The following is a 144,179-nucleotide window of genomic DNA, read 5'->3' on the forward strand; positions in this document are numbered from 1 at the left end:
TCAGCCATTCCCTGGGCTGAGCAGTGTGTCTCTCTACAGGAGATAGCTGTACAAGTAAATTCAGGCTCAGAGAAGTATGGTTAGTTGAACAGATGAGAAACGCATAAACAGGCAGCAGTTTAATTAAAAGGGAACTCCTGATTAATGATTTGCTGGAGAATGCATGGAATAGTCTCAATGACTTCATCTCAGAGAATTCAAGGTAAGAGAAGTGGGTTTTGCAAATTGTACTAAAGTGAGAGTGAAGTTACCTCTAGGGAATACAGACATCAGCTAAGAAGCTTTTAAAGGAAGCAGAAGGGATGAGGAAGTGGTTATTATTTTTATGAGCAAACAAACTTAACCAGGCTGGTCCTGTATCTGAGTCCCAGTGCTACTGCTATTCAGCTGCTTTGGTGCTCCCTTGGATGGCAGTGGTCTATGCCAAATAGACCTTTTGCCAAATAGACCTTTTTCCAAATAATCATCAAGACAAGGATTTGGGAGTTAGCAAGGGTCAGGAAAAATTTCCAAACAGGCTTCTTTTCTATAGTTCCTCTGCCTGACTGGGAGGGTTAAATGTCATGGCTGCTCCCTCCAAGAGGAGATTTTTCTCAGAAACTGGCCCTGGGTACACTGGATTTCCTCCAAACTTGGAAGCACGCAGAAAAGCCAGGCAGACAAGAGCCAACTCAAATGTATCACACAAATTTAAGGACAGAATGGCTGCTTGCATTTTTGCTATGTGCACTTGATGACAGAACACAAACTAGAAGGGTACAGGTAGTACTGTATGTATGGTTCCTAAGGGAAATCTGCTTTTAATTTTTTATGCATCATCTGAAATGATGATACCCTATCCCTGGAATTGTTCAAGGCCAGGCTGGATGGCACTCTGAGGAAACTGGTCTAGTGGAAGGTGTCCCTGCCCATTTCAGGGGGGATGATTGTCTTTAAGGTCCATTCCAGTTCAAACTATTCTGTTATTCCAAGAAATATTTAAATTCTTTGTATTTCTTAACTTTTTAAGTGCATATGGCAGACTTTAAGGGCAAGTTTGGGCATGTTGGTCCTAGACATAAATGCATATTTAATACAATTCAGCAGAGCTATCCAAATTTCTTTTTTTCTCCATTTCATCTGTTTCTCCCTTTTCTTCTTGGCATCGCCTGTAAAGATTTTGTTAAGCTCTTAGAGGTAACTCTAAAAGAAGTACAGAATGAAATACTGTTTTACATCTTCCCTCATGCAGAGGATGGCCTCATCTATGCTGCAGAATTTTCTTTGTGCTGTTCAGATGCCTGAAGTATGAAAAAAAGACATCATAAAAAAATTTACCAAGGCTAGAAGAAACCCCACGAAACTACTCAATTTTTATAAAAGAGAAACTGAAGCATTTTTCTCTCTCAACATTTTGAGTATCATACAGTTTATCTCTCCCTTTCCCTGAAAGCTTTCATAGAGTCCTTTGGAAAAAATGAGTCACTCTCTCACGCACATCACTTTCAGATACTTTTAGAATAATGTGCCTTTTTTTTTTTTTTTTTAAACTGGGAACTACTTCAAAGAAATGTTTTCTCCTTGAAGGATTTTAAATGCTTAATAATTGCAAGATGTTTTTAAATACTGAGCCTTTCTCAAGGTTTATCAAAAATGTCTATTAATGATGTATTGAGGTGAAAAAAATCATCAAAGGTAGTAAGAAGGTCTTCAATTGTAAAGAGGATGTCCACAGGCTTTTTCTCCCCTAATAATTTCCTATAGACAGTCTGGTCATTCTCTGAAGCTGCTATTTATCAAAAAATAGTATATTCCTTGATCCAAGGAGCTGTGTACTAAGGAATAGTGAAATAAGGCTGAATAAAACATGTTGGAACAAAATTGCTGGAAACTGATGTTTAAATATCCTCATGCTGCATCTTGCTTAGTGTAAAGGTGTGACAGAACACCTCAGAGAAGCACTTCTGGATTCCTCCTGGATAGCCATATATTTACCAGTGCCAGTCATTCAATGCTATGGCAGTACCAGTGGCATATGTTTATGGCTAAATATGGAGATGTTTATCCTGTGATTATTTATGTCCTGCTGTTTTCTTCAAAAAATGCTAGTTCTCATTTCATCTTACTTTAGTTCAGCTTTAATTTCTGTTACATGTTCTGCTGATTACTTTCCGGTACTTTCGGCACTGCCTAGGACAGATCTAATAACCACAGACTGAATAGGGTGTCTGTGTCTGTGCAGCATTGCAGCTGAAGCAGTTAGCAAAGGAATATGGAACAATGTATTATGGCTCAAAAGATGCAGGAAGTGATTTAATGTGCTTTGGAGACATCTTCAGAAGCTGCAGGTGTCAATAGGGAAAATCCCTGCAATCTTTTGCTTCCTCCCCTTTCAAGCTAAATAATCCTTCAAGCCATGTGATTTCAACATACTTCTAGTTTGGAATCTAATTAGCATTTCTACACATGCTGAAAGGTTCAAAAGTTGCCTAAAAATGTTAAAACTTCTACTTAATCCAAGGTTAAACTTGCATAATACTCAGAATTCCTCTAACCCTTTCCTCCCCTGTGGAATTTGAAATGTTTTGAGAAAAAGGAAGAGACAGAGGGAGGGAGAAGGGAAGAAGGAAAGGTGAGAAGGAGAGAGGGAGCAAAGGAAGGAAGGAAGGGAGGAAGGAAAAGAAAAAGAAGGAAGGAAAAGCAAAAGAAAGAGGATAAAGTGAAGCAAAGAAGAAAGAGAGAGAAAAATAGCTCTTACACCCTTATTCATACAACCAAAAATTTAACCTCCAAGACATGTTTTGTAGAAGAATAGCTCCTTGATTATTCTCATGTTCTTAACAGGATCAGTCTTTTGTTAATAATGGTCTACCAAAAATCTTTGTTTATCCCAGCTGCATTCTGCTGGATTCAGTCCGTATGTGACAGTGCTGGCAAAAATAAGTATGTCTGAGTCTTGTCTGAATGGCCAATATGTTTTCATATAGTTTCTAGGGAACAAATTCTGCATTTTATAAACCATTTTTACATAGCAAAGATAAATAGTTAACTAAGCTGAAATATGTATAGACTCAACAATTGAGCCTGGAAAACATTCCTAAAATTGCAGGATTATTTTTGTCTTTGAATTATCTGAGTCAGAGATACTCAAGCCTTTGAAAATACAAAATTAAACAAAATATTATAATGTATGAGCTTTCATACTAGACTTCTGCTGCTTTCTCTTTATAGTGGAGCAATATTACAGTTACAGTATTTCTCTTAAGACTCTGAATTGCTTATCCAGTACCTGAAAGAGTTCGGATAAGGAAATGTTTATGTTTTTGTTTATACTGGATTTTGCAGTGCATCTTGAGTAAAATTTGGAAAAGATTTGTGCTACTTTCTAGTTCTTGCAAGTGTTTGAAATTCATCTTGTTTTTTTTATGGGTTAGATCACTTATTTTAATAAATAAAATTACTAAATATATAAGAATAATTTGAAATTAAATGAGATTAATAACCAGTTAGAGAAGTACAGTAGAGAAATGACAAATATACTTCACATCCATAGATAATTAAATAGGTTTAACTTTCAATGCATTGATGAATAGGACCCTTCAGAAAGGACTGTAAAGGTTTGTGGAGGAGAAGTTCGGATTAGCATAGGTGATAAGGAGAAAAAGATGCTGATAAACCTGTATCAGTCAAACCATCACCACAACCCAAGAGGAGAAAAGCTGGAGACAATAGACGTGCCTGTATGTTTGCTTCAATGAATACACAAGTTAGGTTGTTCCTTAGCATGTCTTTCAGATTTAGTAATCAAATAGGCACTAAAGGAAAGAAAAGGCTACAAGGGCAATTGATGAGTCTTTAGGGACTGTAAATTAAGGAAAAATCACAACTTTTGTCTAGGTAATTCTAAGGAAACTATCTGAAGGAATTAAATTGATCAATTTGCCCAGTAGGGAAGTAGATAAAACAGAAATAGCAACAACATCAGTCAGTGGGAAATTTATTGCTTCACAACAGCACCACAGAAGTAATATTCTGTGTTTTTACATACAAGGAAATGAAAGTAGACAATATATATTGATTTAACTGCTAGCATATTTCTACTGCCATCCATAAGAGGTGGTTTAGTCCTAAATAACGGAAGTGTCTTGTTTTCAAATTTTGAACTGAAGGCTCAAAATAGCAATTAATTCCTTCATGTGTGTTGCATGTTAATGAACAGAATTATAATTTTATACTTTTAGAATTATTTTCTCATTAATAGGCTGCCCAATCCTGTTTGTATTTAGCACTCCAATGGCAAGACTATCTCCTATGTGCTTTCATGAATTATGGGTGTATTTCTAAATAGTTTAAAAGCTGGTGATAGAAACTCAAATTTACTGACTCTGTTGAATTGTTCACAGACATTGAATTCTTTGCATGTAATTGATCTACACTTTCAGGTAACAGAACTTGTTGATGAAAGAGTGTGTGTACTTCTGGATATGGGCGTTCCAGACTGCATTTTTGAGGTACCCTCATTTAATGATCAGGGATATATTTAGCAGTCACCTTCACATACAATATCTTGTCAAGACATTTTATGTTGAACTGAGGAAGAGATTTTGTACTGAGTTTTCCTTCTAATGAGCTGGCAAAGCCTCAGCTCCAAATTGCAAACTGCATTCAAGTTAGATTTTAAAATATTTTGGGGGCATAAATTGTCATTGTTTATGTGCTTCAGTTAACATAAATAATTTAAGTTTACTTTAAGCTAAATTATTCAAATCAAATGTTGGTAAACTTTAAAAACCTTTTTATATGGAGATTCAGAAAGAATCATACCTCCTTTGAGACTAACTGACGGTATTCACTGCGGGTCTTCTAGCTTTTTTTTAAAAAAACCCTTTTTGATATTATGCATGCCTTTTTCATTCTGTTATGGGTAAAATCACTTTTGTTGTTGCATGAAAGATGTGAACCATGAGAGAAATCATATTAGATATGTTTGGAACAGATCATGTACATTTAAATTTTATATACAGATGTTTCACAACAAGCAGTGTTTTGCAAAGAAGTGGGGGGAGCAGAGAGAATAAAGTGTTTAAGTTTGTGCATGAACATGTGCACATACATATTTATGTATATATAGAGAGAAATATGTATGTTATGGTGCATTAGTCTTTCCACAAGAGTAGCAACAGGAGATTATAAAACACTGTAGTTGGAAAGTAAAAACGTCTACGTTCATGTTTTGAAGTCTGTTTTATACACACAGCAGAGGAAGAGTACAGGAAGAATGTATTTAATAGAAAACCCTATTGATTTAGAGCTTGAGTCTGACTTTGCCTTCATCAGTATGGATCACACCAGTGTGTCTGAAAGTAAAGTGAAGCTTGAAATATAGCTGGTGATTATTTTTTCCCTCTTCGATGGAGACCTTTCTGATGAAAAAGAACAAAAATAAACATCTAATAAATAGGGAGTATACTAGAAAAAAATTTCCAGAATTTTGGACTGGGTAATATTACCCCACAATCAAGACCTCTTGACTTAATTTTTTCTACAGTTCAAGTCCCTGCAACATGAGATGACCTATTTCTTTTGAAATGAGTGTTTCACAACTATAATTTCATGGTAAAAATCAGTTATAGACCAAAATAAGACACTGAACCCATTTAAATTACTTTTTAAAAACCAAACCAAAACAAAAACAACTTTTCTCTTTTTTCTTCACTTCTTTTGTGTTACTTTTTACTGGGTGGTCCCATAGTGTAAAGGAGAGCACTCTGGACTCTGAATCCAAGGACCTGAGTTCAGGTCTCAGTGGGGACTGTCCTCTGGCAGTTCAATGCCTCCCTGCCATCCCATTACGTCAGATCTCAGATGCTCAGCATGGTCAGCCCTGGTTAGTACCAGGTGCTGTGACAGTCCCGAGGACTTCCCTGTCACTGTCCAAGCTCGCTCGGCCATGGCAGATGGACCTTTAGGACTTAAATGGTGGGGCCAGTTCTGTGCACGCTGTGCCTCACCTAAAAAATCCACTGCTCAGGCTGGAAGGGCACACCCATGTGGGGAGAGCCCTTCCCAAATTTTCTTTCATGAAATCTGGCCATACATACATACTCTTTACCAGAGACAACTCTTCTATTCTTTTCTAAAGCAAGGATAATCTATTCAACACAAACAAAGGCACATGGAAGGGAAGGAGTAACCAGGGATTGGGACCAGATGAGTGTTTGACTTCATTAGCCATGACCATAGCACATTCATGGAACTAAATTGGAGCAGCTCCAGTCTCAAGCTGAACTGGGGGCCTAAACACAAAAGCCCCAAAGAAATATGAAGGACCAGAATGGCAGCATGCAGAATGCACTGCAACTTTTTCAATTTGGACTATGACAGTATTCAAGAATTAGATGCTTTTTAAATAGAATTTATAAGGCAGAAACAGAAAATATGAGTCCTAGCCAATAAGTGTAGTACAACTGTTAATGTAGTAAAATATAAAATTATATAATATGCAAAGAAAATCTATTCTAAATTCTCTGCGGTCCAAGAGTTCAGAACAAAACATTTCAAACTCATAATTTCTACCACTAAAATTTCTTAAATTATCCATAGAATCATGAATGAATCAGCCAGGGATGGTTAGGAAAGATGAAGCCCTGATAGAATTAGATATGGTCAGGGATGTCAAAGCAAACAAGCAAAGTTTCTCTAGGTGTGTTGGTGATAGAAAAAGGTTTGGGGAAATGTGGGCCATCTCCTGAAGGAAGAGACCTGGTGGGAGGATGGGACCTGATGTGATGCATTCTTGCATCCTGAGGGAACTGGCAGAAGTGGCTAAGCCATGGAAGGACTTCATGAGATGTTGTGAAAGTCTGGTGACATTCCCACTGACTGGAAAAGTGGAAACGTAACTCCTATTTCTTAAAAGGGAAAAAAGAAAAGAACAAGCAATTATAGGCCGGTCAGTCTTACCTCTGTATCTGGCAAGATCATGGAGCAGATTCTCCTGGAAACTATGCAAAGCACATGGAAAATAAGAAGGTGATTGATGACAGTCAACATGGCTCCACTAAAGGCAAGTTGTGCCTGACAAATATGGTGGTCTTCTATGACAAGGTTATAGTTTTGGTGGATGAGAGAAGGACATCTACCTGGACTTGTGCAAAGCATTTGGCACAGTCCCTCACAACACACTTGTCTCTAAACTGGAGATACGGATTTGATGGTTGCACCACTCAATGGGTAAGGACTTAGCTGGATGGCCACACTCAAAAGAGTTGTGGTCAACTGTTCAATGTGCAAGTGGAAAACAGTGACAAGTGGTGTTATTCAGGGATTGAGACCAGCACTGTTCAACATCTTTGTCACAGACATGGAAAGTGGGATTGAGGACAGCCTCAGCAAGTTTGCTGATGACACCAAGATCTGTGGTAAGCTCGATACAGTGGAGGGAAGGGATGCCATCCAGAGTGATCTGGACAGGCTTGAGAGGTGGGACTGTGAAAACCCTGTCAAGTTCCACAAGACCAAGTGCAAGATCCTGCACCTGAGTCAGGGTGAGCCCAAGCACAAATACTGGCTGGGTGGAGAGTGGAGGAGAAGGCTTGTGTGTTGATAGATGAGAAGCTCCACATGACCCAGCAATGTGTACTCACAGCCCAGAAAGCCAACCATGTCCTGGCCTGCATCAAAAGAGGTGTGACCAGCAAACTGAGGGAGCTGATTGTCCCATCCACTCTCTTCTGGTGCAACACTACCTGGAGTTCTGTGTTCAGCTTTGGGGCCCCCATTACAAGGAAGACATGGACCTGTTAAAGTAGGTCCAGAGGAGGCCTATGGAAATGGTCAGAGGGCTGGAGTACCTGTCCTAAGAAAACAGGCTGAGTTTGCATTATTCAGTCTGAGGAAGAAAAGGCTCCAGGGAGACCTTCCAATACCTAAAGGGTGCCTACAACACAGCTTTTACCACTGTGAGCATTTTACATGGGCAGATAGTGATAGCAAAAGGGGTGATTTTTTTACTAAAAGAGGAGAAATTTAAGTTTGACATCATGAAGTAATTCTTTACTGTGAACATGGTGAAACATTGGGACATGCGCAGAGAAGCTGTGGATATCCCATCCCTGTCCAGGCTGGACAAGGCTTTGAGCTATGTGATCTAGTGGGTGGCATCCATACCCATGACGAGGGGGTTGGAACCAGATGATCTTCAAGGCCCTTTCCAACCCAAACCATTATATGATTTGATGATGCTTCCATGACAAAAAGCTTGTTTCACTTTTGCTCAGATTTTTAGGGCTTGAAATGTCATCATAACATTGCACAAGGGCTACATGGCTTGAGCCATGGAAAATGGATATTGATCACAAAATATTCCATATGGACCTAATTAATAGATGAATATGTTAAAAGAAACTACTTTTCCTCCTAAATTACACCCTTCTGTAAGATAAAAATTAATAATGCTGTCTGCTACAGGTCTAATGGTTCTCTCAGGATTGCTTCACATATCAACAGATATGTGTTTTTAGTATCAACAGATAAAAAGAATACATAATTAACTTTCCTTTCACTTTTGAATGAAACCAGTAACATCCTCACACACTTAGGGAAGACATAACCAAATGATCTGTTTAGACATGTCTGGGTTCAGCAAGTCATATTTTGAAGCTCAGTTTCTAATTAATATGTCAGTTGCATATCACACTTCAAGGCACTTTCTCAGTGGGTTTCAGTGCTCTGTGGATCATAGATAAGGAAAAAAAAGATTGGTACTCCAGCGGTGAAAAGTGTTATATATTCTCTCATTACAAGTGGCTTATATCTGTTCACACCTCCTGAGGGTTAAATACAATTTAAAACAGAGTTCATTAAATTACCACAAACATAGACTAGGAAGATTATATGACTTTACAATGTAACTAGATAGATATAGAGATGGTTAATTTGTGTCAAAACAAATAGTTATGTCTAATAATAATAGCTATTTTGTTATTATTGTCCATGAAAAAAATACGTGAACAGAGCCCCAGAACATTCTTTCCATTCTGAACATATTGATTTCTTCTGAAACTGAACACAAAATGACAAAGCATGTGTCACATGTAGTATTGCTGGTCGTATCTCAAGTCATAGTGGAGGATTTCTGTATTTTTCAGCATGGTTCTCCAGTTTTCATTTCCTATCTTGAGCAATCTGCTCTATTTGACCCTGCATGGATCAAGGAATTTGGACTAGATGATTTCTCAAGGCTCCAGTCAACCTCAACTATTCCATGATTATGTGATTCTTCTGTTCAATGCTTCTACTAGTTGGTTTTAATTTCCATATTATGATGGCATTAACAGCCAGATGATTCCATATATATGTATTTATCATGGGCAAGGTCAAGGAAATCTAAGCATAAAAACTTATTTTAAAAAGAAAAAAAAGGGAGATTATTTGGATATCTGAAGCCTTGTCTTATTATTCATGTTTTCAGTCATGGTCTGGTTTAACATTGGATAGTTTAGAAGATTACAGCGGATTAGAACTGTCAGACAAATGCTTTTGAACACTCTCAGCACTGTGTACTTCCCAATGAGTACAAGAAATAGGTGGCATTTGTGACTGAGGGATCCGTGGGATCTCAGGTCTCTCCTGCCAGAGTGATGGGGACTGATGCACCCTGCAGGAAGGACAGCAGCAGCCCCAGTGCAGCAGAAATGCCCACTTGCAAGAGAAGAGAAGAGCTGTCCTGCTCATCTTCTTCAAGCCCACCAGTCGAATGGCCAAGTGCACCTTTGCTGCCAGAGGGACCACTGCTTGGGACTAGCCTGCAAGAAACACACTTTGCTTGCCAAGAAGCCCCATGGCAGAAAGTGAGCCCATCAAGCTGCACTGTCCCCCTGTCAATGTGTGAGAGGTGGGGATGGCCAAGGGATTTCCTGCAGTCCTAGGACATGCCCAGCAGGGCAGGATACCAGTGCTAGGGGAGGCAGAACACCGGAACATTCTGCTGAAGCTCAGCATGCTGGCCTGAGACATCTTACCTTGGTCCTGGTCCTGAGCCTCTCCAAGTTCCTGGCAGATAGTGTCAGTGCCTGAGCAAGGGGAAAAAACATCTGGAGGCAGAGTGGAGACACACTGAGAAGAAGAGACTCATGGACTGCAGCTCAGTTTCTTCAGTAGCAGCTTGATGGGGAGAAACTGGTTCACCTGGACTTCCTCTGCTCCTTCTGGTTGCCTGTGCACAGGAAAGGCCAGAGAAAGGTCTCTGTGAGACACAAACTGCCCTTTCTCTCTCTTGACACCCTTGGGAGCACTTCTAAGTGACCCTGAGATCCCTGTGTACTGCCCAACAAGAGAACAGTTACAGCAATCAGGGCAGGTGATGCTGGGTGAAGCATCTCTGCCAGGTTTGCACAAGAGCTGCATGCAGTTATGGGAGCACCTCTCCCAACCTCAAGAGCAGTGTGTCCACATAAAACAGTGCCTGAACCATCCCTCCCAGCATAAGCATGGGTACTTCCAGGCTGAACTGCCAGGCAGGCTTAGTCAAGAAGCATGCTGAGTGAGAACTCCTTCACCACCCATCCCACCAAGACCAGGAGAAGGAGCAGGTTGAACACACTGGCAGGTCCCAAACTAGTGCCTTTCAGTCAGTCCCACCCTTTCTGCAAGTCTTTCGGTTCCATTGCCAATGGGATTTAGAAGGGCAGGTTTCCTCCAGATAAAGTGGTCTAGATAGAAAGGCTCTTCCTTGTTATGGGACAGTCAAAAGGGGGTGAACTTTGACAACTGTGGGGTGATGGCCCTGATAAGGTCTTGATGAGTTGAGGGAAATGCCTCAGCCTCCCTGGAGGGATGTTTTCAGGTAGCATTTTCTCCCTGATTGATGGGGTTACCGAGGAATGGAGTGTTATGGAAATGACATGGCCTTTCTTCATTGCACCCTGTGGCACCCTGCAGAGACCCAAGGAGCCACCCCTCAGGCATCTGTCTATCACTCCTAAGGTATTGACTTTAGTCACACAACCTACATAAAGGGAAAAAAAAAAAGGTATAAAAAGAGATTGGGCATAAGCCAGAACTGGGGAGAAAGGCTGTTGTCTCCACAGGGGTACCTGCAAGCAGCTTGCCCTGCCTCCTCCCACCTCTTCGGACAAAGTAGAGGTGAGAAACCATGTGCTTTCTTTATTTTATATTTTATATCTTATACTTTACTCTCTTACAAAACGTATTACTTTATACAGTCCATCATATCTTATGCTTACAGTTATTTTGATTGTTACTCTGTAAGCACCTTATTTACTAACCACGTTTTGCTACTTTAATACTAATAACAGTAACTTGCCTTACACTTTTCAACTTACTAGGTATATACCTAATTTATATTAGTTGTGTTCCTTTGCAGTGTGCAGTTCCTTTTCAACATATGTGTTGATGAGAAGCGGCTCTGTTCTTTCTTCTTGCTTTGTGTTGCAGAGAAGGTGTTGTGCAAGCTATTTTATTGCCCTGTGTTACTGAGGGGGAGTCTAAATTTGTATTTTCTGTGGTTGTGTTTCTGGTTGGTAGTTTTCTGTTGTCAGTTTCTGTCTGTCATGGGAGTGGGATATACTACTGTATTGAAACTTAAAGTTTGGTATGCTTGTCTCTGCAGAATGTGTTTTGTGCTGGTTTCTTTTGGGGCCTTTTGTTATCAATTAAATACAATTCTACAGCTAAACGTTACCACCGGCAATGCAAACCCCATTATAACTGGCACATACTTGTATTAATAAATGTTATTTTGGGAGCTGTTGTGGAGAAAGTTCTTTTCTTACTATTAAGTGTGGTCCCATAGCAGAGGACAGAGATCCTTCCAACCTGTGTGCTCTCCAGAGTTTGACAGGCAGTGTTGGGTCCAAAGACTCTGATTGTCTGGAGATGCTCATATAGTTATTAAGTTCTCCCTAGATCAAGGGTCTCAAAGCAGAGGTCAGAAACCCTTCCAACCTGTGTGCTGTCAGTTCTATAGGCAGTGGTGGGACCATAAGGCTCTGATTTTCTGGAGATGCTTATTGCTATTAAGTTCTCCCTGGTTTAAGTGTGGTCCTCACAGCTTGCCGGCTTGTGTTCTGTCCAGTGTTTGACAGGCAGTGCTGGGTTCATAAAGATTTGATTGTTCTGAGGATGCTTGATAAGCAAAAACGTTGTAAAAAATAACTGCTAAGAGAAAAATTTGTATCTATTAGCAGAAGGTATTTATTGACAACATTGGAGGCAAGTCAGTTCATACTGGGCAAAAACTTGCCTAACTTGTTTGAGTAAAATAAGCCATTTATAACCTTAATTTCATAGTTAACACTCTCTAATTTTCATAATAATGACTGGGCGAAATCTTGGGCAGAACTTTCTTTTTGGCTTTGAATTTGGGTAGTGGTCTTCTGACTTCATCCCTCAGGGTTCTCTTGAAGCATCTTCATCACTTCTGGGCTGCTGCCTTTTCTTTGTTCAGTGACATTACCTGTCAAACTTGCAACCCCTTGGCTCTAACTCCTAAAGATCTTGGATCTTTACCATTTCATCCTATTGAAATGTCTAGCTTAGTTTAATGTATGACTTCTAACCCATGGTACACTAGTATCTATAATTACTAGACGGTACGTACTAGAACAAACCGATTCAGCACTTCATGCTGTAAAGTGGCTGTGCTGTGCAAACAACATTTTGCAGAGCAGAATTAGAAATTTCACAAAACTAGGGGTTTTTGGTCTCTTCTCTTTCAATGCTTATAGCTATTAACTTTATATTAATACAGGTGGGACTAAAAATCTTTGCATTTCTGCCCCTCCTACCTTTCACATGACAGACAACTGAATCCAGAGACAGGGTTTCCGTAAAACTCCACTTTCCCCGCTGCCGCCACCCCCAGCCCCCGCCCCTCCCCAAGTGAATGCCCATGTTTCAATGATTACTTTGCTCTTCTTTGATAATTTTCAGCCACTTCAGCTTGAAACTGGAACAGCAACTGATTGTCCTGCAGCTCATTAGCTGTGTCATCTCAGGACTAATGTATAGCTTGTCCATTTCTGCTTAACTTTTGTTGAAAAATGACTTGAATTTGTAGTTAATTACTAAAAGTTTTCCTTATAAGAAAGCACAAGCAGATGCTCCTCTAATTTTAGTAACCTGACAGTTTTATATTCAGCCTACATTCTCCATTTTTGCCCCTCTGTAGCTAGAAAGTTAGGCAGCTTCAGAGGGTGTTTATAATTTAAAAAGTAACCATTCTCCTTCTCCATTGACAATGAAATCCTAGTCAACAAGCCTAAGTCTGGGCAGTCAACCTTGGGTTAAAAAGGCAAAGTCTACCCAATCAGGTGGGGATTAAATTCACTTAACTTTGTACACATGTAGTATATACATATGTATATACATGTGTACATATACATTGGCTATACATCCTGGCCTGTCTCTTGTTTCAGTGGAGGAAAAACTAGGAAATGTAGGCAGAAGCTACCTCATCCTGAAACAGACAACCAAGGTAACTCAAATGAGTCATCGCTGTTTCACTCCAGTGGTTCCAATTAAGGTAAGAAACTCACATGCAGATGCCTACATCATAGATTTCTAGAAATAGAAGAGGTGAGTCTAGTTCAAAAGTTTTATCACGTGAATCTCACTCTGATGTTATAGAGCAAGTATTCTTTGTAATTTTAATAGATGAATCTGTGCCTCAACGCTTTTAAGAACTCATCAAGGCTAGGCTTCGTGATTAAGATTTGGAAAGGGCTCTCCCCACATGGGTGTGACCTTCAAGCCTGCGCAGTGGATTTTTTAAGTAAGGCACAGTGTGCACAGAATTGGTCCTGCCCTTTAAATCCTAAGGTTCATCTGCCATGGTTGAGTGAGCTTGGATGGTGATAGTGAAATCCTCAGTGAAACCGACTATGACTCTGCTTAGTTTCTGAGATCTGAAGGGATTGGACATCAGGGTTGCATTTAAATCACTATTCATTTTAAGAACTATTAATTGCTAAACTGCTCTTTTCATTAAAAATAAATAAAAATTACAACAACAACAACAATAATATAATAACCACCTTATATTTTCTCAGTGTTGTCACTGGTTTAGACTTTTCTGTTTGTGTTTGTAGCTCTTTCACATCTGTAGTGGCTACCTTGGTTTGTTTTTGTTGATCTGTCTAAGCAAATATTTATAAACTATCCTATTCCTCCTTCCCACCCTCCACCCCCACCCCCGCCTCTATACTTAGAGGAAAACAGAAATCTCAGCAATGTCTCTGTACTTCAGGAAAACCATGAATAAGACACAGTGGGAGTGATAAGACTAGTATAAACACTCAGCTGTGAGCCATCAGAACTTTTTCTTTTGCTTTGACAGAAGTAAATACAGCCTCTAACCTACAGGATAGACTTCTGTTAGTAAAATACATTGCATATTGTAGGAATAAGCAGTTTTGGTGAACAATACATTTATCATCTATACCATACTTATCTGTGAACTGATCAGATAGTTTTTGAATCATGATACAAATGGCTTTTCTGTACCAGTTGCTCCAGTTCACACCATTAATAATGTGCGTCCATTTTGACTTTCATGTGCATTTACAGATGTTGGACCAAATCTACGTTTGGTGCAATTTTACAAATCCAGGGAAACTTGGATCACAAAACCCAACACAGATTTTGTCTCAGAAACCTCATGAGTGGACAATTGTCAGTTTTAACTTTCTGGGAATTGGAGAGAAATTAAGGAACAACTTAGGATCTCACAAAAGACAAGTGCCATTAGAGGGATTAAAAATCAGAAGTCTGTAACCTTCTGAAAAAATCCATTTCAAATGTGTCTTTTGTTCTGAAACACTAAGCATATTAATAACTGATTAAAAACTGGGGTTTGATATTGCTGGGGAGCCTCAAATTGAAGACTTACTTAAGGCCAGATTTCCAAAAGTATGATTAAGTTTCTGAGCTAAAAAGGATATCAATTATCGGAACTGATGTTTCTTCCTCCTCTATTATTTAAACTTAATTAAAGTGTAAAACTTAGGAAAATTTGCCCCTAGGTTTCCTATGTCATCTTATGATTTCATTTAAAACAGCCTCTGAATAGCTATACATAAAGATTCAGGAGCCCATGTTTCCCTTTTTGAGAACTGCTGGAGTAAAGAACACTGCAACAATTCTTACTCTCCTGGAATTTCTTTTTTGTCTTCTCCCACAACTATTTTTTTTCCCCAAAAGTTTCCCAAGCATACTAGAAATTAAGCTATGTTTAATTCTATGTGGAAAATACTAGGAGTACCTCAAGTTAATGCTCACAGATTTGCAAATACTTGTGACCTGTTAAATATCTGTCTTTATAGACAGATGGTTTCTTGTCCCAGGTAACAAGTGACAGGACAACAGGAAATGGCCTCAAGTTGCACCAGTTTAATTGGATATTGGGAAAAATTTTGGCACTAAAAAGATTGTCAGGCATTGGAACAGGCTTCCCAGGTAAATAACTGAGTCACCACCCCTGGGAGTACTTAAAAAGTGTGTGGATGTGGCTCAAAAGGAACACAAATATTACCATATATAATATAAAACTGGTGAAAGGAGTTCTGGTAGATCAGAAGCCACATCATAGTTATACAACTGTAATCCTCTTAATTCTGCCTGTTGAAAAGCACTATGAAATAAAATCCAACCAACCAAACCAAAATAGTAACAGGAAAGCTAAAGAAATTTACTGTACCAGACCTTAATTTATCTGAATTAAAGATCCCCTCTATTTCATGACACCTCCAGAAGGCCTTTAGCATGTAAGATTATTAACTCAAAATAATAATAAAAAAAAAATAATATTACAGTTTTGATAACACATTTGGTTGATAAATCAATAGGGGTTTTTTTCTGTCAGACAAAATGGGTGCTATTTTTAAAATAACTGCAGCATGTTACCTGTCATATCAGAATATAGCTATCTGGTTTGAAAATAAAAGTCATTCTTTTGTTCAATGAATTAGAGCAGAGCTTCTACCTCCTACTTCTTGCAGAAAGTTCCTTTACATCAGGCCTGCTCCATTGTATTGTTATCTAAATAAAAATGTATTTGAAGAGTTTGGTACAGCTTTAGGATAACAGAACTTAGAGGGTAGGTTTAATAGGCTGCCCAAGGGAGAGATGGAACACTATCCCTGGAAGTGTTTAAAAAACACGTAGATGTGGTGCTTAGGAACATGTTTTAGTGGTGAACCAGGCAGTGTTAAGTTAATGGTTGGGCTTGATTATCCTTGAGGTCCTTTCCAACCTTAATGATTCTATGATTGCATGAGTTTTTGCAGATATTTATATCCAGTTGTATTTATGTGGCCAAAACGGTCTTTATTAATGTTAGAACCTAAGTAGGATCCAATTCTATTCCATAATTCTGTGGGACTACCTGAAATTCACAGTTTTGACAAACATAGCATAAATAGTAGTCAGCATGGAAAAACCCTCAGGGAGCTTACAGAGCAAACCAGAAAATGTTGTTAATTCCTGTTTTGATTGTTAAACTGGTTGATGAGAAATAAAGCATGTCCTTATGCTTAAATATGTAAACAGCATGAAATTTCACCTTAAAGAAGCTAAATGACATAAGAACTGTATGTTAATCTGTGAACTCTCAAATATAAGTCAAAAAGGTGAGGTATTTCAGGAGAAGGCAAAAGTGCTAGATTTCAGATAATTCAGTAGTGATATTTCTTTCAGAAATCATGGTATCAAGGGTACCAGAAGCTAGAAAAAGCTGAACTTTTTTCTAAAGTACATGGCAAAATAATGGCAAAAATTCTCTTCTGATATTTCCATAGAAAGTTACGGACTTATGGGCTGTGTTCCTACAAAATTCAGATCTGCTTATTGCTAGTGATGTTCGCAATACAAGTTCCTATTACTTTCTATAAAGTCTCAAAGTAATAATGACATATGTCCTTCTCAATAATGGCTTAAAATATTGGTTTACAAAATGTGTATTTTGAAGATATTGAAGCATATTTCTAACACAAAGTTATTGCTGAGTTCTTGCATATATTACCATTTCTTAATCTTGAGAAATTGTACAGTGACCTAAACAAACAGTCATGCATAAGGGTCCTGGTAAAATATGCTATGTAGCCATAAATGGCTCTTTGTGAAATAATACACACTATCATCTTTTTATATTAATATATTTCCCTTTAATCTTGAAGAATGAGTAGAGTCACTGGTTGGGTTCATCTGCCTAACAGAACAAATAGGAAGGGGTCCTCCTTTCATGTGTCTTTTTACTGAGTGTTGTCGTACTGCAGAGAACAGAAACCTTTGATATGCAGTCCACTCTTCAGAAACCTGCTGCCTGCTCATGCTTCACTCCTAGGAATGCTGTCAAGCCCCCCAGGCAGGATTGTTCACTCTCATTTCGGTTTTAACTCTGTAAATTATTTTCAATGTGAATAAGCCAGAACAGACTCACAGATTGTGAGGGACAGAGATGAGCCAGAGGAGGGACTTGTCTTGTGATTTTGCCTTTACAGCAAAGATTTTACAAGCTAGATTATAGAAAAATAGGTGAAAAGAAATCTAAAAAAGAAAGACAAGGCTCCCTACCTGTATTCACAGATTTCTGAAGAGCTTTCCTCACAAATAAAAATTGGGCAGTATATGATGATTGCCTTGGTCACTTCTTTTAGCCATAATTTAAATGCATAATAACTAATAATTAGGTGTTTAATGGCAAAGAGAATATATATTAGAAGGGATTGTATTGTTCTTCCTGGCACTCCTCTGCTCTGTGATAGCACCAATATGGGCAATTTACAGATTTGTGAGAAAATGTGAACATTCCATGTTCATGACAGGACAGGTAGCGGTACTTCACATACAATGAAGTGGAAACACTCCACAGTGTTTCACTAATGATGGTTTGGGTGTTCAGTTTCATTTTTGTCTTTGGCCAGGATAGAGGTAATTTTTTTTGCAGTAGCTGTGAGGAGGTGGAGCATGTAGCCATATGAATCTGTTTAGGTTGTTATTCAATACCATCCAAGTCATCACTGGGGGACAGAAGTAAGGGATTCTCACTTCTGAGAAAGAGGGAGGCATGGTTTACAGTTGGGAAGATAAAGGTGGCCCATGGTCCACTGCCATTTTGTTCATTCTCTCAGGGGTCTCATGGCACTGGGTCAGATAGTGAACATTTTTTGCATGTAAATCATCATTTTTATATGCTTTTATATTAATATTCTTGCTGTAAGTGTTCACTTTCTTATCTCATTGTTGTTTCCAGTCAATTGTTCTTACTTCAGCATCTTGGCTTTTGTCTCTCTCACCAGTGGTTGTGAGGGGAAAGGTTTATGATTTCATTTTAGTGGGAGCACTAAATTGGGGAATACCATTCCTAAACCACAACATATTCTCATTAAGCTCTTCTAAAGAAAAACATGACATCACTAGGAACAGAGCAAGGTCTGATTTTTGAGGAATTTGATATTTAGGTGTTGGTTTCATCATAAACCTCAGTTTTCTTTACTTACTTTCTTACTGTGCAAGATTGTAAACATTGTTCTAATAATAGTTCCCATTTTCTCCTGAATCCCCATACATAATCTTTTTTCTTCTTCTTTTTTTTTTTTTTTTAACTATTTAGTATTTAGTATGGAACAGATGTGGTACTTAAAAAGTATGAGATTATGGGTAAGGCAAGAGAGCAAAGAAATATGAAGTTAGAACTGTTTGAGTGATAATTTTCATGCAGCTAGTGAAGAGAAAGATTAGCATTTTTCCATGTGAATGGTGTAGGATCATAATGTCATTCACATCTGAAGGCATCTTAGGAGGTCCCTAGTCAAGTCTCCCACACAAAGATGGGTTATCTAGACCAAGATGCTCAAAGCTTTTTCTGATTGGAACTTGAAAATATCCAAACGTGGAGATCACACAACTTCTTAAGGGAACTGTTCCTGTGATTAACTATGATTATAGTAAAAATTCTTTTTTCATTTTATTATTTTATTTATTTTATTTTATTTTATTTATTTAATTAATTTATTTTATTTATTTTTCAATATATATATCTCACTAGAACATCCCTGTTTCAATTTAGGACTATATTTCTCTCCTCCTGGAACTTAGTGCAGAGGCTGACATTGCCTTTTCAGAAACCTCCTCTTTGGTACTGGAGGGTTGTTGTTAAAGTCACTTAAACTCCATCTTCTCCAGGTTAAACAAGCCCAGTATGTTGGTATTTATGGGTTCAGGAGGATTCCCATTCACAAATTAAGACATTAAAACACAGCTGAGGTAGCAAAGCAAATTTATTACTAAGCAAAGAAAATGTATCTTATTACTCGTGATAGAAAATCATACGTACTGACCACTGGAATTTTAACAAGCTGCTGAGGAGCAGGAGATAGAGTGTGGTACTCGTGGGAGGGATGGGTAGGCAGTGCACCTTCAGGGTATCCCCTGAATTAAAGCAATGCACTTCTGGTCCTCCTCATCCCCTCAGCCCAGGTCCACACTTTATAGCTCCTCCATCTGGAATGGAACTTTGCCAGCTGCAGTATCAGTCTATGCATGGCCAGCGCACCAGCTGAGGCTGCAACAGCTTAAGATACTGACTCTATTCTTTGCTATTCTTTTGGTAAAAGCTAAGTTCTCAGCAGTTCAATGTTACATTAATGTTTCTTTCTCCAAGGCTGAGTTTTTCACAGTGAAGCTATGCAGTATTTTCTCATACCACATCGATGAACACAACCAAGGAGCAAATATTACTCTGGTCCCTAACACAGTTGGGCCCAGTATTAGTGCTAAGGTCTGATGCACCTGGCTAAGGTTTTTCTCTTTACTATGAATTCCGTGTTCAGAAAATTTGTCATCTGAAGCTTTCCATTATTCAGAAGAAGCAATAAGGAAGTAGTCAAGACAAATATAGAACCAAATAATTCAATACTGAGTCTATGTCCACTAATGGGTATTAATAACCATTGCTGGCCCTAATCAGATCCATTGCAAAATGGTCCCATAAGCCCCATATCATCTTTGTCAGTACTTGTCAGAAGTAGTTACTTCTGGCTGTGCCTGTGCCCAGATGCCTCGCAGCCACACCCATACCTGGTCATTGACCCAGTAGGTCTGGACTTCAACCTGTGTACTGATATTATGGCCTGGCATTAGATCTGCCTCTTTAGCATGAACTTGCCTGGGTAGGTGGTTGGAGCTGGTAGCATCTCCTCTACCCTAGTCACCTGCTGGGCGTTGGGATGGATGCTGGCTTGTGTGACCCATGCCCTTCTAGCCTTTAGTGGACCCTGATATGGACAAATGAACTCAACTTGCATTGCACCATTCATCTAGACTGAAGCAAGATGTAGTGTAAAAGGAAGCACAACTGCAAGCAGAATTGGCAAAATAATTACAATTAAGTAAAACTGATTCTCTTGTTTGTTCCATTAGAAAAAATGTATTTCCCTTTGCGTGGTGGCCAGAAGAAATTTACCTATTTTATCTGATTAAAGAATTTCTGGTCTAAGAGTCTGTGACAGGACATATCCATGCTTTAGGATGTCCCATGGGACAGCTTGTGCGACAGGTCTTACACTGATACAGCGTGTGTGGGAGTCAAGCAGGTGAAAACACAAAATTAGTAATCAGTCTTCTTTGTAGCAGTTAAAGGCTTCAATAATGAGATGTTAGGTATGTGACACTTGGCAGGATATTGTCTATAGAAACTATCCTGGACTAACAATGTGAGATTTATGGCCAATGAAATTTGTGCAGAACCTTGATTTTAACCATGGAGCTTTAACAAACTGAATCAAAGCTGTTCAGGGGACTACCTCAACTGCTTAAGGCATGGGTAAATTATGTATATCAGGGACAAAGTGACCAGATAGCAAACAGAATTTCTGTTTTCCTGGCATTAATGGGTCACCACATCAATTACTTTAAAATCTTCATAAAGATTTGGAAATAGAACTAAATTGTGGAGAGAACGGTAGCTGCAAGCAAGAGACATGAGGGAAATACCTGAGTAGAAAAAAATATAGGTGCTCCAGCAGTTAAATTATCTGCTGCTTTGATATAAATACCTGTGGCTATTTTGTGGGAAAGGAATCTATTAGTTATATTTTTTTTCAAGGAGCTCAACTTTCTATGACTTCAGGAGCATTAACAATATATTTGGAGACTAGTAAAAAGCTCACATGGGACTTTCTTTAGATTGGGTGTTATTATTTATACATACAGCAAGCAAGCATAAGTGGCTTTTGAGGCTTTGGTCTGGTAGAAACAGTACCTATTATCCATTATTCTGACTGAGAGCATGAACAGAAGTAGTTTCTAGAAAAGCTACCTTTTACTTTCAAATGCAACCAGCAGGAATAAAAATCAGCTTGCTTTAGAGAACATGGAGACTGCTGATTTTAAGCAGCAGAGGAAAATGTCAAAGTAGCTTAAATCAGGAAAGCAACCTACTTTATTACCAATATTTTCAGTATACTGAGAATAATGGGGGAGGACAGAAATTTTCAGATAAAGCCACCTCCTTCAGTTTTGTTTAAAAGGACAAAATTTTAGCCTCTATCAAAGGAGAAATTCAGTAGCAGAGAATGAAAGTGGAAAAAAACTCCACCTTCATCTAAGTAGTTTATTTTAAAAACATATAATCCTCAGAGATCCTGTTTATGATTCTTTGCTCCACCAAGCTAGTCTAAGGCTTTCAAAGACAAAATTGTCTGACATAGGAAAATGTCTCTTTAAAGACCTGGTTAAAAATAATTTTAATTTACAAGCTAATTGAATTTTTGTTTATATATTCTCAGAAGACCCATCCAGTGTTCAGAGAACAAGCACTGTCATTTTGGTATGTACTCGTGGATAGAGAAATAGGTGAAGCTTTGTGTGAAGAAGCAAACTCATGTATGTTACCATGATCACAGGCTAGACTGAGTTCTGCCAGGTCACAGAGAGGAACACATCTAATCCAGTGTCCTTCTTGTAATCACTAATGGTCTTCTAAGTAGACTTTTATCTGCTTAATGTCATTGTGCTCATACAAAAGGATATGTTCCTTAAATCCATCACAGAAATCTAAATCTATTATATTATTGCAACTGTCTTTATAAATTACATTTTGGAAAGCCCTGTGAAGTTTGCTCAATGACTTATTTCCAACATATTATGCAGACTGACTTTGCCTAGACAGGATTCCTGTTCCAGTGACATTTTTAGAAAACATTTTAAGTTAGTCAGCCTCTAATTGCTCTAATCATCCCACCTGATATTTTAAAAGTACATAGAAAGTGGCTTTTCTTTCAATTCACCTCAATAAATTATCATTAAAGTTACAAATTATTTCTAAAAATTATTGGGGTTTAATTATATCTAAAGTCAGTTTTACAGTGTATAACATGAGCAGTTATCTCTTCACATTTTCTTTAGCTAACCCTGGAAGAAAATTCAATGATTCAGCTTGCATGAAATCCTTATCCACCCTTCTGCCAAAGACAGTTAAGTGTCAAACACACAATGAGAAGAATGTTTCTGACTTCTCATTGTCTTATCCTCCTCAGCTAGCCATGAACCCAGGACACATGTAGGAAGGATTTTTCTCCTGTCACAGTAAAAAGATGGACATTTTGTTCATCACCTGATTAACTGCAGACTTTTTTAGATATATTATTCATATTCTGTATAAAATTCCTGCATTGCATAAATTTTCATCTGCAATTAATTGTGATCAGCTTATATTTTTTACCCCTAACTTGATATTATTTCAGTAATTCTCTCTAAAGGGTAGGTAACACCTCAAACAGCATAAGCTTTTTTTGTAAAAGCATTTTTATTACTTACATGGATATAAATCAGTCTATTAAGAAGAGTAGGATCTTCTTAGAGTGGAACAGTCATACATAAACACATCTTTACTTCAGTTCTGACCAAGGGATTGTGTAACAGGGAAAAATTACATTGTTTAATATGATTTTTGGATGGAAGGTACATTTAGAACCAGTAGAAAAATAACTTTTCTACTTCCAGTAACTGCAGTTTGAAAGTTTATGAATGGCAGTCATTTTGCCAAAAACAGACATAAGCAGGAGATCTAGGGATACCAGGCAGCCATTTCCAATACGTCATGATTCATAGAATAGAAAGAGAATTTTTTGAGTTGGGAAAGATCTTTAAGATCTCCAAAGTCCAACCATCAACTCAGCACTGCCAAGTCCACCACTAAACCCTGTCTCCCAAGTACCACATCTACACACCTTTTAAATACCTCCATGAATGATGACACAACCACTTTCACTACTGATCCCATCCTGATATTTGCATCTAAATAAGACCAGATTATGTCTTAATTTGTCTTGTTATTCCTTATTTATTGTACAGGAAGACAAAGATGGCTGACAACACGGTATTTCATGTCAATCTTATCCTTTTAGTATTTTCATCTAGTGCAAACAGAGGAAAAAATAGCCTATTTTCAACTCTAAATATTTAGGGTAGATCCACTCTAAACATGAATAGAATGAGTATGTACATACACAATATAATTACTTTCATTGTACTCTTCAAAGTCAGTATTTAAAAAACTACTGGTAGGCTGATTTGTGCAAAGTTGATGATAAGAAAGAAAAATAATTACTTATTTATGCTGAGAGTAGTGAATTTACTGCTGGTACAAGTAGGCAGAGCTTTATTTGAGTCAGTGAACAGGATTGTTCTAAAAAAAAACAAACCTCTGGAAAGCTCTAATAATTTTTTTCATGTACTTCTCAGAGATGGATTAAGCTATAAATTCAATTTAATTTTAATTACTTTAGGTCTCTAAGGAACAAATGCAGTCCTGGAGGTGAAAGTACTGATTGGTCTTAGCATAACGTTTAAAAGAAACACACAAAAATGCTCTAATTAGCAGGGACAGAAACTGAAATAGTTTAGGATTTTATTTAATCCCAGGCAAATAGCTTTGAATGTAACAGTTATCTAATTATACTGGTTTAATACTGTCGAGAATTTTATACTTGTATATGAGAAGAAGCTGAATGCTGTGAATAAGGAGTAAATTCTTTATTTCCACCAGAGGAAATACGTTATCATCTACTTGACCTATGGCACACAATTAAGGATGCAGAGCTCAATTACCTAGAGAGATTATACAGAATTCATTCATTGAGTTGGAAATGTTTAATTAACACATGAGTCATAATAAGTACGTATGTTGTTATGATTCTGTGGAGTCCTATAGAACCTTAAGAGAATCTAAGAGAATCTAACAACTGAGAACAAAATAATAAGGCATACTTGGGGCTGTTGCCTTGGGAAATCCACCTGCTGTCTGGGAAATTTATGAAGCTCTCCTGAATATAGGATTGGACGTAGTTTAAAAGTGAGCAGAAATGTAGGAATTCACCATCAAGATCCAGATATTAATGGGAGTTAAATATCGCCATCAGCATCTAATCCCACAGTTAGTACCATGATATAAGGAAGTGAGGAGACTGAAGAATCAAGAAGGAAGTGGAATTGTATATAGTCAGTTCATGGAGCATTTTAAGTATCACCTACACTGTTTGAATCTGTGTTTCCTTCCCATCCTTTCGTCCTTCACATTGACTTCACATTTACAAGTAGAGCCTTGTTATACATTTACAGTGTGTTTTGACAATTATAAGACAAAGTAACTTTAGTAGTAAACATGGAAAGAGGACACGGTCAATAAAAAAGCAATTTCAGGCTGAAAGATATCTGAACCAGGGAAGGGTTTTAATAAATTTCCAGGAACATGATGTTGTGAGATCTCACAGTTCTATCACAGATTTCAAAAATTTAAAATTGGAATATATGTAATTTGGAGATGATAAAAAAGTGGAGGAGGGGGAGAGAAACAAAGAGAGGTAATGACAAGATCGACAGGGAGGACAGAGGGTTATCACCAGAACTGTATGCCTATTGAAAGAAAGATGTTGGTGAACTTATAAAAGCAGTGGAAATTAGGGGGAAAAAATTCTCACTTTGAAAGATACTCAAGAAAAGAAGTGAAAAAGATTTAGCCAAAATAGTACCTCAAACTGTGTTATCAGAAGATAGTGCCAGTGCACTGGTAGAGTAGACTGTATTTCAGAATCAATGTCTTTGAACAAGGGACGTGTCCAGAGTGCTACTGATAAAAATAAAGGTGATATAGGCAGAAAGAAGGGTAGCAAGCCTGGCATGCAAGTGGAGAAACAGCTTTGAGCTAATCTGGCCAGTGGATGAGAAACATCTAAATTCATTGCATTACTTTGCCTCAACTAGAATAATTTATGCTCTTAAGAAAGTACATAGACATGTATAAGTTATTTTCAGAGTGTGCAGGGTTTTGCTGGTGTAGCTTTAATTTTCTTCAGAGAAGTTGGTATGGGGCAGTGTTTTGGATTTGTGCTGGAAACAGTGTTGATAACACAGGGATTGTTTCACTACTGCTGAGCAGTGCTCCCACAGAGCCAAGGCCTTTTCTGCTCCTCACTCCACTCCACCAGTGTGCAGGCTTGGGGTGCACAAGGAGTTGGAAACGAACACAGTCAGATCAGCTGTGATCAAATGACCAAAGGGATATGTCAGACCATATGATGTCATGCTCAGCATATAAAGGTGGGGGGGAGAAAAAGGAAGTGGGGGACATTTGGAGTGATGGCATTTATCTTCTCAAGTCACTGTTACATGTGGTAGAGCCCTGCTCTCCTGGAGATTGAGCACCTGCCTGCCCATGGGAAGGGCTGAATTAATTCTTATTTAGCTTTGCTTTTGCGTGTGGCTTTTGCTTTCCCTACTAGACTGTCTTTACCTCAACCCCTGAGTTTTCTTACTTTTACCTTTCTGATTCTCTCCCCCAGAAGCCAAGTGGGAGGAGGATGGGGCTGTATGGGGCTGAGTTGTCAGCTGGAGTTAAGTCAAAGACATCAAGTCCTATAGATTATAATTTTTTTGACCGTTTGACCATCCTATTTTCACAATCACGAACAAAATAAAAGTAACAGAGGAGTCACAGAGAAGTATTGTGCAAAGAGATCATCCAGCGAGACAGTAGGAGATCCCATCAGTATACATTAGAAGAAAATCTGAACCAGAATGATAAAGGCTTTAAAGCAACAATAAGAAGACAAGACAAGAAAGAGCCAAGAATGTGTTTTGATCCAGTCGTTTGCAATGTAAGAGAACCTACAGTTGTTAATGGCCAATTGCTTAACCCATTTTTGTTTAAGTAGTAATAAGGTTTCAAACTATTTAATACAATACTATTACATCCATTTTAATTAATGCTTTCCTATCTTGTGGGGGTGAAAACGCGGAGATATTTCATGAAATTGCCAATAGAAGGCAGGATGTTATATAAAAGGATACAGGAGAAAGCAGACTCCAGAATGCAGGGTCCATTTTTGTTTAGGAGACAAAAATGTTTTGTTACCATGACTAAGCAGTACTGCAGCCTGAGGCACGAGGTACAGGTTGGAGGCATTAAAAATTTACTGTTGACCACCCTCCAGAGGAGCTTCATGACTGTCACTAAGGGTAGAATTGGCTTACTGTCTGAACAATGTGAACTTTTCCTAATTACTGTACATATGCTGTTTGCTGCTTTATTCTATTATCTTTTCTGTGCTTGTGACTGTATAAAGGTCTTTTTTTCTCCTTCCTAATAAACAGCAGAAACAAAAGGGCATGTCTGCTACACCTACTTAGTCTCATGAGTGACTGACTTGCTTCAGTAACATGGTTTTGTTTTCATCTCTGTTAAGTAATTACTTGACAGTAAAGCTCTTCCTTCATTACTTTAGAAACCTTTCTGGTCTCTTCTGAGCATTGCCTGCATCTCAGGCATATGGCCTTTTCTCTGTAGATGCCCCCAACTTCATCCATTATTGTTACTTTAGGAAACATCAGTTCTTAATCAAAAGAATGCTGTGTAAGGCCATGTGGGCTTGTACTTTTTCAGGCAATCCCAACAGCTGCATGCACAAACATAAATTAAACTATTAAGAATCTAAGGAGATTATAATGACTGCAATTAGCTTCCAACTTATTTAATAAAATGGATGTTTCCAAAGAAGGGTCATATAAAAGGAACAGATTGCATGCAGTTAAACAAAAAAAAAAAAGCAACAACAAAAAGTACTTTGCTCCTCATATCCAAAGGATGGCAAAAGAAAAGTTTGCTTTGATGTGAATCCAAGGAGGTGTCCAGAAAAGTATGAGCAGTTTGGTTTATCTAGGGCTGAGTTTTCATTTTTTCTAGAAACTGTTATGTAATCTGATGGAATTGCTATAAAGACACCATTGGATGTCTGCTTACTGCATGGAAACAGCCTTATTTGGGTGCTATGTAACATATTCTAGCTTATTTAAAGCTTTTTGAAATGCATAATGTCATCCCATTTCTTTGTATTTTTTTATCACAAAGATCTTCTTAAACTTATGAAGAAAGAATTTTACATTTATCTGATGTTTTCAACCATCTGTTATGCATAAAGGTAGTTCTGGATTTACAGACCACCTTCTAGCATGATTGTAAATTCATACATTTATTGAGCAATTGACTAGCAAAATTTATTTAAATACTGAATTGTCTGATCTCATACTTTTGAGTTCATAACATTTGTGGAGCTGCTAAGAATAGAATACTGTACTTATCACAGCCCAGAAGTCAGAAAAATAAAGCTTTGAGAAACAAACAGAAATTTCAAGAGGGCAAGGTGTAAATGTTTAACTGTGCCAATGCCAAAACCCTACATAAAATGAACTGGAGTCTATGTAAGCCAGACTGAATAGCCAGATGAATGAAAGCCAAATGCACAGGATAGTTCTGTGATTAGAGGATTGGATTGAATTCCAACTCTATAATTCCAAAACTATCCTCATGTATAGAGAAGGCTACCTGACCCAAAGTACCAAAGTTTGGAAGGAAAGAAAATTCAGAAGTATTTTATAAATGACACTATAGCAGAAAAAGGTCCAATGCTATGTATGGCTACAGATTCCTGTGATTAGTTAGAAGGATTACAGACATCATTAATACTTAACAATAAAATGTGATTTGACAGTGTCTATTCAGCACTTGACAGCATAAGCACTAACGTTTTTCATCTGGAGGGGGTAGTATTAAACAGAGCAGTAAAACTTATCTATTAGGAAGACACTAAGAGATAAAAGTTCTCATTTTGCTAGTGTGGGTTGGAAAATGTACACATAAAAAGAAAAATCATAACCTTATAAAAGAGCTTGCAGAATTCTTTTTTTATGTTCAGCCAAGCTGTTTCATGAATGAAATCACTGAGGAGTTGAATTTCAGGACTTCTGTGTGCTTTTTGTGTTCAGCTCAAAATGCTGCATGCGTGTCTGTAGCTTTGGGGATAACCAGGGATATACCCACTGAAGACTACTTTGCAAATGAAGCATAAGTTCTGCTCTAGTGTATTCTTCCTGCACTGACATGTTGTGGTGCTGGGATCAGTGCTAACAGTTTGGATGTGTCTCCTTGCAGGTAGGGGGAAAATAGGAGTTCTGAAGATTTTGCTGAAGGCTATAAAGCTCTGGTGGGAATGAACAGGTTACCAGGAAATTAAGGCCAAGGATTTCAATAGCATTCACTAGACTGATGCTTGAGCTTTCTTAAACTCAGTATCTTATAAATCTTCTCTCAGACTAAGACCCTGGGTTATCAGAAAATTATTAACTCCCAACAAGTGTAAAATCCAACCAGAGTTTTCCATAGTTTGTTTTCTTGTAACAGAGACAGGATTTAACTGTTTGTTGGTCTTTCCTTTTGGTTCATCTTTCTTTTGATTAGGTATGTTACAACTGTTCTGGTGTTTCTGCATCCTCTCCTTGTAAAACAAAAAGGAGTACACATATTTCTGTGTCCTGAGTTCTATTACTATCCATAAACACCTTGCTTTTCAACTTGATAGCAATTCATATTTATTCCCATGCATCAAATATATCATATACTCCCATTTTCTCATCTCATTTTACCAAGAACTACCACTGCAACAGAATTCTCCAGGATGAATTCCTTCTCTCCATCATCTCAGTGCAGCACTAAATCTTGCATGCTTTACTGAAAAATCCCCTGATGTTCGGTCAAGGGATGTTTATCATAGAACCCAGTGTGTGAAATAACTCTACCTTTGATTATTCACTGGGTAGCTGCGCAAAAGCATATTTTGACTTCAGTGCTAATGGAAAAATAAAAAGAATTATTTAATCATGTTAACTCTTTGAAAAGCTTGATCAGCAACGTTTCCCTTGGAATAATTGATTCTTTCCATAAAACATCTTTGTGTTAAATCCTGCTCATATTTCCAAGAAATGTGTTAGCCCCAGTTATGGCAGTACAGAAAGAAACCATATTAATTCCTTAGATACTAGCAAAATAAATTTTCAGTCATTCACTTTCACAACACAATTACTTTTTTTGGCAAGAATGGCTTGTGTATGTTCTTCTCTAGTGCTAGGACTTTATTCAGTTCAGATAGATAGATTAAAATAGCGGTATTTGATTTATCAAATTATCCCAATACTTCCACATTGGTGGCTGGTTCTTTCTGGTTTTAATATTTGAAAATTACGTTTGAAACTGTTTTACTAATTATTTTCCAGATCACTGTTAAAATTAATAAAAATTTCTCTGAACATGCTGGTTGTCCTCTCTGTCCTTAAAGCAGAACAGACCTGGTTACATGCAATAATGTGTCACTGCTTAGATCTGTGCCCTGATCCTGTTTAGTATAGGAGACCAGGAAGCCCACGAGTGCCCTACACAACTGTTCTGGTCTCCTTGAAAGATTTCTTTTTAGCTATTCATAGTTTAAGCTGTAGTTTTCTCTGGTTCCTTGATCTGCCTGTTTCCATTCTGATTTAACCATTTCCTAATCTCTGACAGCACTTTATTCTCTGCTGTAGTAATGTAGTCACAAATACTGTCTTCTATTGTCTCAAAGCCTTTTTGCTTTAGACAATATCTCTTGATCCTGGTAGTCTCCCTTTTCTGCCTCAATGTATATTTTTATATGAACACTCCTGTGCTATTTAAAACTGCTTAAGTTAGGGGAAGGGCAGTTTTGAGTTCTCCTTCTTGGAAGACACAGTCACACATTTTTTTCTGATTCTGCCCAATTTCCTTGAAACACCTTCTTCAGCCTCATCCTAATGATGACAAGAGGGCTGTGCACAGTCCCACAGGTTCCAGGCTGCTATGGCATTAACCCATCTGCACAATCGATCCCATCCTTGATTTCCTTCCTCCTACCTACTGCTACAGTCAAACAGCAATGATGATAAAGACTAAACCTGGTTACAAATTAATTTTTTTACTCAGCTTCCAAATTTCCAAACACTTCAAGATAGTATCTCCAGGCTGCAAGTGCAAAACACAAATAGCTTTGATGAATAACTTGGAAGAGCTTCACAAATCTAATTGTCATACTAGTTTTCTGTAATGATTTGTGTGAGTATGGCAGTGATCAATTGCTCTAAAAACAAATAAAAACAATAGTTAACTGTTCCTTGAGGCTTTTGAGATTTTAAACAGAAAATAAAATTGAAATATATGTGCTAATTTTGGCTGTAATTTGAAATATCATAATTCCAGTGGTCTCATGGAGGTATCATCCAAACATGCACAGTGCAAAGGCTGTAAAGGACTAGATGACCTTTAGGTCCCTTCCCACACAAACCATTCTATGATTCTATGACTTCTTTTTTTAAAGGGATTTATAATGTGCCAGCAAAAATGTTGAGAATTGAGGTATCTCCCCCTGTGGTTATATCACCTTCCAGTGGCAAAAAGGGAACACAGGTTGTTGAAGCTTAGTTCTCTTTTATAGTGATAAAAAAAGGGGGAATGGATTTAGGCTGAAAAGATAGTAGGTTTAGATTAAATGTTAGGAAGAAATTCCTTACTGTGAAAGTAGTGAGGCACTGACACAGGTTGCCCAGAGGAGTTGTGGATTCCCCACCCCGGGAGTATTCAGGGACAAGTTGGATGGGACACTGAGTAGCCTGATCTGGGGAAAGGTGTTGCTGTCCATAGCAGTGGTATTGCAACTATGTGATTTTTAAAGCCTCTCCCAACCCAAATTATTCTATTATTCTATTTTTTGTTTCTCAAAAAAAAAAAAAAAAAAAAACCCCAAAACAAATCAAAAACCAAAGCCTCTTTCTGGAGACCTGAGCATGGGAATATCTTCCTCCACATGGGTCATTACTCATACATGGCTCAGAATGAGAGACCAAGCAGTTCTGGACATATGTACTGCACTCATGTAATCTAGCTCTTTTTAAAGGTCAGCAACACAATCATGACCAAACGTAGAAATGGAAAAGCATCTGAAAAGGTATGGGGGAAATTGTCATGTCATGGAAAAACTTGACAAAATTATTAAAGGTTAAAAGTCAGTAACAAAAAGAGGATTATTTAGTACTCTGCACCTGTTCAATTGCACTTATAATACTCTTAAAAATCCTTACTTTAGTTAATGACCTGAAAAATGGTCAAGAGATCTGCATTTCTTTTCAGCTTCCTCCTCTCCCCTGCAACAGACACAGTAGTTTTTGGATTTTTTTCCTTGTAAATATATAACTTGTGTAGAACATTATAGTTTACAAGCTCTGTATTGCACTAGCATAACACAGCCTTTTTCTAAACAGTGGGTTCTGATAAAAGCTCTTGTCCCCAAGTGCTTCACCCAGCAGAACAAGACAGACGGCATAATGAAGCAAAACAATATGTAAACACAATGTACCCAGAATTAATGAAGTCTTTAGTCATAAGGTAAATAATAGAGAAAAAGTAAGAGCGATAGGCAAGGGGAAGAAGCATATGGTTTTGGATGACATTTTAATAGAGATGAGGAAAAATTACATAAGAAGCTGTTCTATTATTATTTTGGTATTTGTCTTAGAATAAGGCCTAGGGAACTAACCATGCCTGAAGCTACATTCTGTTAATGCTACAGGAAGAAAATAATCAAAGAAGTTATCCCAAGACATTCAACTCCTTGAAAGGGTATCTGACTGCAGAAGAGACTTTTGATGCAGGAGAATGCACAAAACTTACCTACTACCAGAACAAAGAACAAACCCAAGTAAATAAACATAGGACCCTTGCTGAATTAAATTAAATAAATAGCAGTTAAAACAAAAAATATGTAGTTCCTCAAGACATGGCTAGATTAAGGGCATTGAAACTATTTATGATGGTGCTATTTGTTGAAAATTCAGAGGAACAGAAACCACATGTTGATCAAAAATGGTGCTACAGCTTACAGTGGAAATACAGGAACAAAAAAACCTTAAGGACAAAACTAAGAAAATATGAGTTTGGGATTTATATTGTGAAGTTGTGACTGTGTCTGAGTTAGTCTCTTCTGCTTGTTTTTGTAGTTCTCCGCAGTCACTGAAGACATTTTTAAACATCTGTTTTAGCAAAATATGGTTAACTTTATCATGGAGTAGCCCATTTCTCTCTGAGGACTATAAAGAGGTGATAACTGTATATATCTGTACATGATTAGCTAAATCCCATTAGATATCTCCTGAATCTTGGGTTAACGTTATGCCAGCTGGCCACAAAATCTTTTAAAAATATCTGGAGCCAAATCAAAGCCACTCTCACAGTAAAATTTTTATGCAAGACCACAAGAAAGAGTAAGAGCCATGTACTTAAATCCTTTACAGTCAGCTTGATGCATGTCTGTGTACTTTTCCTTGGGTAAGATAGGTGTGGGGAATGGTAAGAGGATCCTTGGCTTTTAGATTTAAGAACAGTAATTTGACCTCATCATTTGGTCAGATGCCTTTCCATGATGTGTCTGTGCCTTGAGTTGATTTAAGTGAGGGAACAGATTTGTGAAAGAGTGGAATAGTTGAGAGGAAACAATATATTAAAGCTGTGATTGATGTTTGGCAGGTGCCTATTAATTTGCTCTGTGTGCACATGTTGGTCAAATGCACTATGATTGCTTTGAGATAAATGAACAAATTATGCCAACGTGTATCAGTACCTATTTGCAATACTTAGGTTATTCACAGAGCATTCTGCAAGGCTGACAGGCTGAAATTCATTCATAGTGTGTATATTGACAGGAATAGGATGGAAACATAAGAGACAAAAAGTAATACTGTCTGTTACACTCATCTTGGGAGGTAACTAGCTGAAGAAAAACTGGGTGCCTAATGATTCAGTGACAACATAGGTAAAATAAATACAGAGGCTACTGTTGCACACATCTCCACTTCAGCTAGAACCTTGAGTATCTTTCTTTCTCAGTGGAAAAAACCAATTTATTTGTATTCACTGTGGCTTAGATATCCTCATTATCTAATAGAAGTAAAAATAGTATACGAAACCCCATAGTTAGGGAGATGAGTGTCATCCCTGTACACATATTCTGTTAGGACCAAGAGCAAGGATGGTTTCCAAACTCCTGAGTACACAAGGACAGGGCAACCAATCAATTTTATTAGTTGATAATGTTATTTTCAAAGAGCAAAAATACTCTTCTTCCTGAGCAGAAACTTGTTCTAAATTGCCAAACTGTGACTGTAAGCCTAATTATTACAGTTACACAGACGTGCACTGCTGCTGCTCCATTTCCTTTAGTACAACAACATGAAGAGTGCAGATAAACAGCTTACAGCAATGCTACTGCTAGAGAGCACAACATGTAGCAAGCTGTCAGACTTCTCAAGTTTGAAAATATGGACCCATTTTAGAAACAAAAAAATATGTCTCAGGAGTGTGTAAGCACAGCCCTGCACTGAATGTTCGGAACACAACATTTGGTAATTATGTTGCTCAGTATGATTTCTCCCTTTGATGTGAGTGCAGACCTGCCATCAGGTTAGGTCTGTAGAGCTGTGGGTTCGTGATCTGAACAGCCAAATTGTGTTAACCACTTGTACCTGCCAAAGCAGTCTGGTACACTCCCGATCAATGGAGTCGGTAGGACTGCCATGCAATAACATCCTGCATGTTGTGCTGTCAAGGCAATTTGAGGGGAAATAACAAGAGACAGAGCAAATAGAAATAAACTTGAAATGCTGTGTGCTTTTAAAAGTCATGGGGTTTGTGGGCGTTCTCAAATGAAATCAAACCCAGCAAAACCATGGTAAGTTCACCAAAGTGTGACAACTCTGGTAACAATTATAATTTGAAGTAACATTTGAAGTTGCATCATTTAAAAAACCCCAACAAACCAAAACCAAAAACAAACCTAAAAGTTTTGAAATAGCATCTCCCAAAATATTCTTGAGCATTCCAGAAATAGATTTGTGTTGATATATCTCTTGCTGGTATTAATCAGACTCTTCCAGGCTCTTACACCAGCAATATGTACATATGTATTACTTTCTGCATGAAATCATTTTCTTTACAACAAACAGAAGGAAGTGTTTGCAGTATTGGATTTTTAACACCAGATGGTACCCTCTGAAGGTATAAATTGCAGTACCACATGCCTTAAAATGCTGATTCAAAGCAATCAATATGTTTTTTCTTTTTTTTTAAATTAAACTCATAATGAAATTATTGTCTAATGCTCCATTACATTTTTTAGAATAAGAAAGTATTTTGAAGAAAGAATGAAGATCTCATTTTTCAATGTTTTTACAGTGTTCATATTTATTAATGTCTTATTAAGAAACATACTTGAATAATGGCTTTCAGCATTTGAGCATTCAGAGGTGATAAAGGCAATTTAGTGTGTGCTTTTTAACCCCTGGGTTTAGTCACCTGCGCTTGACTGTGAACTCTTGAATGTTAGCTGCTGGTTCTTTACTATTAGTTTCTTTCATTAAAATTTCCAGTGAAGCATATGGGAATTAAATGCTGAAAGTGTGAAGTCAAAATTATGCTCAGTCTGCCATTATATTTCTTTTATGGTTACTTTACAAATTATGGCTCTGCTGAGTTGACATAATTTGAGGTGCAGTATTTAACACTGTGCTTAAATTTTGAAATTCTTTGAACACAAAGGGAAAGCTTAAGTTTCCAAATAGTGATAGTATAATTACAAAAAGAAAAAAAAATTACAAGTAGTTATATTCATAATATTATGGGATTGGTACTACAATCACAATTAAGGACTGCTCTTGAGTAAATGACTTAAAATTATTAGATGAAAGAAGTTAAATTAGTTTTTCTGTTATGTTAGGAGACAAAAGGGGTGAAAGTTAAAGCAAGCAATGTTGAAAGCATCCAACAGAATCTAGTAAACAAGGAGATGACTAACAGAGTTACTAAGTACTCAATCAATGAATTGCACATATAGTTTTCATTTTCTGAATTGAAAATAAAGATGATAGTTATCATGATAAAACAAATAATAAGTGGAGTGGGAATTAGTGAAATTCTCTGCAAGGTCCTTTATGGACTTTTTTCCCTTCTTTTCAACTAATTTTCTGGTCATGTAAAGTAGAGATTGAAAATGAACAATTTAGCATGGAAGCTGAAGTATAGGGAAACATTTATTATACCAAATTCACAGCATCAGGCAATCAGCAAAACTGTTTTCAGTGGCTTAACTGGGTTTGGTTTATACTTTGAATGGTGATATGTTCCTGAAGACCATGCAGCACTTGTCAGCTTTGTTGTTGACAGTTGCAGTATATCCATTAAGGAGTTTGCTTATTTAATACACCTTCACACCAGGTCTTCATTTACAGCATGTGATTAAGTTCTACCCCTTTTTTTTTTCAGCCAAAGATCATATTTTTCCATCTCTTCACATACAGCTGTATATATATTTTCAACCTGAAAGTTATAAATCTATTTATTTGGGAGTATATTTCTGAGGCAAAAGAGTAATAGAAATACATCAGTGTTGAGGTACAAGTGGTGTACCCATTGTCTTTCAAACATCCATCACTCTGAGCCTCCCAAGAGCACAATAATTGCATGATACGGCTGGGAAAAAAAGAGTGAGCTGCATAAAACAGGAATCATTTTTCGTGTCATTGGTTGATTATCTTGATTAATATTGAACTCTTTGGCATGTGTCATTACCAAGCAAAGTGCTCTTTGCTTTGTTTTTAATGTAGTAATGATAATACTAACAACAGGTAACATATGGCTCTCTCATCTGCATTTGAGAGTTGATATATCTAGCATTAAATGTAGAAATGTAGGAGAAAGAAGGGGGCTTGTAGAAGCAATTACTAAGGAAAACACTGATTTATTATGAAAAACACTGTCTCAGCTGCTCCACAACTGGAGCTCACTGTGTAAAATATTGCCCCATCAAATGCTAGAAAGTGACAAAAGTTTCAAATTTCCCCTTCTGCTTCTCTTAGTAATACATATTAAGCATTTGGTGTATTTTGCTATCAGAAACACCTAAAGGAAGCAATTCAGAGTTGCAAGCATATTTGAGCATGTAAACTTTAGTAGTTAGTAATTAAGCTGGTATTGTAATGCATGTCAACAATCACAGCAGGTTTCAATGAAGAGCCTAATTACATTAGATATTGAAAGAACACCAGGGTGGCCATCACAGGTTCACAGTACTGGCATTAGCAAATGGACATTGTGGACTCAGGTAAGAAAACACTGTTTATTAATTAGAGTAATGATAATGTTCTTTCCTCCCTGTGGTAGCTAATTATAGGTGCCAGATAATGTTGATGCATTTAAGGATCTGTTGCTGTTTTCTGTAATGGCCCTAGAAGGTACAGTTGTACTGTACAAAAAAAAAAAAAGAAATCAGGTCTTTAGAACAGATATGCATAATCCTGAAGCCGAATTTCACAAAAATATTATAAATAACTGTATAATACATTATCAGTATAATATAAATCAGCATAACTCTTTTCAAGAGAGTTGTGAATCTCTAAAACTCACTCCTACTGGGACAAAAACTAGCTACTAATCCCTGACATAGAAAAAAAAAAATGGATAGGGACAGGTTAGTACTCAAAGAAAAAAATTTTGCCTCAATTTGATGTGCTAATCAGAGAATCATACAGTAGGTGACAGGGGAGATCACCTCTAGAGATCATCCAGTTCAAAACCATGTTCAAAGCATTCTCAACCCCGGCCAATGTGCAGTCAGGCTTTATTTGTCTTCAAGGATGGAGCCCCTCACAACCTTGATGGAATATCTGTTCCAATAGTCAATCACTGCTAAAACAAAAGAAAAGGTTTTTCCTATGTTTTGATAAGTTGGTTTCTTGTTGTTTGTTTTTTGTGTGGTTTTTTTTTGTATTTTTTTTATTTTTTTTTTTTTAATTTCAGTTTACACCCGTACCCAAATGATGAAAAGTGAGGTTTTTCCTTCAGGCTTGTTTTCAAACTAACAGCTTTGCATGGCTCAAACTCTTTCAGTCACAGAATGACAGAATGAATAAGGTCAGAAGGGATTTCAGGAGGCCACCTAGTCCAACTCAAGAAGGATGCCCTAGAGTACATTGCTCAGGATTATGTCCATTCAGTTTTTTAATACCTTCAGAGAAGGAGACTCCACTACCTCTCTGGGTGACCTGTTCAATGAATTATTAATAATTCCCTCTGCAACCTTAGGAAAAAGATTTTACTTTTTAGCCCATCTGAAGCCTGTCAGAAACTCCTGATCTCCCTTCATACTATCACCTCATTATTTGCTATATTTTCCCAAACTCTACTTTCCAGAGATCCTCTCCCAGCTAGTCATCTTCTGTTGCCTTTATGAAGAGGTGGGATGTTCCTCTCTTTGATCTTTTCATCTTAGCCAGAGTGAAGCAGCTGAGAGAAAGCAGACAACTTTTTGCACCACAGTCACAGTCTGATGGCAAAACCCTATTCTTAGCCCCATTTTCTACACTGTTTGCAGCAAGGAGCAAATGAACCTTTTAAGATGCCATAAAAGAGAGAAAGCAGTAATGTCATTGACACTTTTGGCTCACGCTGAATACTTTGACTACATACTTGAAGAATTTGGGATGTTGAAGTATAGCACATCATCGAATCATCTTTGGGCCTTTTCAAGTACATGCATTGAAACTTCTTGAATTTGCTGTGAAAAAAAAAAAGAAGAGAATTGTCTGTATTTCTGAGTGTTTTTATTTAAATGGAATTGTATCAAGCTGTTTCTCTGTTGACAGTTTACAAGAAACAGATGAAAGTGGATTGAGTTATTAGGTTATGGAAAATAAAAACAAATTTTTAAGAAAAGTTAGCATATGAATGAGCAAATTAAATAGGTAACTTACATGTGTATGAACACCAATATCCTGTGCCACAACAGACAAAGAAGTTCTTATTGTCTGCTTTGACAATCGTGTGCATGTTGAAGAGTTCCTAAGTACTCATTGACTAGATAGCAGTTTCAAAAGAAATTATTTGGTCAACAATTGATGTTCCTGTAGATTTGCATAATAAAACATAAAAGTTTTCCAGGAAACACTAGAATCTCCTAGGTCAACTACCATATAATTATGCCACAAGGGATTAATTTCACTTTAATCTTTCTTCAGTTCCTTTCTCAAAGTGTGTGGACAGGTTTATACATTAATTTACTCAGATTTTTTCCTGAATCAATTTATTAAAGGAAATAATGTGTTAAAGCACTACAGAACATAAATTTTCTGCCATTTTTCATTATAACAATTCTCATAAAGCACTAGTTTTCAGGTGTGCAATTACTAGGACTTGTTCATGTGCAGAGAACAGCAAGAAAATACACTTTAAAAGATGTCTAGAAAGGAATATGTTATTTGTGGATATTACTTAGGAATGAAAAATAAATAGCATGCAAACTTTCTCTGTAACAAAATAGTAAATGCATGTAACTGGAGAAGAAGGAGAGATAATTTGAGCTCTTTAGGGTGGGCAGTAGAAAATGTCTGAAGAACAAAGATACTTGGTCTCAGGCCCGAGATGGGGATGGCTCCCAAGATAATTCAGACACACACAGAATTGTAGAACATATCGCAAGCACTTTATTTCTGGCTGGTGTCTGGATTATAAGGCTCCTGATAGGAACAGGGTTTGGAGGGAATTGGACAGCACATGCAGGGGCAGGGTTAGGAAGGCAGGGATGGGAGAGGCTCAGGTAGCTGTAGCAGGGCAGGGAAGGGGTGTAGAACTCTCTCAGATGCAGGGAAACTGTCAAGGTACCTTCATGACATGGAAAAACCTCAGGGAAAGAACACACAGAGAGAGGGAAGGACCATGGCGGGGAGTGAGCCCTGGGGGCTGAATCCAACAACTTGGTAACTAGGGCTAGGATGGAGAAATTAAAAACCAAACACTATGTAGAAAGAAGATATATCGTGTATTTTGTATAACTGTATAAGCCTTTAAAATAGAGTAATAAGACTACTCACAGAATGATATAGTGGTTTCGCTTTGAAAGGACTTTAAATATCATATAAACCAACCACCCTCTCATGAGGAGGGACATCTTTTAATAGATCAGGTTGTTCAAAGCGCCATCCAACCTGGCCTTAAACACTTCCTATGATGAGTCATCCGCAGCTTCTCTGGGCAACCTGTTATTGTGTCTTACCACTCTCAACATTAAAAGTCTTCCTCTGTCCAATAAATCCTCCCTCCACCAGATTAAAACTCATCCTGTCGCTGCAAGCCTTGGTAAAAAGTTTCTCTCCATCTTTCTTATAAGACCCCTTTAAGTATTGAAAGACCACAATAAGACCTCCCCAGGGCCTTCACTTCTTCAGGCTGAACAGCCTCAACTCTCTCAGCCTGTCTTCACTGGTGAATTGCTCCAGCCCTCTAATCACTTTCATTGCCTTTGTCTGTACCTGCTCTGACAGGTTCGTGCTTTTCTTTTGCTGAAGTCCACCAAAGTGAACACACTGCTTCAGGCAGAGTATCATGAAAGTGGTTTGGAGAGGGAGAATCACCTCCTTTGACCTTCTGGCTATGCTTTTTCTCTTGCAGCCCATGATACAACTGGCTTGATGGGCTGCAAGATCACATTGCCAGTTTCTGTTCAATTTTTCATCTACCAGTATCTCAAAGTCCTTCTGAGCACAACTTCATATGCAAGCCCTGGTTGTGTCCCAATACAGGTGGCATCTCTCCATGAAGGAGACTCAGTCTCTAGTGCTCTCCAGTCCATGCTATATTGTTAAAATAATCCAACTGAAAGTTAGTCATTAGTTATGCAAAAAGATATTCTCATTAAATAAGCTGAGAAAGAGAAAATTAGAAATTTGTGAGGCTTGACCAAATACCTAACTTCTGAAAATTTTTATTGGATTCCAATTTGAACATGAATTAATATGCTGCTTAGGCTCTCCAGAGGCTACTAAATCTCTCCAGTTGTATCTAACATTTTTTCTATATGAAATCTTTAAATACAGAAGGCTCACCTGAATCATCTCCCAGATAAGCTCTGTATGAAAGAACTGCACTTCTGAAACGGACAGAAAATTTGGGTAGAAAACAGTGGGGGCTTGAAGGTGCTCCTTGGCAGCAAAGCATAAGTTTTGAATGTGCAAGAAGGATCTAGAAAAAACAATTAAATCACAAATAAACCATTTATTAAAGAAAAAGTCTTAGTAAAGTATCGAATTTAGAAACTAGACCCATTTCCAAATGATGTTTTCTTTTAAAAATAATCAGTCAGCTGAGCATCAAAAAATTGGCCATGCCTATCTGTAAATCTTGGAAGTAAGGCTTTGTTGTAATAGCCACTCAGTTTCTCTTTATTCAACCACAGGATTAGCAAGGCAAAGGTGTTTATATACTTTATAGTGTCATAGCTAGTGGTTAAGTGTCTATTTGGGGATATATTAGGTGTGGTTAATAGAGTCAATATGAACAAAATCTTGTCACAGAAAGCAGAGGCAATGATTGTGCAATCAGCTGTGAAGATCTATATGAATTAAATAAAAGGTGTTTAAAAACAATAAAAGAGGTGATGGGACACCTGGCATGTCTTACGGGACATCTAGAAGTTAAGGATGTTAAAGTGAGAATGTAATGAAAGTAGTGTGATGGAGAAAAGGGGAAACATAGGTAGAAGGGAGAATGGAAAAAAGAAAAAATCTTTCTCTGGTTTCAGCATAATTAATGAAATGTAATAGGGTGGGGGAGAACACTGCTGAATTAATTATCTCACACTAGAAAAATATTTGAGATCATAGACTGGAGAGAACAACTGAGGACTACAGTACATGTGAGGGTTTTTTTATCTCTTCTTTCAGCTCTGTGATCCTACATCATTCATAGTTTTGTAGGTTTATCTTTTTTATTTTACAAAATTTTCACTATACTGGAAATTCAAGGATCATCCCAAACTGCTTTAAGCAATTTCAACCTCAGGTTAAAACAATGTAACAGGTGGAGTAGGAGCTTCAGACAAAGTTTATTAGAGAAGTCCTCCCACTGAGTCAGAAGGCGTAGAAAGGACTCCGTTGCTTTCTAAACTCCTTCTTAGTTTGGAGCCTAGTTGAGGCTGAATCCAGTCTTAGCCCCAGACTGTCAATTGTCTAATTCTGACAAATTACAGAGGTGTAATTTCATCTTTGTACAACTTTGTCCTGTAGAATTAAGGATGGAAAATCAAATACATAAAAATGGATGTTTATTATGATGGGTAGCCAATAAGACCTTAATCAGAATTATTTACTACACAGTATAGGAACTAAAATTGCTAATATAGTATAGTATAGTGCACTATATCAAAGCAATTATACTGAAGCAATTATATTAAAGCTAGTTAAAAAATAAATACAATTATTAACTGGAGATTCATGTAACTTACCCATACCAATGACCATGGATATATCTCTTTTACCCAACCTCAAGGAGTAACCTTGAGGGGTGTCCTTACACATAGGAGGAATCTCCACAACATGCTCCAAGAAAGAAGCATGTTGGAAGAGCCTACCATATCAAAGTGGACTGGACTTTTATAGTGCGAAGGGGTTGACTGTCGGCCATATGCGTGGTCCACCTGTATCAGCCTAGCACTTTTAAATAGAATACTCTACCATATCTGCCAAATCTTTGCTTCCCTTCGAGGATGTTAACTTTGGGGTAATTTGAGTCAGAGGGCAGTCCCATGGGGTAAAGGAGAGCACTCTGGACTCTGAATCCAAGGACCTGAGTTCGAGTCTCAGTAGGGACCGTCCCCTGGCAGTTCAATGCCTCCTTGCCATCCGATCCAGTCAGATCTCGGACGGTCAGCAGGGTCAGCCCCGGTTAGTACCGGATGCTGTAGACAGTCCCAAGGATTTCCATGTCACTGTCCAAGCTCGCTCGGCCATGGCAAGGGGACCTTAGGACTTAAACGGTGAGGCCAGTTATATGCACGCTGTGCCTCACCTAAAAAAAAAATCCACTACCCATGCTGGAAGGGCACACCCATGTGGGGAGAGCCCTTCCCAAAACTTTGTTCACGAAGTCTGGCCATACAATTTGAGTCAGACTGGTTTTAGCATAATTCAATATGAAAAACAGCATTACACACCCTCTCTTGGTCCACCACTGATAGCTTTGCAAATAGGCCATGGTTCCAGTTGCTTGATCACATTCCAAGGACAGAGGATCCTGTTACAGTCAGCCAGTTTTGAGACAGTTACATGTGGAACAGATGAAACCTCTGTGCAGAAAGGGCATTACCCTGGAGATCAGGCGTCAGTGCTGCTTGGACTTCTGCTTTTCTGGGTGTGTGCACCAGGTTTGGGAATGAGTATTAGGTTAACACCCTAAAAAGATCCAAAGTTCATTTCTTAATAAGATACAAAATACCCCACCTTGGTTGCAAAAAGAGTGAGGTAGCAATTCTTTGTATTTCTGAGAGAAAAACATATCCCTGATCAAGTTCAGCAGTAACAAAGACACTTGAATTGTGTCTAATAGTGCCTGGTACCCTGTTATTAAGGCAAATAAAACCCTCCTGCATTTTCCCAGTTGTGATAATGAGGGAGAGAGGAGAGGTTGCAAGAAAGGAAAGCTACAAAGATGGTGAAGGGCAACTTTATACAGGTTGGCTGAGGTCACTTGGCTTACTCAGCCTGGAGAAAAGGAGACTGAGGTCAGAGCTTATCGCAGCCTACAGCTGCCTCATTATGGGAAGTGGAGAGGCAGGCACTGATGTCTTCTTTCTGGTGACCAGTGACAGGACCCACAGGAACTGCATGAAGCTGTGTCAGGGAAGGTTTAAATTCGATATTAGGAAAAGGTTCTTCACCCAGAAGGTGGTTGGAAACTGGAAGAGGCTCCCAGGGAAGTGGTTACAGCACCAAGCCTGTCACAGTTCAAGAAGTGTCTGGACAATGCACTGAGGCACAAGGTATGATTCCTGAGGCTGTCCTGTTCACAACCAGGAGCTGGACTTCAATGATCCTTTTAGGTCCCTTCTAATTCAAGATATTCCATTATTCTATGATTCTATGTGTTTTGCATTTTCACATCCCTGGTTTTTCTCCTCTGTAAGGCTAACAAAAGGAAAATGGCAGGAAAGGAGAAATATACAGCAGACATGAGATTTGAATGGAATATACTGCAATGGAAGGAGAGCACACTAGACTTTTATTTGATACAGCTGCTAAGTTATTCAAGGACATGGCCCTCTGGCTGCCCTATCATCAGATAACTTTGAAGGATCCCCTTGGTGAATGACAGAGTGGGTCAACAATGACCCAGCTCAATTCCCATTTTATTGTTTTTCATTGTAATCTGATTAGCTGGTGTTACCATGTGCCAAAGTGACATTGTTTGACAACTGCATCAAATTCACAGGAGCACAGGAGTGTGTTAGGAAAAATATATGCTTCATTCAATCCTTTCAACCTGCCTTGGGGACTGTATGCACATTTTTTTGTCTTTAATCTCTTTCCCTTCCAATGAAAATAACTATTAACTTGAATAACTAATTAAACATCACATTGTGGAACATATGACTTGTCAAATAACTGGGCTAGTGGCACAGCCATAGCCTGGAATCAGGAATATACATATGATGACTTAAAAAAAAATCTAGCTTTAATTGTTATGTTTAATTGCTTGACTGCCAGTGGATATTACATCTACAGGAAGAGTGGGAAGATGAATTATCTATTTATTAAACAGAACTTTCAATTAAATGATTATGCCTGAACAAGGCCATGAAATTCTGGTCCTATTCTTATGACTGCGCAATAATTTATCAAATGTCTTTACACATCAGGAGTTCATTTAAAGATCTTTGCAATGATCAGATTCCTATTTTCCTTCTGCATAGTAGAGAGAACTCACAGAGCAAAGAGTTTAAGAAGTAGGGGCTATTTTAATAGAACAGTCAGAAGGTGCTGCAGGCCCAGAAATCCAATACAGAACATAAATTATTTACCTGCAACTGCATAATCAGGGTCATGCTGGAAGAGGCACCCAACAAACTGCAAGGTGCTATGAGAGGTACCGTCAACATTTCCATTAATAGACTGTCTCAATTTGTGCCCCAGCATGTGTGTCGGCTATTGTACTGCTGGAGATGATATCTTTCACAGAAACTGAAAATGAGGTTCTGACTACATGTGGTCACTAATGACCCTATGTCAGCCTCTGTAAGAGCAGGAGATAACCCAGGTGTCCTGAAAGAGCTTTGGTTCAGATAATTGTATTTTGCTGATCTAAATTTCACCTGTGGTTTTAATCAGATATTATATTCTTGACTTGCTGGTCTATCCTGTTGTGTAGGTTCACTGTTAATGATAGGGTACTACTATTTCAGGGAGATATGAGTCTCTATGTTTGGGTTAAAAGTTCTTAACATGAAAACAGTCACATTGTTATTGTTATAAGGACACATTCATTGCCTTTTTTAAGAATGAGATGGCAAGGAGATTGTGCAACTAGTGCAAAATGAAGAGGGGAAAAATCCAGTAAATTAGAATTTACTTCCTTTCCAACAAGTTAATAAAATAAATATGACATGAATTAAAGCACTGTCAGACCTTGAAAAACAGAATATGTGCTAGTGAGGAAAAAAAGCTTAAGCAGGTTCCTAGGCCTCCAGGTTTAATTTTAGTTTGTATTTCTAACTTAAATCATATGACCCCTACTATGGTAACACCCTGGAAAAAAAAGAAAGTTAATGAAAATCATAAATCAGCTACTTGCCTGCATTGCAAATACATGAAAAAAATCCTAAATGCTTTTTAGTTCAGCTCTAAAAGTGGCCAGAAATGCTGAATCATGACAAATTTTATGAATCTTATTTAATAAGTGTGTGGCACTGCCGTGGTAGCATTTGCTTGAAGTTCATGCTGAGAGATGAGTTCTCTCTCTTTCCCATCTGTGCAAATGTTCAAGGCCAGGCTGAATGTGACCTGGTCTAGTCGAAGGTGTCCCAGCCCATAGTGTGGGAGCTGGAACTAGATGATATTTAAGGTCTCTTCCAACTCAAACCATTCTATGAGTCTATGTTTGTATCATCTGTGCTTATGTGTACAGCTCCACAGCTGTCTCCTAAATTGAAGTTTTCAGTTTGGAAAACATTTACTGTCTGTCAAAAAAAGCCAGGAAAACCCTAAACAACATAAGAGACACAAAGAAATCTAGATGTCACAGTACTGTCAGTGAAGACCAAAAGGCATCAGCAGTAAATTAGACTGAGCTTGTAGTGTGACACTTCAGAAAACACAATTGAAAGCTCTGTATACAGAAGTGTCATGTCCTTGATCAGGTTTCTTTGGGTTTCTCTGGGAAGTACTTTGCATCTGAAATACTGTGTATAGACTATTCCTGTCAATAACCAGTGAGGGAATCAAAGAATAACAAAAGAGCCTTAATCAAGCTGGCAGCTGTTCATGGAAGGGGCTGGAAACAGTTCATGATTAAGGGGCTGAAATGACTGAATAATGAGAAGTAATAAGTAATAAGTAATGAGAAGTAATTAGAAGGCCAGTTTATGACTAAACATTTAATTTTGATGATGGAAGTCAATGTGAGTTTCATCTTTAACTGTGAAGGAAGATGTATCAGCCCTCAGGAGAAAGTTATATACCATTATTTTTAGCATCACCTTACCAGATATTATTTTGACATTTCTTAACTGTACTTTCATGTGAGGGCTGTAGTTGGAAGAAACAAGAGAGGACCTTTGTTCAAAAGCAAATTCTTCCCAATGGTATTTTCTGAGATAAGTGACGGAAACCCATGTGGTCCACATGTGGGTAAACTGCAGCAGTCAAGGCTTTGTGAAAGACGTAACTAAGGTGAAACTGCAGTGATTTGGTGGTGAAACATGATTGAACCTCCTGCATGATCATTTTGTATGACTTCATGTGATCAGTGTCAAAGTGCGTTGTTCCATGGAGAGAACGCAATATTATTTCCAGTTCTATGTTCTTTAAGGCAGTGGGAGTAATTTGGGAATTACCATGATTCTTTTGTTAGTGCATCTGTGAAAATGTTTTATTCAGATTTTGTAACTGATGGTAATTTCTGAAAGGTGATTTCTCTCAAAACAATATGTTAAAAAAAAAGAGGGATTTGTCTTTGCTTATTCCATTTGCATAAGGCACATCCCAATTGACTTTAGACTTTTATGGTACAGCCACTCCATTTGAACCAGTAAATCAGAGTAGCTTTATGATCAAGGAAGAGAGGGTAAATATGGAGCATAATTCATCTCATGAACTGCAATGTGTCTTTGACTTAAAATGAGAACGAAACGCTGGAGTTTTCAGTCTTCTGTACTGGTCATGGATTCACATTAAGTGAATCCCACTCTTCAAACCCCAAAATATTAGCTTATATGACTAAGGTCATGGCATACACTCCCTTGAAGATTTTCTGCATTAGAGTGGACAAGTTCCTAAGTAACCCTAAATAGACTTGCTTTGGTCATGAATTTGAAGTAGATGACCACTAGCACCTACCCCATCCCATGTGGTTCTGTGAAAAAAAATCACACTCCTTAAGTAAAGGTTCTGAGAACAGGCTTAGCATGTACTCATCAATATTTTCATAATTCAGAAAAAAACAATGCAAAGGACATATTTGAATGTTTCGTTTGTCATTACTTCCTCTAGTTTCATCAAAATAAAGCATGAGATGGACCCTGTTAATCTGTTGGACATGCTGTTTATTTCTTTTGAGAGATAAAATTCAGCCTTTTTTGTTTTCATGGATTTTTTTCATGCTCTCTTAATTCCCTGCTGAATTTATATTCTTGTAAAACCATGCTTAAGGTACTTATTATTCACATGTACCAAATTGAGCACCATTTAAGAGACACTGTTGAACCATATCCATGGTTTGACAAACGGCTAAGCCTGTTATTAAGTTGATCTGTTGACAAAATTAGAAAAGGATAATTAGTTAGTCAGGAGGAGAAAAATAGGCAACAAATTTCACCAAGAGTGAAAAGGGTATTTAAAAGAAATAAATCCAAGTTCCTATTTGAAACATTAACAACTATACTCAAACAGACCCTGAAATATCTTGTGTTTCACAGAGTTTGTATATTTAAATAAATCATACATTACTGAAAAGCAGGCATTTACTTCTGGGAAAGACAGTAAACAAATCAGATGAGCAGTTTTCAGTTTTATAAAGAAGGGAAATCAACTGGGAGACATTTTTCTGTTATTAATTTTAACTCCACAGCCACTAGCACACATTTTACCACTTAAATTTGTTTTTACACAAAACAATTTTTAACCTCTATTATAGCAGCACATACAGCTTTCAGATGGAGGTCAGTGACTCATTACACTAAGCATTGTCTACCTCATGCAGCAAAAGGAGCATCATAATCTTCAAGATTAAAATATGGAAAATTAGATTTCTGATATGTATAAGAATTTTCTGAGTGATTTTTTTTTTGCATGACAAAAGACTACACGACTATTGCAGACAAAGTAACTACAGTCTTGTGAGTTTTATATCTATGCATTTAGCAAATAAACCTCACTGCTGCAGCAGTCAAATACTTCTTTCATTATTATAAATACATGTAGGCTTTTCTTTTGACCAAGTATTTATGCCTATTTTAACTTCAAGATGTGTGAACTAATGGTATGCTAATCAGGGTTATGATTTCGAAATGACACTTTAGTGATCCTTTTAATTAAAAAAAAATAAAAGCTCATATTAATTGAGCCAAGAGGAAGCACATTATTATTTGTCATTAAAGTTAAAAGACGTAATTACTGCAGTCCCTCCTCTAATTCAAATTCTTAAGAAATCTGTGATATTATAAACTCAGCAACAAAGTTGTGACTATTAATGCTGGGGGCTTTTTTGTTTTTGATTTTGTTTCTGTTTGTTTGTTTGTTTGTTTTTAAAGTAAATCTAACCTTTTCCTTTTCAAGTGACTGGAACATCAATCATAGGAAAATGTAAATGTGTCTTGCTGTCTGATGTAAATCAACAATACTGTCCAAAAGATAATGCAGCTCCAAGATGGTTTAGCTTGTAGTTTATTGAGTCTTTTGGTTTTTCCTCAAGAAAAAAAAAAGATCATTATTAAAACTCTTTCAAAGTTACTGTTACGAATATACTAGAGGTAGAACTGCTCAAAACCCCTTGAAATCCCACATGCATTGTTGAAATCAATAGGAATCTTCCCACTCAGTTTGATAGCTGTTGTGGGGTGATGGGCTGATAAGCCTTGAGAAATAGAGGGAAATGCCTCAGCCCCCTGGAGGGATGCTCCCAGCCAAGGACAAAAGCTTCAAATTTATAAGATTGACAAAGGGTGGAGTCTTCTTAAAGAATGGCATGGCCCTCCTTTGCGATATCTTCTATGAATACTCAAGGAGCCACCCCCCTCAGGCATCTGTATCACCCCCTCAGCATTAACTTAGTCACATGAAACCACATGAAGAAAAAAAAAAGGAATAAAAAGTGTGTAGTTTAAACCTCAAACTGAGGGGAGGAAATGCCATGCCTCTGAGAGGGTAACTGCTGTCAGCCTGTCCTGGCTCCTTCTACCTCCTGGAATGATGTAGGGTGAGGAAATCATGTGCTTTTTATACTCTATACTTTATATCCTATACTTTAAGCTTATTCCTTTATACATTCTATTTTACATCTTATGCTAACAGCTACTTTGATTCTTACTCTATAAGCACCTTCTTTACTAACTGTGTTTTGCTACCATAATACTAATAATAGTAACTTGCTTTACACTTTGCTACTTTCAGTGTGCAGTTTCTTTATTCAAAATGTGTGTTGATAAGAAGGAGCTCTATTCTTTCCTTTTGCTTTGTGTTACAGAGAGAGTGGTGTGCAAGCTATTTTATTGCCCTATGTTATTAAAGAAGTGTCTGGTTAAGTGTTTTAGGTGGCTGTGTTTCTAATTAGTAGTTCTTTGTTACTAGTTTCTGTCTGCTGTGAAAATGGGATACAGTGCTGTAAACTTAAATTTGGTGTGCTTGTCTATGTAAAATGGGTTTTGTGCTGGTTTCTTTTGATGCCTTTTATTATCAATTAAATACAATCTTGCAGTTAAACGCTATCACTGGCAATGCAAAACCCACAATAATTGTCACATACTTGTATTACTAAATGTTATTTAGGGAGCTGTTGTGGGGAACGTTCTTTTCTGGCTATTCAGTGTTATATCAGAAGTTAGAAAACCTTCCAGCCTGTGTTCTATCCCTGTCAGTAGGCAGTGCTGAGTTTATAAGACTCAAATTTTCTGGAGGCACTTATTTAGCTGATGAGTTCTTCCTGGCTTAAGTGTGGCCTCATGTCAGAGGTCAGAAACCCTTCCAACCTGTGTGCTATCCCTGTCGGTAGGTAGTGTTGGGAAACATAAGGATCTTGTTGTCTGGAGGTGCTTATTGCTAACAATTTCTCATTGGTTTAAGTGTGGTCCTCATAGGGGAGTCAAAAATATTTCCAGTCTTGTGTTCTGTCTAGAGTCGTCAGGTAATGCTGGGTTAACAAAGTATTGATTATCCTGAGGGTGCTTATAGCTAATAACTTTATATTAATACAAGTGGGACTAGAAGTCTTTGCATTTCCATCTCTCCTCCTTTTCACGTGACAACTGTGATCTACATTTCAAGGTGAACAGTTGTCTACTTGTACCCATGGGTAACAAAGCCAAAATTCTGGTCTTCTTGCATACTCTAAAACTGGATACAGTAATGTCTCCAGGGAGATATATCTTTACCAGTCTGTTTGGGGCATGCCCTGAGATGTCTAAGGTTCACAACAGGGACATCTAGTTTGTGTTCTCTGGGCGTTCATAAAGCATGTTTGCTCAGCTATTGTACCTGGAGGATGCAACCCACCAGGCATCAAGTTGCATCTTCTGAATCAAACCCTGGTAAACCACCAACAGAGCCTTTCTCATGTCTGCCATCCAGTGTTCTAGAAATTGATAATTCACCTGGCACACTGTAGACCCAGTTCTTAGTTCCAGCTGAGGCATTTCTGTTTGTATCTTCTATCGACCAGGTAAATGTTTAATCAATATTCTGATATTTGAGTTACCCATTCCTTCAAAATTAGAACATTGACTGACATCAGCAGTAAATATTCATATCTGTGAAGAAAGAAAATGTGACAGTGTTGCTAATGCTATAGTATTTTATTTAAAGGATATAGAAAAGGTGATCTAGAGGTCTTTTCAGGCTTAGTAATTAAAACTACAGATACACAGCATTTCCTGGATTCCTCTATTTTTCAGTCTCTCATGAAATATTTACTTCTTCTAAAACAAAACCGAAAAAAGTTAGAAGCTGGCTAGGCCAAGAAGCATTTTAGAATAATCTATCTGATAAGCATGTATTAGACACGCAACCTAGGTGGCCTGCTGACTACTAGTTTGAGTAATAGCTACCTTCCTATCTTCCAGATATGATCTGTAAGGAAGGATTGATTTATGTTCCTATCTCCAATGCCTGTGAATCCAGAGATGAGTGAGGATATAGGAGAAATTGTCATGCCTTATTTTGAACTGGTTCTGAATTGTTTCATTCTCCTTTTAAATTGATTCATCCTTGCTTAGCTTGACAGTGGATTCCACAATGTGGAAGACATTAATTGCTGGATGTTTGGGATTGGTTTAGTTCTTCTGTGAGCTTGGACAGTTATTGCATCAGTTAGGTTGAAGATGCCCATGCTTTCTACCTTAGATATCTTAGTCCAATATTTGGTAATGAAAAGGGTGTTCTGTGCACTTCTATAAGCAAAAAATTTTTTGGGAGTAAGAACTGCAAGAGGACTTGCCAATATTTCAAGTTTAACATAAACAACAATTCTATCTACATCTTAAACATTTAAACCAAGATATGATGTTCAGAAATCATTCCAAGAATAATTACTGCAGATAGGATGAAGTGACAGAGTGATGTGTGTTTTGTTCATTTTTTTTTCCTGCACAAGGGAAAATTTACATGTTATCTCTACAGAACTGATGAGACATGAAAATCTCCTTTACATTTTGGCTTCTGTAAATGTCTTTTCCTGTTTCCTTCTAATAAAAATCAAATAAATAATTAGAGTTCATGTGATTATTGAATGCCTTATAATGCATTTTACTGAAATTCATTGAACTAAATTTTTATGATGCTATATAGCTGGCTATTAAGAAACCTGGCAATGAAATTGCATGACTACAGAAAAGGTAGTCCTATCATTCCAGACGGGTCCATAAACTTCTGTGTGAAGACAATGATTAGCTCTTTTACTACACTTATTCATCAGCTTTTCTTGTGGCAGCCAATTACTGGTAAAATCAGGAAAAAATAAAAGGACAAAAAAAAGAGAACAAAAAAGAAAAAAAATCAGGAGCATTTGGAGTAATTACTAGGAGCATAAGAGCTTATCCATAGAAATTAAATAGGATGAACGAGCCACTCATGGGTCTTGACTGTAGCACAGCTGTAACCTTCTGAGTTCCTCTCAGATTTTTACAATCTTGTTTTACATTTATATTTGTTTCTCAGACTTTTATTAATTCATTATTCAATCAAATTCCATATCTTACTTTGCCTTTGACAAAGAGCCATTTTTTTTGTTGGTCATGGCTGGGTTTTTACTTTTTTCCCCCTCAGAGGGAATTTTGCTATTTATGCATTTAGTCAGTTCTGTTTTCTTCTGTATGATCCTAGAAAAGAAAATGACTGAGCATCTTCTGAACAAAACCATGCAGCTTTATAACTGCTGCTGTTGCCTTGTGGAAATATTGGTGGTGTTTGTATAGTCAGAAGTTAACTGTGCAAGAGAATGGTAAGATCTTTTAAAATACAGTGGGAACATGTGAAAAAAGATTTTCACTTTTATAATATTTTTATTGCTGAAATATTTAAAACCATTTTATTTTAAGCATGTAACAGTTATTCTTCATTTTGATAATTTTACAGTATCCATCAAAAGTTAGTTAGTAAGTGTTCAGGTTTAAGAGACGTAAATATCCCATACTATATGGTGTTTGATGCTTCCAGACTTCTTTCAGTACTGCAAGAGTCATAATGACAGGTAATGTCATGAACATCAAAATACTGAAGGTGTGAAGAAAAATGTTAATTTTAAGATTAGAAGTATTTTTTGTCAGCTCAAAATATCACACATACAGAACAAATTAATTGAAATCCATTGAGGACTGCATAATTTACTTATGATTTCAGGAGTGGACAGACGTTCTTCAGGCCCTTTTACAAATTTTAAAACAGTTCTGCCAAATTTTCAACAAAGAACAACTTTTTCAGTACTAAAATTTGAAATGTCTGAACATTCAAAAGTGGCCAGAACCTGAAGTCTTTGCAATTTACTCCTTTCAGTAGGTGGTTGTCTGTAGACAAGTATCACTGACCTTAACAGCATGTGAATTTACTCCCAAATCTTATTGTACTTGGTAAAATATAAGAATGTGCTTAAAATCAAGGCTTGTCATTTTCCCTGTCTTTATACAGATATATATAAATACCCAGTATGCTGGAGATCTGTGAAATGGAACTTGAATTCAGTGTCTTAACTGAGCTCAAGCATAACACCTGTGCTAAACTGAAATAATAAGAAGCCATTCAACATAAAAAAATAAACACCTGACCTAGTAAAATTCTGTTATTGTCTCACTACCCATCCCTTTGCTTCAACCATATTCAAGAACTGAACCAATGAAGAACTTCTTGGCTTCATAGTGCAAAATCAGTAGCTCGGAAACAAATGCCATTCAAAGTATCTGTGTTCATAATCTTACACTTTCCTGACAGTTTTTTGTACAAGTAAACTTTGTTTGCAAAAATATTAAGAAAATTAACAACTTTTCAACTATGGCAAAAAAAGTGAAGACTTTTCACATGATGAACTAGTTCTTTTGCAGTGAATCCAGAGGATAAACCATCCAAACTCTTCCTGACTGAAATGATGAAAACACCAGAAGCTCCAAAAGAAAAATAAAAAATGTTGTTGGTCAGAATCATGTGTGACATACACAGTTAATTGATATGCCTTGGCTTTGTTCTTTGCACTAGAAGATCCTCTGGGGTTGAATCCGCTTGTTATACTGCACTAAAAGCTTTTGTGTCTATTGATGCTATTGCAATAGCAGTTATTCTCTTTCACAGATAAAAAAATCTGTATTAACAACTACAATCATAGTTGATAATACAGACAAAGGGACTTAGTGGGTGGATAGTTTACAATTCATTTACTCTCACAGATTCACTAAAGTCTTTTTGACTAAACAATTCATATTAAAATATCAAGAGGGAAAGAAGAAGAAGGGAAGAAACAAGTAACACATTAAAGTCTCATAAAGAGACAAATATAACAATCACAATGCTAATTACCCATACAATCACTCCAATTCTCAACAGGCTGATTTGGTTTGAGTGGAGTAGAAATAGATGAATTCTCAAATTGCATTTGATTTGCTTTGCTTCTCATAAGTGGTATCATTTCATCATCTTTAATGAAATGAATAATTGTGTGGATGTACAATGCATATTTTTTGTCAATTCAGAAAAACAATGAGTTCCCCAAAGTAAAGTTGTGCAATTCTTAATATTTCTTGTGCAACCAACTTAAACACATGCTCAGGTAAGTGTGTCCCAATCACCTTAATAAGTTACTATACATCTGCTTACATTTTGCTAAATTTGTTCATATGACATTAATCACTGCCACATGTAAAGCAGTTTCATTTGGTCCAGTCTGTGGTGAAAAAAAGTATATGGACAGTCATGGTACATCTCATCTGGAAATATTTCACATGCATAGAGCTGATATGTGAGGACATGATAATTCTTTTTTAACTTGGGTGTATAACTGAGTGCCCTTCTCAGCTCCATTGTGTGTTTGCATTGTGAGATAACAATTTCTCCCCTCTCTGTTACGCTATCCTAGCATTGATTGGTTTATAGGCTGTGTCTGCTCTGTAGATGGCCTGACATGATCAGACAAGACCCTTTACAAAATCTCTGTTTCATTCATCCAAAGGTTAAAAGACATATAGCGAAAAAAGGAAAGAGTAGAAGGAGACATGGTCATCTAAAGAGCCATTTATGTTCCTAAAAGAAGCAAATTTTCCATGGATTATTGTCTCAGTTTGAGGGCCAAAACCCAAAATGTTTACCCACAAGTGGAGGAGGGGGTTTCCTCCACAATAATCACACCACTCTTTACCAAATTTAAGAAAAAGAACTTTAATCAGACAATGGATACAAGAAGGATAACTGTTCTTAACTAAGATACTAAAAAAAAAATATATATATATATATATATGTAAACAGACCAGAGCAAACTGCTTCCCCAACACCACAAGAGAAAAAAAACAAAAACAAAACCCAAACAAACAAACAAAAAAACAACAACCCCCCTCCCCCAAACCAGCAGGTTTCCTCCTGGAGAAAAGTTATAGGCAGTATTAGTGTCACAGCCCGGCTGGTGGCAGGGTGAACTTCCAGATGAACTCTGTCTCTGTGTGTCTCTTGTCCCAAATGAAGGAAGAAAACTGGAAGCGATGAACAGCTGTGTGTACTGGAAAAACAGCTGCAAGTTCTCTCTCTCAGGTCGCTGCCCCAGCTGGGGTGGGCAGGCCGTGATGCTGCAAGTAGTGGTGAGACTGGAGCAGAGGCCGGGACCCCAGATACAGGAACCAGGAGAACAGCCGTGGCAAGGAGAAAAGAAATGGCTCCCCAAGAAGCAACAGCAGCAGCAACAAGGAGCAGGAGAAAAAGCTTGCCTCCTCAGCAGCACGTAGACACACCATTCCTGCGTTCTGCTGAGCTAAGAATGGAAAAAATGTCCCCAAAACCAAAAGAGACAACCTGCCCCTACCCAAGCGATCAAGAAAAAGATGGTAGCAGTTAACTACTTCTTTTGTTATCTAAGACATGGGCAGTTAGTGGCAGGGGAGAGAATTTACATAATAATTCCAAACTACAACAATTATTAATAAAAATTTTTAAACCAACCAAAGTCTGCTATTCCAAGAAGAGCTTTACTTTTCCAGGCACCCAGTCGGATATTCTGTGTCTATGTTGGTGGTGTACCCACAGCTGCATCTAAAAGTGGTTGGAATAGTTCTCTGAACCAAAGTCATACTGCAAAAAGGTTACATTTGATGAAAAAAGAAATATGTACATGTCAGTTAATAACCCAAGAAAGGTGATAAGTTTGTTTATTTAAAGTTTGTTTATTAAAACGTAATATTCAGCTGTGAAAAGAGGGGGATGAAAACACCTCACTGACCATGCAGTAAGAATAGTCTGCAGCATAAAAATTTCTAGGACCTTGAAAAGGGAAAACTTAAAGGCAGCCAGCATTATACAAACAATGCACATTCCTGAATGAAGCATATACCAGAGGGAGTGTTAAGTACATTTACACCCATTTTAGAAAAAAAAAATGAAGTCTTACCCTGTCCCTGTGTTCTTCTGTATTGAACATGGAAACTAGCCAAATTCCTAAGGGTTAAGAAAGCCAGAGCTGAGAGAATGTAAACTTTTGCTTCTCCGAGAAAAGGGTCACACTGTTACAGACACTATACAAATTATCTGCATATTATCTTATGACTAGTTGCTAAAGCTTAAGATAATGTCCTGCAGTGTTTGTGATGGAAGAACTGCTTCCAGGATTATGAATAGCAGAAGCTGACCTTCTGATTTCACTCTGTGCTAGCTATCCTCATCTCAGCTGGAAAAAAGTGAAAATAAATGATTGGCATTATGCACTCAGGCAAAAGATTTCAAGACTTGCCATTCAAGGACAGCTGACTCTTAACTACCTTCCACACTCCTTGCTCTGGAATGTTGAGCATAGCCAAATATGAATGCTGGAGTTCTGTTTGGATAACCACAGTTCCAATAATAAATCTTAGACACATGTGAGAAGCAAATAAACCAATATCCCATCTCTCCAGTGTGAAAACAAACATCTCTAAATCTTCCTACCTCTATTCAGCTGGAAAAGCCATGGTTTGACTTGCTATACACAAATCACAGAGAAACCAACTAATATGGCATGAACCTAAGATACTGAATTGCAAATGAACAGGGTTTGCCAGTGATTAAATTATCATTCAAGTGAAGTTTGCACAGTAAAGGAGCATGAATAGAATTTTGTTGGAAAGTTCCATTTGGATGGGCAAGTTAAATTAACCTTTGAGAGATGCCACAGGCATTATTCTTCATGAGTGTGGCAGCTGTGTAATTCAAGAATTTACTTCCCTCATATTTTTTTTGTAACACTGAGTCAAATATTTTACCTGAGATTTACACATAGACTTAGGCATTGAAGTCTCGTTGTGTTCTAGAAACACACTTGTCTCCAAGGCTGCCTAAACTCTCTACAGTGTCAATGAAGAAAATGGGGTGCATAAGGACAGGATTCACAGACGCTAACATGGCTGCTTTGGGGATGTCTTCTACTTTTTTGCTTTAGAACTAATACATAATGTAAATATGGCATTTTGGATTCTATCCCTTCTTTGGCATTCTTCATTCAACTAAGTGCACCTTCACTCAGCATCTGGCTACTTAACTGGCCACTCACAAAATATAGAAGACCAGTGAGCTCTGCTAATAATGGCTTCTTGTCCCTTTACTCTTAGGTAATGTATGCCAATGCCACACAAGGAAAGTCACCCAAATATTGTGTTTATTGATAATTCATTTTTGAAAATACTTTAAAATGTTGTATGCTATATATAAATTTGCAATTTCAGATTTTATCAGTATTGTCAAATGACACATTTTTGGTGCAAAACGTTGCACAGCTTTAGAGGAAACAGTCTTCTGAAGCTTTGCCCTTTCATTCTGTGAGGCAGGGATACTGTAGGGTTTAATGGGGCTGGAAGGTCTGTTCTCCATTCCTAACACTATTGCAAACTTGGAGGATTATCCTGGACAAGGAATTTTACTTTCATTTTCTCTCTTCCAGTGTGAGATAACCAATTCTCTTAACAAGCATTTGAATTTTATTGGAAAGATGTGCTTAAACCTGATACATACTTCAGTTCTAAAACATTCATTTATGAAATCCTTTCTTTTAGAAACAAACGCAGACAAATATAAAATATTTACTATGAGATGTCAGATTTTATGCAGAAATCAAAATCCCATTTTTAGTTCTATGGCCTACCTGTTGAGAAGAAAGACATACTGTGGTGTGTGTTTGAGAGAGAGAGAAAAGAGTACCAGACAGTGAATCAAACCTTGAGTCTGTGATCATTCAGTGAGGCTTTGGATGTTAACTTTAGATCTTCTTCCTTGAGTTTTTCTGTTGGGAAACAATTAAATCATATGCCTTTACATTACAGTTGGGTTTCGCACAGATTAAATCTTGCCCAGAGTGAAAATGTATTGAGCGCTGATATCATTGTCTACCCAGTTACTTCTAATTTCAATAGCCCATGTCTGTCAATATCTTCCTATCCTGCTTTTCACACTGGGTAACTGCACACTCTCCCTGAGGATTCCCCCCAGCCAGTATCTCCCATGGCTATATTTTGTATTTCAATGCTCAGAATATGTAACATGCAGTTGATGTATTTTAGAACCAGTTTTGAAAAAGCATCCTGGGAAGGGAGGTAATATTGAATAACAGACATAAACCGTGTGTAGATGTAGAAGGCTTTGTATTGTCAGTGTGTCCACAACAGAGGATTTACCCAAAGTCTTTGTCATTTTGATTTCGTACTGGAAATAATTTAAGTGTTACCTTTAACTGGATATGGATATTGTTGGTATTATTTTCTAATAAAATATGTCAATCTAATTGATTCTGAGCTTGCAAAATTTCAAATATGCCCTGGTTCATAAGAAATAATGTCTTTTGAATTAAAACAAAAACGCATGATACACAACAGGTACATATTGAAGACAATAAACAGAGCTGCTATTTTTAGATAAGAGATCTTACAAGTCAACAAATCTGGTTCCCTGCTATCACAGGCCACCACGCCCCATATTCCCATGCATAAATGAAACTAATTTAATTTTATAAGCAGAAGATTTTTTTTTTCCTGCTTTCACTACTGCAAAAATGGATCCACTCTACTCTGACCAGTAAGCCTTCTAAACCCTCTTAGTTAGGATTTCTATGGTTTCTGACAATCAGATATTTTCTTCCTACTGTTCTCAGTATGAGACAGACTGTCACAAAAAAGCAGTAACAGCATTACAAAGGCACTTAGTCCAGCTTGGAATATGGAAAAACATCTTCAGATTCAAAGGGGTTTGAATTTAAAGAAAGGAACAACTATAATGAATTTTTTTTTATCCAGTTTTTATCATTATAAATGTAGAAAGTCCTTGTTTCTCCTTGACCCCACCAGAAATGAAGGTGAGAGAAGCTTGGAATCCATTGTAGCACATTTCATTTCAATGAGAAGTGACATTTATATGGGTCTAGCTAGGGGATATTTAGGAAATTTAATAGTGTGCAGATAGGCTGTTTATTTTGGTCATCTGGTATCTGTCTCCAGCTGAAAGGAGAACATGCTCTACTGACTCAGATCTGACCATGTCTTTCATGGCCATTTGTGGTCTTTTAGAATCATCTGTTTAAAGCTGAGATGAATTTTCACAGACCTAAATGTCAGTAAAAGTTGCACTTGGAGCACAAGTTCACACTGTAAAGCACTGTGTATATAAAATGAAAGGTAAGTGCTTTATTGCTTTGCCTATTGTGAAATTCAAATACCTGATATGTAATTGATGCCTGTTTTTCTAAGTGAGGCTATTACAGCACTCAACCCAGCATATAGTAAAATACTGATACAATTTTGGGGGAAAGGGAATGGTTTATGCCATGCTGATTTATCATGCTGATGATTCATAAGGGTACTGAGACTGTATCAAAAGATAAAACTGTATACATTCTTACTTCAAGATGAATTTGAATTTATTTTAGATCAGATTTGGAGGAGTAGGCTTCAGGTATTTTAAACAATGAAGAGGTAGATTCTTTTTGTGGGCTCGAAGTGTGGAACTGTGCTTGAATTTGATAACACTGATTTCAAATCACAAAAAATAGTTTCAAACTGTGGTGGGTTGACCTTGACTGGACACCAGGTGCTCATCAGTTGGACAGGGGAGAGAAAATGTAATGAAAATCTCATGGGTAAAGATAAGGACAGAGAGAGATCACTCACCAATTACTGTCACATGCAAAACAGACTTGACTTAGGGAAGATTAATTTATTACCAAACAAATCAGAGTTGGGTAATTATCAATAAAACAATCCCTAAATCTTAAAAGAAGCTTGCAGGAGCATGTCCAGAGAAGGACAACACAGCCAGGGAAGCATATGGAGCATGACTCTGTCAAGGAGTGGCTGAGGGAGCTGGAAGTGTTTAGTCTTGAGAAAAGGAGACTCAGGGGAGTCCTTATCACTCTATACAAATACCTGAAAGGAGGTTGTAGCCAGGTTTGTTTCTTTTTCCAATTAGTAAGTGACAAGAGGAGATGATCACAAGTTTCACCAGGGGAGATTTAGATTAGATATTAGAAAACATTTCTTGGCTCAAATGGTGGTCAGGAGTTGGAACATGCTGCCCAGGGAAGTGGTGGAATAACCATCCCTAGAAGTGTTCAAAAGATTTGGCAGCAGGGGACATGGTTTAGTGGTCAACTTGAAAGTGCTGGGTTAGCGGTTGAACTCAATGGACTTAAGAGGCCTTTTCCAATCTTAATGATTGTGTGATTTGCTCCCACCCCTCCTTTCTTCCTATGCTCAACTTAACTCCTGATTTCTCTACCTTCTCCCAAGTGGTGCAGGAGGATGGAGAATGGGAGCTGTTCTTTGTCTCTGATTCTCCCTCCTCAGGGGGAGTACTCCTCACACTCTTCCCCTGCTCCAGCATGGGGTTCCTCCCATGGGAGGCAGTCCTTAATGAACTTCCCCACTTATGTAAGTTTGCATAAATATCATCTCACCTGGTTCATATATCAGTCCCAATTAATTCTTTCCATAAAGCTAGGCAACTTTTTTTAAAGAAAACTGCTGTCATATAAAACCTCATTATCAGGTTATATCAAGCAAGGCATGCACACTTTTAAACGTTGTCCTTGATTGAAAACTGCATGAATTACATTCACAAAAGAAAATGGGCACTTATATGATTCTTTTGACCTTTTGTGGAAAGTTAATGTGAAATCTTTATAGTTTAAATAATTAATCTTATTTGCAATGACTGACATCTCTATGCACTCCTATCCATAGTCAGAGTCATTCTGATTGACAAGTGTTTCCCCAGCAATCCAGTTACATAATTATGTAGTATAGCTGTGGCATAGAGATTAATTTGAGGGTGCTTATGTGAAAAGTTTATTTTGAATGTATCATCACCACCTAGAAATATTATCTATTTTCTGATTATATTTCTACTATTTCATCAAGTTTTTATTCAAAAGAGGACATATTCAGATGTATGGTTTGTACAAGTATACCAGCTATAGATTACTTGCTGTGTCACGTAATTCATTCTTTGTGAACATACAGTATTATATGAATCTTATCAGGAACTCTGAATGAAACATGACGTTAGTTTTTTTAATAAAGTGAAGGGACGAGATTTTAAGCTAAGCAACAAATTGCATCCTTTGTCAGCTTTACTTCTGTGAATATTGCATGTTGTTCTGGAAATCTCATCTTCAGGGCTGGATGTCCCAGAAGCAGTCCTACTCTGAAAATGCCTTGACAATTAAATATTCCTTAGATTTAGGGTGAAGACACTCAACAGATGAGTGTAAACTTCCAACTTAACCCATAGGGGATTGTCTCGGTTTGAGGGGAAAAACCAAAATGTTTTACCCACAAGCAGGGGAGGGGCCTCCTCCACAATAATCACACCACTCTTTATCAAATTTAAGAAAAGGAATTTTAATACAAGAAGGATAACTGCTATATATATATATATATATGTAAACAGACTAGTGCAACCCACTTCCCCAACACCATAAGAGAAAAAAAAAAAAACAACAAAACCCAGCAGGTTTTCCTCCGGGAGAAAAGGTTATACTTAAGTGTCCTTGTCACAGCCCGCTGGCTGCAGAGTGAGTTTCAGTCCCTCTCCAGCGAAACAGACGAGCAGTGGGCTTTCAGATGGACTCAGTCTCTTCCCCCTGTGTTCCCCGTCCAAGAAGCAGCAAATCCAAGGCAGGCAGCAGCACGGCAGGAAAAGGTGGTCCGAAGTAGGCAGCGGCAAGACAGCCAGGGAAAAACCCCAGCAGTAACCAGCAGGGCAGCCTGCCTCCTTGGAGCCCCCACTCCCCCCTTCCGCCGAGCCAAGACTGAGCAGAATATCCAAAAAAAAAACCAAAAGAGACAAACCTGCCCCCACCCCAGCGATCGCAGTTAACTGCTTCTTTTGTTAACCGCTGGCCTGGGCAGTTAAGTGGCAGGGGAGAGAATTTACATAATAATCCCAAACTACAACAGGGATGTATTCTTCTACAGAAGAGAGAAATATGGTTATTGGGACAGTCCTCATTGTTCCATTGCAAGAGAAACTGTGGATGAGTAGGGAAAACAGTGCCCTTAAATTTGCCTAGAAAATAGAAAAGCTGACAAAAATATCTTCCCCTCCTTTCCATAACATGTTGTTCTCTTTCTGCATTTGCTGGTCAGCTGGGCTTCGGGCCAAAGTTTTTCTTATCTGTAAGATGCTGTTATTTACCATGTTATTAAAATTGTCATGGTTCACTGATTGAAGAATCCAGTATTTGCAGCATTTTGTGCTTGAAGTTTTATTTTTTTGGAGTGTATCCAGTTGGAATCTGGAAAAGGGAAAGAGAGCTCAATAATTTATTAAGGCAATAGTGCTTCATGAGATATTAATTATTATTATTGAGGAAAAGATCAATAAATCTATGCTTTTACCCAGGATTTTATTTTTTCCGTTAGGGTGCCTGTCCTTCATTCAAAAACTATTGTGTCCTATCCTTTATGAGTTAAAATAGAGACATAATAAGAAATCACTTTTATTGCAATCTACCTATGAAATAATGTTGAAAGGGATCAATAGAACAATGAATAAAAAGTAAAGATCCATAAGAATAATTGATGTTAGCTTACTTCAGTACTTTCTTCTGCTCTATAACTTAGGCTAGGAGAAGTGGTTGAGTGTGAAGGTGAACATTTCCGCCAGCATTTCTCTTTCTCTTTTCACTCTCCCTCTATCCCCAGCTCCATTTCTATATAGCTAAAATCAAAGTTGAACTGTATGACATTTTCATGCTTCAAGGATCATAGAAAGGAGATTTTAGGGTGAAAAGCCTGAGTAATTAGACTTGTAGATTCCTGTTCCAGTATCCTGTTTCATCCCCAACTTCCAAGACTACTGCAAAAAAACTATTTAGCTGTTACTTAAATAAAAATTTGACTGCTGATAGCAGGATATGATTCTACCTGTAACCATTAATATAAAGATTAATGACCATTCCTTCTCCTGAATTCCAGATTTCCTTTTCTAAATGGGTAGTGATAGTGGCTGTGGCTTTTTGCTAGCTGCTGTTTGATTCACTCAGAGTTTCTAAAATGTCTTTCTCTGTTTATTACTGATCTTTCATGGCAATGTTGTCATCAATGAGTTTTCTTCTTTCCACATGGGAAAGCTCTAATTTACTACCGTAATACTAGATATTAATACTAATTTTCATCTTTTGAGGATTTGAATGCTTTTAGGGCAATAGGTTTACAACTCTATGAAACTTGTTGAAGTCCAGTCATCTTCCTCTGACTTATTTTGTGCAAGTCGTCTTTCTTTCCCTTCCTCTACTTTTTGGTTGCAAAATTACATACCATATTTATACTCATTATTGTAGAAATGTGAAAATTCCCACCGGCCAATTGTAATGTTGAAAACATTGCAGGTTGGAAATATAAAATGTTTTAAAGTTCTTATTTGGAATTTCAACACTCCTTTTAAGTGATGATTCTCTTGATTTTCCTTCTTTTCCAAGGGTGGAACCTTGCAATTGCTCTTATGTGATGAGGTTTCCACTAGATTCCTGAATGGTCTGTTAAAAGCCACTGAGAGGCAGCCAGGGTGTGGAACAGCAGTAAGATGGATAGGCTTGTTGATACATTGCTGTCATAGCTCTTCAATAATTACCCATATGTTGGGAAAGGTTTAGAATGTGCCTGTCCTTCCCATGACAATTACAGGCTGTTGCAAAGCTCATTTTTCATTACTGGGATCATGCCATATTTATGGGTTTTGATGAGTTGTTTGTTCTGGGTTGATGCACTGCAGTTTTGTTAGAAGTTTCATATTTCAATTGCAAATAGATTAGTGGGATTTTCTTTTTTTTTTAACCCGGAATGCATTTCAGGTAACCTAACAGGCAAAATCTTGGCTGAAATAAATTAAAGTCATAGGCAAAAGCATAACACTTTTTTTTGAAAATATTGGTCTGTGATTGAAAGAAGCAGAATTTTCAGACTTTTACACATGGCTATTGTAGTTAAATTAAATAAAAATCTCTTTTATCACCCATCCTCACCCTTTTTCTCTCTCAAAGTTGTGAGATCCTCATTGCCACCAGAATCAACTTTTCCATTAATTCCCCTGAACTTTTAAAGGCATTGGAAACTGATCCTACTAAAATTAGTTTGACTGGATCTTCACATCCTAGAAATATTTTATATAATTATGGTTATATTTTAACACTTTTCAAGTGTTATGCCTATATGTCATCTTATGTGACATCTTACAGTTAGTTTATCCAGTGATTCTCTGAGTTATTGGTTCTTGCATTAAAACCAAAAAGTGTATACTATCATATACATGTAGATAGAATATAATGTGTTATGTATGTACACATAATTATACAAGGCTACCACTGAAGGAGAATGATTTTGGTTTAAAATTTAGTAAATGCATCGGAGTTCAAGTTTTACATTGATAGTTTCCTAATTTTCATACTTTAAATGAGGAAATAGGTGTGAGGTGATGTCCCCTGCAGGTTTTTATGACAGTGCTGCAGCTCTAGAGATTTAAATATATAGTATTTTGTTTGTTGCATTCATGTCAGTCCTGCTGCATCTTGCAGTATAAATTGCACGGGGGAGTACATTGGTGATAACAGAGCTCTGCATCAAACTGGTGCCCTGCAGTGAGACCCCCACACAAGAGGGGCTACTGGAAGGTACTTTCTCCCGACTGCCTAACCCAGGCATTTTCATAGGACAAAACAGCTGTATGGTTGTAGTGCACTGGATTGGAGAAATATGAAGTCTAGATTCTTGTGTAAGATATCCCTGGATTTTCTGTCCCTGGAATGTCTCTTCTACCTCTCTAGTGTTGAGTTTATTTCTATTGGCTTGTTTAAATAAATGAAAATAAATGCAAGGAAAATCATTTTTTTCTAAGTTTAGAATTGACTTTAAACCAAATGTTTTAATCTGATACTGAAATGTAGTATCTGTTTATTTGGTGTCTGGGCAGAAAGACACTTGAAAATAACTGGGTAAGAGATGCTGTTATTTTAAGTTTCCAGTTGTGACTAAAAACAAAAAATGCAAGAAATTTTATCAGCGGTTAAATTCTTACAACATTGCCAGCCCGAGTATGGCAGAGTTCAAAGATGTTAAGTTTTAGAAACATCTTGTAACTTTTCATTCAAAATTTGAACTTCAGATATAAGCCTTGCAGTTAACTGCAGTGGTGCAGAATCACATACTACAGGAAGGTGAGGAGATGTGTTTGTTTACTCCTTTATCTGGCAGAGGTTATATTCAAGTGTTTGGTATTTTTATGTATGCTTTACATAGCTGAGCAACAGGAAGGAGGGTAAGGATCACAAGAAATCAACTATTCTGATATAAAAGGGGGAAATGGCTGTCAAGGGCCCCTACCCTTTTGCCTTGCATGTTATTTCACTGAGATCGATAAGAAGAAAATGAGAGGAGCAGCACAAAAAAATATGAAGTCAAAGCACAATGCAATTCAGTGACTGAAGAGCTGATAAGTATTAACTTCTTTCCAAGCATCTGAAGTTGCTAGAAACCAGATTAAAACAATTTTCAGAGAAAATTTGTAAAACTATGGTTAATTCCCTAAAAATTCTCTCAGATGTCATATCTAGGCACTTGGGGCACTAACTAATCTGGACTAAAACCATGGAAGATGGAGAAATGAGCAAAGAAACTATAGGACCTAATATATAATTGACTGGAGGTCTCATGTGAATGATGAAGGGGTGAGACCTGGGCGGAGGTGTTTTCCCATCTGGCTATGTCTAGGAAGGGGAAACAGGGTGTGGTTTTAGTGGGAGAAATACCATTCTTAAACCATGACAGCCCTTTTTCTTTCACATTTTTTATCACTTTAACAGGGTCCTGTAGTTGTTCAGAAGTAAACTTCCAAACCATTGGAGGAGAAAAGTCCTCCAAATACTGGCTCATGTCCTCCCATGTTCCATGCCATTCATTACTATCCACCCTCAGGGCAGATCTCTGAAAGGCCTTTTGTAACTCTAACCATGACGTGGACCACATTGAGGAGATGTGGCAGACCTAGAAACAAGAATATGCTTTCCTTAACATTCAAAGGAAATTAAAAATTTTCAAAAGCTGTTGTACCAGGCCTGAAGGAGAAAAATGAGGTGAAGAGCTGAGGAAAACCATTCTCACGTTTCCCCACAAACTATGATCCCACCACAATTATTAACAGACTCACAAAGGCAGCACCAGAGGTAAGGATAGGAAAGCAAGACTGAATACACATCTCAAATGACACTCATTGCCCTTGGTGTCTACATATCATAAGATGATTTCACACATTACAGCAACAAAACAATCCTGATCCCTCTCCCTGCTCTTACAAAGATCATTGTGAGGAACACATACAGGAATACATACAGGATTAGGTACCACACTAACATGAACAGACCAGGCAACATTGTGACTAGCAGCTCTTTATCTAATACAAAATATCCTTAGATCAAATTTGATTCCATCCCACTCTGGGCAGATCTGTTGTTATCTCAATCTTTCATGCCACACATTGTGTGACAAAGAGGACTTGTGTTGGTTTAAACCCAGCCAGAAACCAAGCTCCACGCAGCTGCTCACTCTCTACCCAACAAGGATTGAGGAGAGAATGAGAAGGGTAAAAACTAGAAAACCCTTGGGTTAAGATAAAGACAGTTTAATACGGAAAACAAAAGCTGTGCACACAAGCAAGGAAAAACAAAGAATTCATTCACTTCTTCCCATGGGCAGGCAGGTGTTCAGCCACCTCCAGGAGAGCAGGGCCCCATCATGCATAACAGTTACATGGGAAGACAATCATCCCCTTCCTCCCTCTTCTCTCATTTTAAATACTGAACTTGATTTAAATGGTCTGGTATTCCTTTGGTCTGTTTCGGTCACCTGTCCAGGCCGTGTCTCTTCCCCACCTCCCATGCACCCCCAAGCTCTTCACCACTGGGGTAATACAAAAAAACAGAAAAGGCCTTGGCTCTGTGTAAGCCCTGCTCAGCAATAACAAAAAACATCTCTCTATTACCAATCCTCTGTGTTCAGCACAAATCTAAAACATAGCCACATACTAACCACTGTAAAGAAAATTAATTCCATCCCAGCCTAAACCAGAAAAGCCAGGAACAGAGTGTGGACCAAAAGTCAGAGGACAAAACAGATTACAGACAAGACTGGCAAAGACACTGGCATGTGAGGGGAAAAAAAAAAGAAAGCAATGTCTATAAAATAATTTTTAACAATATTAAGGAAGGAATATTAACAACATGTGTGGCATTGGGGAACACCACAATGAAAGAGTGGAAGTTTTCCATACAATGTCTGTTCTGATTTATGCACTTTGAGAGGGATTTAATTTTATCTAGTCACATACTATTTTATTTGAAAACCTCCAAGGAAAATGGTCTATATAAATAAGACAAGCCCAGCATCAGAAGTAACTGGAAAGTTTCACAGAGCAGGTAGATGAACAACTTTTGGAGCAGCATAATTTTGTAACACACATAACTGTCTTCCAGTAAACATTATAGAGCTTATTAAGAATAACAGAAAACAGGATGGATACAAATGTCCATCAAAGTTATTATTTGAGACAAACTGGACTATTCCATTTTATCCACAAGTGCCGGTCTTTTAGGCCAGAGTTTGTTTGTAAATCCTGGGTTGTATGCCTCAGCCTGTGAAATAGATGCTCCACTTACAAAAGTGTGCCTCAGTAACATGGAACTATTAGGCAACAAAATTGAGTTTGTAATGTTTTCACAGAATTAGGGTAGGGATTACATTTTCTTTTATGCTCATGGGATAACCCAGGAAGGTCGATTAGGCCATTGAATCCAATGATATTGTATACCCTTCTTTTCTTTCAGAGACTTCTATTTTATTGTGATGATCCTTCTAGACCAATAAATATTTTCTTCCTCTTCTGTGAGCAGTACTTGCATTTAAGTCAGGGTGGGGGGTGGAGGGGGTGGGGTGGGTGTGTGGAGAAAGGCAAACAAGTTATAAATTCATGTCAGAGTACAACAGGGAGAAAAGCCACTTCTTTTCTTTTCTTTTTTTTTTCTTTTTTTTTTAATCTGTTGTTTCACGCATTGCAATTGTGCTAGTTCTAAACTATGAACTTGAAGAACAGGTGCTTCTTAATCACAGCCCTCTCTTGGGCTGGAGAAACATCTCTTACATTCTGCAGGTTATTAATGACTCAAATGGTCTAATCACTGGTTGGAAGTCTCAGAGTCTGATACTTAGTGCTAATGATGGATTACTGCTGGGGCTGAAGTTTTAAATCCGTAAAATACAAGTGCTACTTTTCCCCCGCTCCTCTGACGTGTGATGCGTAATGGGCTTGATTGGTTCTGTACATGGTAGAAAGTGACCTTTTTCAGTTTCATATTACATTGGATATAAATCTGTCTTTAATTTCTGGTGTAAATTTAATTGAGTTCTTCTACCAAACTAATACTTAAGTCTCAATACTTTCTCTACCACTGCTATTTTTCCTCTTGTGGAGAAATACTGATAAACAGTTTGTCATCATCTGCAGATTTTATTGTAAGTCTGGTTTATTGTACTGATATCACCAGAAAAAAAAATTGTCCTTGAAGAGCTTCTTTGGTTATCTCCCTTTTACCACAGTTACCATTTCAGCATCATTTTTCTAGTCTTCTCTGCAATCAGCTCTTTTTATTGCTAAAAGTTTAATTTTGCCCTTTCCTAACAAATGGATTTTTCTATTAACTGCTTCTAAAGAGTTTAGATCTACTGCAGAATCTATTTGTCAAAATATTAAACAAAATATATTTCAACAGTGTGGTATTTATCCATGATATTCAATAAGTCTGTACAAGCAGCTTTTGGCAAGCTTTTGTTCAGTCACTGCCTTGTCTGTAATCATTATTTCTTCAGAAAGCACTCTGCTATCTTACAGGCTACTGAGGTCAGTTTTATTGGTTTGTGGTGCGGTTGAGATCACTGCCTTTCCTTTCTTAAGGAATAGAGATAAGAGCTGTGCACTTTGTATTTAAGCAGCTTTCTAACATGTTTATTCAAAAAAGAGGGAAAAAAAAGAAAAAGTTTAGTAATGTCATGGGGATCAGTACATAGGGCATAAATGTGAACTTAAACAGAGAAACTGCAACTACAAATGTTCCTGGTTGTGTTCATTTCTATTCCAGAACAAAAGATAATTTTTCTGATCAAGGTTAGTCCACTTTACTACTTTTCAATATTCATTTCTTCCACCTCTCTTCAGTTTGTACTTGCACAGGTTTCCTAGCGAACTCTAGAAACACTTGCAAGTTCCAGGTAACCCAATGCAGCTCCTGCTGGTTCCAGTACAAGATGTCCTTTCCTCAACATTCTTAGAAAAGCTGCTGCTCAGGCTGGGACAGCTTCTGCAGTGAATTGTGCAGAAGGTGTATCTTGATGTAGACAAGAAGATCCACTTCTATTTCCTCTGAATTATGGTCTATTCAGTGACTAGTTCATAGTGATCGTGACTGATCAACATAAGCAGCTTGGGACAGGCTGCAGGAACCCATGTGTTTGGAGCATACAGAGACAAAGCAGGAGAGAAGTTTTGTCCAACATTAGTAGTTCACAGATCTGTCATTCAAAGGGTATTCCCTATGCACCAGATTTCATCCCTTTTCCCTCTACAACCCCAGAAGTTGCTACACTCAAAAATTTTCATGTGGCGAAAGGGTATGTATCATTTATATGTAGATCCAAGAGTTTACCATTAGTTTAACTTGTCAGTCTAATTAAAATCCATTAAAGAGTTGTTGCCACTCTAGCCATAATAATTTGTAGTCCAAAATAAATCAGAAAAGCATCAATAACAGAAGGAAAAAAGCTATCCAGGAAAACCTTCCTGGTACCTGTCTCTTTTCTCCAGTGTTATTCACACCTTCAGAATGTCCCTCTGTGTTCCAAGGATGACAGATTCTGAGGTGGGATGGGGTTTGAGCAAGTTGTCTGCAACCCAAGCTACTTTTTGGGAGAATTTTGATACCTGTAGTGGTGTGTACCTTCATCCTCAATCTTGAGGGTCGCTTGAGTTTATTTTTCTTATTTTCCTAACTCAATCTGCATATGTGAGCTTTCTCTCAGTTAATCAGGTTTTTGTTCTCTTTGTTCTGCCTAAGCCATTTTAATAAGACTGTGCTCCTGTAGGGGCTACTGATCGACCACTGTGATTTGTATTACAGTCTGAGATGTTTGGTAATGTCTTGAGTTTACAGTCTTGAAAAGCACACTTTATTCTAGGATCATAGATAATTCAGTCTGCACATAATTATTATGACTGTGAACTACAGCCAAACATGCCTAAACCTGACAACTAAATAGTTGGTGCAACAGTTAAAGCAAGTTAAAAACATTCAAGAGAAAGACTAGCTCACAAAGTCCTGAGAACCTGCAGTGCAAGGTCAAGACAAACTGTATAGCTTTTTGCTAGTAATCAAAAAACAAATCTCATTTACTGGACTACATAGTGGGCCACTCCATCAACCTAAAACTGCAGAATAATCTGGTGGGAGTATAAACCAGCCACCCATATCTTCTCCCTTAATATATATGGCTGTGACAACCGATTTAGTCTTCCGTCAAACATCATGTTGAAAGACACATTTAGTGCCAAGGAACAACAGGATGTACAGTTACAGAGAAACCTCAGTCAAGTCCAACTATTCCTCACTACAGAGCAGCTCCAGATCTTAGATGAAAAAATAGCAGCCATGAAAGGAGAGAACGGTTGCCTCTTCAGGGGGTATGACTCCACAATGGCATCAGCTTCATAACCTGTGATGCGTAATATATTTCTTTTTAATAATTTCCAGCTGAATCTGCTCCAAAGAGTATGGCATGAGGTTGACACAGAACATTTAATTTTTCAGAATAGCTTGTAAATTTAAAATATTTTAAAATTGTAAAGAGCACAAATCTTTCAATTCTCTTTCTGTAGTGCCTTATGTTTCAGTTTTGAAAAGTAGAGAGGAATGTACTTAACTGTATCCTGTAATGTAGGCTGGCTGGATAAATGATAACTACAGTCAGTTCAAGTAAGAAGCTAACAAAATAGTTGTGAGACTGATGTACACTGCTGTCTTCACATTTCCTGACATGTGGGTTCTTCAAGGTAGCTCAGTTGAGGTCACGGTGCTTTTGCTGGTTTAATAGTCCAAGTTTGTTAAGTCAGGGAGAAAAACACAGGCAACAGCAAGGTGAAAGTCCAATCTCAGGGATTCATAAGTGCAAGAAAATGTTCATTTCATGTTTTAGTTCTAGTCCTGGCAGGCCAGATACACTGTTATTAACACACAGGTTTGACATTAGACCAATGATGATGTGCAAATGGAAAAAAAAAAAGAGCATGAAGTAATACTGCGATCAGAGCATTAGATTAGATTCATTGTAGACTATTAGGATTTTATTAATTCAGAGACTTTACCAAATAGTGTCAATTCTCTGTGCATCAACCCTTCGACCATCTGCTCTTTTCCATGAGAAGTGGTGAGTACGATAGGTCTGGTGCAGAGAATGAAAATTGTCACTAGAAAACTGCCATTTCTTTGTGCACAGATCTATAGCTTTCTATTTTGCTTGCAGAAAAGTGATGTGAGGCCAGAATAACAGACTGCCAGTTGGGCTCAAGCCAACAGAATTAAACAACACATGGACTCCACTGGCAATGTTATTTAAAAGAGTTGTCTCTTTGATCTGTAGCAGACAGAAAATATAGGCAATACTTTTCATGAACTTCATTAGTTTAAGTTAATATCCTAAAGTAGAGTCCTCTCTTCCTGTAATACTGAGTTCCCACAGGTCCTTTGAAAGAGATACAGGTGCTCAGCAGGTGTTCAGATAAGTGTGTATATTCTTGACTAGCACAAACACTTCTGGAAGTGGAACCTCATTCAGACTCTGAAAGAGAAGATGGTGGTAACTGTGTGAAGAATAATTTCCACATGAGAAACATGAGCTACATTGTCTGCTGAAGTTGGTTAACCCTTCTCCTCAGGTTATGGTAAACTGCACACTGCTTGTGCGGGAGTCTGAATTTTTCAATATGTCTTATTTTGTGTTGCCCCATCGGAAAGGAAACAAAAGACCAAACCAAATCTGGTTTAGGATGTTATGACTTTTGAAAAGGGCTCAATTACCTGTTTCTGAAATAAAGGATCTTGCCAAAGGGCTTAAAACAAGCAAGTAAACCAACAGTCCTTTTTTTTTAACAACAAAGATAAGTGTATTTAATGTCCTGGAAGACATCAAAACTACAGCTGTGGGAAAAGCAGGTTGTTAAGACTGTCACAATACTGACTGCTCTGTGTACTTCAAATATTGGTCATACAGTCAAAAGTATTCAAATCCTGTGGTTTGTATTAAATCAGGATTAAAGTGATGTATTGATGTATTAGTGACATGTAATTAACTGGCAATCAGTATATAGTGAACTATATATTCAGGATCAATATCAGCAATGCAACAGAGAAATCATTTTACCAGATACTTAAGAAATGTTAATAAGCACATACAGATTTCAAAGCTTCATTCTGTAACCAGTCCCCATAATTTTTAATCATTCATTCACAGTTATTTGCAGGCTACCCCACAAACAGTGCAGGTTGCAGGCAAATATTGGAACTGCAGCTCCTACTTGGTCACCCCTTCTGTAGGTGTCATGGGTTCTCCATAATCACATGCACCTATACTGCTCCAACAATTTGCTCAGTCACCTTCTAATAAGAAAGTCCCCCCCACCCCCAGGTATTGGTCCCTACTTATTGACATCACAATGTCAGCCCATCAGCAGGATGCAAGTTCTTCATGGCTTCAGCTAGGAGGATATCCAACAGTGCTTGGAGGGAGGTTTGTGACACCAATACCACTTCTGGAAGTGCCAGTCTTGACTACCACTTTGTTCATACTCCTGTGTACCTTCCAGAGTCACACATTTTCATGCTTCTTTTAGATGTCAAGCAGACTCATTTTTTGCTTGGAAAGACTTTTGGTAATCTGGATTAATATAATTAGTTGTTGATTTATCCAAACTGTCATTTTCATTTCCTCTTAGTGTTATCGGTTTTGGGGAGACGACCTTGCCCTGGTCTTTCAGATATTACACACATATATGCTGTGTACACAAACAGGCTTAACAATTGTAAGCCATTTTGTCAAGAGAGGATTATTCAGACTAATCTACAGAAAAAAAAAAGATGTTGGACTGGACACTTTGCAGGGATGTGTTCAGATAAATTTTCCCATTCTGAAATCAAGAGTAGAATATCTGCATGTGGAAAATACAAAATGTATCCCAGATTATAGAGGTCACCTGAGATTTTGCATGTTTACAAGATGAAATCCTGCTCTTGATCAGGTATTATAGAAACTGTATCTTGGAGCTCTGCTTCTTAAATTCTGGGCCTTCCCTGTCTTCCACTTTCTTCTTGTCTAAAGACTTGTTTCCTTGCAAGTAGGAAAAAAGCCTTCTCAAATTTCAGACCTCAATACATTTTGTGAATCAGAAGTCTTGGGCTTGTGTCAGTCCAGCAAAGTGGCCACTATTTTTCCCAGTGACCTGCTCTCAGCAAATCAGAATTTTTTATCTTTTTGCTTATCTGACAATACTGTGTTGAAGACATTTGGATTTTTCAGCCCCATTTGACAATCATACAACAGCATTGTCTTCATGGATACGTTATTTTCTAGACTAAAGCTTTTCAGACTAATTATTGCAACAGCTGTACAGATCTTCAATTGCAAATGTCTTCACTTTTGTTCTTAAAGAGTCATGTCTTCATATCAGTTACTTTTAAAATAGTTTATAAATTATTAAATGCTGTCTTTAATCCCTTCTATTTTTTCCCAGTATGACATAACTTCAAAATGAAAGCATTGCTGTTTTCTATTCCTTATACACAGAAAGTTGAGGTTTACACTTTAAAGACTAAACCCTGATTCATACACTACACCTGTCTCAAACATACAATTTTTTTTTAATTTTAAATCTGATCATCAGTTAGGTAAAAATCCATTTATTTTTCACATCTCTCACAAAAACTCCTGTTCCAAAGTCGCTGATCTAATAGAAAGGACTTCAGTATTTTATCAGGTGATGTGAGCTAAAACATTTTTTTTTCCCTCATATAACAGATTAATGGGCGATAAAAGCTAGAGGAACCCATTAAGGTGATCTAGTTTTGAGTTCTACAGTGGAAGAGGCTGTAGTACTACATCCAGTTCTTCTTCTGTGAAGTTTAACTATTTGATCAGGTTATGGCTCTAAAAAAATGGTATTTAGGGCCTGTTCATTTTTTCCCAATTTTTCCCTGTTGAACAAATGTAGATTTTAGTTATCCCATAAGTAAAGTGGTTTTACAATTCTATTTTGAGCACCTGGAGTATTGTGTGGACAGTGAGCTCTGTTATGGGGAATTTCACATCTCTAGTTTAGGGAGTTTGAGTGACTGATACTCCAGAGATTCTGCTGTAAGAACAGGACATTTGAAGAAAAAAATTTGCATTTACTGACTGTTCTGCTAGATTTGGCATTTTGCCTTCTGGATCTTCAAATCAACATGTGAAAAGTGAAAATTAGCAATAGTATTGATATAACTCCATCAGAAATTATGTAGCAGGGAAATAGATGTCCTAAAACTCACCATTTCAACCTGGTACTGTGTGCAGAAAATTGATATTCCATTTAAAGAAATGTCGGTAAACTATAAACACAATTGATCTATGTCTTTACAAGATATAGGGCTTGTTTTGAAATTTGAAATCCATTTTCATCCCTGTAAAAATTTGCACAAAATACAATTTGATGTGAGTTTTCATCTTTTTATTCAAATTCAAACCAAATCTGTGAATTGTGGCAATCTTTACACTAAGTGTTGTCATTTGACAGAAGACAAAGTCTCTATATCACATATACCATTTTATAACTCTGGTTTGGTTAGCAGAATTTGTGGGTATGAATTGACCATACATTGCCCCTCAACTACTTTTACTTTTCTGTAAATGTAATTGATACATGTATTGCATTTTTAATAAAATAATAACTCTGCATCTTTTCTGTAACAAAGTATTTGATTGATTGACTGATTGATTGATGTAATATTATGTTTTATTCATAAGAGATGGAATGAAGATGGAAATAATGTTTTTATTATTCCCTTGGCAGGATATTGATTTCTGATGCAAATATTGCTCTATTAAAATAAAGACCAGAGATTCTTAAGGCATTCTGAGATTATCTGACACATGTAAGGTGCTGATGTGTAGAGGTCTTTCCTTCTGATAAGCAGAGGTTAAGAACTTCTAGAAAAGCTGCTAGGACCTTTTCTTACAAAGCTCCAAGCAGATAAGATAAAGTAGGTCATGTGTCCAATTTGGACAGCATAGAGCTTTTATTCAGATTTTTCCTGCTGTGTAATAGTGCAAAGAGAGATGAATTATTTTAATGCCTTAAATATTCCTTTTGGAAGTGTGTGTCACTTGGCAGGTGTACCTAGTATCTTGCATTGGCTCAAAGCTTGTCATGTTATTGAAGTTGAGACCTGGTTAAACTGTTCTAATATTGCATCTTTTTTGCCCTGCTGCTATGATGAAAATACTGCTCCTTCAGTGAGTCCATATGTGTAGTATTGTCATCAATATGGGGCAATCAGAAAGCATCTGGCTGGGGAAATGCCCAGGAAGCCAAGAAATGGATGAACACTGTAACTGGGAAGTGCATAACGGGATAAGAAAAAAAGACTCTGGTAATAGATGTATATTTGTGACATAAAAGGAAAAAATATTGTCCATTTCCTCCTTTCCAGTACAGCAGCGGTTTGAGGAATAAGTAATGGGAGGAGAGAGTGCCTGGATTAATAATGCATGGGGCAAAAGTCTAGGAGATGGCTTTAAGATGAAATAGAGTGGTTTTATATTGGATATTAGGAAGAAATTCTTTATGGTGAGTGTGGTGAGGCACTAACACAGGTTATCTGGGGGAGCTCTGGATTCTCCATTCCTGGTAATGTTCATGGCCATGTTGGATAGGGCATTGAGCAACCTGTTCTAGTGGAAGGTGTCCCTGCCCATGGCAGGGGAATTGGAACTAAGAAATCTTTAGGGTCCCTTTCAACCCAAACCATTCTGTGATTATATGGACTATTCCACAAGTTGACTTCAGGATCTGTCTCATCTGTTTGTTTTTGTTTTGTTTTGTTGTTGGGTTTGGTTTTTTTTCTGGCAGTGGCAATTTTTCAGAGATGTGCATCACAATGTACAGCAGCTAAGCAGGATCATGTACAGCAAACACATGATTAGGCTTCTCAGAGTAGCTGCAAAATTCATTCCCCTTACCTTGCTCAGGGAGTCCCATGCACATATAAACACTGGGGCAACTGGAACTTACATGGGCTGATTCACATTCTCGCATTCACATTCTGCCTGCATTCTCCACCATTTAGCTGTCTTGGGTTGCGCTGGCAAAATGCCGACTGCCCAACACAGAGTCAGAGCCTCCCTTCTCCCACTGAGGGAAGGATGGAAAAAAACTCTGGAAACTCAAACTAACTGTATATATCTGTACAAAAAAAGAGAAAATTAAAAGAAAACTACAATATAACACACATACAACTTAGATATAACAGAAAACACCTCTCTACTCCCCATCAAACACAAATCCCACCATTCTAACTACAAAACACTCTGGAGAACTTGGAGAAAGACTCAAGTAGAGACAAAGACTAAGAACAAATATTTTACTTCCCTAAGATAACATGGTGGTAAGCTGGTGCTGGGCCTGAGCTTCCCATCCCTCCTGGGACAGCACAGTGCATCCCTCTGGGACTCAGACAAAGACCATAAGAGGCAGAAGCTCCACCTCTCTCTCTTTTTATACTCCTCAACACTTTTTGATGATGCCAGATGATATGAAATACTTCTTTGGTTGGTTAAGTCAGGTGATGCTTGTCACTTCTAATTATGTCACATCCTTTTGGCCTGCTAAAGCCTAGCTAAAACTAAAGCCAAAACTACCACAACATTCATTTTCCCAAAGAGGCAGCAGGTTCAAACCATCAGCAGAGGACCATGTTGAACTGCCTGGCAATCAAAACCATATGGCACCAGTATGCAATGACCCTAAGAGGAGTAGAACCAGCAAGGAATGCTCCTGGCTTCATTCCAAGGCTAAAATAGGCAGGTGACATACATGATCCTATGTAATAGAGGACACATAAATAAGAAGGAATGTAGAGCAAAGTGGCTGGCAAAACAGTGAGGTAACTGTGAAAGGCATGTGCAAATGTTTTAGCCTGTAATTCTGCTGGTGGTGACTGGTGCCGGCTTTTCAGTAACAGTCCCAAGGTGAACTTCATTCCATGCATTAAAACAATGGTGATTCATAGCAGGAAAAAAATCTGTGGGTGTGAGCCATTTGAATCTGAAGGATTATACCCAAAGATGTATTTTAACGAGACACTCCAAAAGGACTTTAGTAGTAGAAGAGACCAAAGCTTCTCTCTTGCAAGACAGCATTAGCCAGTCAGCTACTGAAAAGCATCCAAATTCCACTAACTTTAAAGAAAATTTTATTAATTGACACTAGCTGAACAGTTGTTAAGAGATCTTTCAAGATAAACCCTTTTGCCTATTTTTCTTCAAATGACTGTACTTTAAAAAGTGTCTCTGCAACCAGCAGGTGACAGCACAGTGTCACTGGAAAAATGGCAATTATTAATACTAAGATGAAGACACAGGACCTGGTTGGTTAACATTTTGGGGGATATGTGTGTGTACATGTGGGGTTTTTGCTTGTTTAGTTTTGGTGGTTTTTTTTAATTTTAACTATATAGTCAGACCTTACTATCATTCTTTAATCACGTTTTTTGTCTTTGTTAAGCAATTATTTTAAATTTCTTTTTTAATTCTTAAGAATAATTACCCATGATCTTTTGTTGGAAGAATATCTCAGGTGGTATTTTCCTTGCCAAGGAAGAAAGAGCTGAAGGTATTTTTCCATAAAGAGAAATAAAATTACACTGGAATGCGTGTCAACAAAACTGTAATATCTATTACAAAGGATTCTATATCATATCTTGCTTAATGTGTCAAGATGTAACCTAAAAAATTCTCACTAATGAGAACCAAAACAGTTTTTGAAAGTTTCTTGGCATCTTTTTTGTCTCCCAAAGCAGACGTTTGCCTTTGTTTTGTTGGGGGGGATTTATGAAACAGCATAAAATGCTATATAACAAAATTTATTTAGAAGGATGCACACTAGGTGAGATGCATAACAAAGCATCAGGTAGCTGAAATGTTAAAATCCCTGAACAGTAACAGGTAAAAATGACAAATTTCGTTCACTGGTGCAACAATGGTATCTGGTTTTCTCTGACAAGTGAAATTTTTTGGTCTTCATGAAGGCAATACCTAGGGATTTGGAAATTCTGTAGCTGCCTGACTTAGTTATGTACCAAACAACCTTAAGCTTCAGCATAGCTAATTAAATTGTGTTTAAAGGCATTTCACACTTGAGTTATGTATGCAATTGTACTAGTAATACAGTACTAGTACAATATCTCCGTCTAAGGGACCAAACTGTGTGGATTTAGGTTTGCTTGGGTCTGTCTCCTTGAGTAGCTGAGGAGCTTAGCTTGATTTCTTGACAAAATTCTTTTGTTTGTGTGTTGCATTACACCACCTTCTAGCTTCACTGTACATTTAGTCACTCTAGAGTTCCTCTGTAAATTATGATGAAAAATAATCTCTAAGAGAAAACAAAACAAAACAAAACAAAAACTACAACTCCCCCCCCCACCAGCTGCCAGCATCCTGCTAACCTCCCATCACTTCTCCATTCTGCTGTGGAAAAGCTGTGTGTTTAAATGTGTGGGTGAAAACTAGACTGTTTTATTGTAATGAAGAGGAAGACCTTGAAGGTCATCTCATTACCTCTTGGCAGGTTTCTCTGCATACTGAATAACTGCAATGTGGAAAAAGCAGAATGGATATAGTGATCATCTGTGTGCAACAAAATCCCTTTCAAATTGATAATCGTGTTCCTTGGAATGATCACCAGACAGATCTTTCTCTGAAGTCTCCTCTTTCACACGGGGCTGTAATTTCTGTATCGAACAGACTGGAATGAGTAAATGACCTCCATGAGATTGGATCCATACAAAGTCTCAGAACTGAGAGACAGGGTGGTATTTGCTTTCTTTCACTCTTCAGGAATCTTCTCCATTTCTTATGACTTTTCAAAGATAGTCAGAACTAGTTTTGCAATGGCACTGGCCAACTCCATTAGAACTTGTACAAGCATCCTACCAGGTTCTCCAGGCTTATGCAAGTCTTATTGATTTATGTCTTTCCTAACCTGATCCTTTTCTAACAAAGGTAAGTCAATGTTACTCCAGACTTTCCCTCCACAAGACTGGTCTTACCAGCACAGACAAAAGCAATGAAGGCATGGTCTCGTAGAACACCTCTCCTCATCAGCGGATTGATTATCCGTGTTAGGAACTTTACATCAATGTACTCCAGACACCTCTCAGATTGTTTGTTTGTTTATTGCTCTTTAACCATGTGTTGTCCCTTCAGGTGCTACGGGATTGGTTAGGTTTTCCAGTTATGTTTGAAATGTAATTTACTTTCTCATCTGCATGCATACCTGAGAAGTGAGGCAGCCATGCCCTCTTCCAGGACACTTACAGTCATAAGGGATTGTGGGTTTTGCGTTGCTGGTGATAACATTTAGCTGCAAGATTGTATTTAATTGATAACAAAAGACCCCAAAATAAACCAGCACAAACCACATTTTACAGAGACAAGCATACCAAACTTAAGTTTCAATACAGCAGTGTATCCCACTCTCACGACAGACAGAAACTAGCAACAGAAAACTACTAACTAGAAACACAGCCACCCGAAGCACTTATCTAGACAACCCCTCAATAACACAGGGTAATAAAATAGCTTGCACACCCCCTTCTCTATAACATAAAGCAAAAGGAAAAAACAGAGCTGCTTCTCATCAACACACATGTTGAAAAAGAACTGCACACTGCAAAAGAACACAATAACTAATATAAAGTAAGGTATATACTCAGTAAGTAGTAAAGTGTAAAGCAAGTTACGGTTATTTGTATTAAAGTAGTAAAACACAGTTGGTAATTAAGGTGCTCATAAGAGTAAGAATCAAAGTAGCTGTAAGCATGAGATATAAGATAGAATGTCTCTTTGTAAGAGAGCAAAGTATAAGATATGAAATAAAGCACATGGTTTCTCACCCCTACATTGTCCTAAGAGATGGGAGGACAGGACAACCTGCTTGCAGTTACCCCCACAGAGACAATGGCATTATTTCCCCTTTTAGGCTTATACTCCATCTCTTTTATACCTTTTCTTTTACTTTTTAGGTGGTTTGTGTGACTAAAGTCAATACTTTGGGGGTGATACAGATGCCTGAGGAGTGTCTCCTTGGGTAGCAGAAAATGTTGCAAAGGAGGGCCTTGTCATCTTTACAGCACTGCATCCTTTGTTAATCTTATCAGTTTGAAAGCTCTTTGTCCTCTGCTGGGAGCACTCCTCTGGGGGGGGCTAAGGCATTTCCCTCAACTCATCAAGCCTTGTCAGGGCTATCACCCCACAGGATTGTCTCAGGGTTTTTTATTGATGGAGTTAATAAAGGGAGGTACTATATTTCACAGCCTCTTTTCAAACCTCACTCAATGAATATGCTAACAAATAAAAGGTATCTCTTTTGTATATCAAGAAGGCATTTTTCCATCTACTGTAAACACAAATTAAAACTTAAAGAGTGTAATAGCACCTCCTGTGACTTAATCCGTATATTTCAGTAAGTAAGTTTAAACTCCTTAGCTTCTGATAGTAGGTGTTCTACCAAGAATGGAATATTTCAGTGTAAGTAAGAGCAAATCAGTGCTCTGCTAGCAAATTTTATGGCATCCCTCATTTGTTGTGTGAGCTTGTCTTACAGTGTTAGTGAATTCAAAATGCAGTGTGCATGTCCATGAGTTGAGAGGTATTCTGACTTGTGAGGACTCTACCTAGTAACTTTCAATGCTGCACTGGAAAGTATAGCACATAAAACACATTCCCTTCCTTGACTCAGAAATTTCCTTCCGCTCTTATCTCAAAAATCAATGCATATAAGGACATTACACCAGATGGACAAGGTAGGCTGGATGAATTCCTAAATACTGGATGGAGAAAGCAGGCAGTCTCTTGCTATACAAATGAGTGGTTAAAACTTCCATAATGTCATCTTAGAGGTAAAACAATTCTGCATGAATTCACAGCTACAAAAACAACTTGCCTATGAAATTCTACACATATAAACATTTGTTAAAACAAATCTGATTCCAAAGTTTTGTGGGAAGAGAGGCCTGACATGATACTTGAAAGAATATCACATCTTTTTTCCTTGAGGAATACTTTTGTGGAAATTTTTTATCTATAAATAAGATTGTATGAAAGAACTACCTGACTCTATTAGCCCTGAGGATTTTTATAGCTATTAAAAAACCCCAACCAACTAACAAACAAACTGAAATCAAAAACACCCCAAAAATGCCTACAAACAAACAAACAAACAAACAGACAAGACAAACACCCCAACCCCCAACAAAACAAAAGAAATGCATTTTTTTCCCCCGTGTCTGCCTTTTTATCTCCTTTTCATTCTCCCCGTAGCAATTTTTGAGCTGTCTGATCATTTTCAAATAAATTTAATGGAAAGTTAGGGTTCATTAAGATATATATTTTTACCACTTTCAAGAAAAACTGCAATCAAATAGGAGATTGTCTCATGGTCCCATTAAGTAGTGTGAAATCATGCATATACACATACACTCATTTGGCATAGTCTGTATAGCAAATCAGCATTAATGCAATTCTGTATTGGCATGGGATCCACATGAGGACAGAAGCTATTAGATGTGTTGGACTCCAGGAGAAACTTGGAGATATAGAAGTACATAGGCTCTTGAGAAAATGTGTGAAGTAAGAAATATCTTAGAAGAAATATAGAAATATAGGAGACAAGTCATGAGGAAGGAAAACTTCATTAGTTTTAGAAGTCAATGAAGTGTTTTTTCTTGGTAACAGAAGAGACTTGAGTATTGATTTTGTCTACAAGTGGTCTCATTCAAGTGTCTTGTTAACTGGACAAAGGCAAGTTCCTGTTGCCATTGTAGACCACGATGTGAAAATGTCACGTCTCATTAGAAATGTAGACAAGATTAAGAGAATATACGTAGCATGTATGCTACTGCATTTAAAAGGCTGCAAACTTTGTATCAGAAGCTTGTATAACTGGGAAAAAAAAAAAGTATTCCTCCTATTTCATAGTACTGTTATTAAAGGAACACAAATCTGAGTGCTTCTGAGATCTGAGGACTTTCTCCCCCTCATCTTTGTGCTACGGCATCTGTTTGCCAGTTTGGACACAATCGAGGCTGAGACTGTATCTCAGAGATGCAAGAAGTGCAATACACACTGTCCAGCTGCACAGACTAACACAGACAGGGAGTGGTGCATTTATTGTAAGATACACAACCACCTTTGACACTTGCACAGGCATGGACAAAACAGACAGCTAACCCAATTTCTCTGCCCTGGCTGATCAGGATTTCCAACATGCATAAAGTAAACAATAAATACATGGAGGAATAAGGACACCAAGCACCAGACCAATGTGATCAAGCGAATGCCACTTATTACACACTGCACACTGTTTATATAGGGTTAAGGCTGTGTTCAATTGACTAAATTGAATATCACACCATCTAACTGCAAACTCTAATTGTTTATAATCCATATGTCACAAGTCCAATGTTTTGGTGAAATCGTCCTGACTGTTTTCAGGAACATCTCCGGTGTCTTGTGGGAAACCTGAGGAGTTCTCATGAGAAACTTCTCGGAAGTTGCTAAGAACTCCCGGGGAGTGATTTCTCCTTTACTGGACAACAGCAGCTGTGGCCTTGTTGCTTCTCAGCTGATATCTACCTTCAGTCTCACAGGGTCTATATAGATCTGAATTTCTTACCCTTGATTTTTCTGTACCAACACATGCACACATCCTCAGTGTCCTGATCCACAGCCACGTGTGTCCACAAGTCCTTGGTCAGTATACTACATCACAAAACCTTTCTGAATCCATTCCCAAATACTCTGCCCCTTTTCTAGCCCTCAGCTCTGATTTTATTTCTTAATGCTGATCTTTCCCTATCCTTGACTTCACTGGCAAGTCATCCCACATACTCAGATAAGACACAGACAGCAAGGTAACCTGGAAAATATGACAAATCAGGTGGTAATCTGGTGATCTGCAGTTTGTTTACATAAAGATGACTCCTTTTTATCCCCCTTTCCTTTATTTTTCAATGTTTGTTCCTTCACAAAACTCTTTGATCCAATCTTTTACCTACATTTGGTCCTTCCCCTAAACATCTCAGAAATTTTGCACATTCAGTCAGTCCCAATACATCCTAATACAAATTTTACACTATTCTACCAACCTCCTCAAGCATCCAATAATAGTTTGTGATTATATCTCAATAAAGCTTGAATTTCTTCCCAGTGGTCCCAGAACAGTCAAGCTACACTTAAATGGTTCCTTAACTGGCCCATCCATCTGTGAACTCAGAGCTCTTGTCCTTCATACCATCATCGTTGCCTCAATGTCATTATGGTTCATGTATTTCAGTGTTTAATTTTTTATTCTCCATGTTTCTTCTCTTTGGTTTTGTTTAAAGTAAAATTCTTGTCAATCTCACAGACTGGATGTCCCTACATTCAGGATATCCTTGTATCTTTCCATTCCACACACACTTACATATCTGACCACCATCTTCACTCTTGTCTTGTGTGCTCCATTCTTTATTTTCTATCTTTGTGCATGTGAGTTCTTGTTTCTCTCTTAAAAAAAAAACAAACAAAACAACTTCATTAATCTATTCTGACTTCGGAGAGTATTAAAATCATGAGTCTCAGTTCCAGTTATTTTAAATTGATTGGTTTGATTACAAAGTGTTAAGAGGTATTGAACCAGACCGCCAGAGGGACAATCACAGAATAAGAAAAATCATAGAGTAATTTAGGATGTAAGGAACTTCTGAAAAACACTCTGTTCAAGTTTCTTTTCAAAGTAGTGATGTTTTCAGAGTTAAATCATGTTTCTCAGGGATCCATCTAGTCAAATACTTATAATCTCCAATGATGTAGCTTCTACAGCCTCAGTGGGGGCTGTACCAGAGCTTATGCAGTCTCATTGTAAAACCAAATCAGATTTCAAAAGAGATGGTTTTTGGTGTCGTTTCTATTGTTTTTCCCCATTATTTTAGCAATGTTTACAGAAGTCTAAGAAGACACTCTTTTTTTCTCCAACAAACCAAACAACTTCAGCATTTGTGATAATTGCATTATGTCCTACTAAAAGAAAGCTTTGAAATAGAATTACAGTAAGTTTTTTAATCTATTCTGTCATTTAAAACAAAGTAGAAATTTTTAATTTCTAATTTACACATATGCCCATATAGTCAATATTTTATTTTTAAAATCAGACTTTTCAGTGAGAAGAGACAAATCTTGAGTTCGTCTTGTGGCAAAGTTGATGATATTTACCTAGGATTTAAGAGTAATTTTTCAGCTTTGTCTCAAAATTACTGTGTGAATGTTCAAGTTTTCTATAAACTGATCTTTAAACCTATTTCTAATGCAAATGAAAGTCAGGTGTGCTTTTCAGAAACCTCCAAGTGCTTGTGAAAAACCATTGAGACTGCATTATTGCCTGATCTATGGAAGTCAAAAGTGTTATTACTTCTACATTCAAATATATATACAGCACAGATTCCTACGTTTTCCCTTTAAGCTTGATTTGTGTTGGGAGAAATAGGCGCTTGTAGAGGTTAATCCCACTGACTGATTTTAAAATGGGACAAAATGTCCCACAGAGTACTATTCTCCTCCATGAAATGCATAAGTCTAGCATAAACAGAGTAGTTACAGAGATCTACAGTTTCTAGGACATCAGGGTTTTTTGTGTTTTTTTTGTTTGTTTGTTTCTTTTTTTTCCTAAGCAACTTACTTGTCTTCTGTGAAAATTAAAGAATTATGTATTTCTAAAACAATAACACTATTTCTCTATCTCACTGGGATTTTGAGAGTCTAGACAAAGGATAGGATATTAAGTACAAAAAAATCTGTTTAAACAACATCTTCAGTCCAGTGGGATTTCTTGCCTTCTTACTAAAATATTGATAAAATCTTCTCATAGTTTAGGGGTTATATTTAATATATACAATCACTAAGCGGGTGCTGTATTTCTATATGTAGTAGAAATGGGAGGATTTCATCTGGCATATATTCTTGTCTTTAGGTGAAATATTCTTCAGACAATGTAGCAATCTACCAAAAAAAAAGTAATTTTGGATAAAATAATAGATGTGAAATGTTGCTTTTGTTATAATTTTGTTAAGCATCATGGCCCATTGGGTGGATAAACAATCCAGGCCTTACACATTGAGCTGACATGCTTCCACAATTCTGCTAGTGATGGAGAAATAAATTTGGCCAAATCACTTTGCTTCTTTGTGTGACTTTTCACAATTCTAACAGTCATAACTCTACTTTTCTCTTTTGCAAAATGACTAGAGATTACCAATTAAAAATCTTCTGTGCAAGGTATGTAATCTATTATTACATAATTTAGAACAGGTTTTACTTAATATTTAAATTTGATTATCTTGCCTCTTGTTATGTAGTCACTGGAACTACTCTTCCTTAAAGTTATGTGTACATTTAAGTACTTCACTAAACCGAACTTAAATTCTACTTTATGGGAAAAGCTGACATTTAATAACACATAGGGGTGTACTTTCATATTGATTCTGCATATATTCGTAATAAAGCTGCTGTAATTAGAATGAGGGAGGTATACCCTAATGCTTTAGGAAATTATTTCAGTTTTCTTCTTGCATGCCATCAGATAGAGTTTAAGCATCCATCAAAACGTGACTTACATAAAGGTGACAAAGGAATTCAGTACTAGAAGTATCAGCCATTATTGGCTATCAGTTTTATATCTCTTTTTCCTAGTATTCAAAATATTTTGTGTATTTTCATTGCAAAAACCATGAAAAACAGGGCAAGTATTCTTAAGAAAATGTTAGCATTTATTTTATGTTTTGGTTTTACAATGATTTATCTTAACTTTTGTTTAAAAGCTAAGATTAATTTTTCATGCTGCCTATCAAAAATGTAATGCTCCCTAAATTACAGCCTCTTACAGCAATAATTAGAAGGTTTGTGCCTGTCTATGAATTCATTTTGGGCTCTCAGGAGATGGAGGTCATGCCATATCTCATCAGAGAGGCAATTTATGCCAGATTTGTAATAAAGTTTCAGATTAAACATGGGATAGTTTGATAGCTTGAACACGAGTTGTACGCCTTTCCTTAGCAGAGTAGCTCACTTGCATGCTGATAGGTAACATCACTAGGAAATGTCTTCCCCTTATTAAGCTTTATTTTACAATTTTGCTTAGTGAAAAAAAAAAAAATTTTATTCACATTATGGTCCTACTAGAATATGCAAATATATTCTCACATTCCCAAGGCAGATATCAAACAGAAACATGAGCAAAGCATTTCCATCATCATTATACTCCTATCCTGAACAGATGTGGATTAGTGACGCCTTATTGCCAAGATCACAATCTGTAGTAGAATAAATTGATGTTTCTCTCAAATTCTCCATGTCTTTTAATTTGTTATTTTCCCCTTTTTTTTCCCAGAAACTGGGGAAGAATAAAAACATGACACTAAAGACTGCAGCTGATAGTGAATACTTTGGGATTCTGTTGCAAAGTCTTCAATATTTCTAAAATCAAACAGTTGTCATTTGGGTCAGCAAGCTTTATGATACAAACTGTATAATATAAACTTAATTGTGAGACCTAAGATGGCATAGACTTTTTAATTACCAACTTTCAAAACACTTTTACTAGTAGATAATATATTCCATCATAATCAGATTATCAAACTAAGGTTTGGAACCTTTAACCAGAGGAGACTTTCTAAGCATAATTACAATTTTCTCAAAAGGGAAAGATGAACAAGGTGATATCTTGAGATAATTTTTTTACTTACTTGGCTATATTCTCATTTTATTGATAAAAATTGTAAATTTGGAGGTAAGATGACTGGTTTAAGGTTCTCAGTAGGAAAAGATTAGAGCTGGGAACACCACAGAAAGCTGTTGCTACTTCATCGTCTTTTCTTCATGGATTTCTGTTTAAAGTATGACTGTCTGTGAATATTAAATTTAAAGAAAGCAGAAGAATTAAATCTGTGGAATGCAAATGAGTTATGTGAAAGGAACATTAAATCCATCTATCAGTTTCCTTTACTCAGTCAGTTCTTAGTAGCCGATGACTATGAGATTCTGACAAAAACTGAGCAATTCAAGAAGAATGAGAACAATAACATTAAGTATACCATTAAATTAAGAAATAGGTTGTGTCTGAGATTCACGATGCTCTTTTTACTGTGCCTTCCTGATTCTTCAGCCTAACAAGTACTCAAATACCATTAAACAAAATCTTTATCATAGATGGGGGAAATTCGCAGCAGAAGGACTGTGTTAGAAGTAGATGGTTTTCTATTGACAACTGGGGTATCTTTCTACCCTCATTAGCCCTCCCAGTCAATTTCATGTTTCCATAGTGAAAGTTTCTGCTGGCTTTGATTCTGACATTGGTTTTTAATGAGTGTATCTGATACCTATGGTCACATTATGGCAGTCACCAGAGTTTTTTCAGCATAACAAAACAATACTGTTGTGCTTTGAGCTTGTTAGCTAAGTACTATGCATAGCTACAAATAATAGGAATAATGCAATCTTTAAATCCCTTTGCAACATGTCTCTGAATATTGGAAGTTTATTGAAATATGAATATAAATTATCATAATCTCAAAATGGCAATAGTTGTATGTTGCACATTATTTATGTTTTATAATCTTGCAAGATACAAAGAACTTCAATGTTCTTGTAGAATTTGAATGAAGTAAACTGAATTAACTTGAAAATGGAAGCAGGATTTCTTGAAATCTAGATAGCAAAGAAAACCTGCAGATGTTTAATTTAAAATTACAGAATATTCATTTCACATCCTGTGTTATAAAAATGATCCCAGAATACACGGCTTTCCAGGGACATCTGTGAGTAATGCAAATGAGGATTCCAACTGTCAGCCCTGAAAATTAACCACAGAGCAGCAAGGTGGTAGCAGGAGTTTCAGCAAAGCTGCTCTCTACAAGTCTGCAGAACAGCTCTGCTGAACATCTCGCCTCCAGTTCTGGCCAGTGCTCTCTTTTTTAAAATGGGATGAAAATTTGGATGGCAACTTTTAATCTAAGCACTCTGCCCAGTCATCAGAAGACCACAGAAGTTTACACATTTCATGCTTGCCTGCAAATGCCACCCTGACACCCAATCCCATCAGATCTCGGAAACTCAGCAGGATCAGTCCCATTTAGTACTTGGATGGGAAACCTCCTGGGAATACTGGGGGCTGTAGGTTGTAGTCCTGAGGACTTCATTATCACCGTCCAAGCTCGCTTGACCGTGGCAGATGAACTTTAAGAGTTAAAGGGTGAGGCCAGTTCCGTGCACGCTGTGCCTCACCTAAAAAATCCACTGTGCAGGGTGGAAGGGCACACCTAGGTGGGTAGAGCCTTCCCCAAATCTGCATTCATGAAGGGTAGCTGTTGTAGTTTGGGATTATTATGTAAATTCTCTCCCCTGCCACTTAACTGCCCAGGCCAGCGGTTAACAAAAGAAGCAGTTAACTGTGATCGCTGGGGTGGGGGCAGGTTTGTCTCTTTTGGTTTTTTTTTTTGGATATTCTCCTGAGTCTTGGCTCGGCGGAAGGGGGGAGTGGGGGCTCCGAGGAGGCAGGCTGCCCTGCTGGTTACTGCTGGGGTTTTCCCTGGCTGTCTTGCCGCTGCCTACTTCGGACCACCTTTTCCTGCCGTGCTGCTGCCTGCCTTGGATTTGCTGCTGGTTGCTCGTACCTTTTTCTGCTTCTTGGACGGGGAACACAGGGGGAAGAGACTGAGTCCATCTGAAAGCCCACTGCTCGTCTGTTTCGCTGGAGAGGGACTGAAACTCACTCTGCAGCCAGCCGAGCTGTGACAAGGACACTTAAGTATAACCTTTTCTCCCGGAGGAAAACCTGCTGGGTTTTGTTGTTGTTTTTTTTTTTTCTCTTATGGTGTTGGGGAAGTGGGTTGCACTAGTCTGTTTACATATATATATATATATATAGCAGTTATCCTTCTTGTATTAAAATTCCTTTTCTTAAATTTGATAAAGAGTGGTGTGATTATTGTGGAGGAGGCCCCTCCCCTGCTTGTGGGTAAAACATTTTGGTTTTTTCCCCTCAAACCGAGACAGTAGCTATCATCATCATCATTGCAGTTCAAATGGGGAGACATTTCAGACACAGAGGCTGCAGTCCAAATAATCTCTTGTATTCCTGGGAAATGAGACCTGCCTGTAGCTGATATGTTGTAGGAACACAGTCTGAAGAGACACCTGTCAAAATGCAGCTATCAGAAAATTTAGTTGGAAGACTCCTTCCTGTGTACTCAAAATGTTAAAAGTATAAAGATTTTTTTTGAGATTGCCACAAAACCTTTATTAAGAAATTAAGAAAAATGTAGTTATCCTCAACAGTTACCCTTAATTATTAAAGGAACAAAGTAATAAGCATCCTTTATTGTTTTCTTATAATTTATCTTATCATGAAGTCTTATGCACCACAACTTTGTGCTTGTTCTTTGTCACACATTTGAAAGACCAGGCAGAAAAAGGTGCTTGCAACTTCAATGGCAAGGTCTTCTGGAGTCATAACATGTAAACCAACAGGGGCTCACTCCTGTGAGAATCTGCACAGTTGTGTTTTTGTTTTTGTTTTATTAAGTAAGTTAAGTAAAAATACATATATCTGTTTCTGACTCTGTTGCTGGAGATAAGGACAGCTGAGGCATGTATTAAGCTGCTTTTATATAAAGAAGTTGTTAGTGCACATAAATGTTTCTCCTTTGTTGTCCTGTTGTTGAAACTTCCTTTTCCCACCTCAGTTTATAAGCCACCAATATTTTAGCCCTCAGCAAGTGCTAAAGAAGTGATTTTCTTTTCCTTCTTCACTTTCATAAGCATAAGAGTGATGGGTGAATATAAGAAGACAGGGATTATTATATTGATATGACCTTTTAGATCTCTGGTGTAAGTCACTTACAGAATATGTTATTTTGAAGATGCCATTAAAATCTCTCCTCTTACAGTACCATAGGGCTAAATTCTGTGTTCAGCATCATACATTTTTATGAAGATGTAATACAGCCTGGGTAGCATTTACAGGTACACAGGTATCTACACCTCGATGATGAAAGATTGATTCACCTTTTAGAATGAAAATCTGTGTCAGTAAATTAAACAGAGTTGGAGAACATTGCCTGGCATGAGAATGTGACTGCACAGACTGGGAAATTGCTCAAGCAGTTCTTTGCAGGCTTTTTGCCCTTGCCAGCTCATGCTACCTTAAACAGCTCCTGAATTCTTCCAGAGATTTCACCCAGAAGGCACTCTCTGGGCAGATTCTCTGTCTGCAGACTGAGAATTTACTAGTGCAGTGAAATCTGGGCTCTTCTACATCAGCCAGCTTCAGTGATAGAGAGAAATGTTCCCAAGCACACTTGCCATACCTGAAGTAGATAAAAAAAGTGCCTTGGTGCTGTGACCACTTCCCTGGGGAACCTGTTCCAGTGCCCAATCACCCTCTGGGTGAGGAACCTTTTCCTAATGTCTAACCTAAACATCCCCTGACAAACTTCAGGCCATTCCCTCAGGTCCTGTCAATGAAGACAGTGATCTTTGATGACAAGGTTAAAAAAAAAATCAGGCAGAAAACTCTCTAGGGGGGAAACTTCCTGTCCCAGAGGACAATCTCACCTCTCTGACGATCAAGCAGTGCTTTTTGCAGAGAACCAGGATACCAGGCAGTTCTCTGAGCTAATGTAAATCAGTAGCTCCAAAAACCAAAGGAAGCTCTACTTGCTCTAAATTTGCATGAGGTTTATGAGCACAAGGCTTGTACTTCTTATTAATAATAGAGCCAGAGGCTTTAAGGGAAGGAGTAATGGTTACTGCAGCTTTCTGTGGATCCAGACATCCAGTACTGCTTGTAAAATATAGATTGATCTAGAAATTGATCCAAAATGCTTCTGTGCACACTCATGGATAGTTTGTTTGTAAGTCAATGCCGTGTGTGAATATACACTGGAAAATGTACCAAATGAGTATAGCTGGGAAACTCAAGTTTGCTTGTGCTTTTGTTGTTTATTGTTTTGAGTTTTGGTGAGTTTTTAGGGTGGGTGGTTTTTTTTTGTTTGTTTGTTTATTTGTTTTGTGAGGGGTTGTTTTTGTTTGTTTGGGTTTTTTTATTTAGAGACATATGTTAACAATTCAAAAGCACTCTAGGGATGCTGAATGTAATTCATCTTCTCTAATAATAATACAAATGTCTACATCTCAGGTAGTCTTCTAGGAATCTCTTCTTCTGTAGAGAGAAATAGACTTTGTAAGCTTCAGCTCATCCTAATGTGTCTGTCTGCAGAGGATGGGTGAAACGTGCTCTGAAAGTGCCTGTACCACTGTTCTGATGATGGAGCAAGGCTCCAAGATGTATGTTGTACATGTCTAAAACTGAGATGAATCCCACTTTCTGTGCTTATAAATTGTTTGGCCAGACTAATCACCAGCTCCAGATCAGCAGAGATTTGTTTACAAGGCATTGTATCCTGTATCTTATATACCTCTTAAATTATATTCTTGAACAAATATCAAAGTTGTGAAACATCTCTTCTTAAATACAAGTGACATTATCATGATGTATATCCATCAATGCACTATAAAAAAAAACACTGGAAAAAAAATCCACAAAAACATTATATCTACAGATTAGCCAAACGAAAAAGCAAGCAAACAAAAACTCATCAAAATCCAAAACATGTTAACTGACATCCCAAAATATTTATAGATCTTTAGGAAAGGGACAGCAAGAGAAAAGATGAAAACTGTACTACCTTTATTTTGGAGTAAACAAAAAAAAAGTGAGAAAACAAAAAAGATCATTTCCCTTAAGTAAAAGAGTATTAATAATTGTCTGGAAATTACTTTATTTTAGATTATAATTTATAGCTATGATCTCGCATTTCACACTAATTTAAATATTGTCAGCTATGCCTAATACAACTATTTTGTTTGTTATTAATTTGCTTTCAATATTTGAGAATAATGCTCCTAAGTGAATATCTGATTTTTGTTCCAGGCACTCTGTTTATGGGCAATTCCAGTGTTGTTGTCAATTTCTCATCTGAGCTGATATGAGCAGAAAATACTGAGAAACCTGCATGTATTCAAAAATCATGAATTAGATAAGTGAAAACCATAAGTTCTGAAATTACAACCAAAAATAAATACGTAGGATGCTTTTTGTGACTTTGCATGAGAATCTGGTTGTGTGCATGTGTGATTAAAACTGCTAAAAGGAGAATTACCTTCATTGAAGCCAGTATGAACTTTCCATAGAGCAAGGTTATCTTCAAACAGAAAGAAAAGAATATATCACTCCCCTGACTTTTTTTAGGAGCTGTTTTTCCTGCTTCAGCTACAATCTGCTCTGAGGGATGACCTCATTGCTCCCTACAGCTGCTGAGGAGAAGTGGAGAGGGAGGAGATAAGCTCTTTTCCCTGGTATCCAGTGATAAGTTGTGTGGGAATGGTTCAAAGCTGCAGAAGGGGAAGTTCAGTCTGGACAAAAGGAAGCATTTCTTTACCAAGATGGTGGTCAAACACTGTAACAGGCTTCCTAGAGAGGTGGTCATTGCTCCTGGTCTGTTAATGTTTGCACAATGCCCTTAGTAACATGCTTTAACTTGCCCAGCCCTGAATTGGTCAGAGTTGGACTTGATGATGCTTATGGGTCCCTTCCAACTGAAATGTTCTGTTCTGTTCTATTCTGTTCTATTCACATGAAGCCCCTCATTTTTCTATCATTGCTCCTTTGTTTCACTACTTTGGCACTGCTAACATCAGCCTGCCCTGTACCATTCCTTTCTCCTGCTGTCTGTCATCCATCCCTGCATCCATAAGAAACAAATTACGCTGAACTGTTGCAAGATTTAAATTGTTTGTGTTAAATAATGTCTGGCACATACACAAATAAAGAAACTGGGAATAAATTGGCTGTTATTTAAATGAGGCAAAGTCCTATGGGGACAAATCTCCAAATGTGTAACTTGAGATCATGCAAATGCACACTCTTATGGAAGCTGAGTGGAAGTTTATGCTGTATGTGTTTTCTGTGATTTAAGTTAGCAATTTGAACATCCTAATACATTTTTAATATATAAGGAGGAAAAGTGTAGTGTGAAGTAAAGTAATATTTTTTGCGTAATAAAGCCTATATTCTTGATAAAGATTTAGTACACAAAAGATGCTTCAAAAAAGGTGTGCCCCACCTGATTTTTTTGGGCACATGCACATAGAAGCACATTTATTTATCCAAGTGATGTATGTAATGGTGTTCAGACACCCTTTTTTATTTATTTATATGGCAAGGTAGCATAGAAAAGGAAAAATAAAAAAAATAAATCAGGAATATTTAGTGTTGCAGATACATAGGTGTATGTATATGAATAATTAACATAATTCTTACCAAATATCAGCCTTACCTGCCCACATCTCAGCTTAGTTGTAGGCCCTTGAAACAACTTTAGAAGACATTGAAACCAGTAAAATGGTGCATTTTGGCCCTGATTTGCTTTGCTGCACAATTAGGGTTTGATTGCACTACAACTTTCAACAGGGATGTGACACATCAAAAGCATTTTAAATTTCAAGGATCACAGAGCATAAGTAGTTACTCCAGGTTGGCTGCAACTTGGGAAAAATCTAGCATGTTTTCATGTGCTTTAGTTGTTCATATTGTGCAGCAAGAGATCTGAGCCATAGTTCAATCCAGCTAGGAGCAAACACTTTTCCATCTAAGAATTTAAATTGCTTAGCCAAAACAACATTGGTTGGACTTGATGATCCAAGAGATCTTTTCCAACCTTAACTACTCTATGATTGAATAACTACAATATTCAGTAAAAGTCATCTCTTAATTTGTTTCCTGGTATTCAGTTAAATCATGATTGTTATTTCACATTGCCAAGTATCAGTGTAAGGAAATAAAGGTATAATTTTACTTTTTCCATCAGTGTATGAAGTGGGATAATCTTTTACACAGTATTATAAGAAAAAGCGAAAAGAGGTTTACTATGCTTGAGCAACACCTGCTCTTAACCATGCTTTGTCTTGTAAAAAATAGAAGCACTTATGTGAAAATGACCCAATCATTTTTAGCGAATACAGGTTTTACTCTAGTAGGATTCTTTAAAGTCAAACAGCTTTCATATTTCTTACCATTTTTTTTTATTTGGAGGCAATTCTTAGCTTTTCCCCATGTTCCTCAGCTGCAACTGCTGCATTATTTCACACTGACTTGTATAAATTTAGGACTAGAAGTTCTGGCACAAATGATGAGTTCTTTATATGGTTTTCTTATTATTTTTTCTTTTTTTTTTTTTCTTTACATTGAATTTTCCCATTTTCCACTGAGGTTCTGCTTGCTAAATCTGTTCATAGAAGCCTGAATTATCTCCCGGTCTTTGAGGTACTGCTATTTTTTAAAATATATATTTCTTTTAATTCTTAGGAAAAGACAGACAGCTTTGTTTCAACAAATACAGCATTGTTGTGCACTTCACATGTGAAGTAAGGAATCTGATTTTCTTCCTTCCCCACTGTTTGCTGCCATCACGAATATTTATGGGAACAAATATGGTTCTGCCAATTTGGATAATACCAAGATACATGCTGGTGTCGCTATGAGATGATAAGATGTTAAAAGGCTAATGATTTTTTTTCTAAAGATGCTTTAATGGATGATATTTTTGTATTTGGCTTTGGAGGTGTTTGTGTTTGTATTCGGTTCTGCACTCTGCCAGCACCCCTTCTTTTTAGGATTCAATTATTCCACATTACACTTACAACTGACTTGCAACAGTAATTGCAGAGATTTTATGGTTAAAATATATCATTATATGTCTGACTTCATTTAATAAGGCAGATTGTCCCCAGAGGAGCTGTGGCTGCCCCCATTCTTGGAAGCTTTCCAGATGACGTTGGACAGTGCTTTGAGCAGCCTGGTATTCCATGTCCGAGATCTGTTGGGATCGGATGTCAGGGAGGCATTTAACTCACCTAAAATCCACTGCGCAGGCTGGAAGGGCACACTCACATGGGGGGACAGCCCTTCCCAAATCCTCGTTCGTGAAGCCGAGTCACACACATTCCATGTTCCTTCCCATGGCAGAGGGATAGGAACTAGATGACCTTTAGGGTCCCTTCCAACCCAAACATGCTGTGACTCTGTGATTCTATGACTGAGTTTTTTATCATCAATAGAATTGGTTCTTTCTAACAACAGAAGACAAAATGGTAACGACTGAAAGTTCATGGCTGAATTAGAGTATTTGATTTGCATACAGAAGTTAGGCTTGAATGTGAGCACTTCATGCGATTTTCCTTCATTCCTTTCTTTACATGACACAATGTATAGCAAATGCTGGCAAACAACTTTTTTTCAATGATACTTCACCTCTGGTCTTCCAACACATGGATACACTTCAGCATTCAGGCATTTCCTCCTCTTGGTCCTTTACTTTGACCTTGACTCTTCCTTCTGTGCCAGTCCCTAAGCCCAGCTGGTGCTGTGTGTGCACATCCAGCTAGCAGCAGTGCTGAAAAAATGTGCCCAGTACACACCCAGCCACCCCCATACACATATGCCCATATATTATACAGCGACAACAGGACATGAGATCACCACAAACCAAAATCAGTACTTTATTGCCACCACATCTTGCCCAGCAGAACAATATATTCACTAGTGAACACAAACTAGTGGATAGCTCCTGCTGATGGTCCCTAGACCTATGGAGACCACCTATGGGGCCACCAGGTGCAAGGCTTGGCCTGATAAGCAAATGGACCTGCAGCCATCTTACTCCTCTCAACTCTGTTGTTTTGTCCTCTGTTGTAAATCATGCCCAGAATGAGATCTAAAGTGAATATTCACCCTCAAAGAATTTCTGAAAGCCTGTATCTTTACATGTTACCATTTTACCTTACAAACTCAGGTGTGACTGGTACAACAATCCTATTCAAGACAAATGGATTTGCATTAGATTTTCTCTGGTTTAGGATAAACCAAATGTTTTCATTTTATAGTAGTTGAAACACCCAAGGAAATGTGCAAAATTCAGCTTCTTGCAGATAAAAATCAGAAAAAAATTTGAAGCAGTGGATTTTAAAAATATACATTTTGGCTATTCAATGCCCATATACCTTGAAAGTTCTTAAGGATGTTGTTCATAATTGTACACTGTTTTACCAAAGCCATTTGTTAATTTTAATGTCGTTTCTTTTTAAGACCACATGAAAGCTAAGTAAAATATAGCCTGCAATCATTAGTGCTATACGGAGAATCTGAATGTTCTTTCTTTACTACTATTCTTTCCTATTTTAAAGAAGATAAATCAAGCATATATTTTAACAAAATTATGATCATCTTAACTATAAAAGAGTTTAAAAAATACATTCCAACCATTAATGTTAATGCTTTCAGAATGATATATATTTCTGTGATTAAAAGCCTGTGCAAGGCAACACAGAGTTAAATAAATTCCTTTATGACCAGTCACTAAATCCTTGATATACATATCATTATAGCATAGGAGGAAATCTGTAACTCCATCAGAACTTGAGGTCAATTAGTGACTCGTTATGAAAAAGCAGTGAAATTGATTTGTAACTGTATCTCTTAGGCTGCTGCCATTCTGTAGAGTTAATAATAAAATCTGAATTCTGAAAAGGATAGTCATTAAAACACTTCATAGGCAAGAGTTATTCATTACTTTAAAACTTATTATCTTGAATTTATTCCCTTCTGCTAAAAAGATTTGTCATGTCCAAGAGATTAATGATTCTGAATACGAAAGAGATAGCTGGCATAAGTTGTAGCTCTCTGTGTTTTCAAGTGATTTACATGCAATCTGGGTCTTTTGTACAGTTTTTAAAAATTGCTGCTCCTGAATTTCTCACCTTTATTTATTAATTTCCCTTCAAGAGTGTGGCACCAAGGGCCTGAAAATCTCATGCTTACACTTCATAAGGAACTTAATATGTACTGTATTTCAATGATTTTTATTTCACTTGTATTTACATTTCAAAATATCCAATATGTTTAATTTATTATCAGCTTAGATGTATCAGGAAAACTCTCATCTCTCTGTCTATCTGTGTGCCTAAGAAAGCATTTGTTAGGTAAGAGTAATAAGATTGTAGTGACTTTTTTTCCTGAATTGTAAAAGTTTGAACTGTTTAGTGATTTTTTTGACTCCTCCCTAATCATCTGTCCAGAATGAAACTTGTAAGGAAAAAATAAAAAAAGGTTCAATTTAAGCATAAATTAGACAAAATTCTGCAAATTTTGTGAAATTTATAGAAAACGTACTTACAAGGATTTAGAAAATTACTGGTCAAATGAGCTCAAAAAGTTTTATGTTTAGCACTATTCCATTATATCTTGCTTATTTTTTCCTACTAAACTAATACTTCACAGTGAAAGTTTAGCTTCTCATTTCTAGTAGGTGATTCTTCATGTAAGATGTTTACAATCTTTTAATACTACTAACTAATGAATTGTAGCTTGTTCAGGAAAGGTGACTGACTTTAGGACTGAAAGTTTGCATTTAGTTTTTGCTGTGAACTGAAACATATTGTTTACAATGATAGCACACTTCTAGTGAGACCATGCATGCAACAGAGCAGGGGGACAAGAAGAAAGATTTTTTCCATTAAAATTCCCCCAAAATGCAAATTGTGTGCATGATGATGTTGAGTTCACTGCAGAACTGTTTGGTGTCAGTCTTTGAGGAGTGCTTGGGGTTTGCTCTCAGTACCTGCTTGGTTGGACAAATGTGCAATGAACTTGAAAGGACATGATCTGAATTTCCAAAGAGCCAGCACTATGGCTGAGAGGTTAGGGAGTGAAGAGGGAATCACTGTTCTTTAGATATAAACATCAGCTATGTCAGCACCGGAAAGACTTAGACATGTTGGAGTGAGTCCAAAGGAGGTGATGAAGATGTTCAGAGGGCTGGAGCACCTCTCCTGTGTGGACAGGCTGAGAAAGCCAGAGTTGTTTAGCAAGGAGGAGGCTCTGGGAAGACCTTGTAGTGCTTTCTGTTACCTAAAGGGGCTACAAGAGAGCTGGAGATAGAATTTTGTAAAGGCCATGTGGTTCTAGGACAAGTGGGAATGGCTTTAAACTGAAAGAGAGTAGATTTAGACTGGATATTAGGAAGAAATTCTTTATGGTGAGAGTACTGAGCACTGAAACAAGTTGCTTAGAAAAGCTGTTGCTATGATATCCCTGGCCGTGTTCAAGGCCAGGTTGGATGGGGCTTTGAGCAACCTGATCTAGTGGGTACCCATAGCGGGTGATTTGGAAGAAGATAATCTTTAATGTCTCTTCAGACCCAAAACATTCTATCAAATCTATGTTCTTCACAAGTTTTATGCTGGAAAGCACCAGTGGAAGTACAAACCATACCAAAAATTAGGATCAAAGGCTAGAAGAAACAGTCAGGTGAGGTCTAGAGTTCAGTAGACTCAACAGGCCAGAGTGACACAACTCTGTGGAGGAAGGAAATAGGAGCTATTTATAGAAGAAAGGCTTGGTAGTGTGGCAAGGTAGGAGATTTTAGCACATGCTAAATAAATCAGATTCATCATAGATAATAATCTCTGAAAACCTATTCTACTATAGCAATGGACTATACTTCTTTATCACTGTCTATGTGTGGTACTGCGATCTGTGTGTGTGTGTGTGGTTTTCATTTCTACATGTGTATTTGAGGGCTGAGTTGTCCAAACATGATGTTTAGAGTCTTTTATCTGGTCTGCTTATCTCCATGCCTGGGATGTTGGCAGACCTCTTTGTGGGCCAGTACCTTGGGGTCAGGAAATTGTGTGTGCTTGACTGCTTCTATTAGCTGGCTATAGATATTCTGTATCCTTTTGTGAAAGTTGTCACAAAGCATAAACAAGATTTTTTAGGGAAATGGCCCCCTTGTGCTATGATGCTGAGAACCGCTTTCTCTTACATCTTTCATGAAGAGTGATTTCATTTACTGCTTTCCCATTTACTTTTTTTTCACTGCTTGTTTCAGCTCAGCACAATTTTAGTAGCTTCCTGCATGCAGTTTTACTAACTTTTACTTGTAATTCAGCATACGTGTTCCAAACCACATCTAGATCATGCAAAGCTGGTTACCTATAGTGAACACATGAAAATTATGAAAGCTTGTTACTGTTATATCCTAGTTATAACCTAGTGTTTTTTCAAAACAGTCCTGGGCATCAAGAATGAACTTTTTTTCTTTTCATAGCTGATTAGTTCTGTTGGAATGAAAACTTACACTAGATGATCCAAGTACAGAAACACATTTTTCTTCTGTCTTTCACCACATGATGGATTTAGGATGTGAGAGTTTTCTTTTTTTGTGAGTGTTATTTCGGATTAATTTCTGAATCTTGGTCTTAATGTAAAACAATCACTGTGAAAGTATACTAAATCTGTTCATGTCACATAAAATTGCTATTCCATTATTCTGCTGCAGCAACTTTCCCTCTTACCTTCATCACCCAAACAAAACAACGCTTCATGACTGTGAAAATTCATTATACAGAGCTGTATATATGAGACGCAAATGGCATACTTAAATAACCCCCCAGATTTTCAGTATCAGTGAGAAAGAATAGTTTTTGTACACTTGTACATTGGTAGTACTAGTATGGAAGATTTTTCAATTTTTCACATTCAGAGTGTTCTTTCTTTGAAGAAGAAAAATCTCATTCTTAAAATATTAGTCCCTATGCTACTCTGACTCTTATTAAAAAACAAGATGATACTCAAAAGCAGTAACTTTCCCATGCCACCAGTAATTCTGCAGGGAGTACACTTCCAAACACTCAGAACAGGTTGGAAACAACTTGACCTGGAGGTACTTCCTCTAAAAGAAACTTTAAACAGAGTAAGAAGAATATATAGAAAGTACACTGCCTGTTCCATGTAAACAGCTTGTGTGGATATTGCCATCTGACACTTGGGTGAGTTTCTGAGTGAATTTTCTTTATAGATATAAAACAAGCATTTTAAATTGCATATAGATGCAATAATGTGGTAATTTGGTGGTTGCACTGTATGCATCCTCCACATACTTCCTCCCCCTCCCTCCCCCAGTTTTATCTGTGTCCTTTCTCATGCATTAATAATTCTAATGCAAAACTTACTGCTAAGTTTGCAATAAACTGAAATTGTTGACTAGAACTGGGCTAGAAGTCTGCAAATCTACCCTTATTATGATTGTCTATGGAGAATCTAAAGAGAAATAATTTCTAAAGAGAAACTACTTTAAAATGTTTATATGGGGTTTATATACCTGGTATTTGAAAACAGAACATTTTTCAGCTCAGTATGTTTAGGGAAGAGAACAGATGACCCATTTATAATATATTGAACTGTTACTATTATGTGGATGAATTTAAAGTGGAAAAAGTCTAACAGAAGTCAATTATTTGCTTCTTGGTTTGGTTTTGTGGTAAATATGGTTCTTAACATGGAAGTCTCTCTGTTCATTTGTACCATTTTATTAACAGCTATCAAATCCACATTCTTACCGTCTGGTATTGTTTCAGTTGAGTAATTCCCTCCTAATTAGTTGGACTTTTTATGATCATCTTCCTTAACATTTTAGTTAATCAATTTCCAAATGCCTGGGAATGTAGCAAGAAGGAGAAAGAAAAGAATTGCACTAACACAATTAATTTTGTTTAGCTTCAGTATCCTTTAAAAGTATCAAATGGAGAAAATGTCCTTCAGTAGCCCATTCACCTTCAGAAAAGGGCTATCATATCTATATTCTGATATGGTGCTGATTCTAATCAGTGGATTCTATTATAGGCCTTTAAGCAAAAAAAGAAAGTGCTGATGAAGGCCATAAAAATAAATGAGGCTTATTGCGTCTTGACATCTTTAGCACTTTCTGAGGTTTCCTGAATGAGCAGGGGTAGCAGACAATAGCTGGGAGATTGTGTGTAAGATAATGAGAAAAATAAATGCATCCTCAGAAGCAGCCAGCAGGAACTATGGCTAACATTCATTACACAGGATCTAGGCTGCTCCCAGTATGATATTATTAATTTGTGGAATGAGCTAAGAGGTGTGAAGAAAGCTGATGTTTGCTCCTAACCTTCCTGACCAGCATTTTGAATATTAACAGAGAGGTCAAACGCATTATCTCCTTGAAATTGTCTCTCTCTCTCTCCCTTTTTTCTTTGGTAAGAAGTGAAACAAAACATACCACTTAAAAGAAAGGGATGTGGGAAGCCCTCACTTTGGTCCTCTCAGGAGTCATCTGTACCATATAACTTCAGTGTGTCAGTAGGTCAGTATTTTTTTGTTCTTGGGATATAGATCAGGCTTACACTTTAGTGGGATTTACTCTTCATGTACTTCCCTTGCACTGAAGGTCAGGCTGAATATGTGCTGTATATATGCATGACAGCTTCTCTACTATGGAGTTTATGTAGTTATTTAATTATTTGTATGAGTTAACTAACCAGAAAGAGATTCAGAGTGTTATTACTTACATAAAAAATAGCACACTCTTAATCACAAATTGGAGTATTTTGGAGAAAAATATGTGATTTGCAATTAAAGCTACACTGGCTGTACATGTAGGTCATCTAGTGTAACAAGAGCATGAGCAATGTTGTTGAATTTAGTAGGCAATTTAGGGAACAGGAATTCTACACCAAAGATATTTTAACTCCTTCCTATACAGATCTCACAGAGAAACATACACACATTTAGTTGAAAGTTTTTATTGGAGTTGAACTCTTTAAAGTTAAGCATATATGATTCCAAGACCAAATGTGTTTTTTTTTAATAGCCTTACAATCCGATTGTGGAAATTTTGCAATCAGAATAAAAGAAAAATTAATTAGATGATTTATCTTCTGTTGCTAACTCAGACAAGTGAAACAGAGGCCTAGATGTATCAAGACAAAGTGCTTCCTTTCCTTTTACATTTGTACTTCTTGATCTTGAAGATCAAGGCAATGTACAGTATGTACAATAAACTGGGGCAAAATGTTAACATGTCATCCTTACAAAGGAGTGGTTGGGAGAACATAAAAGAAACACAGTCCCTTTCCTCACTCATCTAAGTGTGATTCTGCTCAACTGACATTAATCTATTTTCTGAAACAGCAAAAGTGCAGAAAGAAGATTTTTTTTCTTTGTTCTAATATTTTGTGACTGCATTTTGGCAGGTTTATTTTGCTGAGCTGTGGAGAAATGTGAATATGCTCTGAATCTGGAATGTAGAATGATTAGGAAGCTATTAAAGCTAAGACGAAACAGAATATTTGAGAAAGAAACCCAGTCCTATTTTGAAGCTTGTTTTCAGTGTGGTTTCTTTTTTGCTTTAAAATGCACTCAGATACCAATAACCCCAAATTTACAAATAAAGTTTTCAGAAGGCACAAAAGGTTTTCTACTGTATGCTTTTGTATAAGATTACTTAATCGTGTCTTTAGCATCTTTCTGGAGTGTTTCTTGGCTTTTCTTTAACACTTTCACAGAGCGTAGACTAGAAGCCAATACTAAATCAGAAGTTTTGATTCTGATATATTGATTATCTACATACTGAGTCCCAGCACTTGATGCCTCTGTTCCATTCAATGCCTCTTCACCACAAAGCTCTGAAAGTATTGAGTTTCTTCTTTAATTGCAGCTTTTCCATAATTTAATAAGCTAGGAAAATACAAAAGCAGTGGCTCACCAATTCAATCATTTTGAAGGAGAAATGACTGATATTGCATAGAAAAGAAGAGACACAATGCAATTTGAGGGGGTAGTTTATATCACACTAGATGGTTTTAACTGCAAATTAATTAACAAACAGGAAAAAAAGACTGTTAAATACAGAAAATAATTTGGTGTGGAAGAACATTTAAAACTTATTTAAGATCAAGGTGATATAGCTTAATGCAGAAACTATAAAAGTAGGAGTTGATAGCAAGCTCAGCTGAAGGAGAAACATTAGCCTAGGAGGATACTACAGAAATTTCTCAAAAATCAATTTTGGGAACAGTCATGTTTAATGGTTTTATTTATGATCTTGGCATAGAAGCAAAATTGGGAAGCATCATTTGAAGGACAGAAAAGTATTGCTTCATCATAGTGCAGGAACTAAATGACCTTGAGAGAACAGGAAAAGGATGAAATTCATAAAGTCAAAAAGGATAGTATAAAATAAACTTGGAAGCCTAGTTTCAAACCTGTCCACTATCATCTAGGAATACATTAGTAAGGAAAAGTTGGAAGAGAAGGGCTTTGGTCATAGAAGTTCATAAGTGAAAGACCACTAATTTTCAATATGACCCAACTGTGAAAAAGTCAAACGTTCCCAGAACATACAAGTAACTTTTAACATAGGTTTCCCAAGACTCATTTTACAAGACTTTAAGGAGTTTTCATCTCAAGTAAAGAGAGCGATTCTGATTATATGTATTCAAGAGAGATGTATTAAGCTATATAAGGGGTGTTGTTTTTTTTTCATTATTACACTACTCAAACATTTGAACAATGGCTGTGAAAGCCTGTGGGATCTTCATGTTTGAGATATTGAAAGCCTGAATAGATAGAGATGTGAGCAACCTGATCTCATTGATCCTGATCAGGATTTGGATTAAATTACCTCCAGACATCCTCTCCAACCCATAAAAAATCAAATTTTTATTATTCTGTAATTCTAACTGTGGTTTCTTCAGAAAAAAAAGATTTTTTTTTTCTTTGACAGGCTAGGGTCACTAAAATTGTCACAACACAACTCCTTTGTAGATAGAGTCTGATGAGTGTATGAAAAATGTACTGTTTCTGGCTCTAGAAGGAGGGGACTTGCTTGAGCATGTTTCCATCAGTTCCTGCTCTAAAGTTTCTCTGATGGTTGAGGAATTCATAATGTCAAACATACCAGCAGGCCCTAGCAAATGAAGTTCCCTGTAACAAAAATGTTTAGGATTTTGGACATTTTGATCAGGATGAAGATCCTTCCTGATCCCAGATTAGGCTCTTATTCTGACCAAAAGACATTTTCCTCGATGAAATAAGTCATGGACACTTGACAAATAAAAATAAGAATCAATATAAATTTTGCATAAACAATGTTGATTTATTATGTAGTGAGTAATTTCCTGAACTATATGACATTTTTTGTTTTGTTTTGTTTTTTTAAATTTTTAAATACAAATTTCATATGATATATCAAACTTGAGGACACTCAAAGATTTTAAAATGACTTATGTACTCAACCAGCTTTCTAACAGATTATTGCAAAAATACCTCTCCTCCATGAAAGATGCTGTTCATAATGTTCACAAGAATTAAGATTTTTTAAAAAACTCTAGTTCTTTATTGGTAGAATCATTAATTAAGTATGACTTTACTTACTGTATCTATACCAGTTAAGCAAGTTCATATTTCTGTAATGTGCTCCTCTTCACACAAGGTAACTATATACTGATTATTTCAATCTCTGGAGGTATTTTCAGTTTACCAGTTTGCCAAATCATTGTTACCAATATAACATTACAAATTAAAAACTTAGTTTCAGAAATCTCCTTTAGCTAGTTCTTGGCACTCTTCCTTGCAAGTCAATGATTGTGTTGAAAATCCTTATGCTCTTTTCTCAGAATTTAAAAAGTCCTTTTTATCCTTTAAATAGATAACTTTTTTTTTCCTATTTTGTTATAGATAATTGTCTTGGGTTGAGCTGGCAAAACGCCAGCTGTCCAGGACAGAGTGAAAGGGTTCCTCCTCCCTCCAACCAGCTAAGGGAAAAAAGAAGAGGGAGAGAGGGAAAAAACCACTTCAAACCAGGTTTATGCTGAAACTAACTATATGTATTTATACAGAAAAGAGAAAATTAAGAGGAAACTACAATATAACACACACTTACACAAGTCATGTGTAACAAGAAATAATTGCCCACTTCCCAGTAAACACAAATTTTACCATTTTAACTACAAATCATTCTAGAGAAGTCAATTCTTCAGAGACAGACTTAAGCAGAGAGAAAAGCTAAGAACAAACATTTTACTTCCCTAAGATAACATGATGGTAAGCCGGGCTCCGGGCTTGGGCCTCCCCATCCCTCCTGGGACAGCAGAGTGTCTTGCTGGGATCACAGCTGTGAAGCAACCAGCTCTTAGCCCTTTTGAGATGATGCAATATGGTATGGAATACAATATTATTGGCTAGAAGAAGTCAGCTATTAGCTAGCTCAGCCCAGCTCAAGCCAGTTGACAACCCCAGGCCTAATTTGAACTTTAAAGCCTAACTTCTTGGCCTACTTGGCTAAACCCATAACAATAATAAACAAATTATCTGTAGAACATTTCATCTTTATATTGTTCATGGGAGATTTTTGAACAGCATCCACTCTTGTAGCTCATCTTCCTTTTAAACAAAAGTGCCATATTATGACAGACACTAGTAGAAAGAGAAACACGTTACTTTAAACAAAGAAAAAAAGTTTAAAAATGAATAAATGAAAATGAAATGAAAATGAATGGTAACAGAATGAAAATGATGGTAACTATAACTTGTTTTTCTTTGAAGTACCTAAAATCTCGTCATCAAAGAACTGGAATTGTATTCAGTGTCACAAGAACAAAGTAGCACATTAACAAAATTTTGCTACTTTGCACATAATGTGTATTAAATTTTCCATTAATAGTTTCATAATATTACAGTCCAGAAAGAGCCATTAGATTATCTTCTTCTTTTGATGTTTTAAGGTATACATTTCACCAAGAACATTACACAGAGAAGGGTACTATTTGTACTGCTGCTCTTTTATTTATTTTTTCTTTCTTTTTTTTTTCTTTTAGATAAATAAGTGTCCCAGTTTTGACCAGGACAGAGGTAATTTTCTTATAATTGCTGTAAGGGGGTGAAGCATGTAGCTGTATGGGTATGCCTAGGTTGTTATTCTATAGCACCCATGTAATCACCAGTGGGCAGGAATAAGGGATTCTCACTTCTGCAAAGAAAGGCGGTATGGTTTCAGGTGGAAGAAAAAGGGGACATGTGGACCCTCCATGGCCATTTTGTTCCTTTTTCTGGCGGAGCAAGTGGCAAATGGAGTGTTGGGGTGGCGTTGGTCTGACCAATGGGATTGACTGCCATTGTTTTTCATTGTCTTGGACATTGGGGAAAAAAATACAGGCACAGAGAGTTTTGTCCACTATTCCTTCATTGTCTCACGAATTGTGTGTTGCCATCTGTGGTAGCATTTGACTGGTCAGACTGAGAGTTTTGCAAGTAATCACTCTCTTTTTAAACACTGTTTGTTATTAGTATCGTTGCTGTTAGTTTGGTTTTTTTCTTATCTCCTTGCTGTTTCCACTGAATTTTTATCTCAACCCCCGAATCTCTGCCTTTTGTTCCTCTCTCACCAGAGGGGACGGGGGCAGAGGAGTGGCTGTGTAGGGCTTAGTTTCCATCTGGGTTTAAAACATGACAAAAAGAAAGTAGTTTCCATGCAAGAATGTACTGTGTTAAAATGGTAGCTCAAACACTGAGCAGTTAATCAGCCCTAGTACTTACTTATTAGTGCTTTCTGGCACAGAAATGTCTACCAACCAGGCCAAGACAATACCAAGACATTATGCAGGGAATAAGATGTACCAACAATATTTTCCAAAGACAATCTGGAAAAAAAAATCCGCAAAAAAGCCCCTGCTTTGAATTTGTCTTCATTCCTCCTCCCAAGTCTTCCTTTGTGCTTTCAGACATCTTAATGTCATTCTGGCATACCTCATACAATCACAGGATCATACAACAATTCAGGCTGGAATTACCTTTGGGTCGGCTAATCCAACCTTCTCCTCAGAGTCCACAACACATGGCCCCAGATTCATATTATGAAATTGTGGACTCCAGTGCAACTCTCAGATTATTTCAGTTTGTACAATCCTACAAAAAGAGCTCAGAGGAGATCCAGGCCAAATATCATGTACTATGGATGAGGCTAGTCTATGAAAGAGGTCTTATGGCTAAAAGAATACTTGCCCTAAACAATCTAAGACTGTAAAAGTATCCTATACATTTATATATCTGCATTGATAGCATAAGATAGTTCTTTTAAGATTTTGTCATCATTGGTTTTGAAAAAGAAGTTAATTTTCCAAGTGAGAAGGTCAAACTTCCATATTAGCACTGTATAACTTTTACATGTACATTTTCTTGGTTGCTTTTACATTTGTTTCTGTCTCCATCATAATGAGATTTCCTGTCTCATACTTGATACAATGTGCCTTTGATTTGCAATATCTCTTTTGGCATTTTGCACAAGTAGAGCCAATTAATCCAGGAGAAATACCCAGAGAGACCATGTCAATATATACACAGGCCAGATAGGAGCTAACTGTATTTCTATTTTTATAACATATAACCATAATTTATTTTGAAAGCCAATTCTTTTTTAGAAATTGCATACTGCCTGAAAAATTCAGCTGGGTCTTAATCCTGTCCTCAGAGAACAATCTGAGCAGCCAACCCGTGCAACAAAGAACACTTCATAAAATCATATCCAGGGGCTGTAGATGGAAAACAGATATGGCTGTGTCCATGACTTCATATCAGCGGATTAAAAATAGCCCACTGATACGGTGGAGAGGTTTCCACCTCCAGGAGCCAGGCTAGGAAAGCGACAAGCAGGGCTCCCTAGGATCAGGCCCCTTAGAAGCGAGGGACGGATCCTCCCGCCCCCTGCCCGGCGACCGTCCCGAACGGAACAAGCCCACACTTGTCAGGAGTCCACGAGGAAAAGCCAAGTATTGCCGCGCGCTGGCTTTTGAGGAGAGCATGGGAATTCCCCGGATGTAGGCGGGGAAGAGGGGCGGAGACGGGGAGGAGTAACACAGTTCATTGGGTATATGCAAACGAAGGGAAGGAGGGAGGGGAGGAGCGGCAAAAGGACCAATGGGAGAATGAGATGGGCGGGGAAATTCTACCGTAGGGCTTCCGGTACTTCGAGGCGGGGACAGCCCCCGCCCGGGCTCCAGCGGCGCCTCGTGGGCGGCCCTGCCGGCAACTGCCCCCATGGCCGGGTCGGGCCGACAGGGGGCTGCGACCCGGAGGGTTTTGTGGGAAGAGGGAACCCGGACAAGGAACTACCAAGGGAAAAACAACCAGGGTAGACACATTGGGGTGTATAACATTCAAACTGGGGAAACATCAATATAGGGTGTGAACATTCGAGTCCTTATAAATCTCTCGCAGAGCTTCCATATTCGGGGAGCCGGGTTCCTGGACTTCGGTGTCCTCGTCTATCCATCTCTTGTAGTATTTTTGCCAGAGTATAAACCCTGGGTCTCCTCCGACAACTTCAGTCTCATGAGAGAACAGAGAGTGAATCAAACAGAGGTGGATGCAGAACACCTTCGCATTCATGGTTGACTCTTCCCGTCACCTGCAATGGTCCAGACTACAAACTATAGGAAATTCTGTACCCGTTTCCATGTACAGGCTGGAATGCAAATTGTTATTTATATATCTGCATGTTCACAGGAAATTTCTTTTCCTGCTTTAAATAAATACTTAAGTTAATGTATGGGGGACTAGGCAGTTCCACCTAAAATAATAAAAAGTGGCATATATTTAAAAGTAAGAAATTTCTAGATTAAGTGAATAATCTTTGGGGCTTTCTTTAGCAAAATCTCCCCAAAACATAATACAAATGGACTAAAATTCTAAATAAAGACTATGTGTCTGTATACTGCCTATATAAATTCATCATATTATATTTATAAACAATGTCATGTTTCTGCATATATAAGTGAATTTACATAGTAATTGTTTTAAAGGTTTATTTCAGGTAGTTGGAATTCAGAAGAAGCATAGCATTGGTGTCATAATATTAGTGCCTATTTCCCTAGATTTTTTTAATATTATATTTTTATATAATGCAGTTTAACATAAATCTCGACATTTGATTGAAAGCCACAGCTCTGATCTCTGACTGGATTGTTTTGGCAAAGATCAGGGATCAGCCCAAAGCCATACAAATACTAACAGCTAGCCCTAAGGAGAAGGCACACTAGCGTGGTGTGTATGCACCAATGGATTCCAGCCTTTGAGGCAATATCCAAGACTTATTATCCCACTGGCATGGCTGTGCTGCCACTAGTTCTGGAGCTCAGCTGCATTTTGCAGTGTATATTTTAAAACTCCTAAATCACAACTATTAAGGCATGATTATCTTATGGGTTTAGTCACAGTCTAGAGAGCAGGGTGGGGTTATGAAGTCTTATCCCAGGGGTAATGTCAAATGATACTGCTATTTAGAAGGACAGCACATCTTGACATCAGCATTCCAGTTGTCAGAAACTGGAGAATAATCATGTGAAAGTACAACCCTCCCTTCCACACAGCCATCCATACTGACCAGCTCAGGAGAGGTGGTGCCATACACTATTTTCTTTCCCAATTCTCTGAAAATAGAAGGGTTCAGAGTTTGCCTTTTGCTGCAGTTGGAGTCATAACCAAAGAAGCACCAACATGCAGAAGGGTTGGGGAAATCATCATTAAGCTTGCATGACTGACATATTTTTAATTTCTGACATGCATGAAATAGAAGGCATTTAGTACAATTGTCTTCCAAGAGACTAGGAAAGCAGTTTGATTTATCAAACAAGGAGCTCATGTTCTCTGTATCAGAAAATAACTGTTCTTAGAAGTTCTAATTAGTTCCAATAAAAACTCTTTTTTCTGTATTTACAGAGAAAATTGTTACCTGACCCTTATCTAATTGTCCTGTTGTATACCTCTGCATTGGTTTGCCCTAGTTATAATATCAAAATAGTGGATGCCAGGATGTTTTGTAAATGGCTTTTATTGTTTGAATTCATTGCCAGTTTTTTATCAGCATCTGATAGAAGGCTGAGGGGAAAAAAAAAGACCATTATTTCCCCTTGCTAATTATTAAACATTTATAGCATTTAATTTGCATGTCTTCTGTGAACAATATTCTGCGGATGCCCGTTGCAGTAATGATGTACATTTCCCTTATAGCAAATCTTTGATGTGTTTTATATGATTCTATAAAACACACAAAGCTGAGCAGTAAATAGGCTCCACAGGCAGAGATTTGTTAATGAGAACCCAATATCTAAAAATCAGAAACCCTCCCCTCAATTAATACTGAACACAGAAAAATCATTTGAATCAATCTTGCAAGGATTAGAGGCTCTTATTCACTGTAGGTCTTGCACATGGTCACTTATGCTTTGTAGCACTTTCATTAAGTCTGTACTCTGGAGTAATCATGGACCTAATAAAACTTCTGTTAAAACTGATTAAAATGTTGCTTATGAACCAAATTACTAAAAAAATCAGTTAATGCAGAATATGACAGTTTCATATTGAAATACATAATTCAGTTCAATACAAAATTAACCAAAAGAAATTGATAAAAATAAATCTCCTATTTTTATTCTGAGGTTTCAAAAATGCCATCTTCCCATGCACTTTTAACCAACTATGAACTTTCCAGTTAAACAGTTTAGTCCTGAATTGCAGCAGTAATTCACTATTCTACTCTCCTATTTCCAGGTCTGAAGACTTGTTAATGTCATTTGGAAAGGCTAGTACTCAAGCTTAACTCTGCTAATATTCCTTATGTCTCCACTCCTGAAAGTCCAAAAAACCAATAAATATAAATGCTCTTTATTGTAGTTTTCCACAGCAATATAGGAATTAATTCTTTTTTTTTTAAACTGTGGCAAGACACTTAAAGCATTCACTAGCTAAAAAATTAAAAGAAATCCCATATATTTGAAAACAGAGAGAATGAAAGTCAGTCACAAGCTCTTCTGTACCTCTGTTTTTGATTTCACAGCAAGGCTGATATTGTTGCACTAACCTCAGCTTTTGTATGGATATCTGTAAAGGAAACACTGTTCAGCAAGCAAAATCTAACTACTCACATGGCTGAACACTGATGTGTCTGTGTCTCGGTTTGAGGGGAAAAACCAAAATGTTTTACCCACAAGCAGGGGAGGGGCCTCCTCCTCAATAATCACACCACTCTTTATCAAATTTAAGAAAAGGAATTTTAATACAAGAAGGATAACTGATATATATATATATATATATGTAAACAGACTAGTGCAACCCACTTCCCCAACACCATAAGAGGAAAAAAAAAAAAAAAAAAAAAAAACAACAACAACAAAACCCAGCAGGTTTTCCTCCGGGAGAAAAGGTTATACTTAAGTGTCCTTGTCACAGCCCGCTGGCTGCAGAGTGAGTTTCAGTCCCTCTCCAGCGAAACAGACGAGCAGTGGGCTTTCAGATGGACTCAGTCTCTTTCCCCTGTGTTCCCCGTCCAAGAAGCAGACAGGTACGAGCACCCAGCAGCAAATCCAAGGCAGGTAGCAGCACGGCAGGAAAAAGTAATCCGAAGTAGGCAGCGGCAAGACAGCCAGGGAAAAACCCCAGCAGTAACCAGCAGGGCAGCCTGCCTCCTTGGAGCCCCCACTCCCCCGTTCCGCCGAGCCAAGACTGAGCAGAATATCCAAAAAAAACCAAAAGAGACAAACCTGCCCCCACCCCAGCGATCACAGTTAACTACTTCTTTTGTTAACCGCTGGCCTGGGCAGTTAAGTGGCAGGGGAGAGAATTTACATAATAATCCCAAACTACAACATTATCCACCCCTAAATTCTCTTCCATGCCGATACTCTACATTAAACTTAAATTTTCTTTCAAATAATTAAGTGTTTACAAATACAGTAATATGAGTCGTTTACCCAGAGATAAGTTCCCCTTGAGGTACACATCGTGTCTCTCCATCTTCCTGCATCACCCACCAGGTGGAACCAGATCCTTGAGCAAAGACAACCCCACGAATGGGTTTGCCTTTGCCTGAGGCAGGGTTGATCCAGACTGTTTTCCCTAGCATACCTCTCAGGTGTATTACAGGGACTTTGTCTCCATCTACAGTGTGAAGGGGTTCTGATTGGGCAGGGCCGGCTCGATTGACAGAGCCTCTAGTGTTGACTAGCCATGTAACCTTTGCTAAGTGTTGATCCCAGTGTTTGAAAGTCCCTCCACCCAACGCCTTCAAAGTGGTTTTCAACAGTCCATTACACCGCTCAACTTTCCCGGCAGCTGGTGCATGGTAGGGGATATGATACACCCACTCAATGCCATGTTCTCTCGCCCAGGTAGCAACTAAGCTGTTTTTGAAATGAGTTCCATTATCTGACTCAATTCGTTCTGGGGTTCCATGTCGCCACAGCACTTGTTTTTCCAGGCCTAGGATGGTGTTCCGAGCAGTGGCGTGAGGCACTGGGTGTGTCTCCAGCCACCCTGTGGTTGCTTCCACCATGGTGAGCACATAGCGCTTGCCTTGGCGGGTCTGTGGCAGTGTGATGTAGTCAACCTGCCAGGCCTCCCCGTACTTATACTTATCCCAGCGTCCACCATACCACAGGGGCTTCACTCTCTTAGCCTGCTTAATGGCAGCACATGTCTCACAGTCGTGGATAACCTGAGAGATAATGTCCATGGTTAAATCCACCCCTCGGTCTCGTGCCCATTTATAAGTGGCATCTCTGCCCTGATGGCCCGAGGCATCATGGGCCCATCGAGCCAAGAACAGCTCTCCCTTGTGCTGCCAGTCCAGATCTGTCTGTGATACTTTCACTTGCGCAGCTCGGTCTGCCTGTTGGTTGTTGAGATGTTCCTCATTGGCCCGATTTTTGGGCACGTGTGCGTCTACGTGGCGGACTCTCACAATCAGCTTCTCTACTCGGGTGGCAATATCTTGCCATATATCGGCAGCCCAGATGGGTTTCCCTCTGCGTTTCCAATTGGTTTTCTTCCATCGGTCTAACCATCCCCAGAGAGCATTGGCCACCATCCATGAGTCGGTGTAGAGGTAAAGCTTTGGCCATTTCTCTCGTTCAGCAATGTCCAGGGCCAACTGCACGGCTTTAAGCTCTGCAAACTGACTCGACCCACCTTCTCCTTCAGTAGCTTCTGCAACTTGTCGTGTGGGACTCCATACAGCTGCTTTCCATTTGCGATTAGTCCCTACAATGCGACAGGAGCCATCGGTGAAGAGGGCGTAGCGTATTTCCTCTTTTGGCAATTGATTGTATGGTGGAGCTTCTTCCGCACGTGTCACCTGCTCTTCCTCTTCATCTGCTAGACCAAAATTTTCACCTTCAGGCCAGTTCGTGATGATTTCCAGGATCCCAGGGCGATTTGATTTTCCTATACGGGCGCGCTGCGTAATCAGGGCAATCCACTTGCTCCAGGTAGCATCAGTGGCGTGATGTGTAGAGGCAGCCTGTCCTGACAACATCCACTTCAGCACTGGTAGTCGAGGTGCCAGAAACAGCTGTGCTTCTGTGCCAATCACCTCTGAGGCGGCTTGGACTCCTTCATAGGCGGCTAGGATCTCTTTCTCTGTGGGGGTATAGTTGGCTTCAGATCCTCTGTAGCCTCGGCTCCAGAATCCAAGTGGTCGGCCTCGAGTCTCACCAGGCACCTTCTGCCAAAGGCTCCAAGACAGGCCATTATTCCCGGCGGCGGAGTAGAGCATGTTCTGTACGTCTGGTCCTGTCCTGACTGGTCCAAGGGCTACAGCCTGAGCAATCTCATGCTTGATCTGGTCAAAGGCTTGTTGCTGCTCAGGGCCCCAGTGGAAATCATTCTTCTTACGGGTTACCAAGTAGAGAGGGCTTACGATCTGACTGTATGCTGGGATATGCATCCTCCAGAACCCTATGGTACCCAGGAAGGCTTGTGTTTCCTTTTTGCTGGTAGGTGGAGACATTGCTGTGATCTTATTGATGACTTCTGTTGGAATCTGACGGCGTCCATCCTGCCACTTCACTCCCAGGAACTGGATCTCTTGGGCTGGTCCCTTAACCTTACTCCGTTTGATGGCAAAGCCAGCTCCCAAAAGGATCTGGATGATTTTCTCTCCTTTCTGAAAAACCTCTTCTGCTGTGTCCCCCCACACAATGATGTCATCAATGTATTGCAGGTGTTCTGGAGCCTCACCCTTCTCCAGTGCAGTCTGGATCAGTCCATGACAGATGGTGGGACTGTGTTTCCACCCCTGGGGTAGTCGGTTCCAGGTGTACTGCACGCCCCTCCAGGTGAAAGCAAACTGTGGCCTGCACTCTGGTGCCAGAGGAATGGAGAAGAACGCATTAGCAATGTCAATAGTGGCATACCACTTTGCTGCCCTGGACTCCAGTTCATACTGGAGCTCCAGCATGTCCGGCACAGCGGCACTCAGCGGTGGGGTAACTTCATTCAAGCCACGATAGTCCACAGTCAATCTCCATTCTCCATCAGACTTATGCACAGGCCAGATGGGGCTGTTGAAGGGTGAGTGGGTTTTGCTGACCACCCCTTGGCTCTCCAGTTCACGGATCATCTTATGGATGGGGATCACAGCATCACGGTTCGTTCGGTATTGCCGACGGTGCACTGTCGTGGTGGCAATTGGCACTTGCTGTTCCTCAACTTTCAACAGTCCAACAGCAGAAGGACTTTCTGAGAGACCTGGCAATGAGTTCAATTGTTCAATCCCTTCTGTCTGTACAGTGGCTATTCCAAAAGCCCATCTATGCCCCTTTGGGTCCTTAAAATATCCATTCCTGAGGTAGTCAATGCCCAGGATACATGGGGCGGCTGGACCAGTCACAATGGGGTGTTTCTGCCAATCTCTCCCTGTCAAGCTCACTTCAGCTTCTAGCACAGTCAACTCTTGAGATCCCCCTGTCACCCCAGAAATAGAAATAGTTTCTGAGCCCACATGTCCTGATGGCATTAATGTGCATTGAGCGCCAGTATCAACCAAAGCCTTATACTTTTGTGGGTCTGATGTACCAGGCCATCGAATCCACACAGTCCAATAGACACGGTTGTCCCGTGCCTCTACCTGGCTAGAGGCAGGGCCCCTCTAACACTGATCCTGATCATAGCGGTCAGAACCTTTTCTCGATGAGTACACCTGGGAGGTGCCCTCCTGTGGGTCAGATTCTTGCCCGTGAGAAACTGGGACTGCACTTACTCTCACTGACCTTCTTCCATTCTCCTTCAGTTCTTGTACTCGGGCTGCAAGGGCACGGGTGGGTTTCCCATCCCACCGTCCCATGTCTTCTCCATGTTTGGCCAGGAAGTACCACATCTCAGTTCGTGAGGTCTGTCCACTTCCTCTGGCTGGGAGGCGTCTGGCTCTGACTTCAGAGGTTCTCATTCGCACTGGTGCCACTTGGAGACTTTCCCTAATTTCCTCTCTGATCGCTTTTACCTCTGCAGGCAGCGTCTTGAGACTCTCAACCAATGTCTCTACAGCAGAAATACGGGCCTGCATTGGGCTGTGGGTCATGCTTTCATATATCCGGAGCTTATTTGCTACAGCGCCCACTGTTTCATGGTTCTCTTCCCTATACATGGATGCCAGGAAATCGGTGTATTCAGCTGGCCCCGAGCGTGAAAGGTCCCACCACATATGTGGTGTGCATCTGACCTTGTCAGGGTCATTATTGGCTTGCCCACCTCTTCCAAAAAGCACGTCCATCATTGCCATCTCCCTCAGACGTAAAATTCCTTCTTCCATCGTCTTCCAAGTCTTCCTAATATGATGTTCCTGCAGGATTTCTCTATAAACAAACTTCTCTCTTACACTCGTTAGAAGTCGTGCCCAGAGTGAAAGGGGCTTTGATTCCCTCACGAACACCTGTTCAATAGCCACATCCTGGGCCAGAGCCCCCAAAAACCTGGCTTCAGCACCATCCAGTTGTAAGGTTTCACCCATAAGGTCCCAAACTCGGATCAACCAAGTCAGGATGGGCTCACCCGGGTGCCGAGCAATGTCTTTCCGCAAACTACGGAGATTATCAAATGACAATGACTCAGTGATAATCTCAGGCTCTGGGTCTGCTTGCTGTGGAGGTGCAGCAGCCCCCTCATCGTCTGCTGGATGGTCTAATTTGGTCTTATATTTCCTTTTCTGAATAGGGGCAACTTCCATAGGCTTGGCCTGTCCTCCTGGTTTAGCCTCATCCTTTTCTCCCTTCACTGTGGCATCAGGGGTTTTATTCTCTCGCTTTTCCCCCTTCACTGGGCTAGGTTTCTGAATGCATTCTGGAAAAACCCTGGCCCTACCTTCAAACATTCTGTAAGCTGCAGGGATACAACCCTGCAGAAAAACCATAAAGAGCAAGATATCTCTGGCATCCAGGGAGAATTTAAACATCTCAAAAGCTGTTGTAGCAGACTTGAATGGGGAATGGACAAAGGGTTGGGAGAAGAGATTCCCCTTTGTTCCTTCCCAAGGGTCCGTACTATTATCACTGAATCCCCAGAGGTAGCAGCTTAGGTTGCGGCAGGAAAACAGCCTGGAGAGCACCACCCACATGACATCCAAAGGCATCGAATTCATGGCACCATAAATCCAGAGTAAGAACTCAATAATAATTGCGGCTATTTGAGTTTTGCTCATTGATTTGTTGATAAGACTTAAACCTGCCGCTCCTTTTGGCATGAATTTGTACCAACAAAAAGCCAATATATTATACAGGATGGTCCTGATGAACTCTAAGCTCAAGACCCACATGGTGCCACAAAATAGCAGTTATCCTTCTTTGTTTACAAGCCCCACACGTTGGGCGCCAAGAAATGTCTCGGTTTGAGGGGAAAAACCAAAATGTTTTACCCACAAGCAGGGGAGGGGCCTCCTCCTCAATAATCACACCACTCTTTATCAAATTTAAGAAAAGGAATTTTAATACAAGAAGGATAACTGATATATATATATATATATATGTAAACAGACTAGTGCAACCCACTTCCCCAACACCATAAGAGGAAAAAAAAAAAAAAAAAAAAAAAAAAACAACAACAACAAAACCCAGCAGGTTTTCCTCCGGGAGAAAAGGTTATACTTAAGTGTCCTTGTCACAGCCCGCTGGCTGCAGAGTGAGTTTCAGTCCCTCTCCAGCGAAACAGACGAGCAGTGGGCTTTCAGATGGACTCAGTCTCTTTCCCCTGTGTTCCCCGTCCAAGAAGCAGACAGGTACGAGCACCCAGCAGCAAATCCAAGGCAGGTAGCAGCACGGCAGGAAAAAGTAATCCGAAGTAGGCAGCGGCAAGACAGCCAGGGAAAAACCCCAGCAGTAACCAGCAGGGCAGCCTGCCTCCTTGGAGCCCCCACTCCCCCGTTCCGCCGAGCCAAGACTGAGCAGAATATCCAAAAAAAACCAAAAGAGACAAACCTGCCCCCACCCCAGCGATCACAGTTAACTACTTCTTTTGTTAACCGCTGGCCTGGGCAGTTAAGTGGCAGGGGAGAGAATTTACATAACAATCCCAAACTACAACAGTCTGTACATGAAACTTATTGAAGGCATGCATAACAAGACAAATGTAACTTTGTTTAGGTGTTGTACAGACACTCATGGAAAGAATGCTGTTTAAAAAACTTCAAATGTATTGGATCTTTGCAGAGGATAATGCTTGTATGAAGAATAAATTCTCTTACCAGGATGGACAGCCACCATCTGGGTGGTGATGAAAGTACCAGTTGTTATTTTGTCTCCAGAAACATTGGAAAAGACTATCCAAAATATTTTTCTGCTGAATTCATGAATCCAACTGGCCTGAAGTTCTGCATGATCACTTAATTACAAGCAGAATCCATTGCTGTTGATTATCCTAAACTGTTTACAACCAGCTCCTAACGATCTTAGCTATGCACAGAAGATTACCATGTATGATGATTTCTATGTGTTTACAAGTTCCTGTTGAGTATTTAGAAGAATCCTGAAAACTTGCCCAAAATGTTTGCAAACCCAAGAAATGTAAGAAATTGTTTCTTCTTTTTTGTTCTTGTCCTATTCTTCTCAAATGTTTATTTAGGACTAATGATGGTCTGTCAGAAAGAGAGTCAATAACTTCAGGAGAAGCTGGAATAGATCCATTATGAGTTGTAGTAATGCTTGTATTCACACTTTATTTTGGCCACAGTAATTAGATAAGCAAATTCTGGAGCTAATCCAGGCTAAATACACAGTCAGTAATAGGCCATTAAGATTTGGTTTATTTGTGCATTAGATGAAGGGACTGGACCTTCAAACTAAATCAGAGGGCTTTAGCTTCTGAGAAACTTCAGTTATGTGCACATAAGCAGATGTTTAAATCTAGAGTCAATATTTAAGGAATTGGCATCCGTTCCTAACTCAGGACACATTTGTTGTTCTATTCCCAGGCATATTAATCAGAACTAACTTTTGCATCTTTAAAGTAAAGCTGATTCCATTTCTTTACTGTCTGACACATTAGAGATAAATACATTGTAAGCTGGTGGGGCGTAGGGTCTGCAGGTGCAAATGTACATGATGAACATTAGAATTTCAGAAGATTCTTCTACTGTGATGTTACTGTGTCTCAGTAAAGGGCTACTTTGAGCACCCCTCTGAACATCCCACTTGATAAAAACCATGTCCACAGATTTTCTATATAACTTAAAAATTTTAGTGAGACCATAAAAATTAGAGTTGCAAAGATAGGCTATAGTGACATCAAGTGCAGTGTAGAGCCTTCATTTTTTGGTGACTTCATCTTGTTTTCATTTGGTTATTCACTGAGATTTCTAAAATATTTCATGTTCTTTTTGCTCTCTAGAAGTGGAAACAGCACATGAAGATTTGAAGATTCATTCCAAGATCAGATATTAATCTGCATTTGGGTAGTTTTTTTCTGTTTCGTTTCATTCACACATGAATGACCTGAAGATACTAATATCAAAGTAAACTCTACTACAATAAAGCAGTGTTTGTTCAGTGTGGAGGCTCACTGATTTTGTTTAAATGCTAGTGTCCAAATAATTTTTCTGTTCCTTTTTCTTGATAGTCTAGCTCTATTTTAAACATGGAGCTTGTGTCATTCACCTTTTGCAATTATTTTCTGCTATGTTGAAAGCAAAAATGTTTTTCATGGTTCATTTTTCCAAACAATTGTTCCTAAAGGCATTAACAATGGTAGAACAATAGTAAGCAGCCAAAATACTATATATAATTCATGCATGGACTGAGGCAGACCTTGGTCACAGTATTGTGAATTAGGGTCCTAGCACATTGTGCTGCATGCACAGCCATCAAAGCAGCAAAATGAAGGCCTGTGTGAGGATACTAAACATGAGTTTCTTTCACGGACACTGATTGCATTATTCTTTGTGTTACAGGATTTAAGTGTATTTGAACATGGTGCAACACATTAAGGGTTTATGCAATCTATTAGTCAGTAGAACTGATAACAAGAAGTTTGGATGTGTGGTTCCTCTGCAATATTCAGACTCTGCATGTGCTTGGGCAAAGTATCCCTGACCAAACTCTGCTCTGAATCCAAGCAAGGCTATGGAAGCTGGCTCTGGGACACCTCACATGAGATAGCAGTCATCCCTGGAGTCTCAAACCACTCACTCTTTGATATCCATCTCCCTTGGCTACATTCATAGCCAGATTCATGAACTCTGAGGAGATCAAATGTGACTTAATGGGGCAACTCTATCTACTCTATCTACACTGATTGCCATAACCTTCTCCTTTCATCCACAGGGAGAGTTTGGCATTTGTAGTGTCCAATTCCTTCAACACATCTTAGAGGTATTCCACAGAAAACAGCTAGCTCTCTTGACCAAGATGATCAGCAGAGATTAGGTAGCCCAATCTTAGAAGTGTTTTGGTGCTTAAATGGACCTTACATATAAAGAAAGTATCTTAATTGCAATGGCTGAGGTCAACATAAAACTCTATGCTATTAAAATTGAAGAGTAATATTTTCATTGTAGAAACACAGAATTCCAAACTCTACATAAGCATCTAAACCAAATAGCTCCTTCACAGTTGAGAAAAAAAAATCTTAGAATATATTTTCAAGTGGTTTTTTTCACTCCTTTGAAGCATCCCTGCACATAGTGCAAAATGACAACTCAAGTGGTGTGCTGTATTATAAACAGCTCTGCCCTACATACAGCAACTCACTTTCATTCGGGAAGGAACAAAACTTTATATTCACTACATTAAAGCATATGTTGATTTACAGCCCTCTTTGATCAGATGATCAAAACTCACTTTAACACTGTTCACAGAACAACCTTATTCCTCGCACATGTATCATTCATAGCTGGCACAAATACTCAGTATGCCAGTGCTTGCTACAGCTGTGATTCAGCCTTTGACATCAAGGATCATAGCTTGGGTTCAAGCCCTTGTCTGAAAAAAACAGTAATAAAGATAAAATGAGTTTTCTTGGGACTAATTGTGACAGCTTGGCCTGAGCACAAGGATCATGTGTTTTCCTCGTAGTGCTCAGTGAAAGAGAAATCAATTTGAGTCTTAGGACACATATACCTAGGGCCATCTGGAATTACAGGCTGGTTGCTGCATTAGGAGAGATAGATATGGGAGTTTAACCATCATATATTTTATTGCACAGAAGAGAAGAAATTAAAACAACAGAGAAAGCAGGACCGTATAGGACAGAAGATTAGAAAACTGTAAAGTAAAAGAATTTAAATTAGACATAATTTTAAATAAAACCAATGCATTAAATTTCAGCTATGGAAACAGATGCTGCTGATGCACTTCCTGTCACCTCCACCTATCCCATCCATCTCTGTTGTGGTCACACCAGGAAGATACAATTATTCATTGCCTTTCCTTGGAGGACATTTTTTTTTCCCAAGAGAAAAAAGAAGAGTGAAGCCTGAATTTAGGCTTAAGTTGAGACTTCAGGTGCTGTTCCTCAGAGTGGTATGGACTACAAAACTAGTTAAAAATCGTTATTGTTATAATTTTATAGTATTAGAAGACAACAAATTTAATACACATAATAAAGTAGAATCATGAGGATGAATTGTATGGAAATATAAAGAGAAAGTAAGTAGGAATAAAAGGATATTCAATACACATAATGAAACAATAGCAGATGCAGTATTTATTATAAAAGGATTATGAGAGATATTCCAAAATTTTAGATATCAATTTTAAGTTGTTACCTTTTGACTTATCCAGCATTCTAGTGTGCTTAATTCAAATGTTGTGTTTAAATCACAATAGAGCCTAAAGTGTAGATATTATAAGCATATAAGCATTATGATCAATGAAAATTAAAGCAAACAAACCTCAAAAACTCCCAACCAAAACAAAAATCTAAATTAACAAACAACAAAATGCCAAAATGCCAAAAATCCCAAGTGAAAGTCAAAACCTCCCAAATACAAAAACAATATTTCCACTGAGGGCTGATCTCACTAGTGAAAGGTAACAGAAGTCCCCAAACTGTCAATAAATAAGTAAACAAATGGTTATGTGGTAAAGGTATGATGAAGGAAATCCATTTCCATCGAGTCACATCTGTTGTTCCATTTAATTCACCAGCACAGGTGCAGAATGTCAGGGAATGGCTGCAAGAATCCATTTGTACATACTTGGTTTGCTTTGTCACAATCTCTGCTTTTCTGCTGGCACCAAGCATGACTTCCTCTGTGACTGATCATAAAAGTGTAGCATTCCCAATGGCCACTGCCAGGAGTTCAGTGGTCCTTGAGGTATTTCAGCTGATTCTCCATGTTACTGGCCTGGAGACATGCAAATGGCTCCTTGGACCCTAAGTGATCATCTCCCCTGCTCCCAGCTGTGACTGTTCTTTGTGTGCCACATCTTGGTACTGAAAAAGTGGATCTTAATGGAAATGTCTGGATTGCAAAGTTTCTGCTGGAGTGCACACATAGAACAGACTGGGTAGAAATGTATTGCAAAGTACAGATGGAAAATAAGCATTTTAATTAATGCTAACTTTTGTGTACTTGGAGAACCTGCATGCTGTAGATGTGATTCTATTCCATTTGGTCATGCAGAAGCTAATTCTGATGAATTCTCTAAATTTGCCAAAGAGCATTCATAGCTCTTTTCACTCTGGTACTTTCTTGCAATTAGTTGTTTGACAGCTGTTGTTTTCATGCAAATTTGACCATGTAGTGTGTGAGTCTCTGTGAGGTGGTAATAACTGTGCAGATCGTGCTTAAACAATAGACATAAGAGCAGACAATACCATCATATTCCTGAACTGCAATATGATTTAAAGTATTTTCCTACTACTTGGTTTCAGCATGGTGCATTACTTTCTTACTCTAATATATCACTCCTTCTGAACTATAGGTAAAACTCAATTAAGAATGTTGACTACAAATCAACTTTATTTTAAGAAATATTAGAATATTACCACTAAAAATTATTTGCAGTAAATAAAAGCATTAAGTTTTCAATAGCTTTGTGCTGTTTTACATAGAATCATAGATTCATTTAGGATGGAAAATCAAAATTTATTTCTTTATGTGGAAATAACAGTGACCAGATACTGCATTTCCCATGAACACAGGAGATCTCTCTGTTGTTTTTTAAAAAGTCTATTATATGTATGTTAAAAGAAAAGGAACTGGATGAACTCAGATAAAACCAGAGTCAGAGTCTAGCCCATCCCACTAAGTTTGTCAGGACCTACAAGTAACACTCTCCTCTCTGTCTCCAATTTATCAATCGCTTAATTTAGACATCTTACATGAGTTTATACATGACTTTTTAAAAACAGAAATAACACTTAGGTGCCGTGGTAGAATGCTGAGACCTTCTCTCCTACCTCCAGAGACTGTGTGAGAATGGCACTGATAGCCAGATATACTGAGGAGCATTAGGAACACATTGGGCATGATCCTTCCTTAGTCACAGGGGAAGATGTGAGAAATTTGAAGCTGCTTCCTCCTCTGCAGGCTTCGTGCTGTAAGTATGGCCAGGACCGAAAATTGATTTACTTGCCTAAATATTATTCATCCATTCTTATTCCTTTCTTGTGCTTAGGAGACTCAAGAGTTGTTCAATCTTTGCAGCAATGAAACAACCACCAATCTCTTAGGGTGAGAGCTCCCCTCCCCAAACCCTCAGGAGAGTGACTTGATTCCATTTTGACTCTTCTCTTACTGTGTGGAGAAATTTTTTGCCAATAACCTTTGCAACACCCATATTAGGAAAGTAGTGTGGAGAATGAGATTAATTACCTTTTTCACCTTTCCTCCAAATCCTTTCTATTCTTCCCATTTTCCAACGAATTTTCTACAAAAGAGGTATCATTGTCCATATGCCTTCATGCCAATGGAAGCAAAGCCACTGCTGATTTCTGCAATGACTAATTCCTGTGGCAGAGATCCTGCCTGTATGAACTTGTATATAAATAGTTGTGGTTGAGAGATACACAGAAACTTGAGCTTTTCTGCAGATGGACTCAAAATGAGCCTGACTCAACTAATATACCAAAGGGACAGAGTTAATGAACTTTTATTTCCCACATAGAAAACATCATGTTCTAAAACCAAACCAAAACCAAAACCAAAAAACGAAATTCTGAAGCAAGCGAAACAGGAACTGGATGGAAAGAAACATGAGAGAGTGAAGCACTTGTCACTAGGGGGCAACATGGTATCAGATAAAGGGATGATACTCCCCGGAAGACAGTGAGATCAGGCGCCAAGAATGTATAGAAGAGAGAATTAAAAATAACAAGGAAACCTGGTAAAGCACAGAGGAATAAGAAATTTAGTTTTCTGCCCTTGGTTATTTTACTGACCCTATGGCTCAGCCAGAGAGGGGAGCAGCAGTTGAAGAGGAGTATGTATATGCTGCAACTTCATAAGCAATGAAAACTGAAAAAGTAAGGTCCAAGCTTTTCTTGAATAAAGGATATATGATGCAATCATATTCATCATCAAGTTGCAAAAAACAAGGGATGGGCAGGGAATGAATATGATATACTGGGTTTCAAACAAACCTCTGGATTTGTTGCATCTATAGCTTATATCAGAAATGCTGCCAGTCTCTCACAAAACAATTCTACAAGCTGTCAGTCTATAAAGTGTGAGTTGATTCAAATCTCAGCACCATACATATAGAAAAGTTACCTCTTAAATCACTCCATGTCTGTCTAACAGTGACAGAATGAGGGGGAGAAACTGCATTTCTGTAACTTCTGATATATATTTTCTTAACAGAAGCCAATAGCAAACAACTGAATTGGTGAAACAACACTGTTTTAAAACCTGTATAAATAAACTTTTAAAGTTGGATCCCATCTTTGACTAACTTTGATTGTAGAATAAATGGAAGATTAAAATTGGATAACAGACTGCTGAGGGTTAGACTTAAAGCAGTGCTTAAAAGCTTCTTTACAGGGAATGTTATTTTTAATCCACCCAGGATGTGAATACATTGGCCTAAGCTGCCTAGTAAAACCAGATGGATCCTTGGCCCTACAGCAAAATAACCAAAATGACCTGATGTCTTCAATCAGAGCAGATTGGCTGGACCTACAGCACAGAGCCTATTTCTTCACTGAGGCCCAGGGGATTGTAAAATAAAATAGTTAATTAACCCCTGAAGTTGTTTGTGAGATGCCATAAGGATTATATTGCAACCTGCCAGAAGTGTGTTTTTGCATATTTGTATGGTATGGTTGTGTCCATCTAATAATTTGCTATGGACAGAAAGAGAAGCCCCATTTTACCTCCCACACCCTCCTCAACTCTTCTTCCATCTATGTCACACACAAGCTGCTTCTGGTGCTTGTCTTTGTACTGTCACTGAGCTGATTTATTTTGCTAAGTTTTCAGAATACACACCTTTCTTTTAGAATGCAAATTTTCTGAGTAGTTCAGTCAAAAAAATCTGTATGATCCCATGGTGGAGACTGCTGGGCACTAGATCTGGCATGAGCAAACCAGTAGCAGCTGGTAGAAGCAGGATGAACCATTCTCTGTCATGGGGAGAGATTGCACTGTCTCAAATGTATCACTGAAGTTTGTCCTTATTCCACTTTATATTAATTATTCTTTGACATGCAACCTATGTGCACTGAGATCTTAACAATCAGATCTGTCCAAGTTTTGATATACAGATTTTGATATTCAAAATTTGACAAAAAACTGTCATTATTTTTTGGGTATTCCTACTTTCTTCTCATACCAAATAATAGTGATTTTGAAAACTTGAAGTCTGGTAAAAGAAAATGTGTAGCAAATATCTTGGACAGCTTTTTAAGTTTCTGGTTTCCCCAGAAAAATTCAGTTTCACTTTCTTGGATTTAGTCAGATGTGCATAGTAAAACTAAATGCAAAATAGTTGAACGTTGTTGGAAATAATAGTCAGGATCTAAAACAAGACTGAGGTGTTGTTCTGCAATAAAAACACTTATAGCAGTTATTTCTAAGTGGATCTGAAGTGAATAACTAATTGCCATTCTGAAATGAGCTTTATTCTCTTGTTTACTACACTGCAAACCAAGAATAATTTCACTGTATTTTACTGTGCTAGTGATACAGCTGAATCAGAATTTGAGCTTCTGCTTTATTACTGGATATGAAGAGTAATGAGTTGAAACAGCAACGTGCATCTTTCTGAATGAACAAAATTGTTTCATTTGGGAGGCCATTCTGAAGCCAATAAAATTGTGGTTGGAACTAATTTTCTCCGTATGCTACATGGGACAAAATCACTCTTACTGCTGTGCATGCATTTACAGCCTTTGGCACAATGGGATTAAATGCTTTCTGGGATACAGGGGTCACTTTCACTCACTAATATAAATAGAATCCATCATAGAATCATAGAATACCAGGTTGGAAGGGGACCTGAAGGATTATCTGGTTCGGTCTTCCTTGGCACAAGCAAAAGGACAGTCTAGAAAAGATGGCCCAGCACCCTGCCCAGCTGAATCTTCGAAGTGTCCAACACTGGGGAATCCACCAGAGATCTCCTAGGGAGATTATTTCAATGGCTGATTATTCTTACCGTGAAAAATGTCCATCTTCTGTGCAACAGGGATCTCCCTAGGAGTAGCTTGTACTCATCACTCCTCATATTTTCCATGGCACTTCTTTTAAAAGGAAATCTTTGTAACCACCCTTTAAACATTGGAACACAGTGATGAGGTCTCCCCTAAGTCTTCTTTTCTCATGGCTGAACAAACTCAATTCTCTCAGTCTTTCCTTATGTGGCAGGCCTCCCAGGCCTTTGATTATCTTTGTGGTCTTTCTCTGGACCCTCTTCAGCCTGTTCACGCTTTTTGTATAGCTGGGAAAAGAATTAAACACTTTATTCCAGGTGTTATTGACAAGCACTGAGCAGAGTAGTATACTGATTTCTTTGTCTCTGCTGGTGAAGCACTTCCTGATAAAATTAAGCATCCTATTGGCTTTCTTTGTTGCAGCAGCATTCTATTCACCCATACTGAGCTCATGTCTGCCAGAATTTCCCAGTCCATTCACACAGAGCTGCTTCCCAGGCAGATACATCCTAGCCTGTGCTGCACTCTTGGATTATGTTTTCCCAGGCACAAGACCTTACACTTGTTGAACTCCATTAGGTTCTTGTTAGTCCACTCTTCCAGCCTATTCAGGTCTTCCTGCAGGGTGACTGTTCCTTTTGAAGTGTTCACTTCCCCACAGCTGTAATTACATCAGTAATTATATCTGTAATTATTGATATGGCACAGTGGCTATATATTGTAGTTGGACATAATCAAAACCGTGAAAGAATTATCATGATATTTCGTAAAATGTGCAGTGAAAGGACATCATGAGGCAGGGTGGGTCACTAACATTTATTAAGTCACACTGGTTGGGGCTAAAGGTCCGTCTGTACAGTTACCTCTGCTTGATAGCAACAGAGAGCCCAGGGAAGATTTTACAAACCAGGCAAACATAAATTCTGATTTTTCCTGTTACTCTTCCAGGCATTAAACTTTTACAGGGATTATGTGAACCAGAAATGGTTTTATGTGTTTAAGTAACACCCAATTGATTTCATTTCATGTGCTTGTCTATTCACCCTTTGAATCCATGTAGACTTTTCTCATTGGTATTATCTTTGGACAAAGAATTTCACATCTTCCCTCTGTGTTATGTGGAAAACCACTTTATTTTATTTGCTTTTAGCTTCTCTTTCATTTGATATCATCTATTTCCTCTACTGGAATAGACCATAAATCAGTTTCTTCATGTAAAGGTTTTTTATGCACCCACAAGTTATAAGCTTCACAATTATCTATTTTCCCTCACTGAAGAATTTAGTTAGCACTCCATTTTATAGAAGCACAACTACAACAGTCCCAGGAAACATTCATAAGTAGAAACGAATTCTTAACTAGATAAATTGATCTTTTGTTTCTTTCACTTTGACCTAAAAAATAGGAAAAAATACACGAAACTTAAGTGATTTTGAATATATTCCAAGTTAGTTCTATGAAGTGACCACCATTTATCTCACCAGAGAAGAACATTACTTGTGCTCTTTGAATAGAGTAAGTAGATATGTCATTGTGCTGGGCACTTTCTCAAGGATATGCCAGATTTTTATTTCATGCATCATTCACCCCTCGCTATAGTAATCACACAAAGTAACATTTCATGAATGTGAAGTTTAAAAGCTGATATGATAATGAGAAATAATATCTGGAGCCAGTTGTGTTGGTAACAGATTTCACTGCGCAGTGCTATCCCAAGAAAACGCTCACTCCAATGTAACATCTACTCACTGCAAAATAAATGAGTGAACTGGAGATTAATTTTTAATTTTCTTTACATCTAGGAACTCAAAACAAACAAACAAAAAAATGCAATGAACCCAACTGCAATGTTATACAGAAACTGTAACTTAGATAGTGTGCATTAAAAACCCCCAAAACTTATCAGGATCTTGCTTCCTTCATACTGGCTATGAAGGGGTACTCCAGTGTGAATTTTTCTGAACAGATAGCATTTTCTCTCTGCTAGAGTCAATGTAAGTAAGCAATGAAAATCAGGAATAATTTAAATTTGCATCACAGGTGGTGTAGAGTATTAACAAAGCAATTTGAATTGCAGTGGGCTGTCAAAATGGCACATTAGTTGTACAAACAAGTGAATCCAACATCATGTCAGTGTGAGGCTCTTTGCTAATGGTGCTGAAATGGTGATGGCCTCCAAAAAGTCTTATGGTTTTATTACTTATATGTACTAAAAGGTACCTTTACATTAAAAATATTGAGTTGTCAAAAGTAAGCACTTAAAATGTTATAATTAAAAAATATTTGAGGTTTTCTATGCAGCATCCTGATGATACAATCTCTAATGATAGCAGCACATAATTTTTTTTTCACTGACTGCTTCTATCTGATAGGTTCCTTGCAACAGGAAACAGAGATTTATATTTCAATTTAATTATCACTTACAAACACAACAGGAGCATTCTTAAAAAAATGTTGAAGACTATTTTCTCTTAAATGGAAAATGATATATAAAGCAGTTTACATGAAATTTCTTCAGCTGAACATTAAAAAGTATTGTCAAGGAGTGAATTTGTGTTCCAGATGCATTTGGAGACTGGGGACCACTTTCTGATACAAACATGTGTGATTTAATAATTTAAAATACAATATGATGAAAAAGTAAGTAAGGAAAAAAGTTTGACAGAGACCTGGCAGACACTAGAGGTCCCCTCAGCTAGTGGCCTTGAGTCTCAGAGTAGGAGTTAATTTAAATGTCTGCTTGTGAAAACAGTTAAAGTAAATTATCTTAAAGGTCTTTTCCCATCAAAATTTTCTGTGAGTCTGGGGTTTAGGAGCTTAGGCATTTAGGCTTATGTAGACATCAATGTTGAAACTCAGTCCTACCCTCAATGGAAGTTACTGAATTGATTCTGTTCTCACTGTTCCCACAATAAAAAGCACACTTAAAAAAATATATGAGGTTCAATTCTTTTTTACGATTTTACATTTTAGAAAATGGTTTAGCTCTTTGACATATCTCCATTCTTCAGTCCACCATGGCACTGTAAGAAGACAAAAATGTGTTTTAGCACTACGTATGCAACTTCTTTTAAATTATTTTTATCACTCCCTAGTGCTTTTGTTTTGCTTTGTTTTGTTTGTTTTTGGTATAAATACATAGTGAAGAAAGAGAGCTGGAGTGCTCATGAAAGTGATAGGTTCTGTTTCATGCACTTTATATACATGGACTGTGTTTAAGTAAAATAGCTCAACTTGTAAAAGAAATGCATCATAATGATTATGCTTAGTTCTAGGTCTTTATATTCTACAAGAAATCTTAAGATGAGTTGTATGCTAAAAGGACTATCATAAATACTAACAACTTTTAAGAACAGTATTTCCAAACTGGGCTCACAAAATGGATAACTGCTGGTGTTGGCAGGATATCTGAAATCCAACACAAAATAAAATAAAGGAACTTGACTCAGAAAATATGCTCCAATATACAAGCCTGTCATATGTGTTAGAAATATGTATTTATTCTTTGGATGAAACTAAGCACAAATTATAAGTGCTGAGTCTAGTGCAATGATCACTTTGCTTGAAGTTTCCCTGTTGTCCCTGACAACTTTGTGAACAGGAAAATCTGGCTGTGTGGAAAGGCATACACTTACCGTAAAATGTAATGGACACAGAAGATAAGAGGTCTGTTCTTGAAGTTGTGGTTTGGGGAAAGAGAAGCCAGAAGCAGTTTTCTAACCTTTTGGTCTTGTTAAGGACATATGAAAAATAATTCCAATTTCAACAGCACAAGCTGTTGAAGCCAGACAGACTTTAGAATTAAGCATCCATCAAGAAGGTAAAGGAAGAAAAGAAAATTTCCTGAAACATTTGAGAAGGTGGACTGATGAAGGAGACAGTATTGTCAAATGCAAGCTTAGTAATTGTTCTATAATTTTGCAACTTGGTGTCTCATTTAAATGTAATATTTTAACATTTTCCCATTAGAGTAAATCAAATTCACTATGTTTTTTTAATCTTGTTTTATAGAAAGTATAGTTGCAGAGAAACTTGGACCAGTAAAGTACTCTATTTCTTTGCACATATTGACTCTCTAAATAGAAGGGGACGGCGTGATCAGAGAGGGTCTGTCCACTGTTCATACTCTGTAGGGTACAAACAAGAAACTCATCTTTACAAATAGTGCCTGGAAAAAATGAAGATGTATATTAATTTTCTTTTTTTTTTTTTTAATGGCAAGGAGTAACTGATAATCATCACTAGCTTGTTTTGGAGTATATGCATTCTACTGCTTTGAAATTAAAGTTGCATCTTCCTTTTCACCTGTGTTACATCGTTTGATGTCCCTGACTTCTTGCAAGAATTTCAAAGGACTCTTTCTATCTGATGGGATTTTCATTTTGACAGTCTCTCTTTCTTAAAAAAAACCAAAAAACAAAACAAAGTGCAGTACTGAAATTAACAGTACAGTATCTCCAGTACAATAATGACAGCAGCATGACAACTTGCAAATTAATAGTAAAATAAATTATCACCCTTTCACACTCATTTTCGAGATATTTTGCAACATTACATCTTTGTGCAATATAAAGTCAGGAATGTGTTAAATGGCAGCATAATTTATTGTTCTTTACCACAGACAGGATATTGTATCAAGGTTCACAAGACTTCTATACCTTGTCAAATATGTGAGGAACACTTGGTAAAATATTTTTAAAAGTGTTACAGATGCAAGCAGGCAGTAGTAGAACCAAGAACACTTATTCTGGGCACATTTGTTAAACACAGGTGTTGGTGATTCTCCTATATAATCCTCTTGGCAAGTTTTCTTTTGTAAGCCTGCTTGTGCATCTTTTACAAGAAGTATTCTCCCATGATTTGTTTTATTCAATTATTTTACTATAAGGATCTTAGTAGTAGCTGTACTTCTCTGTCTTATACTGGTGTTAAGAAGCTTCCATCAAAGATGAACTTTATGATACAATACATTATAAATGCTGTGCGCAATTTACTACTGGCTGTAAAAGGCTTATTTGCTAAGGACCTCATGATGTAGGGGTGAAGAAATGTCATGAGGCTCTTGTGGCCACTGTAGTTAAATTAACTTTCATGGTGTGGAAAGCAGTGTCCTTCCTCCAACACAAAATAGTTTGGGTTTTCTTTTTTTGTTGTTTCTTTGTTTTTCCTATCACACATGAAGCAAACAATAATAATTTATTCTCATGTCCTTGTCTTCTTTCATCAGAAAATGGAGACTTTGTGATCACGGTAATGTTTATTCTTGGTTTCTTGAACTGCTCTATGCAGTGTTGAAGGGAAGGGAGAGGGTTCTCTGCTTTCCCCTTTGTCCGAGAGGGGCAGAGATGGGAGGCACAGGCAAAGAGTCCCAGGCACTTGCAAGGAAGAGAGTGAGGCACTGAGTTTATCAACCCACAAGATATGAACACATCTCCGAGGGGCAGTCCCCAGATCTGGGCTGGATTGGGTGGAAACTGAGGAAAAGGCAGGGTCAAAGGCCCATTAACCAATGAATTTAGAACAGGGGCAGGGCTGGCCGGAGCCCTGGCCCTGCCCCCCTCCCCAGCCACGAGGCACCGGAATAACAAGGAGCAGAAGAGGGGAGAACGGGTGCTTGGAAGCCCCAAGAACCGCCGGGCTCCTGAGTGAGGGCGGGCACTGCCCGGCCCAAGACAGAGCAATCCGGCCTAATGGCTGGCTCATCTAGGGAACAAAAGGCCTCCGGAAAACACAAAGAGGACTGGCAGGGTGTGGTGTAATGACACAGCACAAACGAAAACCAGGCAGGGTAACAGAGTAAGAAAAACTGCATTTTAAAACTTTGAACTGCAAGTCCCTGAGTTGTTCAACATGTTTGTCCAGCGCTGTCTTTGGAATTCACTTTAGCGTCTTCCTGCACTGTTCTGCAAATCCTGTGTATCAGTTGTGGTAGAATAGCACACTGATCATCATCAAATGGTTAACACTCGTCAAACACAAAAAATGTAATATTATTAGTATGTGACTAAAATATTAAAATTCATCTAAGATTTTTCTCTCTGGATATAATCTTAAAATGAAATTCCAGGATTACAGCTGGGAATTCTTTTAGATAGGAGACAGGAGGGAGGCAGCAGGATTCTGGCACTGAGTTATCATGGAATTATAGAATGGCTTGGGTTGGGAGGGACCTTAAAGGTCATCTAGTTCCAATCCTCTCTACCATGGGCAAGGTCAGCTTCCATTAGACCAGGCTGCTCAAAGCTCTATCTAGCTTGGCCCTGAATACCTCCAGGGATGGTGCAGCCACAGACTCTCTGGGAAACTTGTTCCAGTACTTCACTACCCTCACAGGAAGGAATTTCTTCCTGACATCTAATCTAAATCTACCCTGCTTCAGCTTAAGGCTGTTCCCCCTTGTTCTATTACTCTATACCTTTGTCAAAAGTCCCTCACCAGCTCTCTTGAAGCCACTGTAGGCACTGAAAGGTGCTATAAAGTCTGTGCATCTTTATCATGTTGAATTTTGTTTCTTTGGTTTGTTGGTTGTTTTCTGAATGTGCTGGAGCTGTTGCATTAGAAAGCCTTAATTTTTTAAATTTTATCAGAATTTTGATTGGGGTTGATGAGGGCATCAAAATACTCACTGCAGTATCAGAGCTGAATAAGGATAATGAAGCGTGGTGGCAGCCTGATTACCTGTCGCATCATAACACGGTTAAAGCTCTTGATTCAAAAATAGTATCAACAATTTTCTGAGAAGAAAAAGCCAGTTCTATTGGACATATTTTGATTTCTTCTATCCTCAATAAAGCTGTGGACAATTACTTTTCACAAGAAATTGTGAAACAGTGACCATAGTTGGATGATTAACCAAGAACATTTCCAAGATATGCAGCTTCCAGAACAATACCACAAATAAATCTTCCAGTATCATATTGACACACTTCTTGCTCACAGTAAAATGCGAAAAGATTAACCAGATGACCGTAAGTTGGTGTATTGTGGTCTCCGTATGAGCTTAACAGACAGTGTTTTACAAGATTAGGTAACTGCTCTGCTATAATAATGTCTCTAACTGCTTCAAACAATTAAAACCATTATAGGGGTTTTGTGAAGCATATTTATTACCATTGTTAATTGAAATGTATGAATCAAAGGAGCAAAGTATTTATCTTCTCAGCTGAACCTGTCTTCTCTGAGTACAGTGAGATTTATGTTGTAAGGGAACTTGTATAAATTCAGACAGTTCTCTCTAGTATTTATTATTTGTGTCATGTTCACATTGTCCTATGATTATTTTTAAGAGATTTTAGTCTGCTTTACTTTGTGACTTAACTGGTTTTATAAACTTACCAAATAGTCTCTCAGAGAATAAGTTCAAGGAACTATGACTTATTTTAGGGTCTCTTGTGTCTCCTCTGCTAGCTAAGCCTGATCTCATCATGACTATTTAGTCTGTAACTCAAAGGGAAGTCTACTAGACAATTAATGCAGCAATCCTATCTGTGAGGTCAGGAAAGAGCAAGAAGAGAAATGAGTGAATTCAAGGATCTACATACCAGGAGATGAGACTATGATGATTTCCAGTCTAGAGCCAGCATCAGGTGTGGTTATGTCCAGTTTGCTGTGACACACTGTTATGGTTTAGCTTGGCAAAATGCCAACTGCCCAATACAGAGTGAAAGGATCCCCCTCCAAGGGAAAGGAAGGGAAAAAAAACCTAGAAATGGATCTTTGAAACGGCAAGGTTTTTATATTTACACAGAACAAAAGAAAATTTAATACAAAATATAACACAAATATATACAAATGTAAAAAGAAGTAATAACACTTTCACCAAGTTGCCCAACTTAATACAGATTCCAACCATCCAAGCCCCAGAAAATCTCCCAAAAACTCTTCAGGGGAAAACTCCCAGCAAGAAGAGAGAGAAACCAACAAGAAAATGTTCACCTCCATATATAACAACAGCGCATATGGCAGTAAGGCCTGATCTCAGCAGAGGCAGAGCAGTGTGTCCTGACAGGGCTGAGGCAAAAACGAGAAGAGACAGAAGCTCTTCCTTTCTGTCTTTTTATACCCCTTGACACTTCTTGATGATGTCAGATGATATGAAACAACTCTTTGGTTGCTTAAGTCAGGTGATGCCTGTCCCTTCTAATTATGTCACATCCTTTGGGCCTGCTGAATGAGGCCTACGTGAAACTAAAGCCAAAATTACCACACACATAATCTACCCTTCTATATGTTGGTGTGTGCAGGTGTGTGCCACCAGCACCCATGAGTGAACTCATCCTCTGAAAAACCTCTGAAGATCATAGAACAAATACAGTTCATCAGGGAGCTCTTGAGCTACTGAGAGACAAAACAAGAGAAAATGTTTATTTAGAAGCCGTTCATTCCTGGGAGTAGAGCAGATTATATAGAGGATATTCACAGAGGACTGAGGAACAGGCTGTTTCCTTTACCTGAGTCATTAAGGCTTAAGTGCTACCAGAGTGCATAGGGTGAGTGACAGCTACTTTCTGAAAGAACTGATGGGAGTCCTCAAGACAAAATATTCCCTTGTAGGAAAGTTACTTTGTTCTCGGTTATTCCCATTTTGGGCCTTGCTTACAGGAAAATTAAATAAGTATGTAAAGACCAGATATGGTTTTCTTTAAAATTCTCACTTTTAATAGTGCATATGAAGATAGAACAGAATTTTGTAAATGTTTGTTTGAAGAGCTGAGAATTGCTTTAGTTAAGCACTTTTCTAGACTGTATTTTCTGTTGTGGATTCTTCTACTTTATAATTGCAGTGCCTTTTTTTTTTTGGTAAGTACATAAAAATAAAGTGTTATTTTCATGTTCCCTAGAGGAACTTAAAAACTATCTTTTTTAAAGTGACTGACTACTGTAATTATGTAATGCATACTCTGCATACAGGAAGCTTTAGTCATACAGCTTTAAAATACACAGTAGTCATTGAGTTACATTTTATAATTTTTTTCCTTAGTAGGATGTGCTTTTTCCACTTTTTTGAATACCTCTACTGAAGAATAATAGAAAATGCAAACATGACAAAGTATTTCTAGTTTAAATTGATTTGTTTGTTTGTTTAATTTTGGCCCTTTAAAATCTGAAACTTATATACAATAGTTTGAAAATGTGACCCTTTTTTTTAAATTTAGATTGTTTTGATGACAATAGTATGCCCACATTTTAGAGAAAAACCTCCTAGTTTTTGAGATTACTAGGACGTAAAATAAAATCTAAATTTAGCATTAATGAAATAGAGATATAAACAAAACCTACGGAAATTTTAAATCCACATTTTAATTTCTATAGGTTAATGAGTAATTGCACTTATTTCAGTTACCTGTTTCTCTTCTTAACAAGTCAATAAAAATTTGTAGCATGGATGCAATGATAAACAGTAAATCCAGCTGAAAGTTTTTACCACATCCAGATTAGAAGCTTGGTCTACCTTTTACAAGAGATTTTACTCTGTTGAGAAAAGAACTCCAGAAAGACATGTCAACTTTCCCACAAACCCCCAATATTTTACTGATGAAACTTCCAGACTTTTTCTGGTGGACAAATGGTCTCAGCTGCTTCTTACCCTGTTGTCGTAGTCCTTACTGTATTTCATTTTTCTCTTTTTCAAGAAATAACATATTGACAATATAAATGTGCCAATACTGTATTCACAGGCTGGATTAATGGTCCTGGAGTTGAGAAGGTGAGGACACATTTTCCTGTAAACCCAGACATATTTATTTATAAATAAGCACTAATGCAAATGCAGATTAATGAGGCCCACCACTGATCTGGACTGCTGTGCTTATTACAGCATCTGGCTAAAGCTATGGATGAAGATGGGATGACAGATTTTCACTCTAGAAAGCAGAACAGCTTATATCCACCATCTAGACTAATAAACTTCATGGCATGCAGGTGGTATAGAGGCTGAGACAGTTAAACAGCTGGAGAAAGCAGGGCTTTGACTGGAGTTTCTGCTAGATAGACTCCTTTACTTGACTAGTTATCACTGCTCATTGTACAAGTGGTCATTCTCATCTTTTGATCCCATATATGTGACCATATATAAGAAGTGGTCAGTTAAATGTAGCAATAATCTTTGGGCAAATATAGCTTTGTTGAATGGAGTGTTCCTCTGGAATAGTGCAGAAAGCTGTATAATTTTATTCATGTTAAAGTGTTTGCAACTAATTGGTCTAGTTATAATTTATAGACCTTCAACACAGTATGAAAGGTACTAGTTACAATATAAGACATCTTGTCTCCTCATATGCTGCTGCCCCTGTTTGGTTTCACAATGCATTCCCTTCCACATTGTCGGGTACTGTTGTAACCAGAGAGCCACAGAGCTTTCTGTCACTAGATAAGTATATAAACCATTGGATAAAAGATGGGGAGGTTAATACAGCTGGCTATTTCACATCCCTAAGCAAAAGCATAGGCAAATCTTATGCATGTAAAAGCTTAGGGTTAATTATTAAATCTTTTTCTGATTTGCACATTCAGGAAAAGCATCAATAATAATTTTCCACTATAATTTCCAGATCCACTATCATTTCCAGATGTCTTTTTGTTCCCATATTTAAAGCGAGCAGGCTGGAGCTAGGACTAGTCAGATATCATCAGAACTACCCAACTTCTTGCACAGCTACAAAGGCTTATCAGGCAGAGGCAACCAAAGCAGCAAGATGTTGCCACCAATCCTTATCATTTCAATAAGTTTTGTAGCTATTGAAGTTGTTGTTGGATTTATTGGAAATGGATTTATTACAACTGTTAATATCATTAACTGGATCAAAACCAAAAACATTTCTTCTGCTGATATGATCCTGATCTTTCTGAGCACATCAAGATTTATCCTGCAGGTGACAGTACTGATGCACATCCATAGTCTCTACTTTGCAGATGTGTTTAAGTTGGCCTCGGTGTACAAAGGCTTTGGTGCTGTATGGATGTTTGTAAACCATGCCAGCTTGTGGTTCAGTACCTGGCTCTATGTACTCTACTGTGTAAAAATAATCAATGTCACCCAGTGGCTGCTGCTGCAAATCAAGCTCAGAATAGCTGGGATGGTCCCATGGCTTCTTCTTGGATCGCTGGTGATGTCTTCTGTGACTTCTCTTCCTTTGTTGTGGATTACACCCATCAATTACCTCTGCAGCTCAACAGGGAAATGCAGAGAAAATAGTACAGCTCAAATCACTGACTGGGATAGTTCACATCTCTACCTGCTGCTTCTTTACTTTGTAGGTTGTTTTTTCCCTCTAGTACTATCTGTGGTAACATCAGGTCTGTTAGTTACTTCTCTTTGGAAACACAGAAAGAAGATGCAATGTTATGCTGATACTTTCAGGAATGCTTTGATAGATGTTCACCTAACTGCCATTAAATCAATTATTTCTTTCTTAATCCTCTATCTTTCCAGTTTTGTAGCTCAAATTCTCTTGATACTCTCAACATCTCAAAGTAAAGATACTGTGAAAGTTGCAGTATCATTAGTTGTAGCTGGGGCATATCCTTCCGTGCATTCAATTATCCTCATCATAGTCAATTCAAAACTGAAACTGACATTTAGGAAACTTTGCCAGCATTTTAAGTGCTATATGGAAAATATGTCTCCAAGCTCCAGGCTTGAGAGAAACACTTTCCAGTAAGAGATCTGAAATCAAGACCTTCATGTATTGCTTCACTGTTTTATTTCTTAATCAGTAACTCATCTTCCATACATTTCTGTGACTAGCCCTGCTTAATATTTCATAACATGTGAAATAACATATGTTTTTGCCTTGTGCAGCACTCTAGATCCTTCTATGTTACTTAATATGAAGTGAGAATAAAATGCACTGAATGAAAACAATGTACTTAATAAATCAAGTTCAGGTTGCTTTGTGATTTCACAAATTTTTTTTAAGACTGACAGTTTTATAACATGTTTGAATGGAAGAAAATGGGGCTAAAACAGAAAAAAATGTGCAGAGCTTACAAGTATCAGATCTCAGCTAAAGGACTTTTCACTTGAGAAGGTTAAAATTTGATTAAAAAACATGTACAAGTCATAGCTAGTGTAACATAGAAACAGATATGCTTTTAGAAAGGAAAATGAGAAAAAATATTAAGATTTGGAAATATACAGTCAATTAATGTAATAAAATTACATTCTGAACCAGGTTTATTTGTGTTAGGATTCCAGTATATCTGTAACATTTTAGTGTTAAATACCACTTTAAAAATGGATACTTTTGTTTGAGATATATTTTATGCTTATTTGTTTGATTTTTCTGGAAAGTGGATTACCACAGTGGTGATTAAAATGAAAGGAGATATAGGTACATAGTTCAACCTGTAGAAAATCTTCATGTTGAGTTGACCATTCTGATCACAAATTTGCCTTCTTTTTTCTGATTTGCTACTGCCTAGAGCAGCTATGGGTTGTTTCTAAGGCTGTTCTCTTTTAATATTTTATATTACTATGAAGTTTCTCATGAGATTAATGAAATATACTCAACAAATCCTGTCATGTTTTATTAAATAATGTGTTTGATGAATCTATTTTGAAGGTCTCAGCTCAAGTATTTTTATGCTGTATATCCTTTCTCCAGGAATTTAGATAATATCTACATTATAAATTACTATTGTGAGAGTTTCAGTCCCATATATGAAACCAATGAGCAGAATGATTCACTTATTCTTGGAGTGTACTGGCTTCAGTGTTTGAAACAGAGTAATAAGTTTATAAAATGTTTTGAAATACCATTTACAATAGTAGATAAAGGATGACTATAATGGTTTTAACTGATATCTTAAAATATTTTTGACAATTAAATATATGTTAATAGGAGACATAAAAGAATCTCTGAGTAATATGAAGTGATATGATTATTTGCATATATGAACAGTGGGGCTAAACTGCACAGCAGGAGGGACGGTGTGACAGTGACTAAACTCATAAACTTGTTTGGAGGCATGGTACGACATACTGTAAAACTGAGGCTTCCATAATAATGTCCAGTGCTGTGATGCTGCACTGAAGGAGACCCAAAAGTTCTCCAGGGAAGCAAGGGGGAACCTTCATGCTCATCCAACAGCAGCACTCTGCTCTGCCATACAGCTGCATGCCCTGCCAACATGGACCTAGATTAGAACAGTTATACAGAGCTAACTCTTCCAGCTGACAACATCATGAAAAGAAAGTATCTTGAAAGAAATGTGGGGATACTTTACTGCTGAGTTTGTTTGGAGCCATTGTTTTTTGGGGGGAGGGTGAAGAAGGATAGGTTGGTTGGTACTGGTATTTGGGGTATTTTTTGAGGCTGATCATTTCCCCAATGAACTAATTTCTCTTCAGATATTTCCAAACCTATGTCTAGAAACAGTCTGAAGGAAGGAGGTCAGAGCCAAGGATGTTACTAATGGCCCTTGCTCAGCTTTTTCACTGCCTCCTCACCTTCAGGAGAGGGAGATCTTAGACAGGAGCAATCATTAATAAAATATCCTTCAGTGCTTCCAGGGGAGAGTAGGACAAAGCTCAAGGACTTGATGCCTTTATATTGTATTGATGAAAGTTTTGTTACACACAGCATAGAGTGAGGAGTGAGATAGATGGGTACATAAATTAGAATTTTACATGTCTGGATTGGTAAATAAATTATTAGTTTTATCTTTTTTCATTCCATCCTTCCCTCAAGCTTCAATTTATTTCCATGTCTTCTTCAGCAGTATATACAGTATCCTATTTGTTTTCTTGTTCTCTTTGGATTTCAACCTATCCCATCCTAAAACCATTTTCTGTATTCTCTGCTGATCTAGCCTTTTTTTTGTGCACATTTTAAAAAAACTTTTCTGTTTATTGTTTTACAACACAATATCATGATCCAAACTTTTTTCCATATTTAGTTTATTCCAAAAAGCAGATAAATAAATCTGATTAATGTTTTGGCAATTACTATTTGTGCACAAAAAATCATAAAAATATTTTTTAGAAGATTTCATGGTCTAAGAAGTGTTTATATGATGATTGAAAATAAGACTGAGTTCACCAGTACATTTTCCATGGAACACAAGTTGCATGAAATGAGGCTAACGTGAATGGGAAAATATTGTCTGCAGTTTGTATAAGGCTGGAAATTATGGCAACACTAGAATATTGTAAGCATGATGGAAAAGGTGATTAGTGTAGTTGGTCATACTGAGTATGAAAACCAGATCTCTTCCCCCCTCCCCCCACAAGTGCCATTGTTGTTGCTTTTTCTAGGTCAGAATTCATCACAGCTCTCTTCCGAGGAAAAGCATTATTTTATTGTGAAGAAATTAAGTGACTTATGATTTCAATCTTGGTAGCATCTTTGTAAAACTGGCAACTTTTTCACTGCCAGTCTTTCAGTGTGTAAATCAGAAAGAAAAAACACAGATGATTTTGATTTCAACTCCTGGTCTGCTTTGTCATGTCTTTCCTGTTGTCTGGACTAATCATAAATTATCTACCAGACCAAATCAACGGCTGGGTGCTGGATATGAACTCTGATATCTCTAACATATCTCTCTTCTGCTAGCCAGAGTCTCTTCATTATTCTTTCTGATAGTTTGGTGTTCTCCATCATGTAATTTCCTCTCTGCACAAGGCACTGCCTGCTTCAGGGATCTCAGATGTCCTTATAAATGCTCCTTAAATGACATTTTTTGCTGTTGCTGTTTTTTAACATTAATCGCAAAGCTTTTGACCATCTTTGCATCTGACAGCACCATGATGCTAGTTTATTCTGAGTAATTTTGGGTAATTTCAAAAGTAAAATAAGTGGCCACATTGTACCTATCTTTTCTTGAAATAAGACTTCCCAGCTTTCTGCAAGGTCTGGCGGAAAGTTCTATCTTGTGGAAGAGTTTATAATAGGATTAGAAGGTGGGATTACTTTTATCTCTATTTATTTATTGTCTTCCCTATCGTAATACTCAGCCTTCATTTCATTAATATCACAAGGACAGTTTCTCCAATGTTACAAAATACTTCTGAAAGCTAATCCCTCTTCCCCTCAATATTTCTTGTCCTGTTTATTTCTTGCTTGAGGACATCTCTGTGGGAGGTCATTGCAGCTTAGTTAGGCATATAAATAATACTTCTTATGAATCTGTTAGACAAACCCTTCATAGACACATGGGTATAAATGAATGTGAAACTGGTTTCAACTATGTGCAAAAATTAAAAAAAAAAAGGAAAAAAGAAAAAAGTGCATGTCAGTATAATTTTTAAGCCTATACTTTTTTAATACCTATGCTTTTGAAATGATTCAAATGAACTTTAGATCAGCCAAAGTAATCATAATGAATATCAATTGCTGGGCAAGATACATCAAAGAGCAATGGGCACTCTTGGAACCTCAGTTCCTGATACTCATAGGCATTTCAGACGTCAAAGGATTTTGTCGTTCCTAAAACTTTGCTCATTTCCACTTTAAGAGGCCATATCCTCTCTCTAGTATTCAGCTTATCTCTATGTAAAAGGATTTTTTATAATCAGAAAACAGAACAGTAGTATGAACATTGGCTACAGAGTGATTTATGCGGGCTTTTGAGAAGATAGGGAAGCAGTGAAAAGTGTCATGGATCTTTACCATCAACTTTGGCTGGTCTCCTTTCACAGTATAAGTAAAAAACTTGGGGCAATGCTGCACGCTTCCAAAGCTGATATTGGGATCCATGCACTGAATGCTCCATTGCAAAACAGATTGTTTTGCTGTCACAGGAAAAGTAGGGACAAACTGCTAAAATGGAATAATGGCTTGCTATCGTCATTCCTCTGTTGCCTGTTTGGGAGAAGGGGTGAAATAAACCCTTCTGGCCTTCAGGCATTCAGATGAGATATTGTGATGAGATTACTGTGGATGGCATTATTCATACATTTAAAAAAAGATTGATAGGTGATTATACTATATTTATATTTTTTATCCTGTTACACGCCCTCCCCTCAGTGTCATATTATATCTAGTTTTATATTTATTTTTTTCATTCTCTTCTGGATTATTTCTTTTTTTCCTTTATAGAAAAAATCTTCAGTTATTACTCATCTTCTTGTCACTTCTGAAAATCTCACTTGTTGTTGCTGTTATTGCAAATGTATATTAATGAAATCAAATTGGGTTAATTCATATATTTATTTTAATAAACACATATGGCAAGGCACCATATTGCTCGTGGCAGATTTATATTTTTCTTTTATGACAACATTGCAAATAAAATTTTTCCCTTGTGAAGGGATTTAAAAAAAAAAAAGTAAAGCTACAATCACAAAATCATATGCTGAGACCTTGAGATATTTGAAGTTTCCCTTTCAAACTCCACTTCAGTCAGTTCTGCTTTGTTGTCCTTTCCCTGTCACTTGCCTTCTCTTACTCCAGTACTGATCCCTTTTTCTTTTACAGATTGCTGTATTTCTATTTTATTTCTCATTTTCCCTGTTTCCTTGAAGATCACCTTAATTTTTTTTTCTTTCTCTTTCCTCTGTTCAATTTTAATCCTCACCCATTAGTCCCTCAAACATTCTCGTTCATTTCTATGTTTACACTGTTTCCATTCCAGAGTAGAGGTGACCATTCAAATATTTTCATTGCCTAGGATTAAGATAAGAAATAAAAAGAGGAACTAAAATGCAGCTGCACTAATGCAAACAAAGTGGAAGTTTACTCAAACATTGCATGTATAAATTGCATGTTTAAGACTAAAATTATTTTAAATATTTGCATCCTGAGAAACATCAGGAAGCAAGTAAGTATTTCTGGACTTCCTCACTCTCCTAAAAAAGACAACAGAAGTCTATCTGTTGTAATTAATTTTCACCATCAGAAAAGAAGAAAACCACTTTTTTTCTGAGAAACTTCTGAATCCTCATCAAGAAAGAACTATGAATAGGTTTTTATTGATCTCATTTGATAAATCATAACAAATACACTATGGATTTTATATAAGTGTTCAACCAACAGAGGTTCAGACCCCTAGCATAACATGTAGGTGTAATTTGAATGTCAGTGGTCAAAGAATCATAGAATCATAGAATCAGCTGCATGACCTTGTGCATTTTTCTCGTGCCATGGCTCTGCTCAAGCAATAAGAATAAAGAAAAATTTTTTCAAAAGTATCCTCTGGAAGAGATTATGTTGAGATATAATATCTCTTGGCTCAAATTCCCTGAAGCTGTGAAGAGCTAAGATCTTAGATCCCCTGTCTCCTGGCACATACTGTCAAAACAGGGTTCAGCTTTTTGAAAATACATGAGAACTGAGACATTGTATTGGCCTTGAAATATGCTGAACACCTGTATAACAGGTCATAATTTATGTAATCTGTTAGCAAAGTGTCTTGGAAGGAGATGCCGTGTATGATGGGTTGACCCAACCTTCTCCTTCTTTCCAGTCCCTTGGCCTGATGCATCTCATCAGCATGGAGGTGATTTGCTTTGCAAAGTTAGCAGGAAATGTTAAAATCTCAGGCTGACCCTCTGGAAGCTTTCAGAAATACCTTGTTTTTCTTGCTAATTGTGGAAAAAAAGCCTGCAGATGTTACCAGGTTAAGAGAGGATGCTTAACAGTCTTGGCTCAACTTCTCTTTAAACATCTTCATCTGTATGAACATCTCTAACTTCATACTGCTGTTGTGAGCAAAACTAAGAACTCTTGGATGATTGTCAGATCATCCCTTGGAGAACTGGTGGTCTCTTTTATCATTTTTTCTCACTATACTTTGACTTATTTTAGCTTTTACTTCAGTAATGAATCCTCTCACAGACTTCAGGCTGACAGATGCTGAGGTTTCTCAGCTCCCCATATCATTCTGCTGAACACCATTGGGATGTACTTTCCTGTCTTCATTATATTTTAATGTAATCAGTTAATTATGTCCTCAAACTTTTCAGAAGGAGGAGATAGAAATCTAGCTCTGGCAATTCCAGGATTCATATGCATGCAATATCATCCAATTTCTTTTTTCCTTTCCTTTCTTGTTCCTGGTTTTTTATTTGTCATCACCCTGTTGATATTCAGCTGGTGCAGCTAAACAACCAAGATTACCTGCATTGTCTTTGGGGATCACTGTTTCTGGTTTGA

General features: G+C 37.8%; 1 protein-coding gene across 1 annotated transcript; it reads left to right on the top strand.

Annotated features, from left to right (window-relative positions):
- The first annotated feature begins 136,778 nt into the window (after window positions 1-136,778).
- On the top strand, window positions 136,779-137,744 carry LOC139679683 (taste receptor type 2 member 40-like). The gene has a single exon (XM_071571653.1). The coding sequence runs from the start codon at window positions 136,779-136,781 to the stop codon at window positions 137,742-137,744; it is 966 nt and encodes a 321-aa protein (XP_071427754.1).
- Window positions 137,745-144,179: the final 6,435 nt, after the last annotated feature.

Source organism: Pithys albifrons, chromosome 1, assembly GCF_047495875.1.
Source record: "Pithys albifrons albifrons isolate INPA30051 chromosome 1, PitAlb_v1, whole genome shotgun sequence".
Lineage (NCBI taxonomy): Eukaryota > Metazoa > Chordata > Aves > Passeriformes > Thamnophilidae > Pithys > Pithys albifrons.

Coding starts and splice junctions, on each gene's coding strand:
- LOC139679683 (XM_071571653.1), top strand. CDS start 136,779: ATGTTGCCACCAATCCTTATCATTTCAATAAGTTTTGTAGCTATTGAA.